Raw genomic sequence first — 144,179 nt, forward strand, 5'->3', positions numbered from 1 at the left:
CTTTTAGAACTTTGTCAAAATATTTCAGGTTGATTTGTAGCATAAGCAGCCTAGTTTGTGGCATATTCTTGAGGAGAAGGAAATAAAGTGGGAAATCGCCAATGAAAATAAAAAAGTCCCAGGAAAAGAATTAAGCAGATCCAAACTGCACATTTTAGCTCTACCAACTCAAACTGTTGTTTCAGAGTTTCAAGCATGCTTTGCAATAACATTTTCCTGAAAGGCACTGAATGGGGTTTGTTTAAAGAGTAAACAGAAAGAGGTAAAACTTCCAGGGAAAACAACAGTGTATTTGCATATGAGAGAAAAATACTTGTCCTTGGTGTATTGGGTCAAGAGAAAGAAGGAAAAAAACCAGCATTATTCCCCCAAATTGACTTTAAATCTACTGATTTGGAACTAACTACCCTCCCTGTGAAAAACCTTTAGTAACAGCCTTCTAAATTAGGAGTCCAGGATCAGCTTTAAAAATTATGCTTGAAAATTAGAAGGTGTGGGGTTCTTTTCTCCATGCTGAAAAATGGCTATGGCAGACTAGAAGCACACATGTGGAGGGTGGAAAGGGATTGGGGCAGAAAGATTATTATAATTCACCTATTCCATGGAAGTAAAATGGTGGGGATTGGCAGTCTCTTGTGGTGGGTCTGGTCTTAGCAAGAAGAGGCTCCAAGCTCGGTGGAGAGCAGTGAGGGATGCTGGCCAAGCAGATGGACAGGAGAAACAGCAGGCAGCAGCAGGCAGAAGGGTGGGGCAGGAGTGCAGGCATACCCCACCACTGGACACTTGTGGTGGGCAGTGACCGGGCAAACTTACTATCTTTACTGTAAGGATATCTGCTCAAAATTTTTTGAGAATTTGTAATCCCTTCCTGGTTGTCAAAATGTGGGTTTTAAATTAATAATCATTAACTAAATATTATATTTATAAATTTCATTTATAATATCTAAAACAAAAGAACTACCTGACTTCAGCCTGGTTGCAGGTCCAAGAGAGGAAGAGGGAGGAGTTACTGCCACTTAAATACCATCTTGCAAAATGCAGGGAAAGGGAATTTTGGGAAACTAAGGGACTTCTGGGGGATGAAGTCCAAAGGCTCAAAATCTCCATTTATACACAATACACTTAAAGCAGGGAGAAACACACAGAGCAAAGGTAAAAGGCTGACACAAAATCTATTATGCTTCAGCTGAAGAAAAAATTGAGGGTAGAAATCATAATCTCGAGCTAAGCTAAAATAAAACTAGACATAATTTTTAAAAGCTTAAAAAGAGACAGATAGGTGGCTCTATGGATTGAGAGTAAGATTTAGAGACAGGAGGTCAAATGTTCAAATCAGGGCTCAGACACTTCTTAGCTTTGTGACCCTGGGCAAGTCACTTAATCTCCATTGCTTAGTCCTTACTGTTTTTCTGCCTTGGAACAAATGTTAAGTATTGAGTCCAAGACAAAAGATAAGTTTTTTAATAAAAAAGACAAGGAAGGAAATCTACATCTTGATAAAAGGTATCTTAGACAATGAAGCAATGTTGGTGTCAAACATATATATATATATACCAAATGGCATCCAAATACCTAAAGGAGAAGTTACATGAATTACAGGAAGAAGGAAAACTACTTTTGGGGGACCTCAACTTTCCCCTTTCAGAAATAAATACGTCTAATAAAAAAAAAGAAATTAAATAGGTGAATAGAATTTTAGAAAATTTGGATATGATAGATCTCTGGAGAAGACTCAAGAGGAATAGAAATTAATATATTTTCTCTCAGTAACACATAGCTCCTATACAAAAAGTGGCAATGTGGGACTGAGAGACAGTTCCTAGAGTTCAGGGGTCCTGGGTTCAAATATGATCCCAGATACTTCCTAGATGTGTGATCCTGAGCAAGTCACTTTACTCCCATTCCCGAGCCCTTATTGCTCTAATGCCTTAGAACCAAATCTATCTCATAAAGATTTTAAGACTAAAGGTAAGGGTTTAAAAAGTATACTGTCAGGTGTGTGTACAGGTAGTACAAAATATTGTGAAAATATTGCCTGTGCCCTTCTGTCAATTTTTCCTAGTGTATGATCTGCCCCATGTAAGAAAGCCTTTGTTTGCTTTGGTTAAGATACAATAATACCAAGGACTCACATTTTGAGACTGCTTTTGTGGTTTGTGTACATGAACTCATTTGATTCTTGTGATAGCCCCACAACACAGGTACTACAAGACTTCTGATCTCTTTTACTGAAGTAGAACCCGGGACTTAGAGAAGGAGAGAAATAACATTAGAAAGTCTGGAAGCCTGAAAACAGCTATCATTTCTCTGGAGTTTTAAGGACTAGGAAATTTTTTCTCACTAGAACCCTAATGGGTCAGTATTGCAAAAAAAAATCTCTAGTTTATAAATAAGGAAACTGAGTTTCAGGGATATGAAGTGCTTTTAGTTATGATAACATTATGTGATATTTATGTTCAATTCCGGTAAGTTTGTGGAAGGGAGACATCACTTCTGATGGGGTTGGTCAAGGAAAGATTTCTGGGGAAAATGGGCTTTGCGCTCTAGGGATGATGATGATGAGGGTTGGATCAGAGAGAGAACTGAAGGGGTTCTGTGGCTCAGTGGCTAGAGTGAACTAGATGTGGAGACAGGAAGACATGGGTTAAAATCTGTCCTCAGGTACTTCCTAGCTGTGTGATTTTGGGCAATTAATCCCAATTACCTAGCACTTGCCACTCTTCTGTCTTGGAACTGATACTTTGTATGGATTTTAAGACAGAAGATAAGGATTTGGAGAGAGAGAGAGAGAGAGAGAGAGAGAGAGAGAGAGAGAGAGAGAGAGAGAGAGAGAGAGAGAGAGTTAAGTGACTTGCTCAGAGTCACATAGCTAGGAAGTGTCTGAAGCTAGATTTGAACTCAAGTCCTCCTGACTCCAGGTATGACTCTCTAGTCACTGAGCCACCTAGAAGTCCTGGCATCTGCTCTTTCTTTTTAGGTGAAGGAGATTAAATTTTAGACCAGACCTTTGTGAGTTTCAAAAGGTCAGAAGAGGGAGCCATGTAGAAGTAAATCCATGCCAAGGTTTGTAGCCAACCCAACATCCCTGCCCTGAAGGACAAGGCTCCACCTTTGGGACCCAGTCCAGCATTCACTTAGATGAGAATTCTCATTGTAGTCAGACCCATTTGGAATTTGGTGGTACCAATGCACCCTTCCTCTTGCCCTGGCTCAAATTCTCTCCCTGCCTCCCCTGTCCCCTTCCCTATTCCTACTGGTCCAGTCTCTGCCCCCACCTTCTCCCCACCCTTATATTCCCTGATTGCCTCCTCCCTGCTTCAGTCCCAGGTGAATTTCACTTTGCCCTGCCCATTTTTCCCCTTCCCTAGGCCCCCTCCCCTGCCCACCCTATCTCTCCTGCTGCCCTTATGACTCCTCCCTTTTCCCCTACCCACTCCACTACAACCCAAACACAAGCCAAGCAGAAGTAATCACTGACAATTCAATTAAAAGCCTTCCTCCCCCAAGAGATATTCCTTCTTCTAATAAACAAGGGAATTTAGTAAACATTATACATCACACTCTTTTCTCTCCACAAAATATTGAGAGATTCAAAGCTAAAACCCCTCCTTTTGAAGAGAAAGCTTTTTTAGACATAAATAAGTTTGAAAGCACTTACCACTCATATAATCCCAGATGGAACATTTGCTCTTCACACTGCTAATGGAAAAAGAAAGAAAATAAGATCAGGTACAGGGAAAGGGAGTGAGTGATTCATTGGTCAAAAGAAGATCCTAAATGAGACCTGAATTTAGAAGATTACTTACAACAATGTCAGGTTTGGAACCCATTACTAAAAGCACTGAGAGCTTGCTCAGATAAACCTGGTACATAGACTAAATTTGAAAATCTAAAGCAAAAAGATGATGAAAACCACTCTCAGTTTATGGATAGGTCTATTGAGCTAGGAGGCAGATATATAAATCTAGGACTTTCTAGGGAAAGAGGTGTTAAACAAATCAGAAGACATCTGGTAAAAAAAGAGTTGTAATGAGTTTAAGAACTATTTTAAGACCAACTGCCCAAACTGGGCTAATATGGATCTTGAGGAATAAAACGAGTGTCAGCTTATATTTTTGATGCACATGAAAAGAAAGATGAAGAGAACACTGATTCAGTGGAGAAATTAATGAGGAGAATAGATGCATTAACGACAAAATTTGAAAAAGCAGCCACAAAACAGAGAGAGGCACCTTTACAGGAATCCACAAAGCAATCACCAAAATGTTATATTTATGGAAAGGTGGGTCATGTAATTATGAACTGTAGGAAGAGGAATCAGGAAAATAGAAGTAGAAGCTTGAGGAATATTAACAATAATAGGAATACTAACAATAATAGGAACTCATATAGGAATAGTAATTTGAATGAGGCAAATCAAAACTCACACCAAAACATCCAACATGAGGTTTGTCCTCACTATACTCAGTGCAGCAACCCCCTTTAGTATGGGGGACCCCAGAGGTGTGACCAAAGGAATCTAAAAGAATGATGGTACTGGGAGGGGAAGAGAACTCCAAGAGTCTAGAGGTGAATTTTAAGCCTTTTCAGACTCCATTGCCTTATTCATTTTAACTGCTTCAGTCTGTTCCCCTCCTCATAGTGAAGTACTCTCTGTAACACAATTTTAAATACAAGGTGTATATATATATATATATATATATATATGTGTGTGTATATATATATATATATATATATATATATATATATATATATATATATATATATATTGGTAGTAATCTCTCGGTAACCGAGGATGACTTTGTGCGTTTTCATCTATGGTGTATAGATGAGTGTGCACAAAGACACTTGTGCGTGAAGGAGATTTAAGTGGAAAAGTCATTGCACAGAGACAGTCCCACTCTCTTGGCATTGGAAGCCTGGGTCCAGTGGCACGAAAAATCATTACACCTGGAGACTTCCTCAGCTGCATTGGATAGCCGTGTTGTCTTTTGTGCTCCAACATGCCCTAAGCACTCCACAGTGCTTTGCTGCGTCGCCATCTCAGCTGTTGAACCTTCTTATTGGTTTCTTCTGTCTGTTCGGCCGAAGTAGTCTTCACATGCTGGGTGAGCAAAGCCCTGGTTCACCAGGGGTCTATGACGACCCGATGGCTACCCTCACAAGGTTTGGCTGGCCTGTTGAAGCCGTTGCCTGGGGTGTGGCCGCTGCGGCATGCTAGCAGCTACTGGGAGTGACAAGTGAGAGCTGGGGGTCATGTGAGGGTCAGAGGCTGGAGAGCTGCCCTAGAAGGGCACAACAAGCCCTCCATACCAGAGATACTACCCCTCCCTGAGCACCCCATAAACAAAAAATATATATATTTTATTGTTAACCACTCCAACAGCTATCAAAATTGGAGAAAAGGACTCTCAGATTCATTGCTCACATGTAAAATGGGTACCTTTTATTGACACTGATTGACTGTGTCTTGTGAGATGCAATTGACTTTATTTATACTCTCTTCTGTAAATCTTGAAGTTTCTCAGACTTGTGAATGTTAAAAATTTCCCCATTGGACTGGAAACATTCCCCATTTTGATGTGAGAACTCGCCAGGATCAGAAATGGGAGGACCTCTATTCCACCCATACTTAAGACTGCTTTAGGGGAGAAAACTCCTTGCTATGGGAGGACCTCTATTCCACCCGTACTTAAGACTGCTTTAGGAGAGAAAACTCCTTGCTAAACAATGAAAGTACTTGGACCCATGCTTATAAGAAGGCAAGGAGTTCTTTGAGCCAGGCCTGTTTTTAGAATTGACACAATGGGATGCTAGGTACCTAAAAGGGTCGGGCAAGTTTTCTCTTAATGAGATTAGTTGACTCAGCTGTGTTTTCTCTTCAGACTTATTGAGGAGATTAGTCGACACAGCAGCATTTTTTTTCTGACTCAGATTCAGCAGGAATTCAGATGGGCAGTCCTTTGGAAAACGTCTACAGTGATTGGTAGATGTAAGGACTTAGGGGAGGTGACATGGGAGAAAAAACCCTATATAAGAAAAAGCAGAATCTCTTGAAAGAGATCCTTTTGGAGAATCCTTTTGGAGGATCTCTGATGAGGATCTCTTGGGAAGAATCTCTTGAGAGAGGCTCTGGAGAAGGGAAGCTCTTGGAGGACAACCTCTAAGGAGGTCTTGCTGGAGCTCCTCTGAGGGGACTCTGTCCCTCTGGAGGCTCTGGAGCGAGGCCCTTTGGAACAGTCTCTGGCTGGAAGGCTCTTTGAGGAGGACTTTGAGGCTGGAACGATTTCTGGTGAAATCAGCTGAGATGGAGCTGGCCTGGTGTCACTAGAATCCTTGATTCACCTTGTGGTGAGTGTTAAAAGACTGACTGACTGATCTCTCTCTCTTAAGTCTCATGTCTAGGCCATGTTGGCTTAAGGCCCTTCATACTGATTTCCTTTTCCTCTCTTTCTCTCTTTTCTTTAATTCCACATTTGTATTAATTAAAATCTCTATAAAACTCAGTTGACTTGGGTATTTGAATAATTGGGAATATTTCCCTGGCCACCACCTTATATTTGATTTAAAAACCAAGACACTGTAGTGAAACATATTTTCTGTGGTCAAATTAACCCACCCTCTCTTATATCTATCACAATTTATATCTTCCACCATTTTAACTCACTACAGTTTACAACATCAACCATTTAAATTGCTATACTTCCTATGACTGAACTGCAGATAATACCATTATAAAAGTCCATAGGTAAGTTGGACACTGTTTTAGTTGTCACAATGAATTCTTGATTTTTAAATTTTTTATTATTGTTTCTCTTTTCAAATGGAAGGAAAAGGTGTTTTTTTTTTTTCTTTTTTAATGAAGTCAGTAATAGCAGATGAACCAGACCATGTCATTTGTGCTGGAGGACTTGTAATTTTGAAACCATCAAGGAATGAATCAATTCTTAAGAGAGTGGAATCAACAAATATGCAATCAATAAGCATTTTTAGCACTGATTATGTGCCAGGCATTGAACTAAAGCACTTGAAATGCAGAAGGAGGCAAAGAGGGCAGTCTCTGACTTCCAGAGAGTTACAATCTAATGGAAGGCACAATAGGCAAACTAGGGGACAAACTAAGTATATATAAAATATAAATAGGAAATAATTAACAGAGGGAAGATGCCAGAAGGAAGAGAACTTGGGGAAGATGAAAGAAGAGGAGATCCTGAATGATTGAGGAAAAAAATTCTGCAAAACTATTATGAAAAGAAAGTGACTTGAGAGGATAGCTGTAACTACTAATCCATTTGCCTCCTTTCTTCTTCCTATGTTCAAGCACCAAATGTGCTAAATTAGCCATGATTCTGGTCCATTTGGATAAGAAAGATCCATCTTTGGCCAAAGACCATGCTTACCCTTGCATTTATGCCCTCTACCTCCTTAGTGGGAGTGTTAGGCAAATGCCAAGCTCTCTGCAGTTTTCAGGTATTGGGCAACCTTATCTTTACCAGATCTATCTCCCCTTCAAAATCTTTACCCATCATGCTAGGGATGAAATTACCATGGATTTAGCCAATCAGAATTGGTTCTGAGCCCCCATCTACCAGAAACCCTGCCTCTTCCCTAAATTGAGTTTTAGCCGTATGATCTGGGCACCATAGAGCTACCCTCCCATTGGAAAAGACAGGAATTCTTGGATACTCTAGAAAGCATTTTACTTGTTTTGCACATATAACAAATGTTTTCTAGCTTCACTCTTCCAGACCAAGACCAGTGACATCTCGCCTCAAGGTTCTAGGGGTACTTTTTTTTAAATTTTTATTTTTTTCCCTAGGGGTACTTTTGAGGATTTGGGGTATCTTGTTTTTAATGCAATTGTGTTGGGACATGAGGGACTAGCAACCCAGTTTATGGAATAAATGAGCATCAATTAGCTTTCCCAGATGCCTATACACTTCCCAAAGATAGCAAGAAAAGTGAAAACATTGCATCAGGAATTCTGATGGAACACACTCTGATTCCCCTTTAGTTTTTGGGTAGATTAAGTTCAGTTAGCATAATTTCTAGAGTGCATAGGTTCCACCAAATTCCAAATTGTCTGGCTACAATGGGATTTCTCATCTCAGTTAATGCTGAACTGGGTCCCAAAGGTGGCTCCTTGTCCTCCAGGGCAAGGATACTGCGTTGACTAAAAAACTTGGCATGGATTTACTTCTACATGGCTCCCTCTTCTGACCTTTTGAAACTCACAAAGTTCTGGTCTAAAACTTAATCTCCTTCACCTAAAAAGAAAGAGCAGATGCCAGGACATCTAGGTGGCTCAGTTACTAGAGAGCCATACCTGGAGTCAGGAGGACTTGGGGTTAAATCTAGCTTCAGACATTTCCTGGCTATGTGACTCTGAGCAAGTCACTTCACCCTGAATGTCTAGACCTTGCCCTTCTGTCTCAGAGTTGCTACTAAGACAGAAAGGAATTCTTTAAAAATAAAAAAGAGGGGGCAGCTGGGTAGCTAAGTGGATTGAGAGCCAGACCTAGAGACCGGAGGTCCTAGGTTCAAATATGGCCTCAGACACTTCCCAGCTGTGTGACCCTGGGTAAGTCACTTGACCCCCATTGCCTAGCCCTTACCACTCTTCTGCCTTGGATCCAATACACAGTATTGATTCCAAGACGGAAGGTAAGGGTTTAAAAAAATAAAATAAAATAAAAAAGAAAGAAAATCTTCAAGGAAAAGGTTTCCCTTGCTTTTCCATGTTCCATATTGTCCCTCAGCCCATTGCAATAGCCCGTGGCTATTTATGGTCGTGGCAAACCCTACCAATGGAATAGGAATATTGGACTCAAAAGCAAGTTATAAAAGGAGCTTTCTACTCCCCTGCTGTCCACCCTGACCTTTAGGTCCTATTACCAGGGGCCTCATAATTATATCATCATCTCTCTAGATCTTTGAGTATCAAGTCTTTTGACTGTATAGTCTTAGGAACAACCTAAATCACAGAGCTGTGGTCTTAAAATGGAGATAGGGGTAATTTAACCACCATGACTAACCCAATCCATATGAGAATGTGTTACATGCATGTCAAGGATATATTTTTTTTAATTTTTAAATCCTTACTTTCTGTCTTAAAATTAATACTGTGTATTGATACCAAGGCAGAAGAGTGGTAAGGTCCAGGCAACTGAGGTGATATAACTTGTCCAGCGTCACACCTCAAGGAATATCTGAGTTCAGATTCGAACACAGGTCCTTGAGACTCCAGGTCTAACTCTTCACTGTGCTACCTAGATGTCCCTCAAGTGTATTATTGATGGAAATATTATTAGAAGGGCAAAAATCAGGCTTTCTCTGGTGATTTCTTGTGGCAAGGCATTGTAAAGTCACACTGAGGACTAAACAATTAGGGAAGACATGTCTTTCTAACATGTCTGTTGACTATTGATTATTAAAAAGTCTCCAAACCTGCTGGCTTTTTTCTTTTCGTATGGAACCTGGAAATGAGTCAGATGGTATATTTAGGAATGAGGAGTTAGTTTTGTATCTTAAATACTTTTTAAGGTGTAATTATGAGTCCCTTGTGGTGGTGGAAGTGCAGCGCTCTCTTACACCTGAATTATAGTGGATACTGAAGAATGTCTTTCTGGAAATGACTGTTAATCCCTTTTGTGAACATCTTAGGAGTGAAACTGAAGCTTCTGTTTTTTTCCTTCACCGTTTTTATGTCTCAGATTTACTAAACAGAATATTTTAATACAAATTTATTTCTGAGTCTTGTAGAATATTCTCTATTGTTCTATTTTGGACATTTTCATGTGGTATCATAAACATTTGATAATTACTTTTGTAATATTTGAAATTTGGTAACACAAAGACTTTATAGAGTCACAGACACAGATATATAGATGTATATATGTACGTATATACACACATATTAATATGTAAATACTTGCACATACCATTTCATATAGGTTCATATGTACATACATACACATGCAAATATACACACATACATTCATATACATATAATTTTGTTGGTACACATCTGAAATCCCTTCTACTTGGACAGAATGAAGCTTGTGGACTGTTTGAGCTCAGCAGTTCTGGGCAGCAGTAGGATTGTTAAGGTCCGGGTTTTCACCCACCACCAAGGAAGTCCACGGACAATGTAATCAAGCAAGGAGAAAACCTTTATTGGGAAAACTGATACACGCATCAGTGGGAACCTCTACCATCAGAGTTCCGAGTTGCTTCTGACAGGCTGGGCTTTAAATACTTTTCTTTTTTTCCAGCCCCTTATCTACTACATACCATCCTTGGAATTTTGCCTGCATGTATGGCTCTTATCTGCTTCCTACTATTCTTGGAACTTTGACAATTCTATATTGTTGGGGTCTTCCCAGCCTGCTGTTTGACATGTTTATTGGGGTCTTCCTGGCTTTTATCTGGTACCTACTGCAGCTGGGGTTTGGCATATTTATGGTTCTGACAAGCTTTTCAAGGCTATTCAGCTTGTTAAGTAAGGCCTAGGCCTTCCTGTTTTTCCAAGGCTGGTCATTTTGGCCTCCCTCCGGATTAACATTTATTACTTCCAATACCAACCTGGTGAACCCCTAGAAGGGCAGGAAGGGGGCACAGTGGTGTAAGGGAGTACTACACTGCCTAATAAGGGACAAATTGACCAAGTTCTTTAATGAAAGGAGCCAAATTTTCCATGATGATCAACAATACATTTGTCTCATCAATGTCCACTATCCATCCAGGCTAGACAAAGTATGGGAGACCAAGTCTCCTCCTTCCCATTTAGAATAAAACTTTACTTAAGGGATCTTCCCTAGACTTTTACTTTGTGGTGAGGGAAGTCATGAGCCAGAGAGTGTAAGAAAAGCCAATTTCCTTCCTTGGGGTCAGGTTCCCAAGAGAACAGAACACTGCCCTCCTGGTCCTAGAACAGAGCTCTCCATTGGGAAGCATCAGGAGAAGTTGTCACCCTTTGGGTTCTGTGTAGCATATTTATAGAAGAGATGTAGAAAGAATCTGACCAGTCAAATTTGGAATGAGTTTTTGGAGGGGAGTAATGAAGTTACAGGGGTAGAAGAAGATGGATTTGTCATGTCTGCTCAATAGCCAGAGTAGGGGAACAAAGGTGCATGTAAAACAGGTGTTGTGTAGGTTGGGGCACACAGTGTGCCCCTCTGCCCTCATTATACCAGTGCTAGATACCCTGGACAGGCTACCAAGACTGGGAGAAGGGGAAAGCAGCTTAGTCTGGTCTGAAAAAAATCCACTGTAGCATCTTTCTATTGTCAACATGGAAATATAGAGATCCCCAGTTTATTTAGTTTGAGTGTAGAAACCCCAGGTTTTGACCTTGTCACAGGAGAGTTTCCCCCTGAGGGAAGGTCCCTCTTCACCAGACAGTGAACTTCCTGGTAGTTTGGGTGGGAACAGCTAATCCCATCCCTTTTGTCCCAATGGTTTCTTCCCCCTAGGCTAAGGTCCATGACCAAGGTGACCCAGCCCTAGGCTAAGTCTTTTCCCTTTTGTGTCCATTGTAGGGCCCCAGCCCCTCACTATTATTCCTGTCTGGAACTCTTCATTTTCCTTTCTCACCATTGTAAGGTCAATCAACTGTCCTTCTAACTCTAAAGCCCTCAGGTCATCTAGAGTGGTATATAGGTTCCCCAAGTTCTTTTGTTCCTCGGAGTCCATCCTGAGTCGGTGGCACTCCCAGGGGCTGGTGACCAGGGGGTCTTGACTCCGGTGCAGTCTTGGAAATCAGCTCTGTTGTCGTAGTAGCAGCGCTAACCCCTTTTCCCTTGATTAAAGAGTGATTTTGACTATTTAATAGTTCTGTGTTTTTTCTAGTTGACACTATTAAATCAAAATCTTTAATACTGATCACTGTGCTCAGCTCTTCTTGTTCCTTGAAGCCACTTGGATGTCTCACCTGGACAGTTTATTTTTTTGAACAATTTTTGTTATTTTTATAGATGCCTTTTGTTTTCATACTGTCAACGTGGAAATATAGAGATCCCCGGTTTATTTAGTTTGAGTTTAGAAACCCCAGGTTTTGACCTTGTCACAGGAGAGGTTTCCCCCTGAGGGGAGGTTTCTCTTCACCAGACAATGAACTTCCTGGTAGTTTGGGTGGGAACAGCTAATCCCACTCAATATTAAGCATCCCTTTTGTCCCAATGGTTTCTCCCCCTAGGCTAAGGGCCATTGCCAAGCAGGCCCAGCCCTGGGTTTGGTCTTTCCCTTTTGTGTCCATTGTAGGGCATCAACCCCTCACTGTTATTCCTGTATGGAACTCATTTTCCTTTCTTACCATTGTAAAGTCAATCAACTGTCCCTCTAATTCTAAATCCCCCAAATCATCTAGAATGGTATATAGGTCCCCCAAGTTCTTTTGTTCCTTGGAGTCCATCCTGAGTCTGTGGCACTCCCAGGGGCTGGTGACCAGGGCGTCTTGACTCTGTGCAATCTTGGGAAGCAGCTCTGTTGTGTATTTATTAGCTCTAACCCTTTTCCCCTTGATTAAAGAGTGATTTTGACTATTTAATAGTTCTGTGTTTTTTCTAGTTGACAATACCATACATTTTGGAATATCTTCTTTCCTATAGCCCAGCTAATGAACTATTCCTAATAACAATGATTTCAAAAGAAAGAGAAAAAGAAACTTGGTAAACCAGCCAACACATTGACTTTTCCAGGATGGAATACACTCACTTCTGAAAAGAAGAACATTATTTTTACTTGGGAGGCTTTGCCTGCTTAAGTCTCTCCCCACATTCATCTATCTTCCATCCTGCTACCAATCCATATATTCAGCACGGGAAGTGACTGAGTTCATAAATTACATTGACTCCCTATCATCTGTGCTCCCCCTCTAGTCTTTTTTACATCTTGTACCCCACCACATACCTTTTGATAATATTGGCTTCCTGGTTGCTCTACAAAAAGATGCTTCATTTCTCAGGTGCCAGCATTCTCTCTGGCTATAATCAAATATTCATTCTCTGTGTTACACATCAAGACCATGGTGCCATTCTCTATGATGTTGCTGGTGGTATTAATAAGTTAGTTGGGTTTCATCAGGTTCTTGGTAGAAAGACAAAGAGGAAAGAGAGGTCACTGAATGACCTTCTTCACCAGGCCACCTCTTCAGGAACAAACAACACCAGAAGTCTAACCAGAAACATTTGTGTTAGACATACAGGGGTGGGTGCTGACATTCTGGGGAGAAGGGTGCCTCATGGTTCAATAGTTGTGCCAATAAGGCAGATGAGCAGAAAGCACTGAGGAGGGAATGCTGTATGTCTTGGACTATCCCACCTCCAGAGAGGTCCCAGGAGGTACACAATCTAGTGACTGAGATTGGGCGGTGAGTAGGGAATAAGAATTCATTAAGTATCTACTATATACCTGGTATATCGTAGGTGTTACAACAATGTTATTATTTTTATTATTATCATCCTCATTAGTATGATTACTAATATTGCCAGGCACTATTTTATTACTTTGGGAGCAGGGGCTATTATTCTCTCCATTTAATAGTTCAGGAAACAGAGACAGACAGAGGTTAAGTGACTTGGCCAGGATCACACAGTTAGTAAGTGTCTGAGACCAAATTAGAACTTGGATCTTCCTGAGTCCAGATCCAGTGTCCTCCCTATCCACTTTGGCTCCTTGTTGCCTCTCATCAACCATCTCATTTGAATCCAGAGGTCTTTAATCTGATATCTGTGAATTTATTTTGTAAAAAAGGGCTGGTAACGTTATTTCAATAGAATCGTTTTTCTTTGAAGTCCTATGGATTTTACTTTCTGTTTGTAATTAAACCACTCTTCTTCTGAGAAGAGGTTCCTGGGCAATGACAGCCTGAGTATCTGAGGGCTCTCTGGCACAAAAGAGAAGCCCTTCTGCTCCCACCATTTTTTTGCTCACAACCTATTCCTTTAATAAGCATTTCAAAATGTAAATAGCTTCTCTCTAACCATTGTCCCAGGAACTAATTAGTACATATATTATTCTTTTCTATGGCCTTGTTTCTGCTTCCATATGCTGACACTCAGCTCCTCTGAGTTATAGGTTATGCAAGGGGGATTGAGTGGGCAGTCACATCTTGCAAAGGGTCACTCTGTGGTCTCCTTAGCTACCATGCATGACTTTGTCAAGGCATCATGACCTGATGTCTCCCAGCACTCTCCCATACTCTCTTCCAATTTTCCCAACAGTTTTTATGAAATATTGGATTTTGGTCACCAAACCTGGGATTTTGGGGCATATAATAAACTGTCTTGTTGAGGTCACTTACTCCAAGTCTATTATACTGATACTCCTTTCTGTCTCTTACCCAGTACCAAATTGTTTTAATGAGCACTGCTTTGTAGTATAGTTTGAGATCTGAGATTACATGGCCCCTTCCTTCACATTTTTTTCCATTATTTCCCTGGATATACTTGATCTTTTGTTCTTCCAAATGAACTTTGTTACATTTTTTTCTAATTCAGAAAAAAAGTTTTTTGATAGTTCAATGGGTATGGCACTAAATAAGTAAATTAATTTGGGTAGGATTGTCATTTTTATTGTTAATTCATCCTACCCATGAGCAATTTATTTTTTTCCAATTGTTTAGATCTAATTTTAATTGTGTGCAGAGTGTTTTGTAGTTGTGTTAATATACTTCCTGTATTTGTTTCAACAGATAGATTCTGAAGTATTTCATATTGTCTAGGGTGATTTTTTTGAGCAATATTTTATTTGATCATTTCAAAACATTATTCATTGGAAACAAAGATAATTTTCTTTTCCTCCCCCTCTCCCCATAGCTGATGCACAATTACACTGGGTTTCACATGTGTTCTTGATTCGAACCCATTTCCATGTTGTTGGTATTTGCATTAGAGTATTCATTTAGAGTCTCTCCTCAGATATGTCGCCTTAACCACTGTAATCAAGTGGTTGCTTTTCCTCAGTGTTTTTACTCCCACGGTTTGTCCTTTGCTTGTGGATAGTGTTTTTTCTCCTAGATAGCTCCAGATTGTTCAGGGACATTGCATTGACCCTAATGGAAAAGTCCATTACGTTCAATTGTACCACAGTGTATCAGTCTCTGTGTACAATGTTTTCCTGGTTCTGCTTCTTTCTCTCTACATCACTTCCTGGAGGTTGTTCTAGTCTCCATGGAATTCCTCCACTTAATTATTCCTTTGAGCCCAATAGTATTCCATCACCAGCATATACCACAATTTGTTAAGCCATTCCCCAATTGAAGGGCATGCCCTCATTTTCCAATTTTTTGCCACCACAAAGAGCACAGCTATAAATATTCTTGTAAAAGTATTTTTCCTTATTATCTCTTTGGGGTACAAACCCAGCAGTGCTATGGCTGGATCAAAGGGCAGACAGTCTTTTGGGCATAGTTCCAAATTGCCCTCCAGAAGCGTTGGATCAGTTCACAACCCCACCAGCAGTGAATTAGTGTCCCTACTTTGCCACATCCTGTACAGCATTCATTACTTTTCTTTGCTGTCATGTTAGCCAATCTGCTAGGTGTGAGGTGATACCTCAGAGTTGTTTTGATTTGCATCTCTCTGATTATAACAGATTTAGAGCACTTTTTCATGTGCTTATTAATAGTTTTGATTTCTTTGGCTGAGAACTGCCTGTTCATGTCCCTTGCCCATTTATCAATTGGAGAATGACTTGGTTTTTTGTACAATTGATTTAGCTCTTTGTAAATTTGAGTAATTAAACCTATGTCAGAGGTTTTTATGAAGATTGTTTCCCAATTTGTTGCTTCCCTTCTGATTTTAGTTACATTGGTTTTGTTTGTACAAAATCTTTTTAATTTGATGTAGTCAAAATTATTTATTTTACATTTTGTGATTCTTTCTATGTCTTGCTTGGTTTTAAAGTCTTTCCCCTCCCAAAGTTCTGGCATGTATACTATTCTGTGTTTGCCTAATTTACTTATAGTTTCCTTCTTTATGTTCAAGTCATTCACCCATTTTGAATTTATCTTGGTGTATGGTGTGAGGTGTTGATCAAAACCTAATCTCTCTCACACTGCCTTCCAATTTTCCCAGCAGTTTTTATTGAATAGTGAATTTTTGTCCCAAAAGCTGGGATCTTTAGGTTTATCATATACTGTCTTGCTGAGGTTACTTGCCCCAAGTCTGTTCCACAGATCCTCCTTTCTGTCTCTTAGCCAGTACCAAATTGTTTTGATGACTGCTGCTATGTATTATAGTTTGAGATCTAGGACTGCAAGGCCCCCTTCCTTTGTATTTTTTTTTTCATGATTTCCCTGGATATCCTTGATATTTTGTTCTTCCAAATGAACTTTGTTATTGTTTTTTCTAATTCAGAGAAGAAAATTTTTGGAAGTCAAATTGGTATGGCACTAAGTAGATAAATAAGTTTGGGTAGGATGGTCATTTTTATTATATTGACTCTTCCTACCCATGAGCAGTTAATATTTTTCCAATTGCTCAAGTCTAGTTTTAGTTGTGTGGAGAGTGTTTTGTAGTTGTGTTCATATATGTTTGTCTTGGGAGATAGATTTCTAGGTATTTTATTTTGTCTAAGGTGATTTTGAAAGGGATTTCTCTTTCTAGTTTTTGCTGCTGAGCTGTGTTGGAAATATATAGAAATGCTGATGACTTATGCGGGTTTATTTTGTATCCTGCAACTTTTCTAAAGTTGTTGATTATTTCAATTAGTTTTTTGGTTAATTCTCTAGGATTCTTTAAGTAGATCATCATGTCATCTGCAAAGAGCAATAACTTAGTCTCCTCCTTGCCTATTTTGATGCCTTCAATTTCTTTTTCTTCTCTAATTGCTACTGCTAGTGTTTCTAGTACAATGTCAAATAATAGAGGTGATAGTGGGCATCCTTGTTTCACTCCTAATCTTATTGGGAATGCATCTAGTTTATCCCCATTGCAGATGATATTAGCTATTGGTTTTTGATATATACTGTTTATTATTTTTAGGAATGACCCTTCTATTCCTATGCTTTCTAGTGTTTTTAATAGGAATCAGTGTTGTATTTTATCAAAGGCTTTTTCTGCGTCTATTGAGATAATCATGTGATTTTTGTTGGTTTGCTTGTTGATATGGTCAATTATGTGGATGGCTTTCCTAATATTTAACCAGCCCTCCATCCGTGGTATAAATCTTACTTGATCATGGTGGATGACCCTTCTGATCACTTGCTGGAATATTTTTGCTAGTATCCTATTTAGGATTTTTGCATCTATATTCATTAGGGATATTGGTCTATAGTTTTCTTTCTCTGTTTTTGACCTGCCTGGTTTTGGAATCAGTACCATGTTTGTGTCATAAAAGGAGTTTGGTAGAACTCCCTCTTTGCTTATTATGTCAAATAATTTGTATAGTATTGGGATTAACTGTTCTTTGAATGTCTGATATAATTCACTTGTTAATCCATCAGGCACTGGGGATTTTTTCTTAGGGAGTTCTTTGATGGCCTTTTGGATTTCATTTTCTGATATGGGATTATTTAAGAATTCTATTTCTTCTTTTAGTCTAGGCAGTTTATATTTTTGTATATATTAGTCCATATAGCTTAGATTAGTATATTTATTGCCATATAATTGGGCAAAGTAATTTTTATGACTGCCTTAATTTCCTTTTCATTGGTGGTGAGGTCCCCCTTTTCATCTTTGATGCTCTTAATTTGCTTTTCTTCTTTCCTTTTTTAAAATTAGATTAAGCAGTACTTTGTGTATTTTGTCTGTTTTTTCAAAGTACCAGCTTCTAGTCTTGTTTATTAGCTCAATAGTTCTGTCACTTTCTATTTTATTAATTTCTCCCTTAATTTTTAGGATCTCTAGTTTGGTTTTCTTCTGGGGGTTTTTAATTTGTTCATTCTCACGTTTTTTGATTTGCATTTCCAATTCCTTGATCTCTGTCCTCCCTAATTTTTTAATATATGCACTCAGGGAAATGAATTTTCCTCTAAGTACTGCCTTGGCTGCATCCCATAAGGTTTGAAAGGATGTCTCACCGTTGTCATTTTCTTCAAAGAAATTAATTGTTTCTATGATTTCTTCTCTAACTATCTAACTATCTGATTTTGAAGTATCATGTTATTTAATTTCCAATTAATGTTTGATTTGGCTCTCCATGTACCCTTACAGATCAATATTTTTAATGCCGTGTGATCTGAAAAAGGTTGCATTTATTATTTCTGCTTTTCTGCATTTGAATGCCATGTTTCTATCATCTAGTGTATGGTCTATTTTTGTGAATATGCCATGTCATGCTGAGAAGAAGGTGTATTCCTTTTTGTCCCTATTTATTTTTATACATATGTCTATTAACTCTAATTTTTCTAAGATTTTATTCACCTCTTTTACCTCTTTCTTATTTATTTTTTGGTTTGATTTATCTAACTTTGATAGTGGCTGGTTCAGATCTCCAACTAATATGGCTTTACTGTCTATTTTCTCCTTCAATTCTCCTAGTTTCACCATTAGAAATTTGGATGGTATACCATTTGGTGCATACATGTTGATTAGTGATATTTCCTCATTGTCTATATTCTCTTTTAACAGAATATATTTACCTTCCCTATCCCTTTTGATCAGGTCTATTTTTGCTTTGTCTTTGTCAGATGTTATGATTGCAACTCCTGCCTTCTTTCTATCAGTTGAGGCCCAAAAGGTCTTACTCCATCCTTTAATTTTAACCTTGTGAGTATCAACCCGCCTCATATGTGTTTCTTGAAGACAACATATGGTAGGGTTTTGGTTTCTAATCCAATCTGCTATTTGTCTACGTTTTATGGGTGAGTTCATCCCATTCATGTTCAAAGTTATGATTGTCATTTGTGGATTTGCTGGCATTTTGATATCTTCCCCTAGTTCTGACCTTTCTTCTTTAGCTATCTCCTTTTGAACCTGTGATTTACTTTAGGTCAGTACCTCTAGTCCCCTCCCTTGATATGCTTCCCTTTCTAGCCATTCCCTTTTTATGCTCCCTTCCTCTGACCCCTCTCCTTCCCTCCCTTTTTATACTCCATTCCCCCTCCCCCTCCTTAATTTTCCTTTCTTTCTTGCCCTAATGGATAAGATAGAATTCAGGATCCCACTGGATCTAGATGTTCTTCCCTCTCAGATTTGATTTCACTGAGAATAAGGTTTAAGTAATTCCACTTCACGCTCTCTTCCTCTCCTTGTCATATGAGAGTTCTTCCCCTCCCCTTCCCATATGTATTTTTATATGGGAAATATTATTCTATTAAGTCCCCCCCATTTCTTGAAGCAAATCTTAGTGTTATCGATGGTTCCCCCCCTCCATTTTCCTTTCTTTGCCCCCACTTTCCCCAAATCTTCTTAATGCCCCAATCTTTCCCTATGCATGTTTCCTCTAACTACTCTTATGATGTTACAATTTTTGAGAGTTACACAAAACATTTTCCCCACATATTAATATATATAATTTGATGTAAATGTAGTCCTTATAGAAGAGAGTTTGACTTAAAGAAAAAGATAAGATTTATTTCCTTTTCCCTTTCTTTCATATTTACCTTTTCATGTTTCTCTTGCTTTCTGTGCTTGGATATCAAATTTTCCACTAAGTTCTGGTCTTTTCTTAGCAAATGCTTGGAAATCTCCTATTTTGTTGAATGCCCATACTTTCCCCTGGAAGTATATAGTCAGTTTTGCTGGGTAGTTGATTCTTGGTTGGAGACCCAGCTCTCTTGTCTTTCTAAATATCTTGTTCCATGCTTTGCGGTCTCTTAGTGTGTTAGCCGCTAAGTCGTGTGTGATCCTTATGGGAGCCCCCTTATATCTGAAGCTCCTCTTATTGGCTTCTTGTAGGATTTTCTCCTTTTCTTTGAAGCTCTTGAATTTGGCAATTACATTCCTAGGGGTTGTCTTTTGGGGATTTAGTATATAGGGTGTCCTATGAGCCCTTTCTATTTCTATTTTGCCCCCTTGCTCCAGAACGTGGGGGCAATTTTCTTTTATAATCTCCTGTAGAATAATATCGAGTTTATTATTTATCTCTGTTTTTTCTGGGAGACAGATAATTCGGAGGTTTTTTTCTTCTCCCTCTGTTTTCCAAATCTGTGACCTTCTCAGTGAGATACTTTATGTTTTCTTCTAATTCATTAATTTTTTGGGTTTGCTTTATTGATTCTTGCTGTTTTATGATCTCACTTTCTTTGAGTTGCTTAATTCTGGTTGTTAGGGACTGGTTTTGCTTTTCAGCTTTGTCTGCCCTTTTATTGGATGCTTCGAGCTCTTTTTCCAATTGAGTAGTCTTATCTGTCAGACTGCTGATCTCTTTCTCCCATTTTTCTTTCCAGGTTTCCATCTTTTGGATAAGTTACAGTTTGAGATCTTCCAGAGTTTGTTGATAGTTTCCATTTTGGGAGACATGTTCTGATTTTTTTTTTTTTTTGGATTTCCTCTTCATTCTCCTCTTTTCCTTGGGTACTTCCGCCATAAAAGTTTTCAATAGTCACCTTTTCCCCTTTCTTCCTAGAGGCTTGATTTTGGGCCATGTGAGCCATCCCTTTGGTGGTTTTATTCCCTTTTCCTCTTTGGTTTGGGGTCTGGGTGATATGGGCGGGTTTTCTGTTAATTTAGGTTGCCTCAGTCTAGTTCTTCCCAGCCTCAGAGGTTTCTTAGAGTGCGGGGCCCCTGATCACAGGCCAACAGCCCAGGTGTTCAGCTCCACCCAGATAATCAGTGTGTGGTCCACCCCTGGTGTTTAGCTCCACCCAGATATTCAGCGCAACCACCTCAAGTACAGTTTCTGGGACCCCCGTGGTCAGCGCTGGGTTCTCCCGTGAAACTGCCCTGAGACGTTTTTTCCTGGCAGTCCCCAGATCCCAAGGACCTTGGAGTGCCCCCCCTGCCCCCCTGACAGAGACATTCCCCACTCACTGGCTGTCCCAGTGAGAGCTCCGGTAGCTCACTCTGGTTTGGTGGAGGAGGTTGGGGGGGGGAGAAGGGCGGCTCAGTTCACGTTTTTGTGCAAGCTTTTCCTCCTTCTTATTATAGTGTGGAAATGTTCAAACCCCACGTACCTTTGCCTCTGTGGGGTACTGGGGTGCCCTTCTGTTCCTCCAAAGGTGATTTTTATGCTCCTTTGATGTAGTCTATTTCATTTGGTGCCGGGGAGAGGAAGTGTGTGGCTTCTAGATTGCAGCCATGATGACTCGGAAAATGAATTGCTTTTAAAATGTGTGCAATGTATAGGAAGGAATGTAAGGGTATATGATATGCAAAGTGCAGCCTTGAAATCAAGAAGGGGTTGTCATAAGAATTAAATACAATTCAGGATAGTACCTTTCCTCTTCTTAAAATAATGGTAAAGAGGAGCAGCTAGAAGAAATAAGAGTAATGGATAGAGATACTAGTTGATACTATGAATTCTAGTGTTAAATAGATACAACAAATTATAAGTTGGAATTGAATCAGGTATGTAGCAATATTTTGAGCTAAAAGAAAACTAAACTAAACTAGACAGAAGTTTGAGAGGAGTACAGGTAAATGCTTTGAATTTGCGTTTGGTTACACACTGAAAGATTGCTAAAGGACTTAACCAAAGTTATTTGGAAGTTGTGGAGTTCAAACTAAAATCCACTGAGAGTAAATTATTATGAAAGAGGTTTGATACATTCACAATTTTAAATTGTAGTAAGCTCACTTGTTAAAGAACGATGGGATAAGGTTGTTAAGTAATAAATCTAAATCAAGCCAAGCAGCCTTAGGATAGATTGCTCAGAAGCTATTAACCCCTTCCTTGTGCACAGGAAGGAGAGAAAAGTGCTTATAATTGTTCCACACTGATACTTAAGGACTGAAATAGGGACCTCAAAGAGTTAACATCCACTGTGTGATAGAACTTAAGATGAGTATATTTTAATTGTAGAAATGGAGGTTTTAAGATGCTCAAACAAAGAAACTTTGCCAGCCCTGTCTCACCAAGTAGCTTGTTTGAAGCTGTGGAATTTTAATGCAAACATTCCATGTCCAAAATAAGATTATTCAGCCAACAATATGTAGCTTCAGCCCTTCATTCTGTAAGACTACATTTTCCTGCTCTGTACATCATCCATTATATGGATGATATTTTTATTGCGGGTGAAGATGAATCCCAAATAAGAAAGTGCTCTAGTCAATTGGAAATTACCTTGCAAAAATACCATTTAGTCATTGCTCAAGAAAAGATTCAAAAAACAAGTCCTGTACTCTATCTAGGGGCTCAGTTATATGTAACAGCTGTTATGCCTCAAAAAATACAATTAAGAAAGGATTGCCTTAACACCTTAAATGATTATCAGAAATTGTTAGGTGATATCAATTGGGTTAGGCAATATTCATTTTTACTACAAATGAATTATAACCTTTATTCAAAATTCTGGAAGGGAATCCAGATTTAAATTCACCTAGAACTTTGACACCTAAGGCCTCTCTTGCTTTAGAGATAATAGAAGACAAATTGAACCAGGCTCCACTTAACCGTTATCAGCCTCAATTAGCTGTGGAAGTGACTATTTTTGCAACTTTAATGTTACCAACAAGTGCCTTAACTGAGAAACAAAGAGTCATTGAATGATTATATCTAAAAAGCAAATCGGGAAAGGCTTTACAAAGTTATAATTGTCTTATGGCTCAATTAATATGGAAAGGCATAGAACATGTGGTTTCAGGTTTATGACCATATCCTCAAAATCCGGGTACCCATTGCTAAAGATATACTTCAGAAATATTTACAAAGTCATGATGAATGGTCTTTACTATTAGTGTACCCCATTGCTATTTTACCACCTATACTCCACGAGGCTTATTTTCTTTTTTGTCACAACATCCTATTGTTTTTCCTCATATTCTAAGAGATCTTCTGGTATCAGGACCTAAAGTTTTTGTTGATGCAAATGCTAATTACAAGGCAGGAGTATACAAGGAAGTTAGCTCACCTGTCATTTTCACCACTTCTTTTTCTTCTACCCAACAAAATGAATTACCAGCTGTTTTACTACTTTTTTTGTTTTTTTTTCAGGAGCCTTTCAACCTTATAGTGGACTCTCAATATCTTTTTCAGTCTTTGCAGGGTATGGAACAAGCTGTCATCAGATCTACTCAAAGCAATGTACAAATGTTATTCTGTAAATTACAAACTGTCATATGACAAAGGACACATCCAGTGTATGTCATGCATGTACGCAGTCATACCAATCTGCCTGGACCTATTTTAAAGGAAATGCTATCATAGATCAAGCTTTGATTGCTCAATGTTATCTAACTGATATGCAATTAGCTGAGGAATCACATCATACATTTCACCAAAATAGTACTGCTTTATGCCAAATGTTCCAACTCACTAAAGATCAAGCCAGAAGTATTGTTAAAAAGTGTTCTAATTGTGTTCCAACCCCTCCCCCCCCCCCAATGCATATTGCTGTGAATCCCAGAGGCTTAAATAGTACAGATATATGGCAAATGGATGTGACCCATGAATCGTCCTTTGGACTACTTAAATATATCCATGTCACTGTGGATACTTATTCAGGATTTTTATGGGCTTCCTGCTTGATGGGAGAAAGAACTTCTCATGCCATTAATCACTGCTTAATGACTTTTCAGATAGCTGGTCCCCCCAGAACATTTAAAACAGATAATGGACCTGCTTATACTTCCAAACATTTTTTTTTTTGTCAAACTTGGGATATTCAATACCTCATAGGTATCGCATACAATCCACAAGGACAAGCTATTGTGTGGTGCAGTAATCAAATACTAAAAACATTTCTTTTTAAACAAAAAGGGGGAGAAAGCACCCCACATCAATGATTGGCAATAGCTGTATATACTATAAATAATTTGATCTTTACTTCCAATAATATATCCAGAGCTGAAAAAAATTTTTTTTTCTCTGAGTTCTCTTATGAACGAAATTCAGGTACCACCACTCCCATGTTCTCTGCCACAGAACAAAAAATCTATCATGTGAAAAGATGATAATCAATCTTGGCAAGGACCCCACCCAGTGGTCCTGCCAGGCTGAGGTTTTGTTTGTGTCTCCACAGGTGAAGACAGAGTATGGCTCCCTTCCCACCGAGTTCATAAAATTGACCATAAAGAGAAGGACAAGGAGAGGATGCAGGAAGCCTCGCAAGGAGACTCGACTACGTCTCAATAAGATACTGACTCTTCTACTTCTATTCCAGAATTTAAGTACAGCTACTGGAATACAGAGATGGGTTTTTTGGGAACAACCACCTTGGGTAGAGTATGTTGGCATGGGACACACTTTACCGTAAGTCATCTTATATACAAAAACTAACTCTGATATTCCTGGCTTTTACCATTTTGAGAAACAAGCTAAGGACAACAATCAGGACAACAATTTGTTTGTGCCTTTCAATTGGATTGTTCTAATTGAGGCACCCCCAGTGTGCCTCACACGAGACCATCCTGAATGCCTGCCCCTCAAATCTCTGCAGGCGCATTATTATGGTCATCCTGACCTGTCAGACTCTTTCTGGATAGGACCTTATCGTGTAGATAAAAGGGAAAAATATGAAGGTTATGGCCAATTGCAATATCTAAGTTGGCTGGGAGAATCTTGGGATAGTACTTGGGGACAAGAAAGACCTATTTGTCCATACATGATGGAATATGAACAAAGAGACACTGTTAATATGTTTCCTCCTTTGCTATCATGTAGATCTAAAAGGGCATCATGTATTCATTGGAAAAACATGACTTGGGTGTCTTGGCATAACGACACAAGATGCATTGGAAAGAAACTGGATTCTTATACATTTCATGATTATTTTATAGGAGGATTCAGCTTGCCTTTGTGGGTGATGCCCCAGAGCTAATTGGTTATTACTAATTTCACACAGACTTTGACTGATTACAGAAAGATAGCCCTGGCATTGGATGAAGTGTATATGTCTCATTATGTTAATGTTACTTATAATGGAAAAGTCCAAAAACCAGTAAATAGAAGTGCTACATTAGACATTCAAGCTTGCCTAACAGGGGGATATGTTTTTATAACTACAGTAAAAAATCATCCTGAAGCTTTGAACATTACTGAATTAACACACAAAGGAGTTAGATATTGGAATGTAACCTGTAGCAATTGTGGTGTCAGTTATTGTGTAGGATCACGAGTGGATGGGCCGGTCTTAATCATCAAGCGACCACGCATGGCCCTTTTTGCCACTGAACATAAAGATTCATGGTATGGTAGTTCAGGGGATCAAGTTCTTCATGTATTTGATAACATGCATGAAAAGTGATTATAGATATACTGCATTTTGCTTGCTACCCATAACAGGAAATAATGATACAAAAACATTGGAAAAAATAAAATTACAATTACAGGGATTATGGGACCATGAAAACACCAAAGATATTAATGATTTGGGTATACTAATTTAGTATATTGATTCATCCTTATAGGAGAACCTTGTACCACAGCATTTTGCAGATTCTTTGTATAATTGGATTGAAACAAAAAAAGGATTGTTTTCCTCCTTATTTCATGATATGACTCTTCTTGTAGTTGGTGTGCTTGTGATTTTGTTTATCTGTTTATGCTTGCCTTGTTTACTAAAAGCTTTAATGACTAGTTTTGCTGTATTGCAAAAAAACAACAACTATTAATTGGACCCTGTACCAAAGGGAATTGGGCAGCATAAACAAAAAGGGGGAATTGCAGTGAACTTCATGGAATGGAGTTCCTCTTCCCAGGTGTTTGTGACACACCATTCCTGCGGAGTACGCCAAAACATAGTAATCTCAGTTCAAGGCTGCATGAAGAATTCCAAGATCTCCTGGGAATGGGTTAACTCCCCTGTTCACATTCTGGGGAGCTTTGGGGAGGATGGATTGTGTCTCTTGAGAAGAGCTTTAAATCTGGTGTGCTGTTTACAATAAACATTCATTATCCCTCTTTGATAGTGTTGGTCCAGTCTTTCTTTCTTGCAACTCCATAGCTGTCCCCAGCACTGCCCCTTGAGCACTCACGTGCTTTGGCAAGGACGAATACCATAATGTCTCTGTGTTACTAATGCCACTCCATCATCTTTCATCTTCTTTGCCTCATTTTCAAGTGAATTAATTTTACTTTCAAGAAACTATTTTCTGTTTCCAGATGATTTATTTTGATTTTTAATTTCCTTTCCCAGTTCTCTTCAGCCTCCCGTAATTGTATTTTGAATTGTATTTCGAGTTCTTCCAAAGCCTGTATCCAATTCACTGGAGTTTCTGTTTTTTGGTTTGATGTTCCTTCATCTTTCTCTGTTCTAATTTCTCTTTGTTCATTGTCTGGATAGAAGCTGTCGATTGTAATTTTTTTCTTTTTCTGTTGTTTGCTCATATTTACCCCTTCTTTGCTCCCTGTAGTTGCCTGGGCTTTTGCTCCACTCATTTTGTTTTGGATCTGGGGTTCTGGGCTTTTCTGTCTGCCTTCACCCTTGGAGCTTAGTTAACAAATCTCTCAGTGTAGTCTGTGGGGGAAGGGTGTTGGAGCTTGAGATTCCTGGCCTTCTGAAGCCTTTGATGAGGTTAAGCCCAGCTGAGTTACAGAGCTGGATGTGTTCTGAGACCAAAGCCTCCGGAAGGGGGGGCAATATGGAATGTCTCTGCTGCTGCAACTAGGCTGCCTGCTCTGTGCTTCTTCTCCAACTTCTTCCCCACTGCCTGTGTTTGATCCTCTGAGCCTGGCACAGATTTGCTCACATGGTGCTCCCTCCAGACTAGCACCCTTGCCTGCCCTGAGATTTCAGCTACCACTGGAGGCTCAGCGCCCTTCCTTCTTCCTTCCCCTTAACCTTGAGTTTTCTCAGATTCACACTTCTGGGGAGTATGCCTTTTAAGTTGAGTCCATCAGGAGGGTTCCTTGGTTCTGTCCTGTTGTTAGGTTTTATTTTCAGCCCCCTAGGAGCATTTAGTTTGTAATTGGTCAGGAAGGGTTTTCAGGGGTCTGAACTTTTGCTGCCTCTAAGCTGCCATCTTGACTCCACCTCATTAAATACTTGTTAAGGTGTAATTATGAGTTCTTTGTGGTTGTGGCAGTATAGTCCTATCTTATGCCTGAATTATAGTGGCTACAGAAGAATGTCTTTCTAGAAATGACTTTTAATTCCTTTTGTGGAAATCTTAGATAGGAGTGAAAATGAAGTTTCTGTTTTTTTTCTTTCATATTTATTTTTTTGTTCTCAGATTTACTGAACAGATTTTAATACAAATTCATTTTTTTATTCTTGTAGAATATTCTATTGTTCTACTTTGGACATTTTAATTTGGTATCATGCACATTTCATAATTATTAATTCTTTTATAATATTTGAAATTTTGTAACACCAAGTCTTTATAGAGTCACAAAGATATATAGATGTATACACATATATGTATATACACATATCAATATGTAAACACATGCACATACCATTTCATATAGACTCATTTGTACATACACACATATGTATATACACACATACATTCATATACATATAATGGTGGTACATACCTATAATCCCTTCTACTTGGAAAGGCTGAAGCTTGTGGGGCTCTTGAGCTCAGGAGTTCTGGGCAGTAGTAGGGTTAACATTTACTAACTTCCATACCAACCTGGTGAACCCCTAGAAGGGCAGGCAGGGGACACTGTGCTGGTGAGGGAGTACTGCACTGCCTATTGAGGGACTATTTGATCAAGTTCATAAATAAAGGGAGCCAAAATTTCCATGATGATCAACAATAAATTTGTTCCATCAGTGTCCACTGTACGTCCAGTCTGGGCAAAGTATGGGAGACCAAGTCTCTTCCCTCCCATTTAGAATAAAGGTTTGTCTAAGAAATCTCCCCTGGAATTTTACTTTGTGGTGAGGTAAGTCATGAGCCAGAGACTGTAAGAAAAGCCAATTCTCTTCCTTGGGCTCAGGTCCCCAAGAGAATGGAACACTGCACTCCTGGTTCTGGAGCAGAGCTCTCCATTGGGAATCATAGGGATAAATTGTCCCCCTTTGGGTTCTGGCTAACATATTTATAGAAGGGAGGTAGAAAGAATCTGACCAGTGAGACTTGAAGTGAATTTTTGGAGAGAAGTAATGAAGTTACAAGGGTAGAAGAAGTTGAATTTGTCATGTCTGCTCAATAGCCAGAGTGGGGGAACAAAGGTGCATGTAATGGGGCTTTGTGTAGGTTGGGGAATACAGTATACCCCTTCACCCTCATTATACCAGTGCTAGATGCCCTGGACAGGCTGCCAAGACTGGGAGAAGAAGAAGGCAGCTTAGTCTGGCCTGAAAATAATCCGCTGTAGCATCTTTCTTTTGAATCAAAATCTCTAGTCTTCATCTCTCTGCTCAGCTCTTCTTGTCCCTTGAATCCACTTGGATGTCTCCACCCGGACAGTTTGGTTTTTTAAGAATTTTTTATTTTTATTGATGACTTTGCTTTCATACCATTCATTTTGGAATATCTTCTTTCCTATAGTCCAGCCAATGAATTATTCCTAATGACAACGATTTCAAAAGAAAGAGAAAAAGAAATTCAGTAAACAAGCCAACACATTGACTTTGCCAGCATGGAATATATTCACTTTTGAAAAGTGCATTTCCTTTACTTGGGGGGTTTTGCCTGCCTTAATCTCTCCCCACTTTGATCTATGTTCCATCCTGCTGCCAACCCATATATTCAGCACAGGAAGTCATTGTGTTCATAAATTCCAATGGCTCCCTATCATCTGTGCTCCCCCTTTAGTCTTTTTGCAACTTATGCCCCACCACATACCCTTTGATAACACTGGTCTCGTGGTTGCTTTACAAAAAGGATGCTCCATTTCTTAGGTGCCAGCATTCTCTCTGGCTATACTCGAATATTCATTCTCTGCATTACATGTCAAGACCACAGTGCCATTATCCATGATGATGCCGATGCTACTGATAGTTAAGGTGGGTTTCATCAAGTACTTCTCTGTAGAAAGTCAAAGAGGAGAGAGAGGTGGCTGAGTGCCTGGCCTATATCTTCTTCACTGGATTACCTCTTTGGGAAAAACAAAACACCAGAAACCCAACCAGAAACATTTTCGTTACAGACATACATGGGTTGGTCCTGACATTGTGGGGAGAAGGATGACTCATGGTTCAATAGTTGTTCCAATACAGCAGATGAGCAGAAACTGCTGGGGAGGGAGTGCTGTATCTTGGATTATCCCACCTCCAGAGAGGTCCCAGGAGATACACAATCTAGTGACTGTGTTGGGGAGGGGAGTAAGGAATTTGCATTCATGAGGTGGATACTATATGCCTGGCATATGGTAGGTGTTACACCAATGCTATTATTTTATTATTATCATCCTCATTATTATGATTACTAATATTGCCAAACACTATATTATTAGTATAGGAATAGGGGCTATTATTCTCTCCATTTAACAGTTTAGGAAACAGAGGCAGACAGAGGTTAAATGACTTGGCCAGGATCATACAGCTAGTAAGTTTCTGAGACTGAATTATAATTTGGATCTTCCTAAGTCCAGACCCAGTGTCCTCCCTATCCACTTTGGTTCCTTGTTGCCTCTCATCAAACATATCAATTGAATCCAGTGGTCTTTAACCTGATATCTATGGATTTATTTTGTAAAAAAAGGCTGATAACTTCATTTATTTATTTAAACCATTACCTACTGTCTTGGAATCAATGCCAGGGAGTCCACAAATGACAGTCATAACTTTGAACGTGAATGGGATGAACTCACCAATAAAATGTAGATGAATAGCAGATTGGATTAGAATCCAAAATCCTACCATATGTTGTCTTCAAGAAACACACATGAGGCGGGTTGACACCCACAAGGTCAGAATTAAAGGATGGAGTAAGACCTTCTGGGCCTCAACTGACAGAAAGAAGGCAGGAGTGGTAATCATGATATCTGATAAAGCCAAAGCAAAAATAGACCTGATCAAAAGGGATAGGGAAGATAATTATATTTTGTTAAAAGGGACTTTAGATAATGAGGAAAGATCACTAATCAACATGTATGCACCAAATAATATAGCACCCAAATTTCTAATGGAGAAACTAGGAGAATTGAAGGAAGAAATAGACAGTAAAACCATATTAGTGGGAGACTTAAACCAACCATTATCAAATTTAGATAAATCAAATAAAAAAATAAATAAGAAAGAGGTAAAAGAAGTGAATGAAATCTTAGAAAAATTAGAATTAATAGACATATGGAGAAAAATAAATAGGGATAAAAAGAACACACCTTCTCAGCACCACATGGCACATTCACAAAAATTGACCATACATTAGGTCACAGAAACATAGCACACAAATGCAGAAAAGCAGAAATAATAAATGCAGCCTTCTCGGATCACAAGGCAATAAAAATAATGATCAGTAATGATACATGGAAAACCAAATCAAAAACCAATTGGAAATTAAACAATATGATACTCCAAAATCATCTAGTTAGAGAAGAAATCTTAGAAACAATTAATAATTTCATCGAGGAAAATGACAATGGCAAGACATCCTTTCAAACCTTTTGGGATGCAGCCAAAGCAATGCCCATTATCACCTCTACTATTTGACGTTGTCCTAGAAACACTAGCAGTAGCAGTTAGAGAAGAAAAAGAAATTGAAGGCATCAAAATAGGCAAGGAGGAGACCAAGTTATTGCTCTTTGGAGATGACATGATGGTCTACTTAAAGAATCCTAGAGATTCAACCAAAAAGCTAATTGAAATAATCAGCAACTTTAGCAAAGTGGCAGGATACAAAATAAACCCACAGAAGTCATCAGCTTTTCTATATATTTCCAACACAGCTCAGCAGCAAAAACTAGAAAGAGAAATCTCATTCAAAATCACCTTAGACAAAATAAAATACCTAGGAATCTATCTCCTGAGACAAATACAGGAACTATATGAACACAACTGCAAAACACTCTCCACACAACTAAAACTAGACTTGAGCAATTGGGAAAAACATTAACTGCTCATGGATAGGATGAGCCAATATAATAAAAATGACCATCCTACCCAAACTTATTCATCTATTTAGTGCCATACCCATTGAACTCCCAAAATATTTCTTTACTGATTTAGAAAAAAACATAACAAAATTCTTCATAGAAAAAATCTTCATAGAAACCTCTGACAAAGGTTTAATTACTCATATTTATAAAGAGCTAAATCAATTGTACAAAAAATCAAGCCATTCTCCAATTGATAAATGGGCAATGGACATGGATAGGCAGTTCTCAGCTAAAGAAATCAAAACTATTAATAAGCATATGAAGAAGTGTTCTAAATCTCTTATAATCAGAGAGATGCAAATCAAAACAACTCTGAGGTATCCCCTCACACCAAGCAGATTGGCTAACATGATAGCAACGGAAAGTAATGAATGCTGGAAGGGATGTGGCAAAGTCGGACATTATTTCATTGCTGGTGCAGTTGTGAACTGATCCAACCATTCTGGAGGGTAATTTGGAACTATGCCCAAAGGGCGACAAAAGAATGTCTACCCTTTGTTCCAGCCATAGCACTGCTGGGTCTGTATCCCAAAGAGATAATGGAGAAAAAGACGTACAAGAATATTCATAGCTGTGCTCTTTGTGGTGGCCAAAAACTGGAAAATGAGGGGATGCCCATCAATTGGGGAATGGCTGAGCAAATTGTGGTATATGTTGGTGATGGAATACTATTGTGCTAAAAGGAATAATAAAGTGGAGGAATTCCATGGAGACTGGAGCAACCTCCAGGAACTGATGCAGAACGAGAGGAGCAGAACCAGGAGAACATTGTACACAGAGACTAATACACTGTGGTATAATCTAATCTAATGGACTTCTCCATTAGTGGTGGTGTAATGTCCCTGAATAATCTGCAGGGATCTAGGAGAAAAAACACTATTCATAAGCAGAGGATAAACTGTGGGAGTAAAAACACCGAGGAAAAGCAACTGCCTGACTACAGCAGTTCAGGGGACATGACAGAGGAGAGACTCTAAACGAAACTCTAATGCAAATATTAACAACATGGCAATGGGTTCGAATCAAGAACACATGTGATACCCTGTGGAATTATGCGTCAGCTATGGGGGGTTGGGGGGGGAGGAAAAGAAAATGATCTTTGTCTTTAACGAATAATGCTTGGAAATGATCAAATAAAATATTATAAAATTTAAAAAAAAGAAGCATTCGAAATGTAAATTGATTCTCCCTAATCATTCTTCCAGGAAGTAACTAGCCCACATATCTTGTTTCTGCTTCCATATGCTGACACTCATCTCCTCTTGGACTCAGTTTCCCAATCTGTAAAATGAGGGAGCTGTAATGGCTGCATTCTAAATTTCTTTCATCTCCAAACACAAGACACCCTGAAGGATGCTTTCATTCTACTTATAAAATGAGGCCCAAAGAGGCTGATGTAGATCAGACAGTGAATGATTTTTCTTGTTCCTCGACTGGAACTCTTTCCCTCTTTTCCTGATGGTGCTTGTGGGCCTTTCTCAGAACAGGTGTTGAAGGCTTAGGGCTGGCAGAGACCAGAGGATCCTAGATCTCCATCTGGAGGGGACTTCAGCATCATCTAACATTCCCCTTATTTCCTGATGAGAAAAATGGGAGACTACCAGGGGCTGAGTGATTCATACAAAATCCACTGGATGCCCTAAATCCCATAACTGAGGCCAGACTCCCTTCAGTATATCCCAAGGTCTCTCTACAATATGTCATCTCCCTCTGATTGGCAGAAGGAAAGAACAGAGTTACTTTCCTTTGGGTTCCCCCTTCCCAAAATGGCTTCAAGGAGGTACCCTGTAGGTCCTCAAGAAGCTTCACTGGCACACCCAGTGTTCTTATTTCCCAACAAAAACCCCTCCAAAGGAAGGGTTCCCTTTTGGATGGTGGTGACAGCATCTTTTCCACAAAACTCCCCTGGGGGAGCTACATAGTGTAGGTATCTCATGGGGAAACCGAGGACATTGGCAGTACCCTGTGTCATGGAAATTCATTCTCCTCCCCCTCCTCCTCAGTTTTTCCTGTCCATCAAATATTCCTGAGATAACAGAGTTGTGGCCTGGTTATAGTGCTTCTAGGTGTTGTACATCAATAAACTTCAAGGTTTGGGGAGAATTGAGGGAAAACTGAGAGAAGAAGGAAGAAGTCAGGAACTGGACAGGCAGGTGAAGGGAATGATGATGTGATTTGTAGGCTAGGGACCACATGGTCAGGTTACTTATAGGAATGATTGTCTACTTTTTTCAATAAACCTTATAAAATATATATCTGGGTAGAAATATTCCTTCAATTCTTACAGATGGAAACCACTTTGGTTTAAAAATGAACCTTAATTTTCTTCTGAGATGTTTTAAATATGTGCTTAGTTTAGCTTAGGTAAAATAGAAACTCAGCTGCTGCCTGCCTGCATAAATGAAATTTGCTGAGAAAGAGAAATAGAATCATCTAAGTGCCTCTTCAGATGGATTGGTGAGAAAAACTCTCCTATGTGTTTCCCCACCCCCGTTCTTTTACTGTAGCCAAGGGTGGGCCAGTCCCAGCATAGCCCCTGACTTCCCCGGGTGAGCGAAATTGCTGGTTCATACTGCCTCTTTGCTCAGCCAGGGGCTGTGCTGAGCACAGAGATACCTCTTAAATTAATCCTGGAATAGAGTTAGGGGCTGCCTGGAGCAGTAGAGGAGGGAAAGGATGCTTTTTGCTCCAAAGATAACTGGAGACCCAGGGAGATAAGAGATTTTTTTCCCCCCAGATCATTAAGGACTTCCAATGTGGTTGCCCGCCCCACACCTGATCTGACCCAACCCATTTTGGATGAGAGCGGGGCAGCAATGGATGGGACCCCTGACAGGCTGTTTTCCCCAGTTTATGAAAACAAAGGCCTTTAGCCATCCTCAGTGTAACTGACTGCTGGCACTCTGCTGCGAAGCCCTCCCACTGCACTGGGCACAGAATGGCCCTTGCAGACTGGGGGAACAATGCACAGGGGTTTTCCCCCTAGGAATTGGTGTAAGACCCCCCCCCCCCCATTCCAAATGGGATTGAGGTTTTTTTTTTATCCTAAAGGACACTAGGATCCAACAGCTCTTTCCTGGAACTCCATAACTACTGGACTACTGCAGCAGGGACCTGATCAGAGACACCACTTAAATTAATCATAGGGGTCTTTCCAGACTGTGGACTAGGGTTAGGGGCTCCTTCCCCCCCCCCCCTTGAAAACACTTGGCTGATCGCTCTGGGGGCAGGGAAGGGATTTAACTCCATTTTTCTTTCCCTTCTCCCTTCCCCCCTCAAACAGACCTTAGAACTGGACTAAGGAAGTTATCTTAGAATTTCTCTTCCCCTCCCCCATGCTCAAACTTTCCTAGCAGACTGCCTGCCTTCTTTAGCATATCTAAAGTCACATTTTCTTTCTCAAACCTTCCTTGAAGATTAAAGCTTTCTTTATCATACTAAAAGCCACAATTTTTTTCTTTCTCTTTATTTGATTGTTTGCTTAGATAGGTCTCCCCACAGATGCCTTCCACTCTACATGCATTTATAGTGCCACCTACTGCCGAGAATTAAAACTGCAGGAAAATAAAAAGAATTCCTTTGCTACTGCTACTAGTGATCTAAAATAATGCTATTAAATTGAATACATCTAAATAAAATGATTATTAACAGGAAATATTAATAATATTGATTTTAAATTAAAATCAAATTTCTAGAATTAAACAAAGCCAACATTAAATCAAATTTATTACATGCAATATTAAGGAATAATTTAAGAACACAATAGTATTAATAATACTATCAATAACAATAATTATTGATTTTCAATAATTATTATTATTAATTATTTTTAATTACTAATGGCTGGCTGATATTTATTGTTCATGGTTGTTAATTATTAATAACAATATTCTAATAGATATATTATTAGTTATTAATAACATCATTGATAACTATAATAAATACACATTATTATTAATCATTAATACCACCATCAATGATTACAATAAATGCATATTGTTATTAATTATTAAAAACAATTATTATACTAAATACACATTCATTATTGATACTATTGTTATGCAACAGTTACTGTTTCCTTACATTAACTTTTTGTTTTAAACCTCCACTTATTGCCTCACAATAACATTGAAGAACTCTGTGTCTCCATTTTGTTTTTTTTATGTTTTATAAACTTTTCATTGTTTAAGCTGACCATTTAGCAACAATCAAACTAGTTTAAATAGGACATACAGACTAAACAATATGGGAAATACTGCAACACATGAAGGGAAATCAGGATATATTCATCTTGATTCAGCCCTACTTACCTTTTTAAATTCCTAGCATGATCCTAATTTGCCTAAGGAGAATTGGATGACAAAGAAAGAAGCTAGAAAGTTTTGTAAGGAATGGATAGACATATCTTTTACCTGGTCAAAATATGGCTCTTTTGACTTCAAATCTTAAAAGATTTAAAGTTAGCCATTAAAAACAAAGATACCAAAGATTATAAATAGTGGTAACTTATGAGCCTATCATGTTGATAAATCAACCATCCCCTACAGTGAGGAAACCTTTCTTTCTTTGGAACCAAACCATTCTAACTTAACTTCCTCAGTGAAATCTAGCATAAAACACACTCTATCATCCCACCTGCTCTGTGAGGAGGTTTCTCCACATACTGACCCAAACCAGGACTTGAACCACCCCTCAGCTCCTCTCCCTGTCAGACTTATCTCATCCCCTACTACTCCCTCCCATCCCCTTTCCCCCAATCTACCTCTCTACTCTCCCTTAACATCCCACTATCTAGTGCCTACCCATCTCCCATATCCCCACCTATACCATCCCTACTTCAATCCTTTTCCATACCCCCACCCACCTTACTATGACTTCTCCAGATCTCACCCTTCCTACTCCTCTCTACCTGTAATCCTCTCCACTATGCCCCCAGACCCACCCCCGATCTTTTCGCTCTACCTCCCCACCTGCTGACCAGCTCCATTTTACCATCTCATCCCCTTCCCCTAGCAGCCTCACTACAACCCACTCCACTGAACTCCAGAACACGGGCAACAAAGTAGTTGCCATAGATGATTCAAATAAAAGTCTTTGCCCTCTAAGAGTTGTCCCTACATATAACAGACAGATTTGGTAAACATTAGACATTATACACCTTTTTCTCCACAGGACATTGAGAGGTTCAAAGATAAAACATCTTCCTATGAAGCTGAGCCTGTGGTGGTGATAAATAAGTTTGAAAGCATTTTTGGCACATACAGTCCCACATGACTTGATATAGAAGACTTGCTCCAGGCCTTACTATCAGAAAGGGAAAGGAATAAGATTCTTTCTCTTGTTAATCAGGCACAAGGAGAGGGAACAGCTCATTGACCAACTGAAGTTCCCAAATGGGTCCCAAATTCAGAGCAAGATTACTTACAACTATGCCAGGCTAGAAATGCATTACTAAAATCTATGAGAGTCTGTTCTGATAGGTCTGGTACATGGACTAAATTTGAATATCTTAATCAAGAAGAAAGTGAAACTCTCTCCCAGTTTATGGATAGATGTATAGAGCTGGGAGGAAGATATATTGAGCTTGATCTGGATAGAGAATGGGACCTTAGACAAATTAGAATACAATTTGTAAAAGAGTTGTAAGGTAGTTAGGAATTATTTTATTTTTATTATTATTAGTTATTGGCCTAATATGGACCTTGAAGGATTAAAAAGAGTGGCAGTTTATGCTTTTGAGGAACATAAAGAAAAAGAGGAGAACATTGATTTAGTGTAAGAATTAATGAAGGAAATAAAGGAATTGATTGCTAAACAGGTTGAGAAGGATAAAGAGAATTCTACTTTAGTAGAGACATTGAGGAAGGAAATAAAAGCATTAACTTAAATATTTGTAAAGAAAAAGTAAGGAGAGATCATAGCTGCCTTACAAGAATCCACAAAACAACCACTAACATGCTATTTGTGTGGAAAAGTGGGTTATTTAATTATGAATTGTAACAAGAGAAATCAGGAAATTAGGAAGAAAAGTTTCAGCAATAGGAATATGGATAGGAGGAATAGTTATTCCAATGAAGAAAATCAAACCTTATACCCAAATACCTGTACTCAATGTGGGAACTCCCCTCAGTATGGGGCACCCCAGAGGTGTGGACAAAGGGATTGTGATAAATGATGGTACTTGGTAGGGGAATGAGCCTAAACGAGTCTGGAGGTGAATTTTTAAGCCTTTTCATACCTCAATGGCCTTATTGATGTTAACTGTTTCAGTTTTTTCCCCTCCCCAGAATGAAGAAGTCTCTGTAACATAATTTTAAATACAAGATGTATATAATTTACTGTTAACCACTTCAGAATTTATCAAAATTGAAATATTCTATTCCATTGTCTTTATTTGTACCTTCTCTATGATTGTACTAAAGAATAACTATGGAAAAGCCCATAAACAGCATTTTGTTCCTTTTTTTGCCTTTGCTAATTGTTACACAGAGCTGATGGATGGACTCCATCACATTGGTTTCAACCTGTATAATGGTTTGGGAGAATTTAATTGTCTAATAATTTACATTGATTTTTTAACAGGTATTCAGAAATGGTTTTAAGATATCTGGGAGCATCCCTACCTCTGATTGATCATTTATTTGCTTGACTGTGAGTTGTTAGTAACAAGAGGTAAGGGTTCATTTGTAGTTGAAGTAAAGTGAAATGGCATTGTTCTATTTTCCCATCTCTGCATTTATTGTAAATGTAATGGATGACATATATGAAGTGATTTTCACTTGGCTCCATGTGAAAACGATTGGAACATTTTGGAGACAGTTCTGTTACGCCTGTTACAGTTTCATACCAAAGTGGGAGAGAGGTTCCCAAGTGGCTTAGTTCCCCTGTGATGTATTATAATCTCATACAGTAGGTGGGAATGATTTTTCCTGTGAAGTCTACTAGCTTTGAAATGGATTTCTTATATTTGTAACTCTTCATCAACTATAGAGGTGTTTTTTTCTGGGTTTCTCTCCCACCATATTTTGGAATGATGGTATTAATAGACATTGTTAACAATATCTTTGCAAAAGTTGAAATATTCGCAAAATCTGTAGAACTTGTGACAAGTATTCATGTGTTCATAGATTTTTACATGTCACACAGCAAATCATGTGAATCCTAATTGGGTTTGTTTGCTATTGTCATAAATGAGCTTTTATAATTTTGAGGATTTTGGTACTTTTTAGAATCTGTATTAGTTGCAGTTCCACTGTTTTTAAAAAAGTTTTTACCTGGTGAAAAAATTATGTACACTTATACTGTGGATCCTGGCCAAGTTAAGAGTAATATAAATTTCATTTTTGAGTGAGCACCTTTTGTATTGTGCCTCTGCTTGGATAACACTTTGTCACATTGAATGTGAACTGTGAAATTATGATTTTTTAAAATTATTTTTTCTCTTCATGTTTATAATGGGATATTTGATTTTTTTCTTTCTTTTTCCCTAATGTGGGTGATACTTTAAGTACATGAAATCAGTATTAATGTTTTTTTTTTTACCTGGAGAATAGAGTTTACAGCATAAGTTTACAGTATTTATAAGCCCTCGTAATATACATACCCAAAGGCTTTCGACTATGGAAACCTGCCATTTATTGATAAATATTATGGGACTTTGATTAATGGTTATGTCTGATTCCAAGAGAAGGTAACAAAAGGGCCAATATACAGTGCCAAGTAGCATGAGGTAAAAAAAGAACTAAGCCAATCCAGGGATGATTGTTGAACTTCTATGCCAATCCTAAAGGACTTGAACCTAGTGTGAGAATCAAGGTTGTGGCACTTGACATATGTTAAGATGCAGGACTTACTTGAATTACCCTCCATGTGCAATACTTTGAGTCAAGTACCTCAGGTTGCGAATCATCCTGGCTCCCCCTATCTTTGACAGTGATGGTAAAATCAGACCAGGGAATGATTTTTCCCACTTGCTGCTGAAACTTAGTCCTTTCTCTCTTACAGTTTGTCAGTTTTCTATAGTCCTGGCTGGAAATGGGTAAAGTTCTGTATTGCTGCTGTTGTCCTACAGGGTTGTGGGACATTAGTCACTCTAATAGAGCCTTCCCTGTGATTCAAGAACCTGTTACTATTTCTTTTTTACTCAGTATTTCATACACATAAGTTTTTTATTTTATTTTTTTTATCATTTCTGTATTTCTTATTATTTTATACAGAATTTTTTTTACTCTTTTATTTGGGATTTTTTGGGTGGTTTGTTTTTGTTTTGTTTTTATTTTGACAATTGTTTCATATACCTCATAATTCAGTCATGTATCCCAGTGTTATTCTGATGTTGTTCAACACCCTCCTCAAGGGAATTGTGTAATTATCCTAGAAATCCAAGGTTTAAAATTTTTTGGAGAAATTTCAGGAAAAGGAACTTGCCAACATCCTGAATCAAGAAAGTGGATCCTTTTGGAGAAGGTGCTGTAAAGATGCCTGAAGAAGCCACACACTGAATCAAAAGATCCAGAATGAATGTAAACTGTATCCACCAGGTTAAAAAAATGAATTTGGGATATAAAGAACTGAATTGAAGGGGGTTGAATATACTTAATCTGAATGTAAACTCTTATGCCAAAGGGGACTGTCCCCTAATTGGCATTTTGTCAATGTGTCTATCAATCAGTTTTTGTATTTTACTCTCATCTATAACTATTATAACTCCCTCTTAGAAAAATGCAGTATCATATGTACTTTTAGCTAGAAGGTATTTAGAATTATAAGATAGTTATATTTAAATGATCTATTGGGGAGGAAAGTCTCCCAAAGGCTCACAGGGGGATGTGTCAAGGAAGTCCATTCCCCTCCCCCTCCTCTGCAGCTTTATTTGTCCATCAAATATTCCTGAGATAACACAATTGAGGCCATGTTTGTGTGCCTCTACGTGCTGTACATCAATAAAAGTCAAGGTTTGCGGAGAATTGAGGGAGAACCAAGAGGAGAAGGAAGAAATCAGGAATAGGGCAGGCATATTAAGGGAAGGAGGAAATGATTCGCATGCAAGGGACCACATGGTCAGGTTACTTAGAGGAATGATTTTTATACTCTTTCCAATAAACCTTATAAAATATATATCAGGGTAGAAATATTATTTTAATTCTTACAACCCTATGGGGAGTTGGAGGACCTTGTGCTTCCTTCGGGTCCCTGAACATTTTAACCCTTTCCATTGTCCCTGATAAAATGAGAGGATATTTGTAAAGAGCTTAGCATGGTATCTGGCACAAAGTAGTCACTTGATCCCTTCCTCCTCCCATTTAGCCCAGCATTTTGTTCTTTCTTTGGCTAGCTGAGGACACAGTAGTCCATAATACATATAGTCTGTTGCATGAAAGATTTTGTAGCATCCTCAAAGGGCTAAGTGGCCTTGGCTGTGATGGGACCCAAGTGGGCCAACAGCCTTGCACTGACTCAGCAACAAAGTACAAGATCTGGCAAGAGGGCATTTGGTCCAAGATATCACAAAAAGTATAGGGGAGGATGAAAGGTCAGAGAAGGAGGCCACAGGGAATGAGTGCTGCAAAGCAGAAGTTTGGCAAAGTAAGTTAGACCAGGTCCCAGATGTGGATATGGAGTGGTGAGAACCATTTTGGTTTCTTTTCCCTATTCAGGGAGACAGACTATGAGGGAATTAAGCCATATTGGAAACTTTGTTCTACCCTGCAGGTTCTAAGATGAACTGGAAATAGATGAGAGCCCCGATGAGAACTACTCCACCTACGACTCCAGCCACAATGACAGTTATGGTGCCTCCAGAGAGTGAGGAGCCTCCTGAAGCCTCTGTTGTGGACAGAGAAGAGAAAAAGCAACAGTGAGTGTTCTTTAGGGGTTCCAGACACAAGAAGTGCCTAGCACTTGTGTTCTTTGCCTGGCACTCCATAAATACTTAAAAATGCTCATTGATTAATGAAGCTGACTAGGCCATTATTCCTCAGAGCCCAGGTATGCCCTTGGAGACACTTGAATACTGGGAAAGCACATAAAACTCTGACCTTTTGATTTCCTCCCCACATTGTGCCCTGTGGAAAGGAAAATTAAATCAACCTTTAGGCCTTTCTGCCACTCAGGTGGAACCTACAGCATTTAGAATGTTGGAGGAAAGATATTGACAATGATGACAGTTGGTGGGGGGAGGGGAACTTGGGCAGTGACAGTTGCTCTCAAGGACTCTCTCTTCTGGCCCTCAGACTGGAAGGAGTGCTTGCTCCCTGTCTTGGGATAGAAGTACCACTATTCTTGGATATTTCCCAAGTGTGTGCTCTACTTGGATTCCTGTGATCATGTCATTAAACAAAAGGATTTAAGGCGAGTGGTTTGAACCGTAAGGCCAGTCTTTAGGGGTATCAGCCCAAAGAGACAGACCCAACCAACTCTGAAGGTCAGAACCTTTTCTTCCTCTTGCTGTCTACTGCTAAGACTTTGAAATTAAGAAAACTATCATAGATTAGCATAGACAGGAATAAAAGAAACCCTCCACAAACCTGTGAAGCCTGGCCTCAGCTCAAAAGCTGAGAGAGACTCAAATCCAAACTAGGGAAATTCTTATTTTCCTCTTCCCTGATACCTCCCAATCCAAACTTGTTCGGCCAGATAAGAGGACTACCATTTCAGGGGACATAGAGGGAGCAGAATCCAAGGACAGCCATTCAACCATAGACAGTCCTTATCAGATCCCTGCTGGGCAACCTTGGTCAGGTGGAGACTTGTCCCTTGGGGGGGGTAGGGGGGGTCTGTGCTTATCTGCTCTTGGGTATCTTCAACATCAATCAATAGAAAAGAGAAGACATCCCTTCTCAGACTATTGTAGTTGGTCATTTCTCAGGAACCACTTTTTTTTTTTTAAAGATAGCCTCTCAGCCAAGGGTATCCTTTTACCTCACCAGCATCCATATTCTCTCTATCCCTTCAACTCCTTCATTCTCTGTTACAAAACCTTCCTTATCCCCTGTACTTCTTCAGTCCTCTACAATTCTTTTAACTATTAAAGTTTCAGCATAGAAAGCTAGGTTTTCCAGCATATTTTGCCAGGAATTTGAGAAGAAGAAGACAGTTGGAAGTGTCAGGGAAGTTTCAGAGAAATTGGGCCTACATACATTTCAAAAGTATGTGTGACTGTGTAAAGTAGCTATTTTGAGAGCAGTGTTGAGTGCAGCTAATCTGCCTAGCAATACCACAGTCAATAAGAAACCACTCCTTCTGAATGGAGGAGGCAACTCTTAAAGGGTTATACGTAAAAACATTTTTTTTCTTTGCAAAAGGCTGTGCTTATCTGCTCTTGGGTATCTTCAACATCAATCAATAGAGAAGAGAAGACATCCCTTCTCAGACTATTGTAGTTGGTCATTTCTCAGGAACCACTTTTTCTTTTAAAGATAGCCTCTCAGCCAAGGGTATCCTTTTACCTCACCAGCATCCATATTCTCTCTATCCCTTCAACTCCTCCATTCTCTGTTACGTGTTATGTGAATCATAATTCACATAATCTGGAATCATGACAAAGATATTATTACTTGCCATGAGTTATCTAGCCTTGATTGGACATTTCTTTTATATGGTTTACAGCTTATTTTTTGTCATGATTCCAGATTATAGTCATTTTCTGCTTAACATCTATAAAAATTTTCAATGGCTGAAGATTAGTGTAGATCACTTGATTTCATTCATTCCCACATATGCTGGAGCATTATTCTCCTTAATCCAATTATATTATGCCCTTAAAAAAGGTGTACATCTAATTTATGGGGGGGGGAAGCAAAAGGCAATAAATGGCAGTGATGATTTTTAGCCATGAGGGAGGAGATGTTACAAATAAAGCAAATGATTAAGCAACTAGGTGAGGAGAAATATAGTTGCAAAGATATTAACATACAACAAGACATACCTAAATATAGCAATGTAACTGAAGAAGAAAAAAAAAAGATGGGGCTGGGCTGAAGGGGGAATACCAACATTGCCACTAAGAGATCAAACAAGCCTACAACCAGACAGCATCATAATTCATATAAAAACACATAAGCTGTGTACAGCAGCAGACCTTGAAAGCCTGAAAGAAAGGATGCTTTCCTGGTTTTCAGAGTCTTTGCAATGTTTGAAAGAACTTAAAAGAGCAATTAGGCTTTATGATCCAAATTTCCAGGACACTGAAATTCTTCTCTCAGAATTATTTTCAAAAATGGAAAAGCAACAATTTATTGATGAAACTAGAAACAATCCAAATTTAACATCATGGTCAGAGGAAGGACTTACAATTATCTAATAATAAAAATCTATATCATCTAAAAAAGACCAGAAGATCTATTAGACACAATGAAAAGTTTTTCAAAAAGAGCAGATACTTGGGGACAATTTGAGAAATTTGAGACAGGAGAGTGGGGAACATCCATCAAAATTCCTCAATAGTATGACTGAAGTAGCAGAGGATGTGCTTAGATTTGAAAATTTAATTGAACAAAATCTCCAACACATAAGGAGACAATTTGTGAAAGGCAATAATACACCTATTAGATCATATTTTAAACGTCAGTGCCCATACTGGGTAACACTAAGTCTGGAAGATTTAAGAAAAATTGCAACTTACATATTCACAGGTCATAAAGAAATCCTAAATGAAAAGAGTGAAATAATAAAATGGCTTAAACCAAGCTCAAAGAGGCAAATAGTGCAATTCAGCAAAAAGAAACTGAGTAAATAAAAAAATTTAGCCACTCTGCAGTCATACAAACCCATAAGAAATTACACACAAAACAATCAAAGGAGAAATGTACCCAAATGTTTCCTATGCGGAATATTGGTACACATGGTTTGAGACTGCTATTTAAAGGCACAATTAGCCCAAGCTAACAATAAAAAGAGATCCTGGAAAAACAATATAAAATATAGCAACAATACATGAACAAATACAAAATGCTGTAATTGTAGTTGCAAGAATTTTAAGCACCAAATTAAGTAATCATGGAGAGATACATCCAACAGGGAGCAAAGACTCGTTATTCAAAAGTAGTTTCAGGAACTGTCAAATAATGTCGGTTATGAAGCCAGGTGCATGGGGTAACATCAAAAAGGAAAGATGGAAAAGGAAACAGGGAAAAGGACGTAGGGGGAAATTGCATTGTTATACAATTTGGGAGTACAAAAAGGAAAAATAAAACTAAAGATCAGATAGAAGAAATTCAATTAGATAATGATGTAACAGCGATTAGAGAGAAAATTTTTGGAACAGTGGAACAAGATACAAGGAAAGGGGGAAGAACAGATCTGGCAAATCTGTAATACATAAACCTTTTTTTATTTATTATATATATGTACACACACATATATATATATATATATTTATATAATATTAGGACATTATAACTTTAAAAGCAAAGAATATGAAAAATTAGATCCAAGCAACAGTGAATTGCAACATGTCTCAGCACAAAACAAAAGGAACTTAGCAGAAATGAAAGAATATACTTTAGAAACAGAAAGTATAGAACACATAAGAAAAGCAAATATAAAACCACATAAGGCACAAATATTAGACTGTTCTAGATATTCTAAAAAAACCTGCAACTCTAATTGAATCAAATGAGCAAACAACAGAATGGTACAAAGGGGGAGGAAATGCAATAACAGATAAGATTCAAATTAGCAGATCTCATGGAGGGAATGATACTGACCTCAGGGATGATATTACAAAAGAGCATACCAATGACACAATAGAAAAGTTAACCTTAAATCCTTATGTTAAAGAATTCCAACCAATAGCAATTGCACAGGGAAAAGCAAACATTGGCATTATTATGGACACACAATTTGGCAAGGAAGGACTTGTAAACCATCTTACGTTGCAATGATAGGTAGAGATGGTCAATTAACAAAATATATACAAGCTTGACAAACAAGAATAGAAGAGTTGCATGAAATGGGTTTGATACAACAAACAGTACCCCTGGATTACAGTTTTTACAACAAGAGACAAAGTATACTTAAAAATTTCAATAGAAAATTGGCTAGTGACATAAAATGTATTGTACCACATAAGTATTGCTTACTACCCCAACAACTATAAAAGTTGCAGGGAAAGATTCATGGTTCTACTGTTCCAACATAAAACCAGAAAAATCCAACCTCACAGTAACAGACATAGAAGAAGATAATTAGACAAAAAATAGTACTGAGAAATGAAAAAAAAATCTAACATAAAAAGTACACCACAAAGAAACAATAACGACACATAATGTTAAAGACAACAAGATCCTAGCAGTCAAGCATACCACAGAGACAAGGAGAAGACAATTTTCCAGCCCAGAGGAAAATATTTTAAAGCATCCCAGAGGAAAATCATCAAGAAAAACTGCTAGAGAGGAGAAACAAAGAGAAAAACTGAAATGAGCAGCAAAGACCTTGAACTTTGTAAATTTGCTTAATAGCTACTAGAGAGAAAAAAAAAGATAAAAAGCTGAAATTGACAGCTAAGGACTTTGTAAATTTGTTTACATAAGAAGAGGACAGACAGAAAACAGGACTTATATGTAAGACTGAGTGTGTTGAAATCATGAAACAAAATTAATTTCACATATTATGGAAATAGCATGCATGCAATACTGCATAAATTGGAAGAAAGAAGAGAGCCATCAGTCAACATGAGAAGTGGACATCTGAAGAAACTTGATAAGTATTCATTAAACACAACACTATTAGACACAAAATACAAAATCACAAACTGACATATATTGGGAGACCTTGTGTAAATAAAATGAGTGTCTGAAATTGCACTTATGCAAAATGTAAACAAAGCGGTTGAAATCAAAGAAATCAAAACACAAAGAAACTCCTACTAGGAGCATGGAACATCAGAACATTACTTGATAGAGAGAATACCCCAAGACCTGAGAGAAGAACAGCTCTAATCGGCAAAGAACTGGCGCAATATAAGAGCGACATCACAGCCCTAAGCGAAACATGCTTACCAGAAAAGGGGTGACTCATCGAACCCACCACTGGATACACCTTCTTCTGGAAAGGTAGAGCCATAAATGAAGACAGAATACATGGTGTTGGCCTGGCTAATTAGACCAACCTGCTTAAACAGCTGCCAGACTTGTCTGTGGACATCAGTGAGAGGCTCATGAAGATCATCCCTTTACCGCTCAGCAAAGACTGGCATGCCACAATCATCAGCGCATATGCCCCAACACTGACCAGCACAGAGGAGACCATCAAGCAGTTCTACTCTGACCTGAGCGCTACCTTGCACTCAGTGCCCACCAATGACAAGCTGATACTACTGGAAGACTTTAACGCCCATGTTGGCCAGGACCATGAAAGATGGAAAGGAGTGCTCGGCAAACACAGCATGGGCAAAATGAACAACAACGGCCTACTGCTACTCAGCAAATGCTCAGAGTTCGAACTCACCATCACAAACACTGTGTTCAGAATGGCAAACAAATATAAAACAACGTGGATGCATCCACGATCAAAGCAGTGGCATCTCATTGACTACATCATTGCACGCTGGCAAGACATCCAGGACATACAGATCACCAGAGCCATGAGAGGAGCTGAATGCTGGACAGACCACCGATTGGTTAGAGCAACTCTTCAAATGCGCATTGCGCCTTGCCATCCAAAATGCTCCCAGACAGTTTGTGCATTTTACAAGGTGAATTGTCTTAGAGATCCATCTTACTTGCAAACATTCTAGTCCTGCCTGGATGACAAGCTGTCTGTCAAGGGACCACTCACTGGAAGCCCAACCGAGAAATGGGACCAGTTCAGAGACACAGTAATGGAAACATCAAAGGCAGTCCTAGGCCCCAAACAATGAAACCACCAGGACTGGTTTGACGAGAACAACACTGCTGTTGGTGACCTATTAAACAAAAAGAACAAAGCCTTTATGGAATGGCAAAATAACCCAAACTCTGATTCTAAAAAGAACAGATTCAAGTCTCTCCAAGCCACGGCACAGTGTGAGATCAGGAAAATGCAAGACTGATGGTGGGAAAAAAAGGCAGAAGAAATCCAGCGCTTTGCTGACACAAAAAACTATAAACAATTTTTCAGTGCCCTCAAGACTGTCTATGGGCCATTAAAACCCACCACCACTCCCTTGCTATCCTCTGACGGTGACACTCTCATAAAAGATAAAAAAGGCATCAGCAACAGGTGGAAAGAACACTTCAGTCAGCTTCTCAACTGACATTCTTCAGTCGACCAAAGGGCCCTTGACCAGATCCCCCAAAACCACACCATCGAACAACTTGAGGTCCCTCCTTCAATAAAGGAAGTCCAAAAATCCATTAAACAAATGAGTACAGGCAAGGTACCCGGTAAAGACGGGATCCCAACCGAGGTGTACAAAGCCTTAAATGGAAAGGGGTTTCAGGCATTCCATATAGTGCTGACCAGCATATGGGAAGAGGAAGACATGCCCCCGAAACTCAGAGATGCCTCCATCTTAGCCCTATACAAGAAAAAAGGTGCATGAGCAGCCTGTGACAACTACAGAGGCATCTCACTACTCTCCAATGCTGGAAAAATCCTCACCCGTGTTATACTCAGCAGACTCCTGTCATTTATTTCAGAGCAGAATCTGCCAGAATCACAATGCAGCTTCTGACCAGATCGCAGCACCATCGACATGGTCTTCATGGTGAGGCAAATGCAGGAAAAATGCCTTGAGCAGAACCTGAGTCTCTACATTGTCTTCAGAGATCTGATGAAGGTGTTTGACATAGTGAACAGTGACGCATTGTGGGTGATCCTTAGCAAGCTCGGTTGCCCAGCAAAATTCGTCAAACTGATCCAGCTCTTTCATGTCGACATGACAGGGGAAGTCCTATCTGGTGGAGAGACTTCCAATCGCTTCAACATCTTCAATGACGTGAAACAAGGCTGCATCCTTGCTCCGGTGCTATTCAACCTATTTTTCACCCAAGTATTACAACATGCTGTGATGGATCTAGACCTGGGTGTCTACATCAAATACCGACTGGATGGCTCACTCTTCGACCTTCGCCGCCTGACTGCAAAAACAAAGACAACAGAGAGACTCATCCTGGAAGCTCTCTTCGCAGATGACTGTGCTCTCATGGCCCACCAAGAAAATCATCTCCAAACCATTGTGGACAGGTTCTCTACCGCAACAAAACTGTTTGGCCTGACTATCAGCCTCAGCAAAACAGAGGTGCTGTTCCAACCTGCACCAGGGAGGCCAACTAAACAGCCGTGCATTACAATCGATGGCACACAGCTTTCTAACATCAACACTTTCAAGTACCTGGGCAGCACCATCTCCAATGACGGGTTCCTAGACCATGAGATCAATGCCAGGATCCAAAAGGCCAGTCAGGCACTTGGGCAGCTGTGCTCCAAAGTCCTCCAGCACAACGGTATAAGCACTGCAACGAAGCTCAAAGTGTATAACACAGTGGTCTTCAGCTCGCTCCTGTACGGTTGTGAGACATGGACACTCTACCGATAGCACATGAAGCAGCTGGAGTAATTTCACCAACATTCTCTCCGATCAATCATGAGGATCTGATGGCAGGACTGAATCACCAACCAGGAAGTCCTCGACAGAGCCAATTCCACCACTATTGAAGCCATGATCCTCAAAACCCAGCTACCATGGCTGGACATGTCATCTGCATGGACCCACAGCGAATACCAAGACAGGTATTCTATGGTGAACTGTCAGCTGGACTCAGGAAACAAGGCTGACCAAAGAAAAGGTACAAGGATCAGCTAAAGTCCAACTTGAAGTGGGCAGGCATTACACCAAAGCAACTAGAACTTACTGCCTCTGTCAGAAGCAGCTGGCATACCCACATTAACCATGCCACCACCACCTTTGAAGATGAGTGACGTCAATGTCTTGCCACTGCGCATGAAAGCCGACACCAGGCCACAACCACACCTCCTCTAACAATGGGCATCCCATGCCCCATGTGCCACAAACTTTGCACCTCAGTCTTTGGACTTCAAAGCCATATGAGGGTACACCGTAGATAAAAACACACAAAGACAATGTCATTCTCGGTCACCGGGAGACTACTACTATATATATAGTTAATTCCATAAGATCTTAAGAAAATAGAAAGATCAATAGATATTTCTATTTGACTGATGTCAGGATGTGGGAACAATGTATATTATTGTATTATATGTAAATAATCTGTATAATTAATGTACATACTATAGTTTAGTACCATAGTGATAGGGTCTATAAATATGTAGCATAGTGTAAAGAATAATTTTAGTGTTGTGACTTAAAATCTAAAATTTAATTGGTCACTAGGGAAAATTCCAAATAATAATAAAAATACCCAAGTCAGCTGAAAATTTATGGTGATTTAATTGATATAGTGGAGATTAAGAAGGAAGAAGGAAAAAAGTGTAGGATTTCTCCTGCCTGGCTAGTACCGGGCAGGAAGAGTAGGAGATCTAGAAAGTAAGGTTTTGGAGTGTGAAGGAGGAAGGAATCAACCTGAACTCCAAAAGGGCTCAGCCAAGATGCCTGAACCTGAATCAACTCAAGGACAAACTCACTGCCAAACCCAGACAAATAACTGTCACCACTCCAAGATGTCAGAACACCTAGCACACTGCCAGCCAGAGTTGGCTCTCCAGGGAAAGAGGGAGAGAGAGCAAGTGATGTGCCTTATATAGATGGTTTTACATCACTTTCCTGCATCTCATCTGTACCAATGATAGCTTAGCTTGACTTAGGATAGCCCAGGGGTCTGTCTGCTTTTTCTGAACATGTCTGTTGACGACCATTTCCTCAGATAATTAAATCTTTGAGTATGGTGCAGGCATCCCAACCTTGTTAAACTAATTAGGGTGGAGAAATGTATAGTTCCTAAGACTTGATTCTGTTAAACCAAGTATCTCCATTGTTACTAATCAGGAAATAGCTAAATCAGATCTTCTAAAGTATGGCCTGAGTAGGGTGGAGTAGTTTTAAAATTCACAATAACATGTATATATGTTGTACATAAAATTAGATTATAGATTAGACTAGGGACTTAAAGAATAGTTATAATAAGTAGGGAATAGATTAGGAGTAAATTAAGTTAAGCATAGCATACAGTTAATTATACTTAGGAATACACTTAAGCTTCATTTTCAGATACTAAACTTTTAATTATTTATTGTAAAGCTGATGCTGAAATTGTGTCTAATGGAAATATATATATAGATAAAATAATTTGCAAATAATTATAGATAAATAAAATAGGAAAAATGTTTGTATTAGTTTAACTTAGCAAGAATAAGTAGTATTTGAATTAAGATTCAAATTTCTATGTAATGGTTTTGTTCAAACATTTACTGTACTGCAATTATTGTAAAACCCTAAAACTACCCTTACTCAAACCTTCCTGCATAAAATTCCTTAGAGTAGATAAAGTTATCATAGAATAGTGATAGAGTAATTGAGGGAAGTTTATTATTTTGTGGGAGTAGTTAGAACATAAATTTATTAGCTTGGTAAGTATAATAAATATAAATGACCTTGGGAAGGTCACGATAAAAAGGGGATGATTGTGAAAAGGAAAACTGAATCAACCTTTGGGTCTTTCTGCCACTAAAGTGGAACCTACAGCAGTTAGAATGTTGAAGGGAAGATATTGACAATGATGACAGTTGGTGGGGGGAGGAACAGTGACAGTTGCTCTTGAGGACTCTCTCCTGGCCCTGAGACTGGAAGGAGTGCTCTCTCCCTGTCTTGGGATAGAAGTACCTCTATTCCTGCATTGTTCCCAACTGTGTGCTCTACCTGGATTCCTGTGATCATGTCATTGAACAAAAGGATTTAAGGGGAATAGTTTGAACTGTAAGACCAGTCTTTAGGGGTATCAGTCCAAAGAGACAGACCCAACCAGCTCTGCAGGTCAGAACATTTTCTTCCTCTTTCTGTCTACTGCTAAAGATTTTGAATTTAAGAAAACTAGCATAGATTAGCATAGATAGACCAATCTGTGATGTCTGGCCTCAGCTCAAAAGCTGAGAGAGACTCAAACCCAATCTAGGGAAATCCTGATTCCCTCTTCTCTGATATCTTCCCAATCCAAACTTGTTATTAAATTCATCTTGAGTTAATTAACCCTCAGTCAGATAATAAAACTATCATTTAAGGGGGACATAGAAGGAGCTGAACCTAAGAACAGTCATTCAACCATAGATGGTCCTTATTGGACCCCTGCTGGGCGACCATGGTTCATGGGGAGGCTTGTCCTTTAGGGAGGTCTGTGCTTACCTGCTCGGGGTATCCTCAACATCAGTCAATAAAGAAGACATCCCCTCAGGCTATCATAGTTGTCCCATTTCTTGGAAACTCATTTTTCAAAGATAGCCTCTCATCAGCCTCTCTCCTTTGACTTTATCAACATCCATAATCCCTCTATCCCTTCAACTCCTCCATTCCCTCTTACAAAACCTTCCTTATCCCCTGTACTTCTTCAATCCTTTACAATTATTTTAAGTATTACAGCCCTCTGGCCTTCTCTATTTCTGCTGATGGAAGCATCAACTGCCCAGGCACCCATATTCAAATTGGGAACCATCTTTGATTTTCTTTTTCCTTCAAGCCTCAAATTTAATCAGTTGCTTTGATATTTTCCATAATGTTAAGGTTATTTGTGTTGATTCTACCTGAACAGTATTCTCTCACATCTACCCCCTCTTCTCAGTTTCTAATCGATATTCTCTCATTTCTTCTAGATTATGGCAACAGTTTTCTGACCAGTGTTCCTGTCTATGGTCTCTCACATCTCTAATTCATACTTCATATTGCTTTCCCAATCCAACCTTCCTTGAATGCCATTTTGATGATCAAACTTCTCTTTGCATAAACCTTTACATGAGTTTCTCATATCTATTCCTAAAAGTGTAAAAATGGAGATTTGAACCCCAGACTTCAATTCCCAGAAATCCTTGGTAATTACCAGAATTCCCTAAAATCTCACCAGAGTCCTCACCTGGGCCAAGAACAAAATGGATATTTAAACTGACTGTACCGCCTACTGGAGTTCTCTCGGCTTCTGCTTCTAAGCACATGCAGGCAAGATATAAGTGGCTGTGAATGGGCTCTGTGCCTAGGCATGTGCTTTCTTATTTTGTATTTTCTTTAATTCTTACTTCTAATAATATTTAATAAAGCTCTAAAAATATAATACTTTTGGTAGATAAACTAAATTTAAATTTTACAAAATGCAGTGCAGTGTGGCAGAAAGAGCTCTGGATTTGAAATCTGTAGAGGTGCATTAGAATCCTGTCCTTGTCACTTGCTAGCTGTGGGATCTTGGCAAGATCCTTTTCTTCTTTGGATATCAATTTTCTAAGGTAGAAAATGAAGCTGTATGGACTAGATGAAACATCTCTATGTAATGGTCACCTCAGCTTTAAATCCTTGGAACTTACCCTTTTTCCCCCACTACTCCGGCCAAATTCAAGTCTTATTGTTTTCCACCTGAATTCTTGGAAGAGCCTTCTTACTGGTCTTCTGCCCCTAATATTTTAATTCATATCCTTCCTCTTTGTGTTTCAAGTGCTCCATGTATTGTTCTTTTAAAAATCTCTAACTTCCATCTTAGAATCAGTACTGGGGATGGGTTAAGGGTTGCTAATGGAAACTGGGCCACTTACTCTGGACAAGAGGAGAAATAATAAAATGGTTTTTGAACCAGTACTTTAGAATTTTCTATTCAATAATAATGTGAGATCCATTTTACCAAACTTTTATAAAATTCTATACAAGTTCTTAACTTCTTTTTCCTTCTTTTGGACAATAGTTTGTCCAGGTCTGAACAGGGTACATTCAGGTCCCTTGTTATTATACTTTTACTGTCACAGAATTTCTTTACTTTTTTCTTAAGTATTGAACTGTTATACCATGTGGGACATATTCATTGTTATATGGGTACAATAATTTATTGTTTGTGGTACTGAAAAAAGAAAATGTTGACTTAGTATTTTATATTTAGTACTATTGCTTTATCCTGAATTCTATAATTCATTTCACTCGATAAGGGGTTCCATTCACCCATCATATTCTATATTCTGTTTAACCATCCCATGCTTCTTTGTCTCTGAGAGTAGCCAATAATATAAAAAATTCAGCTTTCTTCTCTGAGGCTTAATAAATAAGTTCTAGTTCTCCCATAATCACTGTTAATGAAAGAGTAACTTTGAGCTTGGCTTTATAAGTAAAATTCTAATTGTTATGTTAGTAACATTTGAATATCATTCTCTTTGAATAAATTCTCTTTGGAAGTTGGGAGTTGGTCTCGGGCAGTTGGCAGAGACACTCTCATTCTCTCTCAGGGCTAGAGGAGGTAATCTCTTTGCCTCTCTCCCTCAGTCTGAGGGAAAGATCTGAAGGAGCTCAGTATTTTCCTTTCTCAACTTGGGAAACACTATTGACTATCTATTCTGGTTTTTATAGATTGTTTAATGCTGAGAAGACCAAAGAAAGACCTGGTCTTTGGTTTGGACTCTGAGTCTGTTAAGGCTCAGAGTCCCAACTGGATTCTTGTTGAGACTCAACCAGTTAGCCTTTGCTTTTTTTATAATTTGAAGGCAAAGTTAAGATTTATAAGGATAATAATGGTAGTTTTTATTTAGATAGTATAAATTTGGGTTAGTCAGATCAGAGAGGATTAGTGTAGCCTGTGAAACACAGGAGAAGCAGTTCCTTGTGGAACCTAGGAGATTATTTGGGTGGATTTAGAATCCCTAAGAAATCCTTTATTTATCCTCATATATTTCAATAAACATTTTATTTTTATAATAAGAATCTCTTTAGCATCCTTGCACCTGACCCTGGAGGGAAGTTCATATTTGGGCTTCATTTCATGACTGAGGATACTTTTGATAACATCTATAAAAAGCATCTGAACAGTTTTGAACCTATATTGAACAGCTTTTCTATGCATTTTGTGTAGCTCATCATTATTTTTTTACAAAAGGGAAGCTTGTTTTAAAGTCATGTAACTTTAGACTCTTTGAAATGAAATAATATATCAGTGTGCCATCCTTAAGAAGCAGACTACGTTGACCATAGCCTCATCCCTTTAAATTTCATGTGGTCTTAGTTTATGCCCAGGTGCTTTTGAGTTTGCTGTTCTTGTCTGATATCAGTGACCTCAAGAGGCAGCTGAACCCTGAAAAGTCACAAAAGCATTCCTTAGAAACTAAGAGACATGCCTGGTCCTATGTATGCTGTCTGTCTTATCTTTAATGTATGCATCTTGACTTCTCATTTGTATGATATAACCAGTTCCATAAACAATGATATGGTATTTGTTCTTTTTACTATGCTTATAAAATTATAATGAATACACAATTTAGAGCCTTTTGGATATTTGAGGTGTCAAGAGACCTGCTTTATTGGTTTGTAGATCTTAACTAGTAAACAATAATTTCTTTGGAGAAGTCTGCCTCAATTTGCCTTTCTTATTAAATTTTGCATAGTACCATTCAGTGTAATGCAATTTCCCTGCTTATGTTTTAAAAATCAAGTACATTTTTTCTGTTAGATTGTCTCAGATCAAGATTGCTCTTTCTCTGTTGCTTTTTTTAGTACAACTTATGAATAATAGATTTTGCTGAAGCCCTTTATTTTTCCTATTTAAAACCCCTCCATAAAACCTTACCTTCTGTTTAAAATTGACACTAAGTATGTTTTCAAGGCTGAAGAGTGAGAAGGACTACACAATTGAGGTTCAGTGACTTGCCTAGGGTCACACAATTAGGGAGTATTTGAGGCCACACTTGAACCCCAGGCTTCATGAGCTGAAATGGGCAATCAGGCTCTACAAACCCAATGTTGAAGCATTGGAGGTATAGTGGTTAGCATAACTAACTGCTTCCAAGCAGTTGAACTGGGTCATAAGCATTGTGCAATCTAGCTTAACCTTTAATCTACTTTATTGTCTTCTCTTTTATGGCTAAGATCATCTAATTTACATTTGTGGATGAATTAATCTAATTCACATTCTAATGATAAAAACTGTGTATTTCCTTCTTATATTTTTTCCTCTTTCCTCACTGTGTCCTCTTTAAAACAAATCTACTTCATTAATAACCAATTTCCCCATGTTTTTTTGGGTATACTATTCTTGGCTGTAAGCCTATATTTTTTGCTTTTTGGAATATCATATTCCAATATACTCACTCATTTATGGTGATAGCTGCTAAATTTTGTGGGATCATTACTGTTACTCTTTCAGGATTCCCCTTGTTCTGAGCTCTCTGCCCTGGTTACTTAGCTGCAACCCTCAGACTCAGAAAGGGGGCAAAACACCAGATCCTTGTTAACTGTCCAGGCCCAGAACTGCTTTTACCCCTCTCTGCATGAATTCTCTGCTTAGTAGGCACTGATTCCCTAGCTCAGGTTGTATAGCTTCCATTGGTCTCCTCTTCCTGCTCCCCAAACCATTTCAGGCTCATCTTTGAGGCATCCAAGATTGCTTCCTCCCCAAGTCCTCATTCAGTCTCATTTTCTTGTCACTTTTCTGTTTAGCTCACGTGCTCAGACTTTGGTCTGATCTGGGCTGGGAAAATGGCTCACTGGATTTTCCTGTTGAAAAAAATTCTCTTTTCTACTTGATCTTTTATTCTTTCTCAACCTTTGTTGGAGTGGTTGTGTTAGAGTTCTTGGCTGGAGAGCCACTTTCTATTCTTCCTTCTGCTACTTTGCCTGGTCTCTCGATGACAATATTCTACAAACCTAATTATATACCGGCACCAGCCTACTCACAGCTCCCTAACCTAAATTCTATATTCTCAGCATCTCAGCTAGAAGCTGAGGCTATTTTTGCCTGGAATTCAGGAGTAGAAAAGTAATTTCAGAGGCCCCAGATTTTTACCCATCCAAGTAGTTTTGACCTAGCCACAGCCAAATCAGAGATGTGATAATGATCACATTCAACCAAAGTCTGACCTTGAATGTCAGGGTTAGTTTCACTGGTCTACCCAGTGTTGATAAATGATATATGCCAACCAAATGTGTATGACCAACACAGATATGTATCTTTAATCTCTGATAATAATATTTTGGGGCCTTCCTATAATCTACCAATTATTCTTTGGTGTTCTTAGCCTGGCATTCAAGTACCTTCACAAAATGGCGGCCTCCCTCAATAATACTTCTGCTGGCCACGAACTATCTTCTCAGGTTGCATTGTTCTAATTTCTCCATGTGGACAAACACTACATTTTTCCACATCTGAATCTTGGTTTGGGCAACTTATTTCTAGAAGTAGAATATTCTTTCTCCTCTCCTTTGGCCTATTGAATTTCCCCCCCGTTTTTAAAAACCCTTCCTTTAGAAGAGTTTATCAAGTGATAACTGTTCTTTGAAATCTGACATTGTTTCTTCTGCTCACCCTCCAAGTAGAATGGATTTCTTCTAAGGTTTCCAAGAATACTTAATTTGCAGCCATATTCTATATATGTTGGATAATGTAATATATGAATATGCAGTGTCATATAATATTGTGTATCAACTACCTGCATTGAAAGTCCATCCTTCAACTACCTCCTAAGGTCCTTGAAAGTTGGAATGGAGTATCACCCACACCTTTAATTTCCCTCAATGCCTAGCACAGAGCTCTGTACAATGTTGGCAAAATGAGGATGTTCTTGGATGTGTACATGACTTTATAAGATTATTATAGGAGAAAAAGAAGTCAGTCTCCATTTCTACCAAGAACAAGATAGCAGAAAATATATTGGTATTCACTATAAGTCTGACCACATTGCCTAGAGTCAGGTTCTTTTTTTTTTAATGTGACTTTTCCCAAATCACTATGAAAAGCTGCCCACCAGAGATGGCCCCGAATGCCTCCTCCTGAGACCAATCCAAAAAACTTATTCTCTGAGGGAAGGGAAGGGAAGGTGACTTACCAATCACCTTGACTGTGATCTTTGTAGAGATAGTTGTGTTAGCCACTTTGTTCATTGCTACACACGTATATGTTCCTGCATGTTCCCACGATGCTTGGGAGATTGTGTAAGTGTTTCCTGAATTTCCAGATATAGAAGAACCATTCACTTGCCATATGTACTGGGCTGGTGGCTGAGAATTAGCCCAACACTCTAAAATCAGCTTCTTTTTGAGTAAGACCTCAATCTGCCCATGAACATGCTTTGGAAGAATCTTGATTTCCTCTGGCCCATCTATGAAAAGATGAAAAAATATGAAATGTCAGTCATTGTTAGAGAAAGGATTGGGAGAGGGGGAGATACAGAGTCACTCACAGCTGACAACCAGGTTGAATGAGTTACTTGTATGGACAAGGAATGGATTCCACATTTCACAACGATAGGCTCCACTGTCTTCTCTCTTCACAGGCATGATGGTGAGGGTCTGGCCATACTCAGACAGAGTCATCCTGTCATTGAGGATCAGTCTCTTATTATTGAAGTACCACCAAATATCTGGTAAATCTTCATCCTCTGTGTTACATGTCAAGACTGCAGTGCCATTCTCTATGACAAAGCTGGTGCTATTGATAGTTTTGTTGTGCTTCATCAAGTTCTCTGTAGAAAGACAAAGAGGAGAGAGAATTGGCTGAATGACTGACCTATATCTTCTTCACTTGGTAACCTCTTCAGGAAAAACAAAACACCAGAAGGCCAACCAGAAACATTTCTGTTACAGACACACAGGGGTGGGTCCTGACATTCTGGGGAAAAGGATGCCTCATGGTTCCATAGTTTTGTCAATAGGGCATATGAGTAGAAAGTACTGGAGGGATTGATGTGTCCTAGACTATCCCACCTCCAGAGAGGTCCCAGGAGGTACACAATCTAGTGACTGAGTTGGGGAGGGGAGTAGGGAATAAGTATTCATTAAGTGTCTACTATATACCTGGCATATGGTAGGTGTTACACCAGTGCTATTATTTTTATTTTTATCATCCTCATTATTATGATTACTAATACTCCCAGGGACTATGTTATTACTGTGGGAGTAGGAGCTATTATTCTTTCTACTTAACAGTTCAGGAAACAGAGGCAGACAGAGGTTAAGTGACTTGACCAGGATTACACAGCTTACAAGTATCTGAGCCAAAATTAGAACATGGATTTTCTTGATTACTTACCTTGTATCCTCCCTATCCACTTTGGTTATTTGCTGCCTCTCATGACCATTGCATTTGAATTCAGAGATTTTTAATATGATATCTATGAACTTATTTTGTAAAAAAGGGCTGGTAACTTTATTTCAATAAAATTGGTTTTCTTTGAAGTCCTATGGATTTTACTTTGTGTATATAATTAAAGTATTATTATTCTGAGAAGAGGTACCTATGCAATGCTAGCCTGAGTGCCTGAGGGCTCTCTGGAACAAAAGGGAAGCCCTTCGGATCCCATCATACTTTGCTTACCACCTATCCCTTTAACAAGAACTCAAAATGTAAATTGCTTCTCCCTAACCATTGTTCCAGGATGTAATTAGCACACATATTACTAAGGCCTTGTTTCTGCTTCCATATGCTGTCACTCACCTCCTCTGGGCCTCAGTTTCCCCATCTATAAAATGAGGGAGCTGGAATAGTTGCATTTTAAATTCCTTTCATTTATAAACACAAGACACCCTGCAGAATCTCCCCATTCAACTTACAAAATGAGGCCCAAAGAGGCTGATGTAGGTGTGAATGACTTTTCTTGTTCCAGGACCCAAACTTTCCCCCTCTTTGCCTGATGATCCCTTGTGGGCCTTTCTCAGAACAGGTGCTGAAGGCTTAGGGCTGGCAGAGACCAGAGGAGCTTAGATCTCCATCTGGAGGGAACATCAACATCACCTAACATTCCCCTTATTTCCTAATGAGAAAAATGGGAGACTCCCAGGGCCTGAGTGATTCATACAAAATCCCCTGGATGCCCTAAACCCCATAACTGAGGCCAGACTCCCTTCAGCATATCCCAAGGTCTCTCTCTGCAGGATGTCGTCTCCCTCTGGCAGAAGGACAGAACAGAGTTACTTTCCTTTGGGTTCTGCTGGAGGCCATCATACCCTGACCGTTTGACAAAGGTAATGGTCTGAGGAAGGAAGGTCAGCAAAGAAGCCACAGAATGAGAGCCCCCTGATGATCCCCCTTCATGATTTCTTTCCCCAAATTTTCCCCACTAGTGGACTTGTTATGATTATTATTCTCTCCCCAATACAGAAGAAATAACATGAGAGCAAATACTTAAAGGATCTATAAATATATACCCTACTTTAAGCCCAAAAATTACCCCAAAACGATTACAATTACAGAATAAAAGCCCAAAGATTACTGCCCATGACCTCTCCTTTCTCTAGCACAAGATACGCCCTAAGACCCTACTACATAATGAATCTTGTCCTACAGTTACCACACTTGAATGAATTTGTTGGAACAAAAGCCAAGCAGCGTCGCTAGGCATCTCAAAGTAACACAAGAAAAAGAGAACCTGTGAATTGAGGAAAACCCCCAAATTGGTCTGCCTTAAGTCCTCACACCTAGATATGAATATGTTTTGTTGTTCATCTCCCAAGCAATTATGATGGATAGTGAAAGCTGACCAAAAGCACAGTGATCCTCTCAGCAGGTCAAGGGGTAACCCACAAATGGCTTTATTCACATTAATCAAATCTATCACAGTGTTGTAGAAACCTAGTAAATGATCACAGAATTCTTTGTTGTAGTAACATCACAAGAGTGTTTGTTAAGTGATTTGATAATATCCAATCAAACTGTAGAATGTCACATACGTAGAGAATTGATTATGGGTGTGTACCAAAAACCTAAAAAATAAACATAACATGATACCATGGCAGAGCACTATGTGTTATGCCTGTGTACGTGGACTGAATGCATGGTGTGTCTAATCTCATTTATCTGACCATGACGCCATGCCTGGGTAGGCAACCCTGGTCCTCAGAGAGGCCACTGGATGGACCTCAAGAGGGTTCCCCATTCCCAAAATGGCTTCAAGTTGGTACCCTGCAGGCCCTCAAGAAGCTTCACTGGCACACCCAGTCTTTCCTTTTGGATGGTGGCAGCATCCCTTCCAGAAACCTTCCCTGGGGGAGCTTCATAGTGCAGGTGTCTCATGGGAAAACCTTAGGACATTAGCAGTACCCTATGGGTGGTGTGAGGACCTTGTCCCTCTGTGGGGTCCCTGAACTTTTTAACTCTATCCACTGTCCTTGATAAAATGAGAGGATATTTGTAAATAGCTTAGCATAGTGTCTGGCACAAAGTAGCCACTTGATTCCTTCCCCCTCTAGTGCTGCTTTTCATTCTTTCTTTGGTCAGCTGAGGATGCGGTAGTCTATAATAGATGTACTGTGTTGAAGGAGAGATTCTGTAGCATCCTCTAATGGGTAAGTGGGATATGATAAGACCCACATGGGCCAACAACCTAGCACTATCTCTGCAATAAAGTGCCATAGCTGGCAGAGGGCATCTGGTCCAAGATACCACAGAATGTCTGATCAATGGTCATTTCAGCCTCTGCTTATCCATGACTGTCAGTTATATGGTGCCATGGGCAAGGTCCAGCCTCACTCATGACTCCAGGGGTTCCCAACAGGTGGTGAATGATAAGTCAAAAAAAATAACAAATGGAAGACAGTTATATCTTTACATCCATGGGAATGCTTTGCATCTGATAACTGCTCTGCCATCCCCAGGCTTAGTGTTTTTTTTATACCCATTTTTTTTGGCACACATTACCTAATACACATGTCTAAATGGAGATAATTGGAAAAGTGATACATTAACTTTAACAAATTACTTTATTAACATTCTATATTCTTGTATTGTGATTACACAAGATAAATGATTTTGTCACAGGTGGTTTAATTTTCTCATTACCCTGTGAGGAGTTTTGAACTTAAAATCAAGGAAAATTACTTATTGCTTTTAATAAAAAGAAATAATCAATCAAAAGTTCTTAAAAGACAAGTCAACAATCATAGCACTGAGGTTGAGAGGTACTGGGAACACAATTCAGATTTAATATTAGAGATCATTTTTCAGAGTTTACTAGTGAGTTTCCCACTGGTAAGATACTGGTTTGTGAAGTCGAGTCACTGAGGCGTATTGAAGCTTGGTGTACCTGTACATTTTGTATGGGCCTTTATGATTGATTTGCATGCTGTCTTCATGAGAATAAGTTTCTGTAAGTGGGAAAGTTCTCTGCCTTGGCCAGTAGCTATGGTTTTATTGGGAGTTATGTACCTATGTAAAAGTTAACCCATGATAGTCTTTGGGATTGGGTTTGAGAGTCTGATCTTTTGGTGATGTTTTGGGGAATTAGGGTACAGGTATTTTGCTCTTGCATTATTCCTTCTCAGACTAGGGGGGATGATAATCATGTCAATTCCATTGGTAAGGGACATTGATGAGAGAGGTTATGCAAAGGGGATTGAGTGGTCAATCACATCTTGCCAAGAATCACTCTGTGGCCTCCTGAACTACCACATGTGACTCTGTCAAGGTGTCATGGCCTGATGGCTCCTAGCAGTGTGGCCTCTTTTCTCCTCTGGATAGCTGTGCTTCTGAGGGCTCCCCTAGGCTATGCTGACACTGGCTTCCCTCCAACCTACCCCCTTCAGTGCTAGCTCTCCCCACTGGTGCCATATAGAGCAATACTGACCTGCTTCCACCCAGGGGCTGTACAGGTTCTTCAGAATGGCTTATTTCCTCCTTGATCTAAACCCTCTCTTGCTCAGTTCCTTCAGCCAGAACTGTGCGTTGCCACAGGATACTCGAATGTTTCATTAACTATGATTTATAGTTTTTCCTCCACTATCTATTTCTCTGACCTTCTGCTTTCACAAAATGGACATCATGAATATATGAGCCTGAAAATAAATCTTATCTCCTTGGGGTCAAGCATGGGGTGATGAGCTTCTGCTCACTCAGCAAAGGGCAGACCTTTGATAATGAAACACCAGCCTCCTGTGGTCTCTCTTGCCATAGCTTGTATATGAGAGCTCTGGGTTTCCCTCCTGGCTAATTGGGACAGTAAAGTTCAGCCTCATGGATGACAGCTTCTCCATCTTTCTTTGAACCGGTGGTGCCCAGAAATGCATATAGCATCAGTTCGAGGGGTGGCCTGGCCTTCCTGGAGCACAGAAGTATCTCTACTTCCATGGCTACAGACAGAAAGTTAGCTTTTAGTTTAAACAGTTCCAAAAGTTTTTTTTTTCCCCCAGTAATTGCTGTCTGGCCATTTCTACCACCTTTTATATTCCAAGGATCCTACAGAAGCTCAGTATTGGGATGAGAGGGCCAACTTGCCCAAACAATCTAACACTTGTTTGGAAACCTCTTGGCTATAGTAACCTATCAATTTTGGACCACTGCAATTGGTGGGAAGTTTGCCATGACAATCATCTTAACTCTAACTCACTGCAGCTTTGACTCACTACTCTATGTTCATTCCTCTGGGGTCAAGGAGAACCAGCCAAATCCATCTGAACCTGGCAGCTGAACTTACAGGCAGAACCATGGATGCTTGGAATTGAAGACAGATTTGTGACCATCAAGTTCATCCCTTGTCTAAAAAAAAGCATCTTTAGGACATCTGATGTAACAGATGGTCATTTGGCCTCCACAGAGGAGGAGAAGAGGGAAGGAGAGGAAAAGAAGCCTTTAAGGGCTTACTATGTGTGCTGAGCATTTTACAGACAGGACAGCTCCAAGTATTAGGGAGTTTTCATTGAAGTCCACAATTTACAGTTGTAGGGGATCTCAGAGGCTATCCTGTCCAACATAACCATAGAAGGAATCCCCTTTAGGACAACCTCAACATTTGATCATTTGACTTTGATTTGGAAGGCATCTCATGATGGATGGAAATCCTCCCACTTTTTGTTATAGCCCAGGCTACTTTGAACTGCTCTAATTAATGATTAAATGACAGCTAGGAGGCATAGTGGATGGAGCCTGGAGCCAGGAAACTCATCTTTCCAAGTTCAAATCTGGTGTCAGACACTCACCAGCTGTGTGACCCTGGGAAAGTCATTTCACCTTGATTGCCACAGTTTCCTCATCTATAAAAATGAGCTGAAAAAGGAAATGGCAAACCCTTCCAGGATCTCTGCTAAGAAATAGGGTCAGGAAGAGTTGAATATGACTTAATGACTTCTTAAAAAATTCCTCCTCACACAGAAGGGTTGTGTTTACCATTTGGCTCTATGATTCTAGTTAAGCCCTCTGAGGCCATTTAATCTACAGTGCCAGCTTCCCGATCTACTTCTGGATCCTATCTGATTCTACCATCCCTATTATCCCCCCCAAAACTTCCAAAGATTTGTATGAACTGATGCAGAATGGAATGAGTAGAACCAAGAGGGTAATTTATACAATAATTACAATATTCTTAAAGCAAACAACTTTGCAAGACTTGGGACCTCTGATCACTGCAGTGACCAACCAGGACTGCAGAAGTCCCATGATGAAATAAGTTACTCACTTCCCACAAAAAGCTATACATTTCCAATGAAAATAGCTGCCTCACTTCAGAAATGGGATGGACTCAGGGTGTATGTTGCAACAGAAATTTTTTGAGCATAGAAATTAGATTTCATTGATTGTCCATACCTGTCACAAGGATTTTTTTCTTTTTCTTTAGTGGGATCGATGAGAAGAGGGACAGAAAACAGATTTTGGTTAACTGGAAAAATTTAAATAAGAAAAAGTTCATTTTTAGACCACAAGTATCAAATAAATAATCTGGAGTACACCCAGGTGCAGTCTGAACCAGATGATGTGAATCTTGAAATTTCTCAGACTTGTGAATCTTAAAAATTCTCAGACGCTACCTTAGAACATTTTTAGTTAAGGCTGCTATCCCCTTATTGTAACAATGAAGGTACTTAGTCAGCAATGGAAGGTGGGAACTCTAACATTAGTCCACCCATACTTAGGTATACTTTAGGGGAAGATAAAGTTGTAAACTCCTTACTGAACAATGAAAAGTACTTAACCCATACTTAAAGTAAAGCTAAAACCCTTAAGCTGGGTCTATTTTTAGATCTAATACAAAAAGGTGCTAAGTACCTATGAAGGTCATCAAATTAATCACTAAAAGGTCAGGCAACTTGCAAACTTGCAAGGGACAAGCTTAACAAAAGAGGTGTGAAGTTTTAGTCTACTCAGGTGTGAATTACTCAAAAGTTTAGTCTACTCAGGTGTGAATTAAGAATGGTCAGTCCAGTGAAAACTTCTACTGTGATTGGTAGATGTGAAAACTTAGGGGAGGTGACATAGGAGAAAATTCTCTTTAAAAGGAGGCCAGAAGGCCTCTGAATTGGAGGCTGGTCTCTGTCTCGGTGGCTGAAATAATTCAGTCTTGGAAGCTGAAGTGGAGCCTCCTGAGCTATACTAGAGGGTCTCTCTGAACACTGGAGTCTTACTTGGAAGAATCTTGTGGTTAGTGATTAAAGACTGACAGTCTCTTTCTTAAGGCTCAGACCTAGGCAATGTTGGCCTAGGACCTTCATACTATATTTCTCTTATTCTCTCTCCCTTTCCTTAATTCCTTATTTGTATTAATTAAAATCTCCATAAAAACCCAGCTGACTTGGGTATATTTCATATTTGGGAATTTTTCCCTGGCGACCACTTTATATTTGATTTAACTCAAGACACTGTCTTGAAACCATATTCCCGCAGTCACAGTTTTAAGGCAACCACTCTTTTAACTGTTACAATGAAAAGGCAATTGGGAAATAGTTAACAAAATAAAATACAGTAACAAACAGATAATTTAAATGCTAAATTAAAATGTGGACTTTAGGGATCCTTATGTACAGATTTAGGCCAACAAAAAGTCTTCCTTCCTCTAAAGTATATACTGTTGGAGTCTGACTTTCCCAAAGTCACTTCTCCATTTCACAATTCTATCTCTTCTCCCTGCTCTCCATTCAGAAAGTCCCCAGAGTGAGGGACAGGAAGTTGGGATACCCCTAAGGTTTGTAACAATAAAGCTGCATGAAATAAAAGCAAAGTAAGGCCAGAGATGATCTCACTATGGTCCTGATACAAACTAGTGGGATTAGGGGAGTGGAGGGTCTGTCATCTATTCTTAGGAGAGTCAGACTAGTGAATTAATTGGGCAGCAGGGATTCTGATGTGGACCCATCCATGGGATGCTAAAGTCAATCTTCCTTTTACATCAATAAGAACAGGTTTCATAGCAGCCATGCCTCTAAGTGACAGTTTATAACACAAATAGGAAAAATATAGGTGCAATGGTGAATCTCTGTGTGTAAAAGGAGACAAAGTTTAAATTCTCTTTTCCATCTCCAAAATTTCCTTGAAAAGGGAGATCAAGGCCATTCCCCATTCCATGACCATAGCTTATGCCTCAACCAAGACTAGAAAGCCTCTTTGGGTCCACAGGCCCAAGGGAAACAGACTGAAGGAAATTGTATGGTAAAGTCATCGAAGCTGCAGTCCTAGAATTTGAGAGACAAAGAAGGTTTTATACCTCTGGAACAGAAGACAATAATCCAATATCAACAACAAGAATGAGGAAAACTCACCTGCTTTTTGCACCTACCATGTAAAACGGACATTCTCTACATAGAATCTTATTATATACAGAGCAAAAGATTATTCATTTTTACAGAGACAGAAACTTAGCCTGGGAATGTAGGAGACACACTTACTACACAGATAGTAAACAGGAAAGGAAGAATTCGATTCAAGTTTCATGATTCTGTGCTCAGGGCTCTTTTTACCACAATGCATTGTGCCACGTGACCAGGGGGGCAGAATGTCACTTATCTCTGTTTCTCTCATGCCAGGGAAGGGGAGAGTACAATGCAAAGTTAGGGACCCAATCCAGCTACTCACCATAGATTGTAAACTCAGCATTAATTGTTAAATTCTTGTCCTCTGCAGAGAGTGTAGTATTCTTTTCTTTGGCATAGATTGTAAGAGTCTTGTGTTTGGTGCTATTCAAGCCAGTATATGAGTTAGATGCATGACAGATATAGGTTCCAGCATGATTCAGGGACACATTAGTAATAGAGAGTTTGGCTGAGTGTGAATTGGGCAGGTGGTTTAGATTTAGCAGAACAGATCAACATAATATTTGCCCCAACAGGGTACTGATCAACTGTAGGGATAATCCTGGGTGTATCTGGGCCATCTGGAGGAAAGAGAGGGATTCCATATTAAGATTATTGTAGCAATAAGGGCATCTTCTATTCTGTAACCCATCACCAGGGAACACTGTGCCTCCCTGATACTCCTTTGAGCTGGGAAATTTACAGCTCATTCTCTTCTTTTCCAGTGTGAATCTAAACTTGGAAGATCTTAGGGCTTTCTCCAGTTCAGCACCCTGGCTGGCCACCCTCCACCAGAAAACATGACAAGGCCAATCTGGGCTCCCTAAAGATGAAGAGGGTTGTGAACCTCAGACATACATCTTTAGCTCTCAGAGAAGTGACTGAATTATCTTGGCCTCTGGGAACACACCACCAGGCTATAAGAAGGCACCAGGTAGGAAGAAGCAATATACTCACAGGCAACATCCAGTGTGAATGGATCACTTCTATTCCTAGACAATGGGTTCTGGATTTCACACACATAGGGCCCTTTGTTTTCCCTTCTTGTGAGCCTGCGGATAGTGAGTGTCCTCTTATCCGGGGACAGCTGTATCCTGCTATCAGCTGGGGCAAGTCCATTTATGAGCCACTGGTAAGCGTGAATTTGACCTGTACCATTGCAGGTCAATGAGAAGTCCTTGGTCTCCACTGCAGTATTGTTGGAGGTGAGAATGGTAGGTTTGGACAGTTGAGCTGTGCAGAGAATAGACAGAAAATGACTGTGTTGGTTCTTTTTCATACCTTAAAACCAAATAAGTGTTTTGGAAGTGGCCTGTCTAAGACCTTGGCAGGCTGGAGGCCAGAGACCAAGAACCTGTGATTTTAATGGCAAAGACAAAGGCACCCCTTTCTCTGGTGCAGATCACAACTCCTCCCGGCCTTACGAAAAGTTTAGCTTCAGTTCCTGAGGCTGACAGACATTGAAATGGGTACAGAAGAAGAGCCTCAGCCTGGGAGTCAGGTGATACCTGGTTCAATCTAGAGATTCTGAACCCACAATATCATCTTTTGTGTCTAGGACTATGTTTTACTTCCAGGATTCCCTGACTTGAGTTTTCCCCTTTCCTTAGGAGTTTCCTGCCCTGCAAAATGAGAATTAGTACATTAAATGTGATCTTCAAGTTCAGATATGGTCTTATGCTGGGAAGTTAAGCCAGTGGGGCCTAATTTTCCCTAAGCATTTAGCATCCAAGGAAAGTACTTTCCTTAATCTAGTTGACAGGTAGGCCTTGCCACTGAAAGAGATGTATATCTGTATGAGTGAAAATCTGTGACCTAAAGAGGAACTACATTTTCTGAGAGCCCACAGACTTCCTGGCATTACGTACTTCCTGTACACAAAGGATAAGTGACAGAGCATCGAGGCTGTGCCTCCTTTTTGGAATGATGCAGCAATCATTGGTAATGGTGGTTTATTTACAATAGAAGGAAGGTATTAAGGAAGAAAGAAAGAGAGGAAAAAGAGAGAGATACCAGGCACGAGTCCAAGGGCCCCAGTCAAGGTGAATGGGGTTTAGAGCATTAAATCTTGCATGGCTTCCAGCCACAAGGCCTCCTCCAAGATGAGGGGCCTCCTCTCCAGCTGGTGCCTCCAGAAAAGCCAAGGAAAGAGGAGTAAGCCTTGTACTCACTATGTGACAGTTTAAGGTGTAAGGGGTAAAACTAGGGTTATTTTTTTAATGGAATATAAATTTAATGGGTGACCAGGGGTTAATTCAAATCCCAATAAAAATACTCATGTTAGTTTTGGAATTTTAAGGAGGTTTAATTAATATTGATGGAAAGAATTAAGAAGAAGAGAGAGGGAAAAGGGTATAAGATTTCTCTGTTCTAGCCTGAGTGAAGGGCAGTTCAGAGACCTTCCAGCCACAAGGCCTCCTGTGTGATGAGGGGCCTCCTAGGAGGATGACGTTTTAAGGAAAGGTAAAGGAAAAAAAAGAATCAGCCTAAACTCTGAGAGAGCTCAGGGAACATGCCTCACCTGACCCACAACAAGACGCTAAGATGACAAGATGACAAAATTCTGCCAGGAGTCAAACCTAGACAGGAGCTGCAGGCATGGCAAGATACCCAGCATGCTGTCATCAGCCACATCTCTGGCTCAAAAAAAGCCAGAGCCACCTCTCCTCAAAAAGAGCTCTAAGAGAGTTAGTTATGCAAAATATATGGATCATTTTTACATCACTTCCTGCTTCTCACATGTACCAATGTTAGCTTAAGCTTGACTTAAGAGAATCCAGGGGGTCTCGCGGTTTTTTAGGATTTGTCATTTGTCACCTTCTATGAGAAAACTACAATTGTTAGAGATAGGAGTGGAACAGAAGAGATAGAAAGGAAAACCAATCAGCGGTGATGGTGCAATATCCCAAAAAGGAGGCAGAGACTCATAGCCCACTCACTTATCCTCTGTCTACAGGAAATAAATTGGGAAATGTGGTTCCCCTTTTGGGTAACAGATATTAAATTATACATGTCCCAGAACAATCCTTGGGCATATCTACGAGGCTCACCAAACTTCTGTCTTGGGTCATCCTTGGCCAGTTGTTTTAGGATTAATTTCCAATGTGGAAAAAATAAGTTAGAAATATTTCAGCTTCCTTGACCTTTCTTCTTGTGATTTTAGTAGAGTTTGCACTCTGTCCATGGGTCCTTTTTGGGAAGTTTAGGGTTAGGAAGAGTGAGCCTCCCACTTATATCCAGTAAAGCCAACTGGGACTGGCCAGGATGGTGACTAATCTGAGGTCAGCTTTTGAGCCTTTTGGAGTGGGAGGAGAATATGAAGGAACATTAAGCATGCTCCTGGGCAAGAGGGTCATGGTTGGACATTTTTCAAGCTGCCTTGGCAAGCCCAGTGAATCAAATGACTGGCATGGCATAGAGACTAGTGTTGGACTTAGAGTGAGGAAAACCTGAGTTCAAATCCTATCTCAGAATGTTACTGTCTCTGTGACTCACTAGGAAGTCTCCATCTCTATCTCGGTTTTTTCATCTGTAAAAGTTGAATAATAATCTCTCCATAATAATGTTGTTGGATCAAATGAGACCATCTCCAAAAGCTCCTTATAAAACTTGAACATAGCCTGAAAAAAGTTGAGAGGAGAGAAAATACAGAATATGGACTGAATGCCAAACGTAGATCCATGTTGTCTGAGCAGACGATGCATGGCCAGAAGTATCTGAAAGGCCCTTTGCCATTTTGTGAAGGTCTATAAGATGATATGCAAAAAAAGAAAAAGGGGAATCGAAGAGGGTACCAAGAGATACTTGAAGAAATAAAATAAATAGGATAATCTTTTTCATACAACAATACGCCTGGGAAGGGGAGGGGAAGAATACTCATATAAGAAGGAGAGGAAGAGAGTGCTAATAGGCAATACTTAAACCTTACACTCAGTTAAATCAACTCTGAGAGGGAAGAGCATCAAGATCCTTGGTGAGCCAGGGCCTAACACAGCCAAATGAAGAAATAGGTCTATTCAGGCTGATCTTGCCCTAAAGGAAATCTATTTCTCTCTTTCTCTCTCCCTCCCTCTGTCTGTCTGTCTGTCTGTCTGTTTTTCTGTCTGTCTGTTTCTCTCTCTCTTACTCTCTCTTTCCTTCTCTCACATATTTCTATCTCTCTCTTTATCTCTCTGTCTTTCTCTCTCAATCTCTGTCTTTCTCTGGCTATCTTTATCTCTCTGTCCCTTTCTATCTCTATCTCTCTCTGTCTCTCCCTCTTTGTCACTTTACTAATGAACACTTGTAATTCTGAAGAGAGCACCCTTTTTATTTGATACATTTCAATGTATGCATGTTGGTAGCCTAGCTGACTTGCTTTGGTGAGTCTGACAGCTTTTTTTTTTTTTTTTCTGGATGCTGCCTATGCTGGATTGAGTTGGATTTTGTTCCACCTGTTTTTAGTTTGGCCAGACATTCTTCTTCTTGTCTCCCAACCCACTTCACCTTGAGATGTCCCCTGAACTTAGTTGTTTCCCTTCTTACACTGTCTTAACTCACTGTTTGATGAAGGAGGAGATGCCAACCAATTCTCCCATTAATCACTCATCTATATGTCAAACCAAGAAGGTCTATCATATCTTCAAAATGTGAGGATTAAATTTAACTCTCCCCTAATTGTGAAAATGAAATTAATTTATTCTCCCATTATTATGAAAATTAAATTATATCCCCTGCTTATTTTTAGATTTAATCACCAAAAGTGTAAACATCCCACTTAATCATTTAGTGGGAGGTATGTGACCCATGTGTTCAATAGTGAGTGACAAATCAGAATCGACTGACTCCCTCTTGGGCAGTCCTAAAATAGGATTTCAACTGTGACTGGTAGAATTAGGGGAAGGAACAGGAAGTAACTCAAGTGAAAATATCTTTAAAATGGAGTCACAACTTCCTGAGTGGCTTGGACAGGCAGTTCTATTGGCAGTGAAGGCTGAAGAAGGATCTGCTGGCTGGACCCCAGAATCTGTTCCTGGTGAGGCTGTTCTAAACTCTCTTCCTTTGAAATCACATGTGGTAAGTGAAAAACTGACTCTTAACAACTGGATATTCAGAAGAAACTGAGCTCAGGAGAGACCTAGCCTCTTGAGAGAGATTTCCTGTATCCCCAGGGCCTCAGCTACAAGGGTTTGGGTAGGGAATGGGTGGGGAACAGGTAGGTAGGTGGTAGCTCAAAATTTAAAAAAAAAAAAGGATTGTTAAAAGTAAAAAAATAAAGAATTTGGAGTTTTGATATTTTTATATCATTGAGGTACTGGGGAGAATTAGACTTTATCTTCCCACTATCTTACAAAAGATATAAGTCATAGGGTCCTCAGTTTTTGTAGATGCCTTTACTGGAATGGTAGAGACATTGTTCAGCACATCAAAAAAGTCAGAATTTAACACAATACTTTCTTAATGAGGTAATTCCATGGGTTGGCCTGTCCAGATCACATTATCAAAGTGATAATGGTCCTTCCTTCACCATAGAGATGATTACCATGATTGCTAATGCTTTGGATATAACCTACTCCTTTAATTCCACCTGGCATCCTTAGTACTCAGGAAAGGTAAGTGTAGAACATGACCCTGAAAGAGATTCTTACCAAACACTTTGAGGAACCAAAGATTGATTGGGTCCATACACTCCCCATTGGGCCCACTTCAAATAGAATAGCATCTTGAGCTCATTTGGGGCTGAGTCCCTTTGAACTCCTACATAGTCGAACTTTCCTTACCACTGACTTCTTTGTGGACCCTGAAACACAGACTCTTACACAGTTCTCTAAATACTTTGGACCTATTCACCAAGACCCTCCCTAAGTCTTACTGGGGGTGTGCAGGAAACCCAACACCCAGGCCAGCCAGGTGACCTCATGTGTCTAAACCCTGGAAAACTGAGAGATGGAAGCAACTAGTACCTGTATTGGAGAGTCCCCATGGAGTTATTCTATCCACACCCACAGCCATAAAACTGAAGTGGCAGAATATGAGGACTCATGTCTCTCCCATTCAAATAATTTTTCCTCTCCCTGTCCCTACCCCCCCACCCTTCTTGGACAGGTAAAAGAGGATGCAGAAGTCTATGAACCAGAGGGAAACCCCAGATAAGTGCATAAGAGTTCAACAAACTTGAAAAGAATTCTATTAAAAAACTTCTATATCCAGAGAATGAATTATTATAAAAAGATGCCAGAAAACCTATACTACATCAAGAAGACCAATAATGAACTTTGAATATGGTTGATTGAACTGAACATTGATTGAACATTTATTGTAAATGTATACATTTATGCCAAAAGGGACTTCCCCTAATTTGGCTTTCTGTCAATGAGCTTAGCGAAATATTGGATTTGCTTTCTTTCTTTTCTATTTCCTCCCTCACTATGCTAATTTCTCTTAGAAAATTGAATATTGTATATATCTGTAGTTATAAGTGCATTTAGGACTGCAAAATGATTATGCTAAATGTTCAATGGGGAGAATAGTCTCCCAATGATCATCAGGGGGGATTGTGAATCTAGAAATTTCTCACACTTGTGAATGTTAAAAAATTCCCCATTGGGACTATTCCCCATTTTAAACAGTGAAGCTACTTACATCTAAAATGTGAGAACTCTACTTAGATCAAAAATGTGAAGAACTCTACTCCACCCGAACTTAAATCTACTTTAGGGGAGAAAATTCCTTGCCGAACAATGAAAAATACTTAAACCCATACTTAAGCCATGCCTATTTTTAGAATTAATACAAAGGGGTGCTAAGTACCTATAAAGGTATGGCAACTTGTGAATTTACTAGGAACAAAGAACTGGGAAACATACTCAGAGCTTTCCTGGTGTGAATTACTCAAAAATCCACTAAGAATGGTCTGTCCTGTGAAAAACGTCTACTGTGTTAGGTAGATGTAAGAATTTAGGGGAGGTGACAAAGGAAAATTTCCCTTTATAAGGAAAGGAAAAGCTGAAAAACAGGATCTCTGGAGTCTCTTGAGAGACATTCTCTAAGGAAGTTGTTGAGAGAAGGACAATCTCTAAGGAGGTCTCTCAAGGGAGGCTGATTCTGACTGGAACTCCCTCTGAGGAGACTCAGTCCCCCTGAATCCTTGCTTGAACAGATATTACGGTGAGTGATTAAGGACTGACTGGTCTTTTCTTTTACGGCTTATGCCTGGGTTTGCCACGGCTGCCTGGGCCAGCCTATTCTTTTCTCATTTATATCCTTTTTCTCTCTTTCTCTCTTTCTTTAATTCCCCATTGTATTATTAATTAAATTCTCTATAAAACCCAGCTGACTTGGGTATATTTGAATAATTGGGAATATTTCCCTGGTGGCCACCTTATATTTGATTTAAAAACAAAACACTGTAGTGAAAACATAATTTCTGCAGTCACAATTTACTCACCCACTCTTATACCTACTACAATATAAGTCTTCCACAATGTTAACTCACTACAGTTTATGACCAACAACCATTTAACTCTTACAGTTCATGGTATCCACTCTTTTAAATGCCACAGGTCTTCCTCATCCTACATTTGGACAAGTACCTAACTTTGGCTATCATTGTGGTTCCCCTATCACTGAGAGTGAAGGTAAAGTCAGATCAAGGAATGACACTTTCCATTTACATGGAAAATCTAGTCCTTTTTTCTCTCTTATAATATGACAAATTCTTGTAGTCCTGGAAGATAAAAGTTGAGTGCAATATTGTTCCATTTTTTTCCTACAGACTTGTGGGAGAGAAATTCATTTAATTAGACCCTAATATAAGGGCCTGTTAAGAACTTATTATACTTTACCTCAAAAAATTTTATATATAATTTTGATATTTTAATTCTTACTATGAATTTTTTCTTCCAAAGTTTAATTTTTCCTCTATTTTTATAAAATACTTAACTTAAAATGCTATTTGAGAAAAATGTCAAGAAAAGAAGCTTTCTAACTCCTTGAATCCAGACAATGTACTGTTTGGAGAAAGATGCCAAACCTACATTGCATCAAGAAGACGCAAAATGAACTTTGGGGTGCAATTGATTGAACTGAAGAGAGTTGAACACACTTATTTTGAATGTACACTTTTATGAAAAAAGGCAATACCCCAATTGGTTTTTATCAATGCATCTAGCAAATATTGGTTATGCTTTCTCTCCTGTTTCCCTCTTATCTCTCTGTATTTTAAAATAGCTCTGAATACTGGGAGACTATATCCCAGGAACCTCTTCCCCAAGCTCCTCAGACACATCCCACTTCCTTTGTGGGAGGTATCTGAGAAGATATAAGAAGAAGAGAGAATTGTGGGTTTTGGTGTCTTTTTTAGAGATTGAGAGGAGAGACTTTTGTCTCTGCCTAGCTGTAGAACATCTAATTTTCTTTAGCTTTCCAAAACATTTATTTTCTGGCCTACCTATCTGATTTTTTCCTAGAATCTGACATGATTCAATTTAATTCCCTAGCATAATTATAGCTAAAAAGAAAAGCCTAGTCAATTTCCCTACCTAAGCAAGGGAGGGTGGGGCCCCTGACTACCTTCCCTTCCTTTCCCTACTTTTTCCCTCCATTTATTCCCTCAACATCTCTAACTATTGTAGTTTTCCTTCAGAAGGTGCAATATTGTACAAACCTGGACTTAGAAGATGTTTATAGGTATAAGGAGATTATGTTAAATGATCAATAGAGGAAAAGAGTTTCCCAAATTATCATGGGAAGGGAGAATTGTGAAGATGGCATTAACTCTCCTCTTCCCGTGTTTAGATTTAAACAACAGAAGGGTATATATGCCAATTGTCCTTCAGTATGGGGAGGTCTGTGACCCATGCGTGAGATAGTGGTTGACGAATCAGAATCAACTTACTGCACCCGGGCAGTTCTAAGCAAAACTAAAAGCTATAATTGGGCCATGAAAAGTGGAAGGAAGGTACAGGACGTGTTGAAAAAAGGATCTTCAAAATTGGCAAGAACTTTCTATGACCAGGTATTTTAACTTCAACTTGACCCTGGAGGAGCTCTGGCTGGGGACCTAGGACTACTCTTGAATTTTCCATTAGGGTTACCATGTGGGTGAGTGAAAAAGGCTGATTCCTTTTCCTGAATTTCCTGCAGCTACTAGCTTCCAGACAGGCACTCAACCTCGAGGAGGCCTTGTGGCTAAAATTCTTGTTTAATTTTAGCTCTGAGCCTCCTTTGCTGGTGCCTTGCAAGCCCAGCCTGCTTTGAATTGGGCTGGAGTAAATATATACTTTCTCTGATTTTCGTACTTTTCGTCTTTCTCCTTTTGTAAATAAATTATCATAAAAAGTCATTCTGACTTGAGATATATTAGTTTCTGGTGACCAGAATCTCATCAATTTGGTATAATCTTTAATATTTTACCCCTTATAGCCACAAAGAGGACAAATAAAGGTTCAATAGTAAATCAAAGTGTGTAGAAGTATTCAAAGTTTATTCTCCTTTCCATCTCCAGAATTTCCATATCAAATGGGATCAAGGCCAGCCCCACTGAAAGACCATAATTTATACTGCAACCAAGACTAGAAACACCTGTGGGCCACAGAATCAAATGAAATGGATTGAAGAAAAAACCACAAGAAAGAGTACAGAGCAGTCACTGGAGGTGCAATACTAGAAGTTGAGAGTCAAAGAAGGTTGTATGTCTCTGGGTCAGAAGAGAATAGTCCAATAGCAACAACAATGATGCCAATGACAACTGAAATGCTTTTTGTACCTAGCATGTAAAAAGTCCTTTCTCCACATAGAATCCTATTATATACAGAGCAAAACATTATTCATTTTTCCACAGGAAGAAACTGAGGCTGGGAAAGAGGAGACCCACTTATTATACATATAGTTAAAAGAAGGATTCTATCCATGCTTCATGATTCTGAGCTCAGAGCTCCTTCTACCAAAACACTTCTTGCCATGGGACCCGGAGGGCAGAGTGTTACTTATCTCTGTTTCTCTCATGCCAGGGAAGGAGAGAGCCCAACACTAATCTGGGTGCCCAATCCAGCTACTCACCATAAATTGTAATATTCTTGGTTTGGGTGTGCATCAAGCCAGTGAATGAGTTAGATGCAATACAGGTATGGGATCCAGCATGATTCAGGGATGCAATAATAGAAAATGTGGCTGAGTTGCTGACATGTTGTCCATTGTGTAACCAAGTGAATTGACTGGGTGGGTTAGATTGAGCAGAACAGCTAAAGGTAATATTTGCCCCAGTAGGGTACTCATCCGGTGTTCGGACAATCATGGCGGTATCTGGTCCATCTGGAGGAAAGATAAAGATTCCATATTGATATTATGGCAGAAAGAAGGGCATCTCCTAGTCTGTAACCCATCACCAAGGACCACTGTGTCTCTCTGATCGTCCCATCAGATGGGAAATTCACAGCTGGTCATCTATTTTTCCAGTGTGGATCTGAACTTGGAAGATCTTAGGGCTTTCTCCAGCTTAGCATCCTTGGTTGGCCACCCTCCACCAGAACATATGACAAGGCCATTCTGGGCTCCCTTAAGATGAAGGGGGTTGGGAACCTCAGAGACTACCACTTTAGCACTCAGAGAAGGGACTGAATTAGCCTGGCCTCTAGGAACACCCCACCAGTGTATAAGCAGGCACCAGGTAGGAAGAAGCAATATACTCACAGGCAACATCCAGTGTGAATGGATCACTCCTATTCCTAGACAATGGGTTCTGGATTTCACACACATAGGGCCCTTTGTTTTCCCTTCTTGTGAGCCTGCGGATAGTGAGTGTCCTCTTATCCGGGGATAGCTGTATCCTGCTATCAGCTGGGGCAAGTCCATTTATTAACCACTGGTAAGCGTGAATTTGACCTGTACCATTGCAGGTCAATGAGAAGTCCTTGGTTTCCACTGCAGTATTGTTGGAGGTGAGAATGGTAGGTTTGGACAGTTGAGCTGTGCAGAGAATAGACAGAAAATGACTGTGTTGGTTCTTTTTCTTACCTTATAACCCACTGTATGAGTGAAAATCTGTGACCTAAAGAGGGACTACATTTTCTGAGATCCCACAGACTTCCTGTCATTACGTACTTCCTGTACACAAAGGATAAGTGACAGAGCATCGAGGCTGTGCCTTCTTTTTGGAATGATGCAGCAATCATTGGTAATGGTGGTTTATTTACAATAGAAGGAAGGTATTAGGGAAGAAAGAAAGAGAGGAAAAAGAGAGAGATACCAGGCACGAGTCCAAGGGCCCCAGTCAAGGTGAATGGGGTTTAGAGCATTAAATCTTGCATGGCTTCCAGCCACAAGGCCTCCTCCAAGATAAGGGGCCTCCTCTGCAGCTGGTGCCTCCAGAAAAGCCAAGGAAAGGGGAGTAAGCCTTGTACTCACTATGTGACAGTTTAAGGTGTAAGGGGTAAAACTAGGGTTATTTTTTTAATGGAATATAAATTTAATGGGTGACCAGGGGTTAATTCAAATCCCAATAAAAATACTCATGTTAGTTTTGGAATTTTAAGGAGGTTTAATTAATATTGATGGAAAGAATTAAGAAGAAGAGAGAGGGAAAAGGGTATAAGATTTCTCTGTTCTAGCCTGAGTGAAGGGCAGTTCAGAGACCTTCCAGCCACAAGGCCTCCTCTGAGATGAGGGGCCTCCTAGGAGGATGACGTTTTAAGGAAAGGTAAAGGAAAAAAAAGAATCAGCCTAAACTCTGAGAGAGCTCAGGGAACATGCCTCACCTGACCCACAACAAGACGCTAAGACGACAAGATGACAAAATTCTGCCAGGAGTCAAACCTAGACAGGAGCTGCAGGCATGCCAAGATACCCAACATGCTGTCATCAGCCACATCTCTGGCTCAAAAAAAGCCAGAGCCACCTCTCCTCAAAAAGAGCTCTAAGAGAGTTAGTTATGCAAAATATATGGACCATTTTTACATCACTTCCTGCTTCTCAAATGTACCAATGTTAGCTTAAGCTTGACTTAAGAGAATCCAGGGGGTCTCGCGGTTTTTTAGGATTTGTCATTTGTCACCTTCTATGAGAAAACTACAATTGTTAGAGATAGGAGTGGAACAGAAGAGATAGAAAGGAAAACCAATCAGCGGTGATGGTGCATCATTCGAAAAAGGAGGCAAAGACTCATAGCCCACTCACTTATCCTCTGTCTACAGGAAATAAATTGGGAAATGTGGTTCCCCTTTTGGGTAACAGATATTAAATTATACATGTCCCAGAACAATCCTTGGGCATATCTACGAGGCTCACCAAACTTCTGTCTTGGGTCATCCTTGGCCAGTTGTTTTAGGATTAATTTCCAATGTGGAAAAAATAAGTTAGAAATATTTCAGCTTCCTTGACCTTTCTTCTTGTGATTTTAGTAGAGTTTGCACTCTGTCCATGGGTCTCTTTTGGGAAGTTTAGGGTTAGGAAGAGTGAGCCTCCCACTTATATCCAGTAAAACCAAGTGGGACTGGCCAGGATGGTGACTAATCTGAGGTCAGCTTTTGAGCCTTTTGGAGTGGGAGGAGAATATGAAGGAACATTAAGCATGCTCCTGGGCAAGAGGGTCATGGTCGGACATTTTTCAAGCTGCCTTGGCAAGCCCAGTGAATCAAATGACTGGCATGGCATAGAGACTAGTGTTGGACTTAGAGTGAGGAAAACCTAAGTTCAAATCCTATCTCAGAATGTTACTGTCTCTGTGACTCACTAGGAATTCTCCATCTCTATCTCGGTTTTTTCATCTGTAAAAGTTGAATAATAATCTCTCCATATTAATGTTGTTGGATCAAATGAGACCATCTCCAAAAGCTCCTTATAAAACTTGAACATAGCCTGAAAAAAGTTGAGAGGAGAGAAAATACAGAATATGGACTGAATGCCAAACGTAGATCCATGTTGTCTGAGCAGACGATGCATGGCCAGAAGTATCTGAAAGGCCCTTTGCCATTTTGTGAAGGTCTAAGTTTTAATGCCAGACTAAGAACACTGATGGATAATCTGTAGGCAATCTGGAGTTATGAAGAGAGTAGAGACATGAGCACACACATATTTAATTAGAGGACTAATTGAAGGCACTAGAGATGTTTAGGACAATGAAGAAAAGACTTGAGGGAGAGAGGAAAATGACTGGTAGAGTTATAATGGGTTCTAAACCACTACCAAGGCATTCTCAGTGGGTTATAGTGATCAGATAAGGACTATTTCCTGATATTGCCAATCTCTTTTTTCCTAACAGCAACAATCAAGCTCCATTTTTTTCCTTGTCTCTTCATCACAGATCAGCTCTTATTTTTAAAACTATTACCTACTGCATTAGAATCACTTCTCCCCAGGCCAAACAGGATCCAGGTTTGATGGACTTGACTACCTTCTTATTTCTGCTCCAAGTATTATTTCAGATGCCTTGGAGAACTGAACTGAACAGGATTTCTGGACTAAAATAGTGCTGACACAGACTCACATCCAACCTAATCACTTCATGTGTGAGGATTGCTACAACATTGGCCCCACTGTGATCAGATGGAATTCAATTTGGCTCGATAGTCCCTGGACTCATATCTTCCTCTCTTGCTATAGGTGTACTTGTGTCTTCTAGGTAGCAGTACCAGGACAGGAATGACCCTGGTTCATTACTCCAAGAAGTTTCTGAGCTTAGCAGTTAAAACCCACTGTGATCTAGAGTATCTTAGCCACTCTAGAGCTGTCTATGGATAAAACACACATCAGTTTCCTGGAAAGATCAGGAAATGTCTAATTAAACACAAATATGGAAATTCTGAAAATCAATAGGCAGAGATTAATAAAATCAAAAGTAAAAAAAACCATCATTAAATAAAATTCGGTTCTGTTTTATAAAATAAAAATCAATAAAATAGATAAACCGTTGGTTAATTTCATTAAATAAAGAAGCAAATAGCAAAAGGGATGAATGAGTTAGCATTGAGGATGAGATTAATGAAATTCTAGGCATTTATTTTGGGCAATTATGTGCTATCAAAACAGAAATGTAGGAGATTTCTGGGTAAACATGGCAGCAGTCTAGATGCAAGACTCGTCCCCTCCTCAGCCCCCCAAAAGACCAAAAAAAAATTCATGTGAGCAAAGGGACTTTATAGGAGGGAGCATCATTCAAAGTATGTAGGATTTGGGCATTTCCACAATATAAGGGGGTGAAAAACATCCCACCAAAATGGAGCTGATCTACTCATCCCTACTCCTCCTACCAAACCAGAGTCAAAGCCAGTGTACCCCAAAATCAGTGAGTGAGAGAGGGGCCCCTCTAGAGTGTGTAAGGGCCACCTCTAGGTTCTTGGGAACTGACTAAGACCACCAAAGACCTACCCCTGAGGGCAACTCACCCTAAACCTGGGCAGGCCAAAGAGCACACACTGTGGGTACTTTTGGGAAGGTAGCACAGAGAAGCACAGCAAACAGCAAGAGCAGGGGAGAATTGAGAGTTTGCCTCTGGCAAAATCATGCTCCTTATCTCCATACACAGAGAACCTGCCCATCTCACTCAGATTTTTGACTAAAAAGGGAAGGAAAAACCTACACTGTGATGGCAAATGTACCCAAAATTAATAATCTCCCTCCAACAAAAAACAAAACAAAACAAAACAAAAAAAAACCAAAAACAAAAAAACAAGAGGTGGTTGATCCTGGCATATATTTATGGAGGAATAATGCAGGCTACATAGGATATACATGAGGAAATTCAAATAAACCTAAAACTTTCTAAAGAAATAGAAATTGTCCAGAAGCTCTTGAAGAATTTAAATTGGAGCTGATCGAGACGATGTAAGCCTTTTTGCAAGAAAAGTAGGAAATAGCTCAAAGAGAAAAATAACAGTTTAAAGGACAAGAACTCCCAATTGGAGAAATAGCTGGAAGCCCCAAAAGCAGCATAGACCCAACTGAACAGAAAAACCAGTCTTTATAGACCAGAATTAGGCAACTGGAATCCAAAGATTTTGCAAAACAGCAAGAATTAATAAAGCAAAGTCAAAAGACTGACAATATAGGAGAAAATGTAAAATATCTCACTGACAAGATGAGAGATCAGGAAAGCAGAGCAAGGAGAGATAATTTGAGAATCAATTAGTCTACCTGAAAACCAGAAAGAAACAGAAAATTTGACTTCACAGTAGAAGAAATCATTCAAAAAACTGTCCTGATTTTCTTAACAAAGGGGCAAAATAGGCATTGAAAGAGTACACCCACTACACGAGATCCTCAAAAGAAAACTCCTAAGAATGTAATTGCCAAATTCAAGAGCTTTCAAACTAAGGAGAAAATTCTACAAGAAGCCAAAAAGAGACAATTCAGAGAACAAGGAGCACCAATCAGGATCACACAAGAACTGGCAGCTTCCACAATAAAGGACTGCAAGCCTTGGAACATGATATTCAAAAACACAAGAGAATTGGATTTTCAACAAAGGATCATGTATCCATCAAACCTGATGGTATACTTCCAGGGGAAAGAATGGGCATTTAACAAAATAGGAGATTTCCAAGTATTTGAAAAGAAAAGACCAGAACGAGGTGGAAACTTTGATATCCAAACACAAGATCAAGAGAAACAAGAAAAGGTTAATAAGAAAGAGGGAAAAGGAGAAAAATGTTTTTTTCATTAATACTTTCTTCTTTAAGAGCTAAAATTAGATCAAATTATATATATATATATATATATATTAATATATGGTGAAAATGTTGTTTGTAACTCTCAAAAACTGTATTCAACATAATAGTAATTAGAAGATCCACTCATAGGAAAGATTGGGGTATTAAGGGCTATAAGATGATATGCAAAAAAAGAAAAAGGGGAATCGAAGAGGGTACCAAGAGATACTTGAAGAAATAAAATAAATAGGATAATCTTTTTCATACAACAATACGCCTGGGAAGGGGAGGGGAAGAATACTCATATAAGAAGGAGAGGAAGAGAGTGCTAATAGGCAATACTTAAACCTTACACTCAGTTAAATCAACTCTGAGAGGGAAGAGCATCAAGATCCTTGGTGAGCCAGGGCCTAACACAGCCAAATGAAGAAACAGGTCTATTCAGGCTGATCTTGCCCTAAAGGAAATCTATTTCTCTCTTTCTCTCTCCCTCCCTCTGTCTGTCTGTCTGTCTGTCTGTTTTTCTGTCTGTCTGTTTCTCTCTCTCTTACTCTCTCTTTCCTTCTCTCACATATTTCTATCTCTCTCTTTATCTCTCTGTCTTTCTCTCTCAATGTCTGTCTCTCTGGCTATCTTTATCTCTCTGTCCCTTTCTATCTCTGTCTCTCTCTCTCTCCCTCTTTGACACTTTATTAATAAACACTTTTAACTCTGAAGAGAGCACCCTTTTTATTTGATACATTTCAATGTATGCATGTTGGTAGCCTAGCTGACTTGCTTTGGTGAGTCTGACAGCTTTTGTTTTTTTTTCTGGATGCTGCCTATGAGGGATTGAGTTGGATTTTGTTCCACCTGTTTTTAGTTTGGCCAGACATTCTTTTTCTTGTCTCCCAGCCCACTTCACCTTGAGATGTCCCCTGAACTTAGTTGTTTCCCTTCTTACACTGTCTTAACTCACTGTTTGATGAAGGAGGAGATGCCAACAAATTCTCCCATTAATCACTCATCTATATGTCAAACCAAGAAGGTCTATCATATCTTCATAATATGAGGATTAAGTTTAACTCTCCCCTAATTGTGAAAATGAAATTAATTTATTCTCCCATTATTATGAAAATTAAATTATATCCCCTGCTTATTTTTAGATTTAATCACCAAAAGTGTAAACATCCCACTTAATCATTTAGTGGGAGGTATGTGACCCATGTGTTCAATAGTGAGTGACAAATCAGAATCGACTGACTCCCTCTTGGGCAGTCCTAAAATAGGATTTCAACTGTGATTGGTAGAATTAGGGGAAGGAACAGGAAGTAACTCAAGTGAAAATATCTTTAAAATGGAGTCACAACTTCCTGAGTGGCTTGGACAGGCAGTTCTATTGGCAGTGAAGGCTGAAGAAGGATCTGCTGGCTGGACCCCAGAATCTGTTCCTGGTGAGGCTGTTCTAAACTCTCTTCCTTTGAAATCACATGTGGTAAGTGAAAAACTGACTCTTAACAGCTGGATATTCAGAAGAAACTGAGCTCAGGAGAGACCTAGTCTCTTGATAGAGATTTCCTGTATCCCCAGGGCCTCAGCTACAAGGGTTTGGGTAGGGAATGGGTGGGGAACAGGTAGGAGGTGGTAGCTCAAAATTAAAAAAAAAAGGATTGTTAAAAGTAAAAAAATAAAGAATTTGGAGTTTTGATACTAGTGTTGGACTTAGAGTGAGGAAAACTTGAGTTCAAATCCTATCTCAGAATGTTACTGTCTCTGTGACTCACTAGCAAGTCTCGATCTGTATCTCAGTTTTCTCATCTGTAAAATGAGAATAATAATCTCTCCATAGCAATGTTGTTGGATCGAATGAGACCATCTCTAGAAGCTCCTTATAAAACTTGAACATAGCCTAAAAAAAGGTATATATAAATATAGTAAAAGGAAGGATTCTATCCATGTTTCATGATTCTGAGCTCAGAGCTCCTTCTACCAAAACATATCATGCCATGGGACCAGGAGGGCAGAATGTTATTATCTCTGTTTCTCTCATGCCAGGGAAGGAGAGAGCCCAACACCAATCTGGGTGCCCAATCCAGCTACTCACCATAAATTGTAATATTCTTGGTTTGGGTGAGCATCAAGCCAGTGAATGAGTTAGATGCAATACATATATGGGATCCAGCATGATTCAGGGATGCAATAATAGAAAATGTGGCTGAGTTGCTGACACGTTGTCCATTGTGTAACCAAGTGAATTGACTGGGTGGGTTAGATTGAGCAGAACAGCTAAAGGTAATATTTGCCCCAGTAGGGTACACATCAGGTGTTCGGACAATCATGGCGGTATCTGGTCCATCTGGAGGAAAGATAAAGATTACATATTGATATTATGGCACAAAGAAGGGCATCTCCTAGTCCATAACCCATCACCAAGGACCACTGTGTCTCCCTGATCGTCCCTTGAAATGGGAAATTCACAGCTGGTCATCTATTTTTCCAGTGTGGATCTGAACTTGGAAGATCTTAGGGCATCCCCCAGTTCAGTACTCTGGATGTCCACCCTCACCCAGGACACATGACAAGGCCATTCTGGGTGCCCTTAAGAAGAAGGGGGTTGGGAACCTCAGAGACTACCTCTTTAGCACTCAAAGAAGGGACTGAATTAGCCTGGCCTCTAGGAACACCCCACCAGTGTATAAGCAGGCACCAGGTAGGAAGAAGCAATATACTCACAGGCAACATCCAGTGTGAATGGATCACTTCTATTCCTAGACAATGGGTTCTGGATTTCACACACATAGGGCCCTTTGTTTTCTCTTCTTGTGAGCCTGCTGATAGTGATTCCCAATTTGTTGTTTCCCTTCTGATTTTAGTTACATTGGTTTTGTTTGTACAAAAGCTTTTTAGTTTGATGTAGTCAAAATTATTTATTTTACATTTTGTGATTCTTTCTACTTCTTGCTTGGTTTTAAAGCCTTTTCCCTCCCAAAGTTCTGACATGTATACTATTCTGTGTTTACCCAATTTACTTATGGTTTCCTTCTTTATGTTTAAGTCACTCACCGATTTTGAATTTATCTTGGTGTAGGGTGTGAGGTGTTGATCTATTCCTAGTCTCTCCCACACTGTCTTACAATTTTCCCAGCAGTTTTTATGAAATAGTGGATTTTTGTCCCAAAAGCTGGGATCTTTGGGTTTATCGTACTGTCTTGCTGAGGTCACTTTCCCCCAGTCTATTCCACTGATCTTCCTTTCTGTTTCTTAGCCAGTACCAAATTGTTTTGATGATCGCTGCTTTGTAATATAGTTTAAGGTCAGGGACTGCAAGGCCCCCATCATATGTGTTTTTTTTTTTTTTCATTATTTCCCTGGATATCCTTGATCTTTTGTTCTTCCAAATGAACTTTGTTATGGTTTTTTCTAAATTGGTGAAGAAGTATTTTGGTAGTTCAATGGGTATGGCACTATATAGATAAATAAGTTTGGGTAGGATGGTCATTTTTATTATATTGGCTCGTCCTATCCATGACAGTTAATGTTTTTCCAATTGCTCAAGTCTCGTTTTAGTTGTGTGGTGAGTGTTTTGTAGTTGTGTCCATATAGTTCCTATGTTTGTCTTGGGAAGTAGATTCCTAGGTATTTTATTTTGTCTAAGGTCATTTTGAATGGTATTTTTCTTTCTAGTTCTTGCTGCTGAGCTGTGTTGGAGATATACAGAAAGGCTGATGATTTATGTGGGTTTATTTTGTATCCTGCAACTTTGCTAAAGTTGTTGATTATTTCAATTAGCTTTTTGGTTGAATCTCTAGGATTCTTTAAGTAGACCATCATGTCATCTGCAAAGAGTGATAACTTGGTCTCCTCCTTCCCTATTTTGATGCCTTCAATTTCTTTTTCTTCTCTAATTGCTACTGCTAGTGTTTCTAGTACAATGTCAAATAGTAGAGGTGATAATGGGCATCCTTGTTTCACTCCTGATCTTAATGGGAATGGATTTAGTTTATCCCCATTGCAGATGATATTAGCTGATGGTTTTAGATATATACTCTTTATTATTTTTAGGAACGACCCTTGTATTCCTAGGCTTTCTAGTGTTTTCAATAGGAATGGGTGTTGTATTTTATCAAAGGCTTTTCTGCGTCTATTGAGATAATCATGTGGTTCTTGCTGGTTTGCTTGTTGATGTGGTCAATTATGTGGATGGTTTTCCTAATGTTGAACCAGCCCTGCATCCCTGGTATAAATCCTACTTGATCATGGTGAATGATCCTTCTGATCACTTGCTGGAGTCTTTTTGCTAGTATCTAATTTAATATTGTTGCATCTATATTCATTAGGGAGATTGGTCTATAGTTTTCTTTCTCTGTTTTTGACCTGCCTGGTTTTGGAATCAGTATCATATTTGTGTCATAAAAGGAGTTTGGTAGAACTCCCTCTTTGCTTATTATGTCAAATAGTTTGTATAGTATTGGGATTAACTGTTCTCTGAATGTTTGATAGAATTCACTGGTGAATCCATCAGGCCCTGGGGAGTTTTTCTTAGGAAGTTCTTTGATGGCTTGTTGGATTTCATTTTCTGATATGGGATTATTTAAGAATTCTTTTTCCTCTTCTGTTAGTCTAGGCAGTTTGTATTTTTGTATATATTCATCCATTTCTCCTAAATTGGTGTATTTATTGCCATATAATTGGGTGAAGTAATTTCTAATGATTGCCTTAATTTCCTCTTCATAAGAGGTGCTGTCTCCCTTTTTATCTTTAATTCTGTTAATTTGCTTTTCTTCTTTCCTTTTTTAAATTAGATTGACCAGTACTTTGTCTATTTTGTTTGTTTTTTCAAAGTACCAGCTTCTTGTCTTATTTATTAAATCAATAGTTCTATCACTTTCAATTTTATTAATTTCTCCCTTAATTTTTAGGATTTCTAGTTTGGTATTCTGCTGGGGGATTTTAATTTGATGGCTTTCGAGTTTTTTCATTTGCATTTCCAATTGATTGATCTCTGCTCTCCCTGTTTGTTAATATAAGCATTCAGGGATATGAATTTACCTCTGATTACCTCTTTGGCTGCATCCCAAAAGGTTTGAAAGGATGTCTCGCCATTGTCATTTTCCTCGATGAAATTATTGTTTCTATGATTTCTTCTTTAACTAAATGGTTTTGGAGTATCATATTGTTTAATTTCCAATTGGTTTTAGATTTGGTTTTCCATGTACCATTACTAATCATTATTTTTATTGCCTTGTGATCTGAGAAGGCTGCATTCATTATTTCTGCTTTTCTGCATTTGTGTGCTATGTTTCTGTGACCTAATGTATGGTCAATTTTTGTGAATGTGCCATGTAGTGCTGAGAAGAAGGTGTATTCCTTTTTATCTGTATTTATTTTTTTCCATATGTCTATTAATTCTAATTTTTCTAAGATTTCATTCACTTCTTTTTCCTCTTTCTTATTTATTTTTTGATTTGGTTTATCTAAATTTGATAATGGTTGGTTTAAGTCTCCCACTAATATGATTTTACTGTCTATTACTTCCTTCAATTCTCCTCGTTTCTCCATTAGAAATTTGGGTGCTATATTATTTGGTGCATACATGTTGATTAATGATATTTCCTCATTGTCTAAAGTCCCTTTTAATAAAATATAATTACCTTCCCTATCCCTTTTGATCAGGTCTATTTTTGTTTTGGCTTTATCAGATATCATGATTACCACTCCTGCCTTCTTTCTGTCAGTTAAGGCCCAGAAGGTCTTACTCCATCCTTTAATTCTGACCTTGTGGGTGTCAACCCGCCTCATGTGTGTTTCTTGAAGGCAACATATGGTAGGGTTTTGGATTCTAATCCATTCTGCTATTCGTCTACTTTTTATGAGTGAGTTCATCCCATTCACGTTCAAAGTTATGATTGTCATTTGTGGACTCCCTGGCATTTTGATATCCTTCCCTAATTCTAGTCTTTTCTTCTTCGGCTCTACCTTTTAGTCCAGTGATTTACTTTGAATCAGTCCCCCTTGTCCCCTCCCTTGATGTTTCCCTTTTTAGTCACTCCCTTTTTGTTCCCTCCTCCTCCCCCCTTTCTTTCCCTCCCTTTTTATTTTCCCTCTCCCCCTTCCCCCCTTGGTTTTCCCTTCTCCCTACCCTTGTTGTTTAAGATAGAATTCTAGATCCCAATGGATCTGGATGTTTTTCCCTCTCAGAGTTGCTTTCCCTGAGATTTAGGTTTAAATAAAAAACCCTCTCTTCCTCTCCTTCTTATAGGAGTTTTCTTCCCCTCCCCTTCCCATGTGAATCTTTGTGTGAGAAAGATTATTCTATTTGGTCTTTCTTTACCCCCTATTTATACATTACATTTTCCCCACATATTAGTATACATAGATTGATATAAATGTAGTCCTTATAGAAGAGAGTTTGAGTAAAAGAAGAAGATAACATTTTTCCCCTTTCCTTAATATTTACCTTTTCAGGTAGTCCTTGCTCTTTGATTTTCGGTATCAAACTTTCCACAGAGCTCTGGTCTTTTCTTTGCAAAAAGTTGGAAGTCTTCTATTTTGTTGAATGCCCCTACTTTCCCTTGGAAGTATATAGTCAGTTTTGCTGGGTAGCTGATTCTTGGTTGGAGACCCAGCTCCCTTGCCTTTCTGAAGATCATGTTCCATGCCTTACGATCATTCAGAGTAGAACTTGCAAGGTCTTGTGTGACCCTGATTGGCATTCCTGTATATGTAAATTGTCTTTTTCTGGCTTCTTGTAGGATTTTTTCTTTTGTTTGATAGCTTTGGAATTTGGCAATTATATTCCTGGGAGTTGTCTTTTGGGGGTTTAGTGTAGAAGGTGTTCTGTGAGCTCTGTCAGTGGCTGTATTGCCCCCTTGTTCCAGAATCTCTGGGCAATTTTCTTTGATTATATCTTGTATCACCATATCTAGTTTGGTGTTTATTTCTGGCTTTTCTGGAAGTCCAATTATTCTTAAATTATCTCTTCTCCCTCTATTTTCCAGATCCGTCATCTTGTTGGTGAGATATTTTATGTTCTCTTCTAATTTCTTGGTATTTTGGCTTTGCTTTATTAATTCTTGCTCTTTTACACGATCGTTGTCTTCCAGCTGCCTGATTCTGGCCTTTAAAGCCTGGTTTTCCTTTTCACTTTGGTCAAACCGGTTTTGTAGATGCGTGACTTTCTTTTGCATTATTTCCCACTTTTCCTCCCAGAAGGCTTCCATCTTTTTGGTCATTTCTGATTCAAATTCTTCATGGGTTTGTGGAGAGTTTCCATTTCCTTTGGAAGGTTTTGGAGCATTTTCTTGCGTATTGTCTTCTATCTGCTCTGTATTTTGTATTTTGGCTCCATAGAATGTGTCCAAAGTCTCCCCTTTCTTCTTATTTTTCTTGGGATTTTGGGGCTTCTGTGTTTCTGTGGAGTTTGCCATCTCTGAATGGGGAGGATTACCTTTTCTTATGTCTGTCTGGTGTTCAGAGGCTTTAGTCCTGAGCAGATTGTCGGTTCTAGGAGCTTTCCCTGGGTTAAATTGAGTATGCCTTCAGGCAATGACTTTCACTGGAACTGGAATGGAAGGGTTGAACCAGAGGCCACACTCTCCCCCGGTTCTCTCTGTTTCCCTGCTGCTAAGGTGCCCCCTCGACTGGGTCGGGTTGCTTTCCAGAAGTTGCCTTCAGAAAACCTGGCCGTGAGGCTATTTCGTTGGCCCTGAGGGTTGCTGTTGTTTCAGAGGACCCTGCTCTCTGAGGGGGGGATGGGCCATGGCTTCCCAGAGCTCTGGGGGCAGTGACTTTCACTGGGACTCGGATAGAAGGCCCAGAGGGTTGCTGTTGTTTCAGATGTTCCTGCTCTCCGTGCGGGGAGGGGCCATGGCTTCCTGGAGCCTTGGACTCTGAGCTCCTAACCTAAATGGGAGAAAGAGATCAGCTGTCTGACAGATAAGAATGCTCAATTGGAAAAAAGAACTCGAAGCATCCAATAGAAGGGCAGACAAGGCTGAAAAGCAAAACCAGTCCCTAATGACCAGAATTAAGCACCTCGAAGAAAGTGAGATGATAAAACAGCAAGAATCAATAAAGCAATCCCAAATAATTAATGAATTGGAAGAAAACATAAAATATCTCACTGAGAAGGTCACAGACCTGGAGAACAGAGGAAGACGAGAAAATCTCCGTATTATCGGTCTCCCAGAAAAACCAGAGGTAAACAACAAATTGGATATTATTCTACAGGAGATTATAAAAGAAAATTGCCCCCACGTTCTGGAGCAAGGGGGCAAAATAGAAATAGAAAGGATTCATAGAACACCTTCTATACTAAATCCCCAAAAGACAACGCCTAGGAATGTAATTTGCCAAATTCAAGAGCTTCCAAGTAAAGGAGAAAATCCTACAAGAAGCCAAGAAGAAGAGCTTCAGATATAAGGGGGCTCCCATAAGGATCACACACGACTTAGCGGCTAATACACTAAGAGACCGCAAAGCATGGAACACGATATTTAGAAAGGCAAGAGAGCTGGGTCTCCAACCAAGAATCAACTACCCAGCAAAACTGACTATATACTTCCAGGGGAAAGTATGGGCATTCAACAAAATAGGAGATTTCCAAGCATTTGCTAAGAAAAGACCAGAGCTCTGTGGAAAGTTCGATATCCAAGCACAGAAAGCAAGAGAAACATGAAAAGGTAAATATGAAAGAAAGGGAAAAGGAGATAAATCTTATCTTTTTCTTTAAGTCAAACTCTCTTCTATAAGGACTACATTTACATCAAATTATATATATTAATATGTGGGGAAAATGTTTTGTGTAACTCTCATAAATTGTATCATCATAAGAGTAGTTAGAAGAAACATGCATAGGGAAAGATTGGGGCATTAAGAAGATTTGGGGAAAGTTGGGGCAAAGAAAGGAAAAGGGAGGGGGGAACCGTGATAATACTAAGATTAACTTCAAGAAATAGGGGGGGAATCAATAGAATAATCTTTCCCATATAAAGATACACATGGGAAGGGGAGGGGAAGAACTCTCATATGAGAAGGAGAGGAAGAGAGCGTGAAGTGGAATTACTTAAACCTTACTCTCAGTGAAATCAAATCTGAGAAGGAAGAACATCTAGATCCAGTGGGATCCTGAATTCTATCTTATCCATTAGGGCAAGAAAGAAAGGAAAATCAAGGAGGGAGTACAAAAAGGGAGGGAAGGAGATGGGGGAGGGGAAGGGAGCATAAAAAGGGAGGGGCTAGAAAGGGAAGCATCTCAAGGGAGGGGACTAGGGGGACTGACCCTTTCTCACTGGTTCAAAAGAAGAAAGCTAAAGAAGAAAGGTCAGAACTAGGGGAAGATATCAAAATGCCAGCGAATCCACAAATAACAATCATAACTTTGAACGTGAATGGGATGAACTCACCGATAAAATGCAGACAAATAGCAGATTGGATTAGAACCCAAAACCCTACCATATGTTGTCTTCAAGAAACACATATGAGACGGGTTGACACTCACAAGGTTAGAATTAAAGGTTGGAGTAAGACCTTTTGGGCCTCAAGCGATAGAAAGAAGGCAGGAGTTGCAATCATGATATCTGACAAAGCCAAAGTACAAATAGACCTGATCAAAAGGGATAGGGAAGGTAAATATATTCTGCTAAAAGGAAGTATAGACAATGAGGAAAGATCACTAATCAACATGTATGCACCAAATGGTATAGCATCCAAATTTTTAATAGAGAAACTAGGAGAATTGAAGGAGGAAATAGACAGTAAAACCATATTAGTGGGAGACTTGAACCAACCACTATCAAATTTAGATAAATCAAATCAAAAAATAAATAAGAAAGAGGTAAAAGAGGTGAATGAAATCTTAGAAAAATTAGAATTAATAGACATATGGAGAAAAATAAATAGGGACAAAAAAGAATACACCTTCTTTTCAGCACCACATGGCACATTCACAAAAATAGATCATACACAAGGTCATAGAAACATGGCACTCAAATGCAGAAAAGCAGAAATATTAACTGCAGCCTTTTCAGATCACAAGGCAATTAAAATATTGATCGGCAAGGGTACATGGAGACCCAAATCAAAAATTAATTGGAAATTAAATAACATGATACTCCAAAATCGGATAGTTAGAGAAGAAATCATAGAAACAATTAACAATTTCGTTGAAGAAAATGACAACGGCGAAACATCCTTTCAAACCTTATGGGATGCAGCCAAGACAGTACTTAGAGGAAAATTCCAATCCCTGAGTGCATATATTAACAAATTAGGGAGGACAGAGACCAAGGAATTGGAAATGCAAATCAAAAAACTTGAGAATGAACAAATTAAAAACCCCCAGAAGAAAACCATACTAGAGATCCTAAAAATTAAGGGAGAAATTAATAAAATAGAAAGTGAGAGAACTATTGAGCTAATAAACAAGACTAGAAGCTGGTACTTTGAAAAAACAGACAAAATAGACAAAGTACTGGTTAATTTAATTAAAAAAAGGAAAGAAGAAAGGCAAATTAATAGCATCAAGGATGAAAAGGGGGATCTCACCTCCAATGAAGAGGAAATTAAGGCAATCATTAAAAACTACTTTGCCCAACTATATGGCAATAAATATACCAACCTAGGTGATATGGATGAATATTTACAAAAATATAAATTGCCTAGACTAACAGAAGAAGAAATAGTTTTCTTAAATAATCCCATATCAGAGAAAGAAATCCAACAGGCCATCACAGAACTTCCTAAGAAAAAATCCCCAGGGCCTGATGGATTCACCAGCGAATTCTATCAAACATTCAGAGAACAGTTAATCCCAATACTATATAAACTATTTGACATAATAAGCAAAGAGGGAGTCCTACCAAACTCCTTTTATGACACAAGCATGGTACTGATTCCAAAACCAGGCAGGCCAAAAACAGAGAAAGAAAATTATAGACCAATCTCCCTAATGAATATAGATGCAAAAATCTTAAATAGGATACTAGCAAAAAGACTCCAGCAAGTGATTAGAAGGGTCATCCACCATGATCAAGTAGGATTTATACCAGGGATGCAGGGCTGGTTCAACATTAGGAAAACCATCCACATAATTGACCACATCAACAAGCAAACCAACAAGAACCACATGATTATCTCAATAGATGCAGAAAAAGCCTTTGATAAAATACAACATCCATTCCTACTAAAAACACTAGAAAGCATAGGAATAGAAGGGTCATTCCTAAAAATAATAAACAGTATATATCTAAAACCATCAGCCAATATCATCTGCAATGGGGATAAACTAAATCCATTCCCATTAAGATCAGGAGTGAACCAAGGATGCCCATTATCACCTCTATTATTTGACATTGTATTAGAAACACTAGCAGTAGCAATTAGAGAAGAAAAAGAAATTGAAGGCATCAAAATAGGCAAGGAGGAGACCAAATTATCACTCTTTGCAGATGACATGATGATCTACTTAAAGAATCCTAGAGACTCAACCAAAAAGCTAATTGAAATAATCAACAACTTTAGCAAAGTTGCAGGATACAAAATAAACCCACATAAGTCATAAGCATTTCTATATAATTCCAACACAGCTCAGCAGCAAGAACTAGAAAGAGAAATCCCATTCAAAATTACCCAAGACAAAATAAAATACTTAGGAATCTATCTCCCGAGACAAACACAGGATCTATATGAACACAACTACAAAACACTTTCCACACAACTAAAACTAGACTTGAACAATTGGAAGAACATTAACTGCTCATGGGTAGGACGAGCCAATATAATAAAAATGACCATCCTACCCAAACTCATCTATCTATTTAGTGCCATACCAATGGAACTTCCAAAATTTTTTTTTACTGATTTAGAAAAAACTATAACAAAGTTCATTTGGAAGAACAAAAGATCAAGGATATCCAGGGAAATAATGAAAAAAAATACAAAGGAAGGGGGTCTTGCAGTCCCAGATCTCAGACTATATTACAAAGCAGCGGTCATCAAAACAATTTGGTACTGGCTAAGAGACAGAAAGGAGGATCAGTGGAATAGACTGGGGGCAAGCAACCTCAGCAAGACAGTATATGACAAACCCAAAGATCCCAGCTTTTGGGACAAAAATCCACTATTTCATAAAAACTGTTGGGAAAATTGGAGGACAGTATGGGAAAGATTAGGCTTAGATCAACACCTCACACCCTACACCAAGATAAATTCAAAATGGATGAATGACTTGAACATAAAGAAGGAAACTAAGAAAATTAGGCAAACACAGAATATTATACATGTCAGACCTTTGGGAAGGGAAAGACTTCAAAACCAAGCAAGAATTAGAAAGAGTTACAAAATGCAAAATAAATAATCTGGATTACATCAAATTAAAAAGTTTTTGTACAAACAAAAGCAATGTAACCAAAATCAGAAGGGTAGCAACAAATTGGGAAACAATCTTCATAAAAACCTCTGACAAAGGTATAATTACTAAAATTTATAAAGAACTAAATCAATTGTACAAAAAATCAAGCCATTCTCCAATTGACAAATGGGCAAGGGACATGAACAGGCAATTCTCAGCCAAAGAAATCAAAACTATTAATAAGCACATGAAAAAGTGCTCTACATCTCTTATAATCAGAGAAATGCAAATCAAAACAACTCTGAGGTATCATCTCACACCTAGCAGATTGGCTAACATGACAGCTATGCAAAGTAATGAATGCTGGAGGGGATGTGGCAAAGTGGGAACATTAATTCATTGCTGGTGGAGTTGTGAATTGATCCAACCATTCTGGAGGGCAATTTGGAACTATGTCCAAAGGGCGATAAAAGACTGTCTGCCCTTTGATCCAGCCATAGCACTGCTGGGCTTGTACCCCAAAGAGATAATGGACAAAAAGACTTGTACAAAACTATTCATAGCTGCGCTCTTTGTGGTGGCCAAAAATTGGAAAATGAGGGGATGCCCTTCAATTGGGGAATGGCTGAACAAATTGTGGTATATGTTGGTGATGGAATACTATTGTGCTAAAAGGAATAATAAAGTGGAGGAATTCCATGGAGACTGGAACAACCTCCAGGAAGTGATGCAGAGCGAAAGGAGCAGAACCAGGAAAACATTATACACAGAGACTGATACATTGTGGTACAATCGAAGGTGATGGACTTCTCCATTAGTATCAATGCAATTTCCCTGAACAATCTGCAGGGATCTAAAAAAAAAATACTACCCACAAGCAGGGGATAAACTGTGGGAGTAAAAACACCGCTGAAAAGCAACTGCTTGACTACAGGGTTGGAGGAGATAAGACTGAGGAGAGACTCTAAATGAACACTATAATGCAAACTCCAACAACAGGGAAATGGGTTCGAGTCAAGAACACATGTGATAACCAGTGGAATCATGCGTCGGCTGTGGGAGAGGGAAAGGCGGGGGGGGGGGGGGGGGGAAGGGGAGGGGAGGAAAAGAAAACGATCTTTGTTCCAGTGAATAATGTATGAAAACGTCCAAATAAAATAATATTAAAAAAAAAAAGAGCTCCAAGAGAGTTAGTTATGCGAAATATATGGACCATTTTTACATCACTTCCTGCGTCTCACATGTACCAATGGTAGCTTAAGTTTGACTTAAGAGAGTCCAGGGGGTCTCCCAGTTTTTTAGGATTTGTCATTTGTCACCTTCTATGAGAAAACTACAAGTGTTAGAGATAGGAGTAGAACAGAAGAGAGAGAATGGAAAACCAATCAGCGGTGATGGTGCATCATCCCAAAAAGGAGGCAGAGACTCATAGCCCACTCACTTATCCTCTGTCTACAGGAAATAAATTGGGAAATGTGGTTCCCATTTCGGGTAACAGATATTAAATTATACATGTACCAGAACAATCCCTGGGCACATCCAGGAGGTTCACCAAACTTCTCTCTTGCGTCATTCTTGGCCAGTTCTCTTAGGATTAATTTCCAAATTGGGAAGAATAAGTTAGAAATATTTCAGCTTCCTTGACCTTTCTTCTTGTGATTTCAGTAGAGTTTGCACTCTGTCCATGGGTCTCTTTTGGGAAGTTTAGGTTTAGGAAGAGTGAGCCTGCCACTTATATCCAGTAAAGCCAAGTGGGACTGGCCAGGATGGTGACTAATCTGAGGTCAGCTTTTGAGCCTTTTGAAGTGGGAGGAGAATATGAAGGAACATTAAGCATGCTCCTGGGCAAGAGGGTCATGGTCGGACATTTTTTAAGGTGCCTTGGCAAACCCAATGAATCAAATGACTGGCATGGCATAGAAACTAGTGTTGGACTTAGAGTGAGGAAAACTTGAGTTCAAATCCTATCTCAGAATGTTACTGTCTCTGTGACTCACTAGCAAGTCTCGATCTATATCTTAGTTTTTTCATCTGTAAAATGAGAATAACGATCTCTACAAAATAATGTTGTTGGATCAAATGACACCATCTCTAGAAGATCCTTATAAAACTTTAACATAGCCTGAAAAAAGGTATATATAAATACAGTTAAAGGAAGGATTCTATCCATATTTCATGATTCTGAGCTCACAACTCCTTCTACCTAAACACATCGTGCCATAAGACCAGGAGGGCAGAGTGTTACTTATCTCTGTTTCTCTCATGCCAGGGAAGGAGGCAGCCCAACACCAATCTGGGGGCCCAATCCAGCTACTCACCATAAATTGTAATATTCTTTGTTTGGGTGTGCATCAAGCCAGTGAATGAATTAGATGCCTTACAGGTATATGTTCCAGTGTGCATCAGGGTTGCCGTAACGTATGTTGAGGCTGCGTTGCTGAATATTTGTCCATTGTGTAACCAAGTGAATTGACTGGATGGGTTAGATTTAGCAGAACAGCTAAAGGTAATATTTGCCCCAGTAGGGTACACATCCGGTGTTTGGACAATCGTGGCAATATCTGGGCCATCTGGAGGAAAGAGAAGGATTCCATATTGATATTATGGCTGAAAGAAGGGCATCTCCTAGCCCGTAATTCATCACCAAGGACCACTGTGTCTCCCTGATCCTCCCTTGTGCCGGGAAATTCACAGCTGGTCATCTACTTTTCCAGTGTGGATCTGAACTTGGAAGATCTTAGGGCATCCCCCAGTTCAGTACTCTGGCTGGCCACCCTCCCCCAGGACACATGACAAGGCCATTCTGGGCTCCCTTAAGATGAAGGGGGTTGGAGACCTCAGAGACTACCTCTTTAGCACTCAGAGAAGGGACTGAATTAGCCTGGCCTCTAGGAACACCCCACCAGTGTATAAGCAGGCACCAGGTAGGAAGAAGCAATATACTCACAGGCAACATACTGTGTGAATGGATCACTTCTATTCCTAGACAATGGGTTCTGGATTTCACACACATAGGGCCCTTTGTTTTCCCTTCTTGTGAGCCTGCGGATAGTGAGTGTCCTCTTATCCGGGGACAGCTGTATCCTGCTATCAGCTGGGGCAAGTCCATTTATGAGCCACTGGTAAGCGTGAATTTGACCTGTACCATTGCAGGTCAATGAGAAGTCTTTGGTCTCCACTGCAGTATTGTTGGAGGTGAGAATGGTAGGTTTGGACAGTGGCGCTGTGCAGAGAATAGACAGAAAATGACTGTGTTGGTTCTTTTTCTTACCTTATAACCAAATAAGTGGTTTGGAAGTGGCCTGTCTAAGACCTTGGCAGGCTGGAGGCCAGAGACCAAGAACCTGTGATTTCAATGGCAAAGACAAAGGCACCCCTTTCTCTGGTGCAGATCACAACTCCTCCAGGCCTTAGGAAAAGTTCAGCTTCAGTTCCTGTGGCTGACAGACATTCAAATGGGTACAGATGAAGAGTCTCAGCCTGGGAGTCAGGTGATACCTGGTTCAATCTAGGGATTCTGAACCCACAATAACATCTTTTGTGCCTAGGACTGTGTTTTGCTCCCAGGATTCAGTTCATATCCTTTACAGAAGTTTTTGGAATTCCCTGATTTGAGTTTTCCCCTTTACTTAGGAGTTTCCTGCCCTACAAAATGAGAATAAGAATGCTGAATGTGATCTTCAAGCTCAGATATGGTCTTATGCTTGGAAGTTAAGCCAGTGGGGACTAATTTTCCCTCAGCATTCTGCGTCCAATGCGAGAACTTTTCTCATCTCTAGTTGACAGGTAGGCCTTGCCACTGAGAGAGATGTGTGTCTGTATGAGTGAAAATCTCTTACCCTAAAGGGGAACTACTTTTTCTTAGAGCCCACAGACTTCCTGTCATTACATACTTCCTGTAGACAAAGAACAAGTGACAGAGCATTGAGGTTGTGACTTCTTTTTGGGATGATGCAGCAATCAGTGGTAATAGTGGTTTATTGACAATAGAGTGAAGGAAGAAAGAAAGAGAGGAAAAAGAGAGAGATACCAGGCAGGAGTTCAAAGGCCCCAGTCAAGGGGTATGGGGGTTAGAGCATTAAATCTAGCATGGCTTCCAGCCAGAAGGCCTCCTCCAAGATTTGGGTCCTCCTCTACAGCTGGTGCCTCCAGAAAAGCCAAGGAAAGGGGAGTAAGCCTTGCAATCACTATGTGACATTTTAAGGCTTAAGGGGTACATTTAGGTTGCATTTTTAATTGAATATAAATTTAGTTGGTTGCCAGGGATTAATTCAATTCCCAGTAAAATAATCAAGTCACTGTGGTAATTTTATGGTGGTTTACTATAAAGGAAAAGAATTAAGAAAGAGAGAGAGGGAAAAGTGTATAATCTTTTTCCGGCCTATCCTGAGCCAAGGGGTGTTCAGAGATGTAGCATACCAGGCATATTGGCATCTGGGAAGTAAGATTGGTGTATTGATATTCTATTACCAGACACATGGTCTGACCTCTTGATGGTCATTGTATGATTCATGAGCTGTGTCTTGACTTGGCCATGCTGCCTCTGTTCTGAGCAAGGATATTAACATAGGGCGGGTACTTTCACTTTGGCACTTATTTGCAAAGAGTGGGTTGATTTAGCTCCACCTCTTTGTTCTCATCATTATCAATTCAATCTATGTTAAGACCATATATAATATGGTCTTATATACCATGTATAATACCAATACATAACATAAATGCTATGTTATGTATTCATTGAAAACCTCCCTATCCACACCTCAGTAAATGCAGAGAGGGGAGCATAACTCTTCCTCTTGACTCTCTTGATTTCTGCATCCTCTGAGTTCTTCTCCTAATCTCTCACCTTATCTTTCCTAGTGACAATGTCACCCACGTGCTTTCTATCTCCGAATTCTTACTTCCATGGGTTCTCTTATTTCTCATATTTTCCTTTAATTAATTTTGAAAGAAAAATATTATAGCAGCTAGCACCATTTCCCGTATCAATTAACTTGTCTTTGAGGCTTCATTTATCACCCATTTTCCTCAGGATCCCTTCTTCTTCTCATGTTCCTCCACAAAGGAAAATTATATAACTACCGCTGGGTGAATTGTTATATTTGGCGCCCTGGAGTGGATTTTTTTTTAAGGCACTAAAAACTTTTGTGTACACGGCACTTGGGAAGATTGGTGGGATGAGCCTGGAGTATGGATGGCAGGACCTGAGCTTGGCCAGCGAGGTAAAGTGCTATTCTTTAAGATAATGGATCAAACTTTCTCCTCTCTCACTTGCTATATTTGGTTATTGAATTCTTTAATTGAAAAGAGAGGTATTAAGCTCTCAGAGGCTAAGAAAGCCTACCCTGATTTTCCATCAAAAGGGGTCCTTAATGAGCAAGAATGGGTTCAAATTGGTTAAAGACTCAAACAAAAAATATCACAAATTAATTGGAACACGTGGAACATTGTACGAATGGCATTAGCTACAGAGCTATTACAGTATTCCAATGATATGTGAGAAAAAGCTTTACAGATTCAAGAAGCAAAACCTCATCCTTCCACCCCCATTTTCCAAAGTGCTAAATTCCATCGGAATTCCATATTGGCAGAGGTTACCACCCCATCCCCACCCTTTACTTCTATGGCTTCTGCTCCCTCAGACTATCCCCTCTATCTCCCAGGGAAGATGGCCAAAAAGGGATATTCTTTAGGGCCAACACTTTATCCTGATTTATTTACAATGATAAATACAAACTTAAAGAATGATTCAGATGCTATTTCATCTAATGGAGTTGGCTCTCCTCTGCCACCACCAACATTTAATTCTTCTCTTCAAATGTATCCTGCTCCTCCCCCCAGATCTCTACCACCAGTGGTGACCAAGACTGTATCAGTGAAGAAGCAGGAAGGAGCAGAATTTTTAGCTTGCCCTGTAGTACTAAGAGACAATCCAAATAATCTCAATGAACAATTGGCAGAACACAGGATTGTTGATTACAAAACTCTTAAGGCTCTCAGCACTATAGCTCTAATTAATCTCAGTCAGCAATTTCTTACACCAGATGATTGAAAATTATGAAAAATATTACCAGCAATTGAGAGCACATGGACTCTAATCACTATACTGCATTAAATATGGAGAATTGAGTTACTTCTCAGTTTCTTCCCCTACCTTTCACTAATGCTACTAACAACATACTCCTCTTTCAAATTTTGGCTTTATCTGACTATCTATTCATGCCCTTATACCCACCAAGGTCAGCTTACTGCAGAAGCAGACAGTGAATCTATCTTTATCCCTTTCCCCCGACTCCTTAATTTCAAACTCTGCCTCTACAAGAACTTAATGCAGTATTACAATAATTTTAAATTGGTAGAAGAAAGGCAGGTGAACTGCTTCTCCAATAGAAATTAGAGATGATTCTGAAAGTGCAGACTTAAATTTAGTACAGCCTAAGGCTGTTGAACTCATAACTCCTAAAGAAATTTAAAGCATAGTAATTCAGTGTGATAATGAAGCTTCTTTCACTAAGGGCTACTGGATAAGATAAACCAGCAATTTCTAAGGCCAGATCATTGATAGCAATTGAAGCTAAGCTTATGGTTGAAGATTTCTTTACTTAAAAACTGCTTATTTCAAAAGTTATGTAAAGAACAAGCTAAAAATCATAAGGAAATTCATGTGCCCATTCTTCATCAGGAATTATCTGGCACAGGTAAATTTTGAAGGCTTAATAGGAAATTGTTATATGAAGAACAAACCTTTAATTTTTGTCCTAAAGAATCTGACTGCAGTTCAATTTCAAAGGAAGAACTTGTGTTTGCTTTGCCTCAAGCAAAGGTGGACACTTTAAAGGATAAGATCAATTTAAAGCTGAGATGGTCTCTTAAATTTTTCTCCTGAGACCACAGGCCTAAGCAAAACTGGTACGTTGATGAAATAATCCTGAGTTACTTTAAAATTCAGGACAACTAAGAAAAGGCTAGTTAAAATAGAGACATTTTGCTCTCAAGCAGATAGCCAGAGCAACAAGCTTTGCTCTTATCAGCAGAGCTTGGCACAATTTTAGCATATCAAAAGGGGATCTGGGAGACTCTTTGAAGCACTCCCAGAGAATCCAGACACACTATTGTTTAAGAGCAAAAGGATATTCATGATTTTAAAAAAATCAAATTTTAAAAGATCTTTGCTAATAATGGAGTTACTGTGAAGTGAAATTTGAAATTAAATAGTTCTAATTTATATTTTACATGGCAAAATTACAAAGAAATATCTGATTATGTTTCATTAAAAGGAAAGTTAAAATTTTTCTCTGATATTGTCATATACCATGCTCTCTTTGGACAAGATGTATTTTATCTGTAATGAATTTTAGTCTAAATTCTAGTATAACTGTAGGTTAAGTACCACGGTGCAAAAAGAATTTTTTAAGGCTTTTAGTGAGATGTGAAGCCACATGGGCTGTTCTAGCCACGTGACTTGCTTCTAAACCTATTTAGATCTTAAAAGAAAAGTTACTCCAGCAGATTGGTAAACTAAGCCTGCCATGTGGATGGCATATCATCTGTACCTTAGGTTAAAAGTTTTATCACAAGTACTGGAATTAGTCAACAAGAAAGTTAATACTAAGTACAATTGTGTAAATGAGAAGCATAAATTGGTATATGATTTAAAGAAATTCCAAATACAAATATTGGTCCTGATAATTATGTTAGTCTAAAACCAATGACAAGAATACAAGTTCAAATGTTACTTGTATATTATCTATTTTCCAACTGAATTTTGCAAAGTTTGTAGATTAAATTGATAATTCTATACATAGTATCAAATTATTTTCAGTTGTGAATTTACATATGATTGTTTAAAAATAATAACATCATTGCACCTTGTTGATAATAATTTGAATACTTTCAATGCATCTAATCACGAAAAAGCAGTAGCTCTAAATCAGACAGTCATGCCATTTGGATGCGTGCACAGTATAGTTTTTGGAAGAAAGCAGAGTTGACTGCAGGTAGACACATGCTTAAGATCATAGCACAAACTTGTAAAATCATATGTGATTCATTGTACATTTTTTTTTGGTTATTGGTTTAAAAGGTGAATATTGAACATCAATGTATGCTATCTTGCAAAGTAAAAGTGAAAACTTTATAACACACATTTACTGGAACATGAACCTCCCTTGAAATAACTATGAGGGTATTTCAAAAGTAAATGGCCTAGTGGCCACTGCTTTTTAGCAGCCAGATCATTAGCACTCACTACTATATCAGAGTGCCAGATCGATTGTACCTCTATATTCTATGCAAACAAGTGAAATTACTTGGAAGTGCAAAATTTTGTGGACTATATAATGTCACTCATTCATTTCAAATAGGTAACTGCAGAATTTTAAGAACTGCACAATGTGGGCTAAGGGATGCATTGCAATATGCTCCTGGTGCAAAAATTGAAAAATAATTTGTGACTGGAGATAACTACTCTACTGAGTTATGGGAGTAAGATAAAAATGAAAAAGTATGCAAAAAGTCATTGCATATCTTATAAATAATCTTGCACATTTTAACATTCCAAAACAGTTTTGGAATAACAGTGCTTTTACCAGAAATAGATGGGCTGAATTGGATAAATCATGGAACTTATCTCATAAGACTGAGATTCCAGAAAATTCTTAAGTGCAAGCAATTCCAGAAAGGGCTCAAAGAAATTTAAAAGCCCCCCAAAATTTAAAAACAAAAAGGATATATTTTCAGTCACTTTCTAACTGAATAAGACCCAATGAGGCTTTCTTTTGGGGTTGAAATTTTGCTTCTATTTTCTCAGATGCCAGAAATCCATGGAGGAAAAATGAAGGCATCCAGCAGAAAGAAAGTCAGCCCAGAAAGAGGAGAATGTAGATGTCTGTCTAGCACCAACCATAGCACGGCATAGAGGCCAGACACCATAAAAACAGCAGATAAACTAGCAAGGCAAAACCACTGCCTTAAGGTCAGGTTTATTGCACTATACACACAAATGAACTTTTTCTGAAAGACAATTTACCTACAGAAAAATATCATTAATTTGCTTACAGATATTGTATTTTAAAAGCATATGGATATTTGTCGTAAGATCAAGGTTTATCATGTACCTGAAAATTTCAAATGGTATTTGTACAATTTGTAACTTGCAATCATTTTATTGGAATTGTTCCATGTTACCCAAATTTGATCAAATAACAAATTGTGCAATTTTCAATGTCATGACAGTATTTTGGATACTGTTCAATTGCAGCAGAAATTGTTTCTATTATACAAAATGTATGTAATGGTTCATTTTATATTTGCAAACAACAGTATGTCTTTATTAGAATCAGACTTATTTAAAAGTCAATTTTGCTGAAAGTGGCATTTAAGCTTTTAAAAGCTAAAAGAGATGTATTGGTACTCCTAACCATCAATCTCTTCTACATCCCAGAAAGGCTTTAGTCTAATCCTATGAAATAACATTTTGAATGTAATGATAAAGAGTACATTGTATGATATCCCTGGATTGGGTTGAATATCACCAGGAAATAAAGAATATCGAGGACTCAACAGGATGATAACCTTGGGTCGAGGGTTTGCTTGTATTTCTACAGATAGTGAAAACATCTGGTCACCCACAAAGCACATCATACCATGTGACACGAGACCAGGAAGAGAAGCAGATGAACAACCCTGATGACATCAGTTAGCTGCACACCAGCCACACTCCAGACAAGCTGGACAAAACTATCACTGGTGACTACACACAAACCAAAGACTGACATTACACTTATCTTAATTATGTTCACTACCATTACCCTGATGGACACTTGTCATGCTGACATCTATTGGTCTATTATACCTAAACCAATATCAAGAATGTTAACTTTTATGGACTACATCCTATTTGTATATGTTAATGATACTAGATGGCTACCACACCCAATTCTAGCCAAAGATATTGCTTTGGAATCTGAAGGGGCAAGTTACAGTTATTCAGACTCTACTGTATACCCTCCACTTGGTATGTTTTCAAGACGATCTCATAAAGGGAATTCATTCTGTGTACCTCAAAGACATCAGGCTTGGATAGTAAAAAATGCTAATGACAACACTTATATAGGAATTGGTATGGGTATCATAGGAAAAGGAGATGTAACATATCACACACCACTTAAACCTAACTATCCTGAGAACAAAACATTATGCCCAAACCAGATAGGAACGTTACACAGGGATTTGCCATGGACAGATTGTTCTGTCCAATCTTCTAGAAAGGTTAAGATGCCAGGAAAAGTCGACTTTGAGGTCTATAATTGGGGACCCAGATGACAGTGTGGATTTTATGATCAATTGACACATTTAAGTAGAAATAGGAAATATGAGAGATGGCACATCCCATGTACAATACAGCATAAGATTGAAGAATGGCTAGACATTGATAGAGCTGTTCCCAGGCTTGCTATTGATGCAGGTCCAATTCAAAATACTCAATGGAAGATATTGGCTTCCCCCCAGTCAACACATAAATTTAAGGTGAATATAATGAAATCAGGAATTTATTTTGAAAATACCACTCACATCAATGTCACTGCATGTGTATTTGCTCCTTATGTAATGTTAGTGGGCAACAATCTTAATATTTCCATAAACAAGAAAGGACTGTATGAGATTCGATGCATAAACTGTCACCTACATCAATGTATAGATTCTATGCATGATGATACATATATAGCTATTATGTACCAACCCCCATTGGTGTGGTTACCGGTGAATCTCACAGAGACATGGGCATCTATTCCTACTGTACATATTGTTCAAAAGCCATTTAATATCCTTATGCATAGCACTAAACATCTTCTATTGACAGTCATAGGTGCAGTAGTGTCCATCATTGCTAGGATTATGGCATTAACCACAGTGACAATTGCATTGACTAACTCTATTCAGAACCAAGAGTTTATACAAGAAATTGTATCTAATTCATCTGAATTGTGGCACACTCAGCAAAGTCTTGACCTAGTTTTAAAGATGAATTGGAAACTTTGAAAGATGCTGTACTTTGGCTAGGAAAAGAGGCTGAAGCTTTACACACTAGAATTATTTATCCATGTCATCTCAATCAAACTGGATATTGTATTACACCTTTAAAATATGATAATGTCTCATATGGGTGGCAAACCATAGTAGAGCACATTAAAGGTGCTTGGGGACACCATAACAGCACATTGGACATTATATGTCCACAACAAGAAATTAATGAATTAGACCAAATTGTATATGAACAGGAAGCTGTAAAAATTGCATCCAAATGGAAAGCAACTTTAGCTTCCATGGATCCTAAAAATTGGTTTGGCAGAATCAATTTAACTAGCATTGGCACTATTATAATATTCATAATTTTGGTTCTTAGTTTAATAATACTTTGCAGGAAAGGTTGTGTAAACAGGGCTTATATCAGAAATATGTAGCCAGAACCGGTTTTATCTCATCATTCATATCCTTTATTGCATGACGATATTGAAATATAATCAATCAGAATGTAATGTTCAAGAAAATGATAATGCTTTTTAAGTCTTGTATTAATGATTGCATTAATGTTTGAAAAATTTGTTAGATGCTAATATATTTGGTATGCTTTTTATATGATTATTGATCCTCTAATATTATGAATGGAAGATGCAGTTTTGAAGAGGAACTCCTCCTGTCACAAAAAGAGAGGATTTTTAAGGATATCATTATTCTATTCTTATTTTAATTGAATATTTTTGGTTTACTCTTCTTTTACTTTATTTTTGTTGAATACTTTTAATTATTCAATTTTGTTTTCCCTTTTCATAACTTTGGGGATATTTGAAGTACATTGTAAGTACTATTAAGTCTCTGATCCTGAACTATGAACCTGAGCTATTTATTTTTGTATGTACCCAAAAGCTTGAGACTACAGGAACATGACAGCATTTGTTAAACTTCAGGCGACTATTCTGAGGGTTTATCTCTGATTGCATCAAAAGGGATTTGAATGGATACCTCACACTTGGCCAGACAGACTAAGCCACAGACAGATGTATATTCCATATGAGATGGATATATGTTGGTTGCTAATGTTGGAGGTACAAGGACACAGTGTTTTGACACCCTCATTCACAGATCGCCCTGGTACCAAAGTTCCAACCATATTTCTATGTGGCAGGCATCTTGGCTTCTTTATCCCTAAGTCTATACATGATCAGTACAAGGGAAAGAAAGGAATTCCCTCTCATCCACAGACATAGTCCTTTTCTTCAACTATTGAAAGTCTGACAGCTTCTTATAGTCTTGGCTGTACATGGGTAAAATGATATATCAACAAATCTGTCCTATGGGCTATGGGAAGGATATCACATTAATTCAGGATCACTGAAGAGTGAAGATCATTTTCTTATTATATTTTATTATTACTTTTGATCTTTGATGAAATGTTTTACCTTTGATTTTGCTAAGTTGATATAAAAATCATTCTTATTTTTACAAAATTATTACTGAGTTAAGATAATTTTTTTTACTTTTATTATTAATCATACTTTTTACATTTAATATTTACAATTTGATTTGGAATTCATTTTTTATTTATTATTTGATTATGCTCAATAATATTTTTATTTTTTGATTGAGTGTACAATATTTTTATTCCTAACACGATACCCTCTCATTTTATTTCTGAATCAAAAAGGGGGATATGTAGCATACCAGGTATATTGGCATCTGGGAAGTATGACTAATGTATTGATATTGTATTACCAGACACATGTTTAGACCTCTTGATGGTGATTGTATAATACATGAGCTGGGTCTTGACTTGGCCACGCTGCCTCTGTTCAGAGCAAGGTCATTAACATAGGGCAGGTACTTTCGCTCAGAGTACACTCATTTGCAAAGCACAGGTTGGATTTACCTCCTCTTCTTTGTTCTCATCATTATCAATTCAACCAATATTAAGACCTATGCTATGTTACATATTCATTGAACACCTACCAATACACACCTCCATAAATGCAGAGAGGGCAGTGCTACTCTTCCTCTTGACTTTCTTGATTCCTGAATCCTAAGAGTTCTTCTCCTAATCTTTCTCCTTATCTTTCCTAAAGACAATGTCACCAAGTGCTTTCTATCCCATAATTCTTACTTCTCTTATTTTTCATGTTTTCCTTTAATTAATTTTCAAAGGAAAACATTATAGGAGTAGCGCCGCTCCCCATATATATTAACATGTCTTTGAGTTTTCATTTATCACCCATTTTCCTCTGGCTCCTTTCTCCTTCTCAAGTTATAACCCACAAAGGAAAATTATATAACAACAGCTGGCCAGATTGTTATAAGAGACCTTCAACCACAAGGTCTCCTACAAGATGAGGGGCCTCCTCGGCACCTTGTGCCTCCAGAAAAGCCAAGGAAAGGGGAGTAAGTGTTGCACTCACCATGTGACAGTTTAAGGTATAAGGGATATAAGGGTGAAAGGAGTTATTCAATCAACCCAGTTTGCATCAGTTTTCTCATCTGTAAAAGAAGCTGGAGAAGGGAATAGAAATACACTTCAGTACGTTTGTCAAGAAACACCAAATACACTCATGAAGTTTCTGACATGTCTGAAATAACAAGTTTTCCTTTTCTAAAAGGGACATTTTGTGATTCTGAACAATACTGTCTGACTTAATCATATTCTCCCATTGGCTCCTCTAGTTTGGGACACACTCCTGGAGGGGAGAAGGGCCTGAGTCATTTTTCTGTATCTCTACTCCAGAGCTTAGAGACACCTTGTGCTGAGCAAGTGTGTAATAAATATTGTGGTATAGAGGTGAATCCCCTATGAGACCCAGGTCAGTTAGATGAGTACCCTTTCAATGAATGAATGAATGTGCTTGTGAATTGATAAGAAGAGGGTCAGTGATGTGGGAGGTGGAAAATCGAAGAAGCTTGGTGTTAGTCCAGTGCTACTTATGAGTCTCAGGTTCCTTGCCAGTCAAAATAAGATAACGCATGTGCTTTGGAACACAATGAGATGCTATATTGCTTAGTAGACTTTAAAGTGCTGGGTATCTTGAAACTCTGGTAATTGTTATCCTCTAATTTCTCTGTGCCTAGTGGATTACCCAGTTTGGGCCAATAGATTCCGTGGTAGGAAGGGATGAAGCTGACCTCATTAGGTGAGCTATCAAAGTGGGAATAACCTGGGGAAGCAGAGATACAGCATAGTAACAGGAGCTTCTATGAATCTCCTTCCAACCAATTATTACAAAACATCTCAAAAGGACAGAAATCAGAATCAGAGGAGTAAAGGGACTCTCCCACTGGAATAGTGTGAAAGGTAGGTAGTGAGTGGTGATTCCTATGATATAAGGGGGAGAAACTGCTCAAATCAAAGCAAAAGTGGACCAACTCTCCTCCCCCAACCTACTGAGCCACAGTTATAGCCAAGGCCAGGAAAAACTCCAAATTCTCAGGGGCTGACTGACAGCACCACAAATATACCCCTGAGGGCTGTGCCTGGCCTTGGCAGTGAAACTCAAAGATAAATTAACACTGTTCTTGTAGAATAGGAGGTAAAGGGGCAGCCAAAGCAGAGGTGGTGAAGATAGTCTTAGGACAGAACACATGATGCTGTTGAAAATCCAGGAGATACCAGCTGAGGAAGAGGTCTCTGGACAAAATGCTTTATAACAAGAACTACACACACACACACAGACACACACAAAAACCACAGATTTACCTACTCTCACACAGGCTTCTGAGAGTGTATGGAAGATTGTCCCAAGGCAAAGCCCTGGAGACAGAAGCTTATAAAGCAATAACCACCCACATGCCAAAATCCAAATTCTCCAGTAGCAAGAGGAGGAAAGAAAAGTAAAAATAAAGCTCTTGATCTTAGAAAATTTCTATGGAGAAAAAGAGTAAAATACAGAATATCTGTACAGTGCAGTGAGTAGAAAAAGTCCATATCACCCTCTTCCTCATTTCTTGCCCTAGCCCAGGATTCTCATATATAAGAAAACAAACAAATAATTCATAACTAATGATTTAGAATGGATATTAAGTATTGATTATATGGCAGAAGAACAGTAAGGGTTAGAGAATTGGGAGTGAGTTGCCCAGGGTAACATAGATAAGAAGTGTCTAAGGACAGATTTGAAGCCAGGACCTCCTATCTCCAGGCCTGGCCCCTCTATCCACTGAGCCTTTTCACCTTGTTCCCAGGAAAAAAGAAAACAGGAGAAGGAGAAGGCTATGGGAGAGACCTGAGAACTGTAGAGTGACCACCATCCTTAGAACAAAATGCTTTCTAAGTGTTCCTGTTCCCGGACAGTCCAGCAACCTTAGCACTAGACAACTAGAATGGAGAGGTGTCTTGTTAGCCTATTTCTGATTTCTGCCACTGCAGAAATTCTTCATGTGTTTCTGATTTTCCATTAGAGAGATTCCTTAGTAGCAGTTTCCATTCAAGGAAAATGAATTGATACCAGAAGACCCATAGAAAAGTGCATCAAAGGAAGACACTCACATCTCACATACAGTGCCAAAACAAAAAAAAAAAGTAAAGGTGAGAATATGGCTCCTGAGAAATAAGTCCTTTGCTGAAAGTCTGACTTGGACAGGTTGGGATGGATGGCTCTTGCCATTCTGTGGATCAGAATGGGAGGGTCTTTCTCTTTGTCTCTGTCTCTGTCTCTCTCTGTCTCTCTGTCTCTCTGTCTCTCTGTCTCTCTCTCTCTCTCTCTCTCTCTCTCTCTCTCTTTCTCTCTCTCTCTTTCTCTCTCTCTCTCTTTTGATTTACAGTATTTTTGATTTAAAGTAATATAAGCATAATATATACATTTGTTCTACTATTAATGTATAGACAAAAGCTTTGGACTATGGAAACCTGCCATTTATTGATAAATGATATGGGACTGTGATTAATTTTTGTGTCTAATTCCAGGAGAAGGGAACAAAAGAGCAATTGTAGTGCTAAGAAAACTACAAAGAGCAATCTGCATAGTGCCTACAAGCACAAGGTCAAAGAGACCAAACCAATCCTGGTGGGACTGATGACAAACTGTGCCAAGACAAAGGACTTGTTTGTGGTTGGAGGTTATGTTTGTTTGACATTCATAAGATGCAGGTTATCCTGCTCCCACTTTTGGACAAGTACCAAAATTTGGCTATCATTGTGGCTCCCCTATCCCTGAGAGTGAAGGTAAAGTCAGATCAAGGAATGACACTTTCCATTTACTCAGAAAATCTAGTCCTTTTTTTCTCTCTTTTAGTATGGCAAATTCCTGTAGTCCTGGAAGATATAGGTTGAGTGCAATACTGTTGCATTTTGTCCTACAGACTTGTGGGACAGAAATTAATTTAATTAGACCCTAATGCAAGGGCCTGCTAAGAACATTATGGTTTACCTGTGAATTTCAAAACTACTCAACCCTGTTCAAACCATTCTTTAGAGGATGGGATTTGGCTATTTTCTGATCAATAACAATGGAGATACTTGGAATGACAGAATCAGGTCTTGGAAACTACAATCTCCACCCTACTCAGGGTAACAGGATTTAGGAAGGGCTATAGCAAAGCTCAAGATTTAATTATTTGAGAATATGACCTTCAACAGACATGTGCAAAGGGGACAGACCTCTGGGCGGTCCTGGGTTAAGCTAGAGCCACCATTGGCACAGGGGAGACACAGAAAGTGAGGTAGAGGACAGCTGAGGATTCTGGGGACTTCCTGTGTGGAGAAAAAGGAGGTTGTTGAAGCCTGGGTGCTTGGAGTGGAGGCCCTGAGACTGTTTCTCCATTTTGGTCACGTGAGTGATAGGGACTGATCTCTTTTCTTTGCCTCGGCGATCCAAAGCCTTCAGCCTTTGGCCCAGCTTAAGAAGAGGGGGTATTTAAGCCATATTCCCTTCTCTCCCCTTTCTCTTTCCCTCTCTCTGTCTCTGTCTCTCTCTCTCTCTGTTTCTCTCTCTCTCTCTCTCTCTCTCTCTCTCTCTCTCTCTCTCTCTCTCTAATACTTTTCTTTCTCCTGTTAGTAATTAAAAACTCCATAAAAGGTTGACTGCTGACTTGAGTTTTCATTTAGGAATTACATAGCTGAATTGCTTGGCGACCTTAAATTAATATATATAAGTCTTTTAATGTGATTTCCATGTCAAATACCCCAGAAGTTTTTACATACAATTTTGATATTTTGATTCTGACTATGAAGTTTTTTCTCTGAAATTTTAATTTTTCTTCTATTTTTATAAAATCCATAAGTTAAAATTCTATTTGAGAAAAATGGCAAGAAAAGACTATTTCTAACTCCTAGAACCCAGAAGATGAACTGTTTGGAGAAAGATGCCCAAAGAAAGCTACATTGCATCAAGAAAATGCAGAATGAACTTTGGGTTACAATTTGATTGAACTGAAGGGGTTGAATACATTTATTTTGAATGGACACTTTTATGAGAAAGGGGAAAACACCCAATTGGTTTCTGTCAATGCATCTAGTAAATATTGGTTATGCTTTCTCTCCTATTTACCTCTTATCACTGTGCATATTAAAATGGCTCTCAACCCTAGGAGACTATATCTCCCAAGACCCTCTTCCCCAAGCTCCTCAGACACATCCCACTTCCTTCGTGGGTTCTATCTGAGAAGATATAAAAAGAAGAGAGAATTGTGGGTTTTGGTGCCTTTTTTAGAGATCGAGAGGAGAGCCTTTGGCCCTGCATAGCTGTAGGAGATCTAATTTTCTTTACCTTTCCAAAACCTTTATTTTTCTGGCCTGCCTACCTATCTTTTTACTAGAATCTGACCTGATTCAATTTAATTCCCTACCATAATTATAGCTAAAAAGAAAAGCCTAGTCAATTTCCCTAATGAAGCAAGGGGGTGGGGGGGGGGAACCTTGCTACCTTCCCTTCTTTTCCCTCCATTTTATCTCTCAACATCTCTAACTATTGTAGTTTCCCTTTAGAAGGTGCAATATTGTATAAGCCTGGAGCTAGAAGATTTTTATAGGTATAAGGAGATTATGTTAAATGATCAATTGGGGAAAATAGTTTCCCAAATTATCATGGGGAGGGGGGATTATGATGATGGGATTAACTCTCATCTTCCCATGTTTACATTTAAACACCAGAAGTGTAAACATGCCAATTGTCCTGAAGTATGGGGAGGTCTGTGACACAAGTGTTGATAGTGGGTGACAAATCAGAATTGACTGACTGCCCTGGGCAGTTCTAAGCAAAATTAAAGCTATAATTGGGCCATGAAAAATGGAAGGAAGATTCAGGAAGTGTTGAAAAAAGGGTCTTTAAATGTGGCAAGAACTTTCTGTGACCAGGTGTGTTTTGACTTCAAATTGACCCTGGAGGAGCTCTGGCTGGGGACCCAGGACTGCTCTTGAATTTTCCATTAGGATTATTATGTGGGTGACTGAAGAAGGCTGATTCCTTTTCCTGAATTTCCTGCAGGTCCTAGCTTCCAGAGAGGCCCCTCATCTTGGAGAAGGAGTGGCTTAATTTCTTGTTTAATTTAGCTCTGAGCCTCCTTTGCTGAGGTCTTGCAAGCCCTGCCTGGTTTGGATTGGGCTGGAGTAAATATCTACTTTCTCTGGTTTTATTAATTTTCGTCTTTCTCCTTTTGTAAATAAACTACCATAAAAAGTCATTCTGACCTGAGATATATTAGTTTCTGGTGACCAGATTCTCAAACACTTGATATAATCTCTAATATTTTACCCCCTTATAGCCACAAAGAGGACAAATATAGGTTCAATAGTAAATCACAGGGTGTGGAAGGAGACAAACTTTAAATCCTCCTTTCCATCTTCAGAATTTCTGTGCCAAAGGGGATCAAGGCCAGCCCCACTGAAAGACCATAATTTATACTGCAACCAAGACTAGAAACACCTGGTGTGCTACAGAATCAAGTGAAATAGGCTGAAGAATAGACTATGAGAAAGAGTACAGAGTAGTCATTGAAGGTGCAATATTAGAAGTTGGGAGACAAAGAAGGTTGTATGTCTCTGGGTCAGAAGAGAATAATCCAATAGCAACAACTATGATGCCAATGACAACTGAAATGCTTTTTGTACCTACCATGTAAAAAGTTCTTTCTCCACATAGAATCCTATTGTATACAGAGCAAAAGATTATTCATTTTTCCACAGGAAGAAACTGAGGCTGGGAAAGGAGGAGACACACTTATTATACAGATAGTTAAAGGAAGGATTCTATCCATGTTTCATGATTCTGAGCTCAGAGCTCCTTCTACCAAAACACATCGTACCATGGGAGCAGGAGGGCAGAATGTTACTTATCTTTGTTACTTATTCTCTCATGCCAGGGAAGGAGGGAGCCCAACACCAATCTGGGGGCCCAATCCAGTTACTCACCATAAATTGTAATAATCAGCCAGTGACTGAGTTAGATGCAATACAGGTATAGTTTCCAGTGTGCCTCAGGGCTGCAGTAACAAACACTGCGGATGTATTGCTGAAGAATCGTCCATTGTATAACCAAGTGAATTGACTGCGTGGGTTAGATGGAGCAGAACAGCTAAAGTTAACCCTTATCCCTATAGGGTACACATCAGGTGTTTGGATAATCGTGGCGCCATCTGGTCCATCTGGAGGAAAGATAAAGATTCCATATTGAGATTATGACAGAAAGAAGGGCATCTCCTAGTCTGTAACCCATCACCAAGAACCACTGTGTCTCCCTGATCCTCCCTTGAGCTGGGAAATTCACAGCTGGTCCTTTACTTTTCAAGTGTGGATCTGAACTTGGAAGATCTTAGGGTTTTCTCCAGTTCATCACCCTGGCTGGCCACCCTCCCCCAGAAAACATGACAAGGCCATTCTGGGCTCCCTAAAGATGAAGGGGGTTGGGAACCTCAGAGTCTACCTCTTTAGCTCTCAGAGAAGGGACTGAATTAGCCTGGCCTCTGGGAACACACCACCAGGCTATAAGCAGGCACCATATAGGAAGAAGCAATATACTCACAGGCAACATTCAGTGTGAATGGATCACTCCTATTCCTAAACAATGGGTTCTGGATTTCACACACATAGGGCCCTTTGTTTTCCCTTCTTGTGAGCCTGCGGATAGTGAGTGTCCTCTTATCCCGGGACAGCTGTATCCTGCTATCAGCTGGGGCAAGTCCATTTATGAACCACTGGTAAGTGTTAATTTGACCCTTAGCCTTGCATGTCATTGAGAAGTCCTTGGACTCCACTGCAGTCTTGTTGGAGATGAGAATGGCAGGTTTGGACAGTGGCGCTGTGCAGAGAATAGACAGAAAATGACTGTGTTGGTTCTTTTTCTTACCTTATAACCAAATAAGTGGTTTGGAAGTGGCCTGTCTAAGACCTTGGCAAGCCTGGAGGCCAGAGACTAAGAACCTGTGATTTCAATGGCAAAGACAAAGGCACCCCTTCCTCTGGTACAGATCACAGCTCCTCCCGGCCTCAGGAAAAGTTCATCTTCAGTTCCTGTGGCTGACAGACATTGAAATGGGTACAGAAGAAGAGCCTCAGCCTGGGAGTCAGAAGATACCTGGTTCAATCTAGAGATTCTGAAACCACAATAATATCTTTTGTGTCTAGGACTGTTTTCTTCCAAGGAAGCAGTTCATATCCTTTACAGAAGATTCTGGAATTCCCTGATTTGAGTTTTCCCCCTTCCTTAGGAGTTTCCTGACCTACAAAATGAGAATAAGAATGTTGAATGTGATCTTCAAGCTCAGATATGTTCTTATGCTAGGAAGTTAAGCCAGTGGGGACTAATTTTCCCTGAGTATTTATCGTCAAAGGAGAGAACTTTCCTTATCTCTAGTAGACAGGTAGGCCTTGCCACTGAGAGAGATGTGTGTCTGTATGAGTGAAAATCTGTTTCCCTAAAGGGGAACTACATTTTCCGAGAGCCCACAGATTACCTGTCATTACATACTTCCTGTAGACAGAGGACAATTGCAGAGCATTGAGGCTGTGCTTCCTTTTTGGGATGATGCAGCAATCACTGGTAATGGTGGTTTATTTACAATGGAGTGAAGGAAGAAAGAAAGAGAGGTGAAAGAGAGAGATACCAGGCAGGAGTTCAAAGGCCCCAGTCAAGGTGGAATCTGGGTTAGAGGATTAAATCTAGCATGGCTTCCAGGCACAAGTCCTCCTCCAAGATGAGGGGTCTCCTCTTTAGCTTGTGCCTCCAGAAAAGTCAAGGAAAGGGGAGTAAGCCTTGCACTCACCATGTGACAGTTTAAGGTGTAAAGGGTACATTTAGGGTTTTTTTTAATTAAATATAAATTTAGTTGGTCACCAGGGATTAATTCAAATCCCAATATAAATACTCAAGCCAGTTTGGGAATTTAATGGTGGTTTAATTAATATAGAGGTAAGAATTAGGAAGAGAGAAGAAAAAGGGTATAAATTTTCTCTGATCTAGCCTGAGCCAAGGGGAGTTCAGAGGCCTTCCAGCCACAAGGCCTTCTCTGAGATGAAGGGCCTCCTAGAAGGATGATGTTTTTAGGAAAGGTAAAGGAAAAAAAGAATCAGCCTAAACTCTGAGAGAGTTCAGGGAAGATGCCTCACCTGACCCACAGCAAGATGCCAAGACTCCGAGACACCAAAACACTGCCAGGAGGCAAACCTACACAGGAGATGCAGGCATGCCAAGATACCCAGCATGCTGTCATCAGCCACATCTCCAACTCAAAAAAAAAGCCAGAACCACCTCTCCTCGAAAAGAGCTCCCAGAGAGGAAGTCATGAGAAATATATGGACCATTTTTACATCACTTCTTGCATCTCACATGTACCAATGGTAGCTTAAGCTTGATTTAAGAGAGTCCAGGAGGTCTTCCAGTTCTTTCTGATTTGTCATTTGTCACCTTCTAAGATAAAACTACAATTGTTAGAGATAGGAGTGGAACAGAAGAGAGAGAAAGCAAAACCAATTAGCAGTGATGGTGCATCATTCCAAAATGGAGGCAGAGCCTCATAGCCCACTCATTTATCCTCTGTCTACAGGAAATAAATGATGACAGGAAATCAGTGGGCTCTTGGGAAATGTGGTTCCCCTTTAGGGTAACAGATTTTCAATTATACATGTCCCAGAACAATCTCTGGGGCATATCTGGGAGGCTCACCAAACTTCTTTCTTGGGTCATCCTTGGCAAGCTGTTTTAGGATTAATTTACAAAGTGGAAAGAATAAATTAGAAATATTTCAGCTTCCTTGACCTTTCTTCTTGTGATTTTAGTAGAGTTTGCACTCTGTCCATGGGTCCCTTTTGGGAACTTTATGGTGAGGAAGAGTGAGCCTCCCACTTATATCCAGTAAAGCCAAGTGGGACTGACCAGGAAGGTGACAAATCTGAGGTCAGCTTTTGAGCCTTATGAAGTGGGAGGAGAATATGAAGGAACATCAAGCATTCTCCTAGGGAAGAGGGTAATGGTAGGACATTTGTTAAGGTGGCTTGGCAAGCCCAATGAATCAAATGACTGGCATGGCATAGAGACTAGTGTTGGACTTAGAGTGAGGAAAACTTGAGTTCAAATCCTCTCTCAGAATGTTACTGGCTCTGTGACTCACTAGCAAGTCTCGATCTGTATCTCAGTTTTCTCATTTGTAAAATGAGAATAATAATCTCTCCCTAATAATGTTGTCGGATCAAATGAGACCATCTCTAAAAGCTCTTTATAAAACTTGAACATAGCCTGAAAAAAGGTTCAGAGGAGAGAAAATACAGAATATGAGTTTGAATGCCAAATGTAGACCGATGTTGTCTGAGCAGATGATGCATAGCCAGAAGTATCTGAAAGGCCCTTTGCCATTTTGTGAAGGGCTAAGTTTTAATGCCAGACTAAGAGCACTGAAGGATAAGCTGTAAGAAATAGTGAGTCATGAACAGAACAGAGACATGAGCACAAACATATTTAATTGAAGGACCAATTGAAGACACTAGAGATGCTTAGCCCTAAGAAGAAAAGACTTGAGGGAGACAGGAGACTGACGAGTAGAGTTATAATGGGTTCTATGCCACTACCAAGGCATTCTCAATGGGTTATAGTGATCAGATAAGGACTATTTCCTGATACTGCCAATCTCTTTTCCCCTACCAGCAACAATCAGGCTCCTTTTTTTTTCTTGTCTCTTCACCACAGATCAACTCTTATTTTTAAAACTCACCTTCTGCATGAGAATCAATACTTCACTAGCCAAACAGGATCCAGTTTTTATGGACTTGACTACCTTCTTTTTTCTGCTCCAAGAATTATTTCAGATGCCTTGGAGAAATGAACTGAACAGGATTTTTAGACTACAATAATGCTGAAACAGGCTCATATCCAACCTAATCCCTTTTTGAGTGAGGATGGGCTACAACATTTGCCCCACTGTGATCAGATGGAAGTCAGGCTAGCTCAATAGTCCCTGGACTCATATCTTCCTCTCTTGTTTTAGGTGTACTTGTGTCTTCTAGGTCATAATACCAGGACAGGAAGGATCCTGGCTCATTACTCCAAGAAGTTTCAGAGTAACACTTGAAACACACTGTCATTTAGGGTATCTAAGCCTCCCTAGGGCTCTCTATGCATACAATGGACTTCAGTTTCCTGGAAATATCAGGAAATGTCAAATCAAACACAAACATGGAAATTCTGAAAATCAAAATGCATAGTTTATTAAAACCAAAGGAAAAAATACAGAATTAAATAAAATCATGTTCTGTTTTATAAAATAAAAATCAATAAAATAGATGAACCATTGGTTAATTTCATTAAAGAAAGAAGAAAATAGAATTACCAATAGCAAAAGGGATGAATGAGTTAGCAATGAAGTTGAGATTAAGGAAATTCTGAGCACTTATTTTGAGCAATCATGTGGTAGCAAAACAGAAATGTAGGAGACTTCCGGGTAAACATGGCAGCAGTCAAGATGCAAGACTTGTCCTCTCCTCACCGATATAGACAACCTCAAAAGACCAAAAAAACAAAAACAAAACAAAACAAAACAAACAAAAAAAAAACAAATTCATATGAATGAAGGGACTCTACAATCCCTTCATTGTCAGCATTGAATATATGTAGGATTTGAGCATTTCCACACTATAAAGAGGTGAAAAATCTCCCACCAAAATGCCAGCTGATCTACCCTACCCCACCCCACCTGCCAAACCAGAGTCAGAGCCAGTGTGCCCCAGAATCAGTGAGTGAGTGAGGGGCACCTCTAGAGTGTGTAAGTGGCACCTCGAGGTCCTTGGGAACTGACTAATATCACCAAAGACCTACCCCTGAGAGCAGCTACACCTGAAACCCCAGCAGGCTAAAGAGTGTATACCATGGGTGCTCGAAGGAAAGTAGCACAGAGAAGCACAGCAAACAGCAGGAGCTGTGGAGATTTGAGAGTTTGTCTCAGGCAAAATCCTTGCTCCTTATCTCCATACACAGAGAGCCTGCCCATCTCCCACTCAGATTTCTGACTTAAAAAGGAAGGAAAAACCTCCACAGTGATGGCAAATTGTGCCCATGAACAACAACCTCCCTCCAACAAAAAAAAACAAAGAAACAAAAAAAAATAAGAAGAATGATTGATGCTGGAAAATTTTTATGGAGGAAACATTCAGGCTACAGAGGAAATAGAGGAGTGAATTCAAATAAACCTAAAACATTCCCCCCAAACAATGGAAATTGTCCACAAGCTCTTGAATAATCTAAATTGGAGCTGATCAAAAAATGGAAGCCTTCTTGCAAGAAAAGTGGGAAATATTTTAAAGAGAAAATAACATTTTAAAGAACAAGAACTCCCAATTGGAGAAATAGCTGGAAGTCATAAAAAGCAGCATAGATCAAACTGAAAAGATAAAACAGTCTTTATAGACCAGAAATAGGCAACTGGAATCCAATGATCTTGCAAAACAGCAAGAATTAATAAAGCAAAGTCAATAGACTGACAATAAAGAAGAAAACAAAATATCTCACTGACAAAATGACAGATCAGGAAAACAGAGCAAGGAGAGACAATTTGAGAGTCATTGGTCTACCTGAAAAGCCAGAAAGAAACAGAAAACTTGACATGACACTAAAGAAATCATCCAAAAAACTGCCCTGATTTTCTGAACAAGCGGACAAAATAGATATTGAAAGAGTTCATAGAACACCCACTACACTAAATCCTCAATAGAAAACTTTCAAGAATATAACTGCCAAATTCAAGAGCATTCTAGCAAAAGAAAAAATCTTACAGAAAGCCATGAAAAGACAATTAAGATATAAAGGAACACCAATCAGGGTCACACAGGAACTAGCAATTTCAACTCTGAACAACCGTAAGGCCAGGAACATGATTTTCAGAAAAGCAAAAGAGCAGGGTCTTCAACCAAGAATCAGCTATCCATCAAAACTGACTATATACTTCCAGGGGAAAGTATGGGAGTTCAACAAAATAGAAGATTTCTGAGTATTTGTAAAGAAAAGACAAGAGAGCTGTGGAACATTTGACATCCAAACACAAAGAGAAAGAGAAACTTGAAAAGGTAAATATGAAGGAAAGGGAAAAGAAGAAAAAGGTTATCTTTTTCTTTTATTCAAACTATCTTCAATAAGACTACATTTATATCAAATTATATATATATTAACATGTTGGGAAAATGTAATGTGTCACTCTCAAAAATTGTATGCATCATTATAGTAGTAAGAAGAATCATGCATAGGGAAAGTTTGGGGTATCAAGATGATATAAAGAAAGGGGGTGATAGAAAGAATAAGGGAAGGGGGAATCATTGATGGTACTAAGATATACTCCAAGAAATAGGGGAAAAAACTAAATAGAATAATCTTTCTCACACAAATATACATATGGGGAGGGGAGGGGAAGAATTCTCCTATAAGAAGAAGTGAAAGAGAATTTTTACTTAAAACTTACTCTCTGTGAAATCAACACTGAGAGGGAAGAGCATCTATATCCATTGGGATCTTGAATTCTATCTTATCCAACAGGATAGGGGATAAGAGAAAACCAAGAGGGTGAGGGAGGGAGGGAGGGAACACAAAAAGGGAGGAAAGGAGAGGGGGAGGGGAAAGGAACAAAAAGGGAGGGGCTAGAAAGGGAAATATATCAAGGGAGGGGAATAGGTCAACTGATTTAAAGTAAATCACTGGCTTAATAGGTTATAGCTAAAGAAGAAAGGTCAGAATTAGGGGAGGATATCAAAATGCCAGGGAATCCACAAGGGACAATCATAACGTTGAACATGAATGGGATGAACTCACCCATAAAATGTAGACGAATAGCAGAATGGATTAGAATCCAAAACCCTACCATATATTGTCTTCAAGAAACACACATTAGGCAGGTGGATACTCACAAGGTCAAAATGAAAGGATGGAGGAAGACCTTTTGGGCCTCAACTGATAGAAAGAAGGCAGGAGTTGCAATCATGATATCTGACAAAGCTAAAGCAAAAATAGACCTGATTAAAAGGGATAGGGAAGGTAAATATATTTTAGAAAAAGGGTCTATAGACAATGAGGAAATATCACAAATCAACATGTACACACCAAATGGTATAGCACCCAAATTTCGAATGCAGAAACTAGGAGAATTGAAAGAAGAAATAGACAGTAAAACCATATTAGTGGGAGATTTGAACCAACCACTGTCAAATTTAGATAAATCAAATAAAAAAAATAAACAAGAAAGAGGTAAAAGAAGTGAATGAAATCTTAGAAAAATTAGAGTTAATAGACATGTGGAGAAAAATAAATAAAGACAAAAGGAATATACCTTCTCTCAGTACCACATGGCACTTTCATAAAGATTGACCATACACTAGGACACAGAAACATGACATACAAATACAGAAAAGCAGAAATAATAAATGCAGAATTTTCAAATAATAAGGCAATAAAAACAATGATCAGTAAGGGTACATGGAAAGCCAAATCAAAAATTAATTGGAAATTAAATAACATGATACTCCAAAATTGGTTAGTTAGAGAACAAATCATAGAAACGATTAATAATTTTGTGGAGAAAAAGAAAATGGCGAGACATCCTTTCAAACCTTATGTGATACAGCCAAAGTAGTACTCAGAGTAAAATTAATATCCCTGAGTGCACATATTAACAAATTAGGGAGGGCAGAGATCAATGAATTGGAAATGCAAATAAATAAACTTGACAGCAAACAAATTAATAATCCCCAGAAGAAAACAAAACTAGAGATCCTAAAAACTAAAGGAGAAATTAATAAAATTGAATGTGATAGAACTATTGAACTAATAAATAAGACTAGAAGCTGGAACTTTGAAAAAACAAACAAAATAGACAATGTACTGGTCAATCTAATTTAAAAAAGGAAAGAAGAAAAGGAAATTAATAGCATCAAATATGAAAAGGGGGGACTCACCTCCAAGGAAGAGGAAATTAAGGCAATCATTAAAAACTACTTTGTACATTTATATGGCAATAAATATACCAATCTAGGCGATATGGATGAATATTTACAAAAAATATAAATTACCTAGACTAACAGAAGAAGAAATACAATTCTTAAATAATCCCACATCAGAAGAAGAAATCCAACAGGCCATCAAAGAACTCCCTAAAAAAAATCCCCAGGGCCAGATGGATTCACAAGTGAATTCTATCAAAGACTCAAAGAACGGCTAATGCCAATACTATACAAACTATTTGACATAATAAGTAAAGAGGGAGTTCTATCAAATTCCTTTTACGACACAAATATGATACTGATTCCAAAGCCAGGCAGGACAAAAACAGAGAATGAAAACTATAGACCTATCTCCCTAATGCATATAGATGCAAAAATCCTAAATAGGATTCTAGCAAAAAGACTCCAGCAAGTTATCAGGAGGGTCATTCACTATGATCAAGTAGGATTCATATCAAGAATGTAGGGCTGGTTCAATATTAGGAAAACCATCCACATAATTGTCCATATCAATAAGCAAACCAACAAAAATCACATGATTATTTCAATAGACGCAGAAAAAAGACTTTGATAAAATACAACACCCATTCTGATTAAAAACACTAGAAAGTTTAGGAATAGAAGGGTCGTTCCTAAAATTAATAAACAGTATATATCTAAAACCATCAGCAAACATCACCTGCAATAGGGATAAATTAGATTCATTCCCAATAAGATCAGGAGTGAAACAGGGATGCCCATTATCAACTCTATTATATATATAATATATATATATATATATTATATATATATTGTACTAGAAACACTAGCAGTAGCAATTAGAGAAGAAAAAGCAATTGAAGGCATTAAAATAGGCACTGAGGAAACCAAGTTATCACTCTTTGTGGATGATATGATGGTCTACTTAAAGAAACCCAGAGAATCAACAAAAAAACTAATTAAAATAATCAACAACTTTAGCAAAGTTGCAGGATACAAAAAAAAAAAAAACCCACATAAGTCATCAGCATTCCTATACATTTCCAACTCATCTCAGCAGAAAGAATTAGTAAGAGAATTGCCATTTAAAATCACCTCATACAAAAAAAAAATACTTAGGAATCTATCTCCCAAGACAAACAATGGAACTATATAAACATAAATACAAAACACTCTCTACACAACTAAAACTAGACTTGAGCAATTGGAAAAACATTAACTGCTCATAGGTAGGATGAGCTAATATAATAAAAATGAACTTCCTACCCAAACTGATGTATTTAGTGCCATACCCATTGAACTTACAAAAAAATTGTTTTTACTGAAAAAAAAAAAACATAACAAAGTTCATTTGGAAAGACAAAGGATCAAGGATATCTAGGGAAATCATGAAAAAGAAATACAAAGGAATGGGGCCTTGCAGTCCCAGATCGCAAACTATAATATAAAGCAGTGGTCATCAAAACAATTTGGTACTTGCTAAAAGACAGAAAGGGGGATTAGTGGAGTAGACTTGGGGTAAATGACCTCAGCAAGACAGTCTATGACAAACCCAAACACCACAGCTTTTGGGACAAAAAATCCAATATTTGACAAAAACTGCTAGGAAAACTGGAAGACGGTGTGGGAGAGACTAGGTCTGGATCAACACCTCACACCCTACAACAAGATGAACTCAGAATGGATGAATGACCTGAATATGAAAAAGGAAACTATAAGTAAATTAGGTGAACACAGAATATCATACATGTCAGACCTTTGGGAAGGGAAAAAACTTTAAAACCAAACAAGACATAGAAAGAGTCACAAAATGTAAATAAATAATTTTGATTACATCAAATTAAAAAGTTTTTGTACAAACAAAACCAATGTAGCCAAAATTAGAAGGGAAGCAACAAATTAGCAAATAATCTTCATAACAAAAACCTCTGAAAAAGGTCTAATTACTCAAATTTATAAAGAGCTAAATCAATTGTACAAAAAAATCAATCCATTCTCGAATTGATAAATGGGCAAGGGACATGAATAGGCTGTTTTCAGCCAAAGAAATCAATACCATTAGTTAGCACATGAAAAAGTGTTCTAAATCTCTCATAATCAGAGAGATGCAAATCAAAATAACTCTGAGGTATCACATCACACCCAGAAGACTGCTAACATGATAGTGAATGAAAGTAATGCATACTGGAGGAGATATGGCAAAGTTGGGTCATTAATTCATTGCTGGTGTAGTTGTGAAATGATCCAACCATTTTGGAAGGCAGTTTGGAACAATACCCAAAAGGGGAAAAAGTAGTGTCTGCCCTTTGATCCAGCCATAGTACTGCTGGGTTTGTACCCCAAAGAGACAATAAGTAACAATCCTTGTACAAGAATATTCATAGCTGTGCTCTTTGTGGTGGCAAAAAAAATGGAAAATGAGGGGATGGCCTTCAATTGGGGAATGGCTGAATAAATTGTGGTATATGTTGGTGATGGAATACTATACTATTGTGCTAAAAGGAATAATAAAGTGGAGGAATTACATGGAGACTGGAATGACCTCCAGGGAGTGATGCAGAGCGAAAGGAGCAGAGACAGGAAAATATTGTACACAGAGACTAATACACTGTGTTACAATCAAAAGTAATGGACTTCTTCATTATTCTCAATGCAATGTCCCTGAAAAACCTGCAGGGACCAAGGAGGAAAAAAAAAACACTACCCACAAGCAGAGGAAAAAAGGTGGGAGTAAAAACACAGAACAAGGACAACAGCTCTACTACAGGGGTGTAGGGGATATGAAAGAGGAGAGACTCAGAACGAACACTCTACTATGAAAATCAATAATATAGAAATGGGCTTGGGTTGAGGAAGTATGTGATATGCAGAGGAATTGTGCATCACCAATAGGAAGGGAGGGGAGAGGGGGGAGAGGGAAAAAAAGGTGATCTTTGTTTCTAATGAATTATGTTGTTAAATGACCAAATAAAATAAATGGTTAAAAGTTTTTTTAAAAAAAGAGCTAACATTAGATGAAATTATTTATATTAATATATGGGGAATATGTTATTTGTAATTCTCAAAAACTGTATTCATTATAATAGTAATAAGAATATTCACTCATAGGAAAAGATTGGGGCATTAAGGGCTATAAGATGATATGCAGAAAAGAAAAAGTTGGGGGGGAATGAAAGAGGGTACAAAAAGATACTTGAAGTAATAAAATAAATAGGTTAATCTTTATTACACAAAGATACACATGGGAAAGGGAGGGGAAGAATACTCCTATAAGAAGGAGAGGAAGAGAGTGTTAATAGGAAATACTTAAACCTTACTCTCAGTGAAATCAACTCTGAGAGGTAAGAGCATCAAGATCGATCTTGAATTCTATCTTATCCAAAATGGTAAGGGAGAAGGGGAAATTAAGGGGATGGGTAGAGTGGAGGGAATACAAAAAGGGAGGGAAAGAGAGGAGGGAGGGAACTTAACAGAAACTAAAATAAACAAGAAGTGAAGAAAAAAGGAGGGGCCAGAAATGGAAGCATATTAAAGGAGGGGATTACAGGGATTGATGAAAAGCAAATCACTAGTTTAAAAGGATATAGCAAACAAATAAAGGATGGAACTGGGAGAGGATATAAAAATGCTGGGGAATATGCAAGTGTCAATCATAACTTTGAACGTGAATGGCATGAACTCACCCACAAAATGAAAACAAATAGGAGAGTGGATTAGAATACCAAAATCCTACCATATCTTGTCTATAAGAAAATCACCTGAGGTGGACAGATACTCACAAGGTTAGAATTAAAGGTTAGAGCAAAATCTATTTTGCCTTAACTGATAGAAAGAAGGCAGGATTTTCAATCATGGTATCTGACTAAGCCAAAGTAAAAATAGATCTGATTAAAAGGGATAGAGAAGGTAAATACCTCCTGATAAAAGGTATTTTAGACATTGATGAAATCTCAGTAATCAACATGTATGCACCAAATGGTATAGGGCCCAAATTACTAAAGGAGAAACTAGAGGAATTGAAGGAGAAAATAGATAGTAAAACTATACTAGTGGGAAAACTGAACCTACCACTAAATAATTGAGATAAATAAAAAATAAATGATAAAGAGGTAAAGGATGAGAAAGAAATCTTAGAATAATTAGAGTTAATAGATGTATGGAGAAAAATATGAAACAAAAAGGAATATACCTTCTTTTCAGCAACACATGGTACATTCACAAAGATTGATCATGTACTAGGTCATAAAAAACATCGCAAACAAAGGCAGAAAAGCAGAAATAATAAATGCAACCTTTTCATATAGTAATGCAATAAAAGGAATGATCAGTGAGGCTAAATGAAAATTTAATTGGAAATTAAATAATATGATCCTCCAGAACCAGTTAGTTAGTGAACAAATCATAGAAACAATTAAAAATTTCATTGAAGAAAATGACAATGATGAGACATCATCTCAGAATCTATGGGATGCAGCCAACGTAGTACTCAAGGGAAAATTTATATCCTTGAGTTCATATATTAACAAATTAGAGAGGTAAGAGGTCAATGAATTGGGCATGCAAATCAAAAAACTTGAAAGCGAACAAATTAATAATCCGCAGAAAAAACTAAAATACAGATCCTAAAAATTAAGGGAGAAACCAAGAAAATCAAAAGTGAAAGAAATATTGAACTAATAAATATGCCTAAAAGCTGGTATTTTGAAAAAACAACCAAAATAGACAACATACTGGTCAATCTAATAAAAACAAAGGAAAGAAGAAAATCAACTTAATAGCATCATAGATGAAAAGGGAGAGCTCATCTCCAATGGAGAGGAAAGTAAAGCAATCTTTAAAAACTGTTTTTGCCCAATAATATGGCAATAAATATGCCAATCTAGGTGATATGGATGTACATTTCCAAAAAATATAAATTGCCTAGAATAACAGAAGAAATTGAATTCTTAAATAATCACATTTCAGAAAAAGAAATTGAACAAGTCTTCAAAGAACTCCCTAAGAAATAATCCCCTGGACTTCCAGATAAGATGGCGGCTTAGAGAAAGCTAAAGTTCAGATCTCTGGAAAACCCTTCCCGACCGATCTCAAACTATAAGCTCCTAAGGCGCCAAAATTCAAAACGATCAATAGCATAGACCCTGGCAACCCTCCTGGACCTGGACCCGGATCAAAAGGTATGGCCCCCTCAAAAGCCAGAACCCGAGATCACTCTGACCTAAGGGGTAGGAGCGCAGAGTCCAAGGCTCCCGGAAGCCGCAGCCCCACCCGGCTCAGAGAGCAGGGTCCTCGGAACAACAACCCTCAGGGCCTTCTGTCTGAGTCCCAGTGAAAGTCACTGCCCTCGGAGCTCCCCCGGCAGAGAGCAGGCTTGTCTGAAACAACAGCAACCCTCAGGGCGGGCAAGACAGCCTCACAGGCTGGATCCTGCTATCCAAGTCTCAGCGAAAGTCACTGCCCTCGGAGCTCTGGGAAGCCAAAGCCCATCCCCCCACAGGCCGACGAAACAGCCTCACGGCCAGCTATTCTGAAGGCAACTTCTGGAAAGCAACCCGACCCAGAGAGCCGGGGGGAGAGTGTGGCCTCCTGGTCCGATCCTTCCACTCCAGTTCCAGTGAGGCATACTCAATTTAACCCAGGGAAACCTCATAGAACCGACAATCTGCCCAGGACTAAAGCCTCTGAACACCAGACAGAGATAAGAAAAGCTAATCCTCCCCATTCAGAGATGGCAAACTCCACAGAAGCACAGAAGCACCAAAATACCAAGAAAAATAAGAAGAAAGGGGCGAATTTGGACACATTCCATGGAGCCAAATTACAAAATACAGAGGAGATAGAAGAAGATATACAAGAAAATTCTCCAAAATCTTCCAAAGGAAATGGAAACTCTCCACAAACCCATGAAGAATTTGAATCAGAAATGACCAAAAAGATGTAAGCCTTCTGGGAGGAAAAGTGGGAAATAATGCAAAAGAAATTCACGCATCTACAAAACCAGTTTGACCAAATTGTAAAATAAAACCAGACTTTAAAGCAAGAACTAATAAAGCAAAGCCAAAACACCAAGAAATTAGAAGAGAATATAAAATATCTCACCGACAAGGTGATAGATCTGGAAAATAGAGGGAGAAGAGATAATTTAAGAATAATTGGACTCCCAGAAAAGCCAGAAATAAACACCAAACTCGATATGGTGATACAAGATATAATCAAAGAAAATTGCCCAGAGATTCTAGAACAAGGGGGCAATACAGCCACTGACAGAGCTCACAGAACACCTTCTACACTAAACCCCCAAAAGACAACTCCCAGGAATGCAATTGCCAAATTCCAAAGCTATCAAACAAAAGAAAAAATCCTACAGGAAGCCAGAAAAAGACAATTTAGATATAAAGGAATGCCAATCAGGGTCACACAAGACCTTGCAAGTTCTACTCTGAATGATCGTAAGGCATGGAACATGATCTTCAGAAAGGCAAGAGAGCTGGGTCTCCAACCAAGAATCAACTACCCAGCAAAACTGACTATATACTTCCAAGGGAAAGTAGGGGCATTCAACAAAATAGAAGATTTCCAACTTTTTGCAAAGAAAAGACCAGAGCTCTGTGGAAAGTTTGATACTGAAAATCAAAGAGCAAGGAATACCTGAAAAGGTAAATATTAAGGAAAGTGGAAATATATTATCTTCTTATTTTACTCAAACTCTCTTCTATAAGGACTACATTTATATCAATCTATGTATACCAACATGTGGGGAAAATGTAATGTATAAATAGGAGGTAAAGAAAGACCAAATAGAATAATCGTTCTCACACAAAGATTCACATGGGAAGGGGAGGGGAAGAAAACTCCTATAAGAAGGAGAGGAAGGGGGGGGGTTTACTTAAACCTCAATCTCAGGGAAATCAACTCTGAGAGGGAAAAACATCCAGATCCATTGGGATCTTGAATTCTATCTTACCCAACAAGTGTAGGGAGAAGGGAAAACCAAGGGGGGAAGCGGGAGAAGGAGAACAAAAAGGGAGGGAAAGAGAGGAGGGAGGGGAGGAAGAAAAAGGGAGGGACTAAAAAGGGAAACATCAAGGGAGGGGACAAGGGGGACTGATTCAAAGTAAATCACTGGACTAAAAGGTAGAGCCGAAGAAGAAAAGGTTAGAATTAGGGAAGGTTATCAAAATGCCAGGGAGTTCACAAATGACAATCATAACTTTGAATGTGAATGGGATGAACTCACCCATAAAATGTAGACGAATAGCAGAATGAATTAGAATCCAAAACCCTACCATATGTTGTCTTCAAGAAACACACATGAGGCGGGTTGACACCCACAAGGTCAGAATTAAAGGATGGAGTAAGACCTTCTGGGCCTCAACTGATAGAAAGAAGGCAGGAGTGGTAATCATGATATCTGATAAAGCCAATGCAAAAACAGACCTGATCAAAAGGGATAAGGAAGGTAATTATATTTTGTTAAAAGGGACTCTAGACAATGAGGAAATATCATTAATCAACATGTATGCACCAAATAATATAGCACCCAAATTTCTAATGGAGAAACTAGGAGAATTGAAGGAAGAAATAGACAATAAAACCATACTAGTGGGAGACTTAAACCAACCATTATCAAATTTAGATAAATCAAATCAAAAAATAAATAAGATAGAGGTAAAAAAAAGTGAATGAAATCTTAGGAAAATTAGAATTAGTAGACATATGGAGAAAAATAAATAGGGATAAAAAGGAATACACCTTCTTCTCAGCACCACATGGCACAAAAATTGACCATACATTAGGTCACAGAAACATAGCACACAAATGCAGAAAAGCAGAAATAATGAATGCAGCCTTCTCAGATCACAAGGCAATAAAAATAATGATTAGTAATGGTACATGGAAAACCAAATTTAAAACCAATTGGAAATTAAACAATATGATACTCCAAAACCGTTTAGTCAAAGAAGAAATCATAGAAACAATTAATAATTTCATGGAGGAAAATTACAATGGCGAAACATCCTTTCAAACCTTTTGGGATGCAGCCAAAGCTGTAATCAGAGGTAAATTCATATCCCTGAATGCTTATATTAACAAACAAGGGAGAGCAGAGATCAATCAATTGGAAATGCAAATGAAAAAACTCAAAAGCAATCAAATTAAAACCCCCCAGCAGAAAACCAAACTAGAAATCCTAAAAATTAAGGGAGAAATTAATAAAATCGAAAGTGATAGAACTATTGATTTAATAAATAAGACAAGAAGCTGGTACTTTTAAAAAACAAACAAAATAGACAAAGTACTGGTCAATCTAATTAAAAAAAGGAAGGAAGAAAAGCAAATTCACAGCATTAAAGATGAAAAGGGGGACAGCACCTCTGATGAAGAGGAAATTAAGGCAATCATTAGAAATTACTTTGCCCAATTATATGGCAATAAATACACCAATTTAGGAGAAATGGATGAATATATACAAAAATATAAACTGCCTAGACTAACAGAAGAGGAAATAGAATTCTTAAATAATCCCATATCAGAAATTGAAATCCAACAAGCCATCAAAGAACTGCCTAAGAAAAAATCCCCAGGGCCTGATGGATTCACCTGTGAATTCTATCAAACATTCAGAGAACAGTTAATCCCAATACTATACAAACTATTTGACATAATAAGCAAAGAGGGAGTTCTACCAAACTCCTTTTATGACACAAACATGGTACTGATTCCAAAACCAGGCAGGTCAAAAACAGAGAAAGAAAACTATAGGCCAATCTCCCTAATGAATATAGATGCAAAAATCTTAAATAGGATACTAGCAAAAAGACTCCAGCAAGTGATCAGAAGGATCATTCACCATGATCAAGTAGGATTCATACCAGGGATGCAGGGCTGGTTCAACATTAGGAAAACCATCCACATAATTGACCACATCAACAAGCAAACTAGCAAGAACCACATGATTATCTCAATAGACATAGAAAAGCCTTTGATAAAATACAACACCCATTCCTATTAAAGACACTAGAAAGCATAGGAATAGAAGGGTCATTCCTAATAATAATAAACAGTATATATCTAAAACCAACAGCTAATATCATCTGCAATGGGGACAAACTAGATGCATTCCCAATAAGATCAGGAGTGAAACAAGGATGCCCATTATCACCTCTACTATTTGACATTGTACTAGAAACACTAGCAGTAGCAATTAGAGAAGATAAAGGAATTGAAGGCATCAAAATAGGCAAAGAGGTGACCAAGTTATCACTCTTTGAGGATGACATGATGGTCTACTTAAAGAATCCTAGAGATTCAACCAAAAAGCTAATTGAAATAATCAACAACTTTAGCAAAGTTGCAGGATACAAAATAAACCCACATAAATTATCAGCTTTTCTATATATCTCCAACACTGCTCAGCAGCAAGAAGTAGAAAGAGAAATCCCATTCAAAATCACCTTAGAAAAAATAAAATACCTAGGAATCTACCTCCCAAGTGTAATGGGGGAAATTTTAGGCCTCTGGGAGAGGGTTATAATATTGTAATGGCTAAAATATGGCTACAGGATTTCTGTAATATTGAACAATGGCCGCCAAGGAATTTACTTATGAAATTCCTAAAATGAAACACTCAAGTCAGAATGGAGTTTATGGAGGTTTAATCACAACGGGAGTAGGGAAAAGGAGAGGGAGAGAAGGGGAGAAGAGAAAAGGGAAAAGAGGCTACTCAACCTCTGACCAAGGCAGAGGGAGTTTAGGCCTAAAGGCCCAGGTGGAAAGAATCAGTCCTTAACTCACATGACCGATCTGAAGGAAAGTGGTCTGCGGGCGTCCTCTCTCTCCAAGCTCCTAACACCAACAACCTCTCGCTCTCTCCCACAGGAAGTCAGCGAATTCCAGAGGCTGTTCCCTACCTCACTTCCTGTGTCTCACAAATCCAATGGTTGGCTCTAGCTTGGCTTAGGACAGCCCAGGTGGGCAGTTAGTTATTTCTGATTTGTCATTGACTAGCACATGCCCGTGTAGTGTGGGTGTTCACAATTTTTTTGGGTGCTAGACCAAGATGGAGACTTTTAAAATTCACAATCCCCCCTGATGATGATTGGGAGACTAGTCTCCCCAATTGATCACTAAACATAAGCATACTGCACCCCAAAAATTTCTAACTGTAAGTGTATACAAAAATTTTTTACCCACTAAGAGGAAAATTATAATAGTTGTAAATATGGGGAAATAGAGGAGAGAAAAAGACAGCAAACCAATGTTTTGCTGGGTGCATTGACAAAAACCAATTAGGGGGCAGTCCCCTTTGGCATAAGAGTGTACATTCAAAAATGTTCAATCAACCACACCCCAAGGTTCATTCTGGATCTTCCTGTAGTGAAAAGGTTTAGATATCTTTCTGCAAACAGTTCATTCTCTGGATTCAGTTAGTTAGCAAGCTTCTTCTCTGAAGATTTATCTCGAACAAAATTTAAATCTTGGATTTTATGAAATACAATCCCCCCTGAAGAAAGTGTTGAAAAAACACTGAGTCCAGCTGAGGATTCAAGTTTTAGTTGTGGGGGTGTGTGAGTTAATCCAAAAGAAAAACAAAACAATATGAAAATAAAATCAAAAATCAAAATCAAAAGAAGAAAAAGGGAAAAAATTAAGGGAAAAATATATAAACCCTTTATATATGCATATTTATATTAAAGAAGAATTCAAAATCAGTATCAAAATTCAAAAAATCTATGTACACAAAATTTTAGAAAGCAAGAATAAAAAATTTTTTTTTTCCACAGGCCCCTGTATTAGGGTCCAGTTAAGTAATTTCTAATCCCACAAGTCTGTAGGACAGAATGCAGCATATTTTACTTCCCCATTTGCAGCCAAGGCTACAGGAAGTTGCCATACTATAGGAGAGAAAAAAGAGGACCAGATTTTTATTTTATATCTAGGGAAGTGTTATTCCCTCGTCTGATTTTACCTTCGTTCTCAGGAATGGATGGAGCCAGGATGGTAGCCAACCTTAGGTACTTGTCTGTAGGTACTTTCACGAAGAGTGTGGATACAGGGAAGGCCTACATCTTAACATCTGTCAAGTGTCGCAACCCCGAGTCTCACACTAGGTTCAAGTCCTTAGTATTGGCTTAGAAATGCATTAATCCTACCTGGATTGATCTTTTGATTTTTAGACCTGTGAGCTCTTTTGGCATTATCCAGGTTATCTCTGTGCTCCTTTTTTGATCTCATGTCTAGAATCAGACACAAACATTAATCATAGTCCCACAACAATTATCAATAAATGGCAGGTTCCCATAGTCTAAAGCTGTTTGGGTGCGTATTAATAATAACAGCAAGTATATATATTTAAACTAATATTGTAGAATAAAATTTTAATATTGATCATATGTACCTTAAGTACATAGAAATGAGAAAAAGGGAAAAAATAAAATTATGTAAAAATAATAATAATAAAATAAGGAAAAGAGAAAAAAGGAAAAAAGGAAAAAAATTAAATTTAGGAATTCAATGTGTCAAAAGCAGAATAAAACAGTTCCACTTGTCAATGTATAGGATACAGTCAATCCGTCTCAACAGAAGATGCTCTCTTTACATGAGAGCAGTGAATCCAAGAGTCCTTTTCTCCAACCTTTATAGATGTTGGAGTAGTTAACAATATTTGGAATGGTCCTTCCCATGAAGGCTGGGTTGCTCCTGTACGCTGGAAGTTCTTTATATACACGTTGTCTCCTGGGTTCAGGTCGTGAAGTGAAATGTCTAGTGGTCCAGCTTGTACTGCAGCTCCGGATTCATGTAGCTCACGCAGTTTGTGCTGTAATTCCTGTATATAGGAAGCAATAGTAATATCTCGCCCTAATAGCGATGTATAAGCCGGGGAGAAAGGCTTAGCCTGTATAGGCGGATGTCCAAAAAGCATCTCAAATGGTGAAATATGTAAGTCTCCTCTAGGCCTGCTTCTAAGATAAAATAGGGCCAAAGGGAGAATTTCAGGCCATTTTAAATGGGTCTCAGTGCATAATTTTCCAATCATAGTTTTAAGTTCTTTGTTCATCCTCTCAACTTGGCCTGAACTCTGGGGATGATATGGAACATGGAATTTTGGAGTTATCCCCAAGCAAGAATATATCTGGTTTAGAACAGAATCGGTAAAATGACTCCCTCTATCGGAGTCAATACGTGCTGGTAGGCCAAAACGAGGAATAATTTCTTTTAAAAGCACCTTAGCAACAAAATCTGCTGTGGCTCGGGCAGTAGGAAATGCTTCTGGCCATCTGGTCAGTTGGTCTACTATGACCAAACAAAATTTATATTGTCCAGCCTTTGGCATCGTTATAAAATCTATCTGCAGGTGCTCAAAAGGTGTGTAAGCCAGAGGACGTCCACCAAAGGCTTTACCACGAAAGGCATGTTGGTTATATGCCTGGCAGGTAGGGCAGGATGAACAGACTTTAGAGGCTATGGTAGTTATACCAGGGGCTATCCATACTCTCTTAACAGAGTCCACGATGCCCTGGGTACCAAAGTGGCCATTATTATGAACAGATTGGCAAATTTGGTGATAGAAACTTCTAGGGAGCAGGGGTTTTCCTTCAGATGACACCCATACTCCATTAATTTGTTTTGCTTTAAATTTTTGTTTCCATTTTTCCACTTCCTTTTCATTATAGGAAAGTGATAAATTTAAATAATCAGTGGTTGTTAATGTTAAAATTAATCCAGGTCCTTTTATGGCTGCTAGTTTTGCAGCGGCATCTGCTCGGTCATTTCCTCTAGAGACAGGGTCTGAGCCACCTGTATGGGCAGAGCAATGAACTACAGCTAGGGCTTTAGGCAGTTTGAGAGCAGAAAGAACTTCATTAATAATTTCTGCATTAGCTATGGATTTTCCAGCTGAGGTTAAAAATCCTCTTTGGAGCCATAGCATCCCGACTGAGTGACAAATGCCAAAAGCATATCTAGAATCTGTATAAATTGTTGCCTTTTTATCCTTGGCAATTATACAGGCATGTTTCAGAGCTATGAGCTCTGCTCCTTGAGCGCTAATGTTAGAAGGTAGTGAGGCTGACTATTCAGTGGCAAATTCTGAGACTACGGCAGCTCCAGTGTAACGTATGCCATCCCTCATAAAAGAGGAACCATCGGTAAATAAAATCAGATCTGCATTGTCTAAGGGAGTGTCCAAGAGATTATCTCGAGGCTTTTCTGCCATGGACACTAATGTTTCACAGTTATGTAATGGTTCTCCTGAAGTGGGTAAATCTGGAAGCAAGGTGGCAGGGTTAAGAGTTGAACAGCGTTTCAAGGTAATATTTTCACTATTTAATGAGGTTATTTCATACCTTGTAATTCTCTGATCCGAGAATGCCTGTGTTCTATGTTTTACCAATAATGCTTCAATCTCATGTGGGCACATTATTGTTAATGGACATCCCAATACTAAATCAACGGTTTTTGTTACTAGTAAGGCTGTAGCAGCTACTCCTCTAAGGCATGGTGGTGCTCCTGCTGCTACTGGGTCTAGCTGGGCTGAATAATAAGCAACTGGACGCTGAGAAGGTCCCAAAGTCTGAGTTAACACACCAGAGGCTACTCCTCTTCGCTCATGTACATACAAAGTAAATGGCTTGTTGTAATTTGGGATGCCTAGAGCAGGGGCAGATAAGATAGCCTTTTTTAGCTCTGATAGAGCTGACAGGTGTTCAGGCTCTAATTTGAGGGGTTCAGGGACTACATCCCTTGTTAGTGCTATAAGAGGTTTAGTAATTTCCCCATAGCAAGGAATCCATTGTCTGCAAAACCCTGTTGCTCCCAGAATTCCTCTTAACTGTTTTTTAGTGGTAGGAGCACTCAATTTTTGAATATTCTCAATTCGCTTGGGAGAAATAGAGCGGGCACCAGCTGTCAGAATGAACCCCAAATATTCTACTTTGGGGAGACACCACTGAACTTTGTCCTTCGAGATCTTATGACCTCTTTTGTGCAATTCCAAAAGAAGGTGTTTGCTATCTTCTTGACATGTTTTTGCATCTGTTGAAGCCAAGAGTAGATCATCTACATATTTGATTAATTTGCTATTTTTAAATGTTATATTGTCTGTGTCTTGGCTCAAAATTTGCTCAAATAAGCTCGGACTTTCGACATAACCCTGTGGCAGCCGACACCAGGTATATTGTGAGCCCTTCCAGGTGAAAGCAAAAATATGCCTGGAGTTTTCATGTATTGGTATGGAAAAGAAAGCTGAACACAAGTCTACTACTGTAAAGTATGTAGCTGTGCTAGGAATAGATGAAATAATAGTATGTATGTTAGAAACTACGGAGTGTCTCTTTATAACGTGATTATTCACTGCCCTTAGATCCTGTATAAATCTATAGATGTGCTTGCCATCGGGCCCTTTTTTTGGTTTTTTAATTGGCAGGATGGGTGTGTTATATTCAGATTGCAAGGGATTATTATTCCCTGTTCTATTAATGAGTTAATAACTGGTGTAATACCCTCAATTGCCTCCTTTGAGAGGAGATACTGAGGGATAGAAGGAGGTGGGCTAGATTTAGTTTTTATCTGCACAGGAACAGCAGATTTAAGTAAGCCTACATCAGAAGAAGATGTGGCCCAAAGAGACTCCGGTATATCTTTAGGTATTTCAAAATTGGAAGGCTCTTTTGCCTCCTGGTTTTCCGAGAGAAGTACAGGGAGTAATTTTAAAGATTCCTCTGGTACTTCTAATGATAATGAGCCATCTGGGGAGCAGGTTATTGTGGCTCTGAGTTTGCATAGAAGGTCCCTCCCCAGCAAATTTAAAGGGGAGTCAGGCATCAAAAGGAAGGAGTGTTGTACCTCTAGGGGTCCTACAGACACCATTCTAGGAGGAAGTCTTTTAACTCTTTGTGTTATTCCTGATACTCTCATTACATTCTCTGAGCCAATAGAATAACATTGTAAATCAGGTTTTCTCTTTAATACAGACCAGGAAGCTCCGGTGTCTAATAGACAATCATAATAGGTGTTACCCACCTTTAAGGTAACATGGGGTTCATTAGTATGGGGAGGGCAGTGGATAGGGACAACGGGTAGTAGGACATCAGGGTCCGGGAAATCAAAGGTTGTATCCTTTGATTCCTGTGCCCCAGCCCCCCCTGGACACCATTATTGTGTTTGGGATATTCCTTGGGCACCCCCCTGAAGGGCACCTCTCTGAGGGTCATTAGTACCTCGAGTAATTTTTGGACGAGCGCCATTTCTCATATATTGTTGAGTATTATCATTAGAATTTTCTTCAATTTGAGCATTGTCATTAATTTCCCAATTCCTATTTCTATAATTCTGGTTTCTAAAGTTCTTATTTCTATATTCATTATAGTTATTATTTCTAAAACTATTATTAAACTGTGTATTCCTTCCAAACATCTTAAGAAAGGTTCTACATTCCATCATTTTGTGGCCCTTCTTCTCACAGAAGTGGCAAGTAATGGATTGATAATTGGATTTCTGGAGACTGGCAATTGTCGTTGGTTCATTATCATGCCCACTTTCTAATTTAGTTATCCTATCTATTAAATATTTCATTTTTTTCTTCATTTCCTCCATGTCATCATTATTTTCTATCTCCTTTTCTTCGTTTCCCTTTAAAACATATATAGCTGTTTTTCGCAATTCTTCAAGGTCCATATCTGACCATCTTGGGCATTGTTTTGAAATAATTTTTAATTGCTTTGCAAGAATTGTTTACAAAGATTCTTCTAACTTGTCTTAAACTACTCTCTTTAGTTAAGTCCCAATCTAAGTATCTGTCCCCAAACTCGATAATTCTGTCCATAAATCTGGAGGGTGTTTCTTCGGCCTTTTGCTTAATTTTTTCCAGTTCCATCCACTTAACTGTATTGTCTGCACATTCCTTCATGGACGTGAGGATGGCCTCTCTACAACGGTATAGTTGTAGATAATCATCAGGATTGTTATAGTCCCATTCGGGATCCTAAGATGGCCAATGTGCTGCATTACGCCCCCTGGTTTTGTTGACATGAGCAATTATTTTATTTTTTTCACGTTCACTTAAAAAAGTCTGTAGTAAGCTCTCAACGTCCTTGTAAGACGGATTATACTGAAAAAATATGTCTCCCATCTTTTTTGTTACTAGAAAAGGATCTTGTTCATATGTGGGGATATTTCGTGTAAATTTATTTATTTCTTGGGGAGTAAATGGTATCCTATGTCTTAAAGTCACCACATCCCCATTTCGTCCTATTTCAGGTACTTCTCTTAGAGGAAACAGGCCTCTAGTTGAATTTTGCGCCTGTGGGTCAGTTTGACAAGGACAGGTTTTTCTAGGGGGACAAGATTTCTCTTGCATTGGAATTTGGTTTTCTGTAGGAGAAGGAACATGAGAAGCTGGGATTGCAGGGGAAGGGTTTTGGGGATTAAATTCAGACAAGATTTGCACTACACGAGAGAAGCAGTCTGTTAACTGGGCTATAGGGAAGGTGTTTTCCATCTCTATTTCAGGGAAGGAAATTTCCTCATTCAAAGGTTCAGGAACAGGTCTGTTTCTGGTAGAGTGGTTGTTTGTCAATTGATCCTGTAAGAGACTTTTTAGATCTTCTAATTGGGCTTGCATTTTATCCTCAATTTTTCTTATTTTTTCATCTCTAAATATAGTATTGAGGATTACAAAAATGACAGTACCTATTAATATAAAAATTTGGAGGTATCCTTCATTCCTCAATGCCCCTACTTCAGCTGCCGTATAATTGTCAAAGAATATAGTACTCATTTTTATATGTATATTTTGTAATTTCACAAAATACGTGGGGAGCAGGGCAAAGCAACAAACTTTCCACAGGTTTTTTACAGTAGGTGGCTCCCTAGTCTACAACCCTATACAGGCTAAGGGCCTATTGTATTGTAAATTCTCCTTCTTTACAAAGTGTATGTGGGTGGGTCCCAGCAATCTTCTTTGGCCCTCAGGCTAAAACCGCTAGGACCATGTGCTATCTTCCTTGAGCAAAGCCCACTTAAATTTTTAAGACTAGAAAGGCCAGGAAACAGAAAAAAAATGGGTTTTAAGTTAGCTCTCTAGCTGTATTCAGCTGTTTTTTGCGGGCTAGGAGCTCCTAAGAGCTCCTTCTCCTGAGGTTCCTCGTTGCTAATCAGTTGATTAGGTAAGCCTGGCCTGCCTCTCAATCTACTGAGCCACCTCCTTAAAGTAAAAGGAGACGGAAATGAGAGACAAAGAGGAGAAGGAAAAAAAATCCTATTGACCCCAATTTAACTTAAGGGGTAAAGGGAAAAGAGAAAAGGTGTTTTATACTCACCTGTTCTGGCAGCTGTGTCTTTAAGCCAAGGTATTTGGTAAAAGGACTGACGGAGTGAGCAATAAGTGGGGTGAAAAGGCAAGAAAATTCAGGAAATTTATTGAGGTTCTAGAAACCTTCCAAGCACTAAAGCAGGGCCAAGAGCCAGAGGGGGTAGCCGGGGTGGGACTTCTCCCAGGTGATTAGTAAGGAGATCAGAAGACTGATATAGGTCTTTTTCCCGTAGTGGTTCGCCAAAACTGTAATGGGGGAAATTTTAGGCCTCTGGGAGAGGGTTATAATATTGTAATGGCTAAAATATGGCTACAGGATTTCTGTAATATTGAACAATGGCCGCCAAGGAATTTACTTATGAAATTCCTAAACTGAAACACTCAAGTCAGAATGGAGTTTATGGAGGTTTAATCACAACGGGAGTAGGGAAAAGGAGAGGGAGAGAAGGGGAGAAGAGAAAAGGGAAAAGAGGCTACTCAACCTCTGACCAAGGCAGAGGGAGTTTAGGCCTAAAGGCCCAGGTGGAAAGAAACAGTCCTTAACTCACGTGACCGATCTGAAGGAAAGTGGTCTGCGGGCGTCCTCTCTCTCCAAGCTCCTAACACCAACAACCTCTCGCTCTCTCCCACAGGAAGTCAGCGAATTCCAGAGGCTGTTCCCTACCTCACTTCCTGTGTCTCACAAATCCAATGGTTGGCTCTAGCTTGGCTTAGGACAGCCCAGGTGGGCAGTTAGTTATTTCTGATTTGTCATTGACTAGCACATGCCCGTGTAGTGTGGGTGTTCACAATTTTTTTGGGTGCTAGACCAAGATGGAGACTTTTAAAATTCACACAAGACAAACAAAGGAACTATATGAGCACAACTACAAAACACTCGCTACACAACTAAAACTAGACTTGAGCAAATGGAAAAACATTAACTGCTCATGGATAGGACGAGCCAATATAATAAAAATGACCATCCTACCCAAACTTATTTATCTATTTAGTGCCATACCCATTGAACTACCAAAATACTTCTTCACTGATTTAGAAAAAAACCATAACAAAGTTCATTTGGAAGAACAAAAGATCAAGGATATCCAGGGAAATAATGAAAAAAAAAACACATATGATGGGGGCCTTGCAGTCCCTGACCTAAAACTATATTACAAAGCAGCAGTCATCAAAACAATTTGGTACTGGCTAAGAAACAGTAAGGAAGATAAGTGGAATAGACTGGAGGAAAGCGACCTCAACAAGACAGTATATGATAAACCCAAAGATCCCAGCTTTTGGGACAAAAATCCACTATTCAATAAAAACTGCTGGGAAAATTGGAAGACAGTGTGGGAGAGACTAGGAATAGATCAACACCTCACACCCTACACCAAGATAAATTCAAAATGGGTGAGTGACTTAAACATAAAGAAGGAAACCATAAGTAAATTGGGTAAACACAGAATAGTATACATGTCAGACCTTTGGGAGGGGAAAGGCTTTAAAACCAAGCAAGACATAGAAAGAATCACAAAATGTAAAATAAATAATTTTGACTACATCAAACTAAAAAGCTTTTGTACAAACAAAACCAATGTAACTAAAATCAGAAGGGAAGCAACAAATTGGGAAACAATCTTCATAAAAACCTCTGACAAAGGTTTAATTACTCACATTTACGAAGAACTAAATCAATTATACAAAATATCAAGTCATTCTCCAATTGATAAATGGGCAAGGGACATGAACAGGAAGTTCTCAGTCAAAGAATTCAAAACTATTTATAAGCACATGAAAAAGTGCTCTACATCTCTTATAATCAGAGAGGTGAAAATCAAAACAACTCTGAGGTATCACTTCACACGTAACAGATTGGCTAACATGACAGCTATGGAAAGTAATGAATGCTGGAGGGGATGTGGCAAAGTGGGGACATTAATTCATTGCTGGTGGAGTTGTGAACTGATCCAACCATTCTGGAGGGCAATTTGGAACTATGCCCAAAGGGCGACAAAAGAATATCTACCCTTTGACCCAGCCATAGCACTGCTGGGTCTGTACCCCAAAGAGATAATGGACAAAAAGACTTGTACAAAAATATTCATAGCTGCGCTCTTTGTGGTGGCCAAAAACTGGAAAATGAGGGGATGCCCATCAATTGGGGAATGGCTGAACAAACTGTGGTATATGTTGGTGATGGAATACTATTGTGCTAAAAGGAATAATAAAGTGGAGGAGTTCCATGGAGACTGGAACAACCTCCAGGAAGTGATGCAGAGTGAGAGGAGCAGAACCAGGAGAACATTGTACACAGAGACTAATACACTGTGATATAATGGAAAGTAATGGACTTCTCCATTAGTGGCGGTGTAATGTCCCTGAACAACTTGCAGGGATCCAGGAGAAAAAAATACCATTCATAAGCAAAGGATAAACTATGGGAGTGGAAACACCGAGGAAAAGCAACTGCCTGAATACAGAGGTTGAGGGGACATGACAGAGGAGAGACTCTAAATGAACACTCTAATGCAAATACTATCAACAAAGCAATGGGTTCAAATCAAGAAAACATCTAATGCCCAGTGGACTTACGCGTCGGCTATGGGGGGTGGGGGCGGAGGAAAAGAAAATGATCTATGTCTTTAACGAATAATGCTTGGAAATGATCAAATAAAATATAATTTAAAAAAAATCCCTGAAAATAGCTAATTGAGAATTGCTAAAAAAAAAAGAAAAAAGAAAAAAAGAAATAATCCCCTGGGTCTGATGGATTCACCAGTGAATTCTATCAAGCATTCAAAGAAGAGCTAATCCCAATACTATACAAACTATTTGACATAGTAAGCAAAGAGGGAGTTCTACCTAATTCACCTTTATGACACAAATATGGTACTGATTTCAAAGCCAGGCACATCAAAAACAGAGAAAGAAAACAGTAGACCAATCTCCTTAATGAAGATAGATGCAAAATTCTTAAATATGATACTAGCAAATAGATTCCAGCAAGTAAGCAGGAGGGTTATTTACTATAATCAGGTGGGATTTATACCTGAAATACAAGGATGGTTCAAAAATAGGAAAATCTTCCACATAATTGACCATATTAACAGGCAAACCAACAAAAATTACATGATTATTTCAATAGACTCATAAAAAGACTTTGACCAAATACAACACTCATTCCTATTGAAAACACTAGAAAGTATCGGAATAAAAGGGTCTTTCTTAAAAATAATAAACAGTATTTATCTAAAACCATAAGCCAACATTGTCTGTAATGGGGATAAACTAGATGCATTTCCAATAAGATCAGGAGAGAAACAAGGATGCCCATTATCATTGCTATTATTTAAGACTGGACTAGAAACACTAGCAGTAGCAATTAGAGAAGAAAAAGTAATTGAAGGTATTAAAATTGTCAATGAGGAGACCAAGCAATCACTCTATGCAGATGATATGATGATCTACTTAAAGAATCCTAGAGAATCAACTAAAAAGTTAGTGGAAATAGTCAACACCTTTAGCAAAGTTTCAGAACACAAAATAAAACCACGTAAGTCATCAGCATTTCTATATATCTCCCATACATCTCAGGAGGAAGAATATGAAATAGAAATTCCACTTAAAATCACCTTAGACAATATGAAATACTTAGGAATTTATCTGCCAAGACAAACACAGGAAACATGAATACAACTACAAAACACTTTCCACACAACTAAAACTAGATCTGAGCAATTGGAAAAACATTAACTGTTCATGGGTAGGACAAGCTAACATAATAAAAATGACTGTCCTACCCAAACTTATTTACTTATTTAGTGCTATACACATCGAACTACAAAAAAATTTTTTTACTGAATTAAGAAAAACCATAACAAAGTACATTTGGAAGAACAAAAGATCAATGATATCCAGGGAAATAATGAAAAAAAATGCAAAAGAAGGTGACCTTGCAGTCCTAGATCTCAAATATCAAAACAATAGTAGTAGTCTCTCAATAACCAAGAATGACATTTTCTTTGTGCGTTTTCATCTACGGTGTACCATCATATGGATTTGGAGTCCAAAGACTGAGGCTCAAAGTTTGTGACACATGGGGTATAGAACACCAGTTGTTACAGAAGGTGCGGCTGTGGCCTGGTGTCAGCTTTTATGTTTGTTTTTGCAATCAGGAGGTGAAGGTAGAATAGTGAGACATCCAGTCTTTATTTGATGTAGATGCCCAGATTTAGATCCGTCACAGCATGTCATTATACTTGGGTGAAGGATAGGTTGAATTGTACCGGAGCGAGAACACAGCCTTGTTTGACGCCATTGGAGATGTTGAAGCGATCGTAAGTCTCTCCACCAGATAGGACTTCCCTGTCATGAAAGAGCTGGATCAGTTTGATGAATTTTGCTGGGCAACAGAGCTTGCTAAGGATCACCCACAATGCGTCCCTGTTCACTGTTTTGAAAGCCTTCGTCAGGTCTATGAAGACAATGTAGAGACTCAGGTTCTGCTCAAGGCATTTTTCCTGCATTCGCCTCACTGTGAAGACCATGTCGATGGTGCTGCCATCTGGTCGGAAGCCACATTGTGATTCAGGCAGGTTCTGCTCTGAGACAGATGACAGGAGTCTGTTGAGTATAACACGGGCGAGGATCTTTCCAGCAGTGGAGAGTAGTGAGATGCCTCTGAAGTTGTCACAGGCTGCTCGTGAGCCTTTGTTCTTGTATAGGGCTACAATGGAGGCATCTCTGAGTTCTGGGGGCATGTCTTCCTCTTCCCATATGCTGGTCAGTACTATGTGGAATGCCTGGAGCACATTTCCATTTAAGGCCTTGTACACCTTGGTTGGGATCCCATCTTTACCGGGTGCCTTGCCTGTACTAATTTAATGGCTTTTTGGACTTCCTCTATTGAAGGAGGGACGTCAAGTTGTTCAACGGTGAGGTTTTGGGGGATATGGTCAAGGGCGCTTTGGTCGACTGAAGAGGGTTGGTTGAGAAGCTGACTGAAGTGTTCTTTCCACCTGTTGCTGAAGCCTTTTTTATCTTTTATGAGAGTGTCACCATCAGAGGATAGCAAGGGAGTGGTGGTGGGTTTTAATGGCCCATAGACAGTCTTGAGGGCACTGAAAAATTGTTTGTAGTTTTTCATATCAGCAAAGCACTGGATTTCTTCTGCCTTTTTAGTCCAACATCTGTCTTGCATCTTCCTGATCTCATGCTGTGCCGTGGCTTGGAGACACTTGAATCTGTCCTTTTTAGGAGCAGAGTTTGGGTTATTTTTGCCACTCCATAAAGGTTTTGTTCCTTTTGCTCAATAGATCTCCAATAGCAGTGTTGTTTTCGTCGAACCAGTCTTCTGGTTCACATTGTAAAATGTGTGAACTGTCTGGGCAAGTTTTGGATGGCGAGGCGCAATGCGCATTTGAAGAGTCACTCTAACCAATCGGTGGTCTGTCCAGCATTCAGCTCCTCTCATGACTCTGGTGATCTTTACATCCTGGATGTCTTGCCAGTGTACAATGATGTAGTCAATAAGATGCCACTGTTTTGATCGTGGCTGCATCCATGTTGTTTTATATTTGTTCGCCATTCTGAACACAGTGCTCGTGATGGTGAGTTTAAACTCTGAGCATTTGCTGAGTAGCAGTAGGCCGTTGTTGTTCATTTTGCACATGCTGTGTTTGCTGAGCACTCCTTTCCATCTTTCATGGTTGTGGCCAACGCGGGCGTTAAAGTCTCCCAGTAGTATCAGCTTGTCATTTGTAGGCACTCAGGCCAGAGTAGAACTGCTCGATGGTCTCCTCTGGGCTGGTCAGTGTTGGGGCATATGCGCTGATGATTGTGGCATATTGGTCTTTGCTGAGAGGTAAATGGATCTT

General features: G+C 39.0%; 2 protein-coding genes across 2 annotated transcripts; both read right to left on the minus strand.

The window, feature by feature from the left end:
- Positions 1-28,795: 28,795 nt before the first annotated feature.
- On the minus strand, positions 28,796-66,083 carry LOC130453965 (carcinoembryonic antigen-related cell adhesion molecule 20-like). The gene is made up of 5 exons (XM_056796417.1): positions 65,928-66,083; positions 57,340-57,621; positions 56,986-57,258; positions 40,743-40,863; positions 28,796-28,967 (listed from the first exon to the last, which is right to left on the minus strand). Exons 2-5 carry the CDS (start codon positions 57,611-57,613, stop codon positions 28,931-28,933), a joined length of 705 nt encoding a protein of 234 aa, XP_056652395.1. The 5' UTR covers positions 57,614-57,621; positions 65,928-66,083; the 3' UTR covers positions 28,796-28,930.
- LOC103102615 (carcinoembryonic antigen-related cell adhesion molecule 5-like) lies at positions 66,083-96,810 on the minus strand. Its single transcript, XM_056796416.1, has 7 exons — positions 96,540-96,810; positions 95,911-96,162; positions 83,348-83,599; positions 76,313-76,588; positions 75,683-75,934; positions 66,602-66,877; positions 66,083-66,225 (listed from the first exon to the last, which is right to left on the minus strand). The coding sequence occupies exons 2-7, from the start codon at positions 95,993-95,995 to the stop codon at positions 66,095-66,097; spliced, it is 1,272 nt and encodes a 423-aa protein (XP_056652394.1). The 5' UTR covers positions 95,996-96,162; positions 96,540-96,810; the 3' UTR covers positions 66,083-66,094.
- Positions 96,811-144,179: the final 47,369 nt, after the last annotated feature.

The sequence above is a fragment of the Monodelphis domestica genome, chromosome 4 (assembly GCF_027887165.1).
Source record: "Monodelphis domestica isolate mMonDom1 chromosome 4, mMonDom1.pri, whole genome shotgun sequence".
Taxonomy (NCBI): domain Eukaryota; kingdom Metazoa; phylum Chordata; class Mammalia; order Didelphimorphia; family Didelphidae; genus Monodelphis; species Monodelphis domestica.

What these genes read in the sequence shown, in the direction of transcription:
- LOC103102615 (XM_056796416.1), bottom strand. Translation starts at nt 95,995, where the DNA reads ATGCACACTGGAACATATACCTGTAAGGCATCTAATTCATTCACTGGC. An exon ending in ATTCACACTGGATGTTGCCT is followed by an intron (nt 75,935 to 76,312) that starts GTGAGTATATTG and finishes TCTTTCCTCCAG; the next exon opens with ATGGACCAGATACCGCCATG. An exon ending in ATTCACACTGGATGTTGCCT is followed by an intron (nt 66,226 to 66,601) that starts GTGAGTATATTG and finishes TCTTTCCTCCAG; the next exon opens with ATGGCCCAGATACACCCAGG.
- LOC130453965 (XM_056796417.1), bottom strand. Translation starts at nt 57,613, where the DNA reads ATGAAGCACAACAAAACTATCAATAGCACCAGCTTTGTCATAGAGAAT. An exon ending in ATTCAACCTGGTTGTCAGCT is followed by an intron (nt 57,259 to 57,339) that starts GTGAGTGACTCT and finishes ATCTTTTCATAG; the next exon opens with ATGGGCCAGAGGAAATCAAG. An exon ending in GATCACAGTCAAGGTGATTG is followed by an intron (nt 40,864 to 56,985) that starts GTAAGTCACCTT and finishes TGTCCACAACAG; the next exon opens with AGGCTTCAGGAGGCTCCTCA.